A 144,179-nucleotide genomic window follows, 5' to 3' on the forward strand; every position below is an offset into this window, starting at 1 on the left:
TTTCACTTCCCAAATGCCCACAACAGACAACAGCTGGGGCTGGATCAGGAGGCAGAAATCAGGAGTGGGGAACTCAGCCTGGGTTTCCTGTGCAGATGGTAGGTATTTACGTACCTAAACCACTTGCTGCCTCCCGGGGTGCACATTACCAGAAAGCTGAAATTGGAAGTGGTGTTGGGACTGGAACCTAGGCGTACTATGTGAAGTAACAGCGTCCCTAGCCACCTCTTAACTACCAGGTCAAGCACCTGCTGGTCTTCAGTACCTTAAATATGCCAAGGCAACTCTTATAAAAGGGACAGATGTCTCTGCTGCTAGAATATTTAAAATTGATAATTAGGCAAATTATTTTAAAAATGAGGCAACAATTCATGTTGGAATGCAGATATGCTAGAAAACATCAAACAAAATATAAATATCTCCCCATGCACCCTTTCAAATAATATTTGGTATGTATCTTTTCAGAATGCGTTCATACTGTAAATATGCCATTGTCTAACTTGGTAATGTGTTTTTCTCTGTTGAACAATGAACTTCGACTATGTGTTTTTACATATGCAGCTTCTCCATTACTTTTTTAGACTTTTGATCCATATATTCAAATGGACCCTCCCAGTGACTGGGAACAAGCTGCATTCCAAGCAGCACATGAAAGTGTCCGTTCCCCCACATCCCTGGAAATCTTTTCATCTCTGCCCATGTGAGAGATGAAAAACCACCTCCTATTGTTTAATTTGCATTTCTCAGAAGTTGGTGAGGTTGAACTGCTTTTCCTTCTAATGCCGGTCACCTGTTGTTCCTCGTAATTGTGTAATTCAAAGTGTTGGTTTACACTTTAAATGGCAAGCCTGTCCAGGAAGACACTTCATCTTGCACTGCAGCAACTCTACTAGAGTGTGAAATGGAGTTTCGCTAAGCCTTGAACCACTAACTGTATTCTGTCCTGTATTCTGAGAACACTATTTTCTTCTCATAAAAATATGAGCTTTGGAAAATTCTCTGTAGTCAGTTTTTTAAAGATTTATTCATTTATTTTATTGGAAAGGCAGATTTACAGAGGGAAGGAGATACACGGTGAAAGATCAATATTCAGCGCTGAGCGACCTGCAGACAAGAGCTTCTTCCTAATCTCCCACATGGATGCTAGGTTTTGCGCATTTCTTCCACTGCTTTCCCAGGCCATAAGCAGAGAGCTGGATGGGAAGCGGTACAGCCGAAACATGAACCAGAGCCTATTGAAGGTCTCGTCATGTGCGAGGTGAGGATCTAGCCACTGAGCCATCATGCCGTGCCTATGCTCTATAATTTGCATTTACCTCTGTCTCAGTTCTGATCATCCTCAAGATTCAGTCTGCAGTTCAAGTGCCGATTATCAGAATGTTCAGGGATAACTGTTCCCACATCATCTCTCTGATAAACAAGAGCTTGGGTCAGTTTCTTTTGTCACAATTAAGAATCTGCTTAGGATTCCTGCATCCCATATTTGAATGCCTGGATGGAGCCCCAGCTTCACTGCTAATTTCAGTTTCCTATTAAAGTGCATGGTGGAAGGTGGTTAATGGCAGAAGCACATGGGTCCTTGTCAATTCCGGAGATTCAGAGTGAATTCTGCTTCCCTGGTTTCAGCATGGTCCAGCCCTGATTGCTTCAGGCATCTGGAGAATGGAACAGAAGATGGAACACCTCTTTAACCTCTCTGCTTTCCATATAAATAATGAAGCTGCCACCACATCCCACGTGGGTACTGGATGTTCTGCTGCTGATCTAGATCCCTGCTAATGTGCCTAGGAAAGCAGAGCAGAATGGTCCAAGTCCTTGGGCTCCTGCACCAACATGGGGTATGTGGAGGAAGCTTCTGACTCCTAGCTTCCAATTGGCTCAGCTTCAGTGGGTCGAGGCCATTTGGGGAGTGAACCAGTAGGAGGATGATCCCCCTCTGTCTCTCCCTCTCTGTAACTCTGACTTTCCAGTAAAGATAAATAAATTGAAAACAAAGCAAAGCAAAGCAAAACAAAACAAAACAAAAAACAAACCAAGACCGGGGCTGACATGTTGGCTTAAATGGCTAGTCCTCCACCTGCAAGCACTAGCATCCTATTCGGGCACCAGTTTATGTCCTGCCTGCTCTGCTTCCCACCCAGCTCTGTGCTTATGGCCTGGGAAAGCAGCAGAGGATTGCCCAAAGTCTTGGGACCCTGCACACGTGTGGAAGACCTGGAAGAAATTCCTGGCTCCTGGCTTGAGATCGGCTCAACTCCTGCCATCGCAACTATTTGGGGAGTGAACGTGTGTGTGGAAGATCTTTGTCTCTCCTTCTCTCCGCAAATTTGCCTTTCCAATAAAAATCTATCTTTCTTTCTGTCTCTGTAAATCTGCCATTCCTTAAAAAGAACAAATAGTCTGGGGAAATGCTATTTGTCTACATTGCTTTTGAATGGTCATTTTTCTTCTGCTTCAGCTGGGGAAAAAATAACATCAAGATATTCTAAGGCACAATATCCTGTATGGTACTTTAGATTTAAAAAATGTGCCACAAGCTTGTTTATGATGCTAGCGATTACAGCCAGAATATTTTTTAACTGTCCAAGGTCCTGAAATCTTACGTGCTACTCTTGTACATTCTTGTGTATTATCTTGAACTCAGAATGATTTATTCCTGGAACAGACTTTGTATCACTTAGTACTTTCCATGCCCTCTTTCACTGATGTTTATGTATGTTAATAAATAAATTTAATAAAGCTAACTAAATAAAGTCAAAACTTCTGAATACAAATCAGTTATATTAAAAGGAAAACTTTTCATGTGATGGATTATAAAACGTTTTAAGAGATACTTTTCTTAAAAATACAAAGAAACAAATGTGACTCTGGTTGTGAGGTCAGTTATCTACTAAACAAACATAAAAACATAAAACAAACATAAAAGATTAAATGGCCATGACCCAAACTGTGTATGAATGGAGACACAATTGCAAATACAGATTCTAAAGAAATAAAAGGTTAGACCGGGGCACCAGGAATAAAAAGAAACAATGTGAATTGGTAGATGCAAACATCAAGAATATTATACGTGAAACTAAAGAAAAATAAAGAAGCTGCAAAATGAAAAGACATATAGAAATGCTGTTTTTTTTTTCTTTTAAGGTATTTTACTCCTTGGAGTTACTTTAATATATATTAATATATTTAATATATATATATATATATATATATATATATATATATATATATATATATATATATATATATATATAAAATACCAGAAAAATCCACATTCTCCCAATTTTAGGGTATAAAGTTGGGGCAATGCAATGGCATACCTGGTTAATCCTCTGCCTGTGATGTTGGAATTCCATGTGGATGCCAATGCTAGTCCCAGCTGCTCCACTTCTGATACAGCTCCTTGCTAATGCCCTGAGAGAGCAGTGGAGGATGACCCAAGGCCTTGAACCCCTGCACCCACATGGGAGACTTGGAAGAGACCTCAGCTCCCAGTTTCAGACTAAATAAAATGCTGTTTTGTTTTAACTGCAAATGTGGAGGGTCAGGGAACAAGACATATCACTTCTTGGGAAGGACAGGAGATCCTGAAAATACATGCAATTGTGACTACCTCAAACCACCTACTCTCAAAAAACAAAAACAAAACACCTGCTCTTTACTAAAACAAGGGTCGGCTCTGATCAGACCTGTTGCTCATCCATGATGGGAGTGGAGGAAGCCTAACTTAGGCAAGGAAGCAAGCACCGGCATTCTTTTTCGTGAGTTCTCTATGTTGCTGGATGAGATAGATCAAGTGCAAGGAGGAAAATAAATCAGAAAAGATGATTTTACACATTCTGTTTATTGTTATCTTTGAAAGGCAGCAATGCACACAATGATAGAGATTTTCCATTCATTAGCTTTCTTTTTGAATGCTTGCAACAATCAGGGCTGGGCCAAGCTGAGGCCAGGAACCTGGAACTCCGTCCGTATTTCCTGTTTGCATGGTAGAGACTGCTTTCTCTCACGGTGTACACCTGCATGAATGGAACTGAAAGGAGAGCCGGGACTTGAACTCAGACATCCTGATATGGGACTTGGGGCATGCCAAAAGTTCAACCCTAGAAAAGATGGTTGCTTCCTTGAATAGATGGAGCATACATAGAAATAGTACTTAGAATTTCAGAATTTGGAACAGGCATTATGGTACAGAGGGGTAAACTGGGTTCAGGAAATCTTCATCCCATGTTGGAGGGCCTGGTTTGAGTTTTGACCACCAATCCACCTTCTTAGTAGAGTGCCTGTGAAGTGGTGGATGATGACTCAAGTACTTGATTTCCAGCGACCTACATGGGAGATAGGGATGAAGACCCTGCCTCTTAGCCCCAGTTGCTTTGAGTGTCTGGGGGAGTGAAACAATATACAGATCTCTCCATGTCTCCCTCTTTCTGTCTCTCTGTCTTTCTAATAAATAAATAAATACATCTTTAAAATAGAATTTATTAGACAGCAAAATGTTTAACTGAATAACAGCAGCTCAGAAAGGATAAGTGACCTTACTCCGCTATCCATAGCTTGTGAGCAGCACAGGGGGATTAGAAATGGCTAGTTCTAATCACCATCTTGTGATGTTTCTGCTCTAGATTAGCCATTTCACACCTGAAAACCTTAACATTCATATCAGCATGCATGCACTAGCATGAGGTACAGATGACTAGAGAAACAGAGCAATAAAATGAATGGATGATGAAGTGAATTGTACTGGAGGTAACATACAATGTAAGTTAATGGCTTATTATGAATTTTCAGGAGGGGGTCTTGATCAAGGTGAAGGAGGAGACAGTGAGCAGTAGTGAAGAAGGCCCTTATTAGATGCCAAGTATATGCCAGGACCATGCTGTTGAGCTTTCCAGCTTCAGAACTTTGGGCTAAGTCAACAGGTATTCTTTAAATTGCTTGGTGTCAGGCATTTTGTCATTGCAATAATGATGGAAAAAGACTCTGGGAAAGTTTGGAAAGCTCTGACTGAATAACCTCTGTAGTCTCTTCCAATGATTGCATTTTAAAATCCAACTTTCTCTCCAGGTAACCTCAGAATTTCTAAAGCAGCTGAAGCTCTGATGGACTGAAGGTCACTGAGAGCATTAAAAACAAGAAGGTTCTCTAGGTTTCCATGGAGAAAGAGCAGGAGAAAGAATGAATGCACTCCTCCAGGTTATCCCCTTTTGAGAATACAATTTAATACACGAGGTCCCTGACACCAGCTTCTAAAATTCCGCTTTCTAAAAAACCCCTCTATAGCCAATGTGCCTGTATCAGAAATAAAAATCCTCTTACCAAAGACAGAGAATAATGGATGATGCTCTCTTCCATGGATAGAGGAGAATAAAACAAAATATCGCTACAAATATATAAGGGCTGCATTCTCTCGGTAGCTTTCTTAATAAAATAACAAATTGTCGAGCTGGCTGGAAGCAGAGCTTGTATCTTCCTTCTGATATGTTAGAATTAAATTTATTATTTTCATCATTCATGGCTCAAAAATCATGGATGCATCAGTATAATATTAAATTAAAGCTTAATGTTATGATTTCAAGAAAGTACTTGGTCGTGATGTTGCAGAACTATGATGCTATAATCCTTTTCCAATGGAGAAAAACAGAATTTAGGAAAAAAAACCCAAAAATGTTCAGAAAGGACAAATATAAACAATACATCCTCTTTCTGAAAACTGACCTAAAATTAATTTTGATTCATACAGAGTATAAAATACTTAATATATAGTTCCAAAAATTGGTTGGAATTCATCACATACTACTGCTTGTCACATCCATCTGTAATCTTGTATACAGGGCCAGGACACACAGAAAATTTTGTTTGTACATTGTAGGTGGGGATTGAAATCCAATTCAAATTCTGGACGCACTTCTGTGCTTTCTGGAATCAGCATGCCTCTCTGGCATTGCACCGCCCCACAAACCCCAACAGGGACAAAGAACAATGGCACTTTCTGCATCTCAAACCAGTTCCATGATGCCTTCCCTCACAATGGGTGTCTTTCTCCAAGTGCTGCAGATCTAACAATGACCTTGCTCACATTCGGTAACTACCCTCCAGGCTAACAGTGGCCATCTAGGCTGTGGTGACCTTGTTTACAAACAAATGGCTAAATGTTTGACTCTTCTGTGACACTACTTGGGGAAGACTTCATTGGGTGAGTCCCGACTCACTGACATTTTATTACAGTGTTTTGGATAGTGGGGCAAGAATTGATAAGGGTCATTGCAGTCCATTTTCCATTGCTATTCAGCTGAGACTGGACAATTTACAAATGAAGTAGATTGATTTAGCTTACAGTTCTGGGGGGATGAGGAGCATAGAGCATTGGCCCTGCTCTGCTTATCTGTGGTGAGAGCTGATTGGGTTATGCTATCACAATGGTGGAAATGCCAGAACTTGAGATCTTGTTGTTAGGTGGAAAGTCAGGTTGAGGAGGAGTCAGACTTGCTGTTTCACATGTCTCTCCTCAGGAACTAATGGGGAGTCCCATGAGAGCTATGAATTCCATCCGAGGGCAACATGACGAATGACCTAATTACCTTGCCTTCAGTCCACCTCTTAAAGTTTTCATCCCTGTCTTATATCTGCACACTGAGGACCAAGCTTCTAACACCCGAACCATTCACAGACACATTCAAATCATACCAGAACCTGCCTAAAAGGTCTGGGCTCTGAAGATTATGGTTACTTGCAACTCTCTGAACCTGAGGACATGGATTTTCTGAAACTCTTCTTCAAAAAACTTATGAAGGTATTTGGTCTAATAGGTAAAGCTGCTGCTTAAGACACCTGTACCCACATCCCAAATCAACAGTACCTATGCTTGGTTCCTGTCTTGGCTCCTGACTCTAGATTCCTGCCAATACAGATCCTGGGAGGCAGCTCAAGTTACGGTGTCCCTGAATCCATGCAGGAGATTAGACTGTGTCCGCAGCTCCTGATTTTGGCTCCTGCCCCAGCCTTGGCCATTGGGACTTTGGGAAGAGAACCAGCAAAGGGCACTCTATCTCTTCATCTTTCAAATAAGTCACACATAATGAATAAAAATTTTTAAATGAGATGAATTTGTGGAAAATAAAATACAATGAACTTGCTTAAGAGATTAGACTCTCAGAAATTACATTTGTCAGTGTTACCTTGATTTCTGATATAACAAGTGGTACAGCTCTTTTATTGGTCCAGGGATCAATATTTCAATGTGTATCAATAACATTAGATGGCTATTAAATTGTAATTTGATGCTAAATATAGGGGTATTGTATAAACTGGAAAGAGGTTTTCTTTTTATACACAGCATATTAATCGACTCCTGTAAGAGTGGAGTGGAATGTGCAATGTAATGTGATCAAGGAGAACTGGATGAAAGGCAAAATAGTTCCGGAAAGGCGGTATATCTGGGCAAGTGCTCCAAGATGGCCGCACAGCTGCTATAACTCCAAGGACACAGCCCACCTCTTTTCTCATCTCTTCCCAGTACTTTTAGTTGTTTGATAGTGCCCAATGGCCCAAGACTTAGCTTTCACCTACTGCTAAAATGCAAATAGCTCTGGGACAGAAAAATCGTCTTTTGTACTGGTTCTTTTAGAGAGCGCAGAGGGTTTACTTTGACAGGGAAACAGTATATGGGAATAGTGCTTGGAAGAAAAAAAAGGTCAAGTGGTTTCTACTCTAATTTTGAATGAAGCTGATTCCATTTCAGATATCAAAACAACTTTATGTCGCAAGTTCTGCTTAGGGAATGGTAATTTGACTTAACGTGGGTTCCAGGTATTAATCCTATAACTCTGATTTGATTCCTACCTCTGTCTCTAACTAGTCATGTTTCCTTGGTCAAGTATGAGTTTCTCTTAGTCCCAATTTCCTTCCCAACAAATATGCATGCGCCAGATACATGTCAGATGATCTTCTAAATGAACTCTTGGTAATAATAATAATAATAATACCCATCTTTTGGGACTGATGGAGAACTAAATGAGATAATCTCAAAAAGTAATTGCCATGTTCCCAGCTGTCAGTAAGAAGAATCTCAGGAAATAAGCAATCATAAGGATGATCCTTTCGTCTATAAATCCCTGCATAGTTTAAAAGGCCCTTTGTACAGGAATCCTGTGGGTAGAAGTGGATAGATAATCCATGTCTCGTTATTTAGGTTGGGAAACTGAATTAAATTTGGTACCACTAACCTCTTCTTCACTATGTTTCCTTCCGAAAAAGATGGCTAATAAACTGTATGCAAATTGGCCAAGGACTTTGAACTTGTAACTGGTTCCTGTTTTATAGATGGAGAAACTCATTAAGGCTTATGTATATTTAGCTTTTGTTTTCTAAAACCTGTAGTGAAAAAAGATGCTTTTAGAAAAACTATGAGTTGACCAAATTCCTGCACATAGTGGTAAAAGGGTAAACAGACTTACCGGGACATGATGAAGAGAATGTTGGGCCATTTAATCTCAATAGATAAAAACTGTTTCTGGGCAGCCATTTAGCCTAGCCATTAAGAGATTGCTTCAGGTACCTCTGTCCCACTTCCAAGAGCCTGGGTTCTAACCCCAGAAGCTCCTGATTCCAGATCCCTGCTAATGTAGACTAAGGAGGCAGCAGGTGATGGACCAAGTACTTTAATCTTCCCAGCTATAAGGATGACCTGGACAGAGTTCCGGGTTTTTCGCTTCAACTCTCTTCAAGTCTCTCTCGTTGCTTCTCAAAGAAATAAATAAATAAGTTATTGGGTAAGTCCTGCTGTTCTTCGTCTTTGGAAAATTTAAGGAAAGGATTCAGAATGGAAGTAAGAACAGATTTTTATCTAAACAAAGGTTCTTAAATTTTGGACAAGCCTATCAATAAAGGATTAGGAATCTCTTTCAATAGATGTATTTAGAAATCTTGGTTAGTCACATAAATTGGAATCTTATTTAGAGGTAGAAAACTTAGCCAGGACATTTTTTAAAATGATCTTTCAAATGCAGTTCCATGATTCAGCAAACATTTAGATAGCTTAACGGTAGAGAGCAAAGTTGTGACATTAAATATGCGTCAATCATTTTCAACCAAATATTAGCCTTAAAGACCATACAACTGACATGAATATATGTTAAAGGTTTCCATTGGATGCTGAGACTATGTCTCAGTCCCTGCTGAACAGAGCCTTCTCTATTGTTAATCATTCCACTTCTCAGATGGGCTGGCCGGGAGTGGCATTTCTCAACATGCTCAGATCCTAGGCCTGCTGGAGGATTTTCAACTCTGCCAAGGTGAGAGACTGCGAGAAATTCTGTTCCATTACAAACAGGTTATTTAAAACATGTGTACCTTCTAATGTTGGTTCAAAGTAAAACCTTTCTAGATTTATACAAGAAAAGAACTCATGGAGTGATGTAAAACCTTTTTGAGTTTTTGTTTTTAAATGTGACAGAATGGGCTGTTAGCTTGGTGTGTGTGCATGAAAACACTCACCCATTCCTGAAACGTGGCCTTTTGGAAGCTGGGCCCCCACCTCTTAATGCTATTGCCTTGAACACTACATTTCAACATGAGCTTTGGAGAGCCACAAGCATTCAAACTGCAGCATGTGATTTTAAACAAACAACTATCGTTTTTCTGTATATTTGAATAGTTTTAAAACTAAAAGTTGAGGAGGAAAAAGAAATCAACCTTGGATAATGTTTTGGGTTAACTCCAAGCCAGGGAACTTGTTTTGTAAGAAGCAGGATTATAGTTCTTTATATATATGTATGTGTGTGTGTGTGTGTGTGTGTGTGTGTATACATCCGCATTGGTGCCATATTTGGCACAATGCCTTACAGAAGCTTAAATATCTTAAGGGCTAAGGTTTAATACAAGCGGACGTAGTTCCTGGCTATGAAAATGTGTTCATCAGCTGGACACCTTAATTACAAGTTCTTTGGAGTTCACGGTATGTTGTTCTCATTCATCCCCAATCAGAGGCTTGAGTGATAAAGCTGCAGGATCCACGCACTCAGTTTCAGGTTCCAGGGGTCTGATATTCGACACCCACTGCCCTTTCCCTGCTGATGTGGTCGCCAGCTTTCCCAAGCCAGAGCAGAGCCAGAGATTAGAGAAACCTGTGGGCTTATGGGTGTGTCTTTGCAGGTGCTGGCTAGAACATGAAGACAAAAGCAGGAGTGATTAAATGCTGGAAACTTCACTGGGGAAAGAGAGCATTTCTGGTAGAAGTTGAATTAACAGAGAATATCTTTTCCCTCAGTGAGTGGGAATGCATAGTGTGTGTGTGTGTGTGTGTGTGTGTGTGTGTGTTGCCGCCTCAGGGGATAAGGGTGACCGGCGGCTTTGCAAAATGACATGGAAAACTACCTATAGTTTGATTTGGAAAGCGTCTCGGGGTGGAGAAGCAATAGGAGACGCATTTTTTCCTCTCTGAACTTCATGGAGGGATGATGGAAACCAAGGGCAACAGTCCAAGGCAGTTTGACGAATCCCTTCGGTTATCGGTGAACTCAAAAGTAGATTTGGATCCGCTCCGCCTCCTCGTCCGTGTGTTTGCGGAACCAACGCTCCGCAGGATTCCCCAAGGTGCTTCATCACTCTGGGCGTGCGACCCGCCGTCCCAGCTCATCTTCCTGTCCACCCCCGGAGTCCGCGTTGCGCTCTGCTCCGGCTGGGCCGGTCACCACAGGCGCCCGTGACGCCCCTCGCGACGGGCGACCGCGTCCGGAGCTCCGGGGTCTCGGCCGGGTCTGCAGCGTGAGAAGAGGGATTAGAGTCACCGGTGTCGCCAACTCCGGAAAAACTTGGCTGGCTTGTGATGATGCGGGCCTCGGGCTGCCCGAGCCGTGGCCCGGCGCGCCGCGAAGAGGTGCGGCAGAGCCTGGGCGCGCGCCAGCCCGCCAGCCCGTGAGCGGCAAGGACCCGCGAAACTCGCAGCGCCAGTGCGCCCGGGACTCTTCCCGCCAGTGCGCCCGGGACGCGGAGCCCTCGGGCCCGGGGCTCCAGGCCCGACTGCGCGAGTGCGGCGGGACTTGGGTGCCACGATGCTTTGTCTTCCTGCCGCAGGCACTCAGCGCAGTCTCTTCCTCCCCTCAGACTTGAGCCGCCCGCAGCCGTAGCCATGGAAGTGGCGGCGACCTTGAGCGGGAGGGAACCGCTTGGAGCGGCGTTGCTCGGGGAGGTTTTTCCTCCTCACAGCTCACTTCTTTTCTCCTCTTTCGGCCAAGTGGGGTCCAGTCTGTAAGTAACCCAAGGGGGACACCTTAAGGGTGGCGCGAGGGGATGGCCGTGCCTCAGCCTGAGGTGGAGGGTTAACGGGCCAGGTTGTTTAAGTTTCTTGGTTGGGGTCTCCCGCCACTCGCCCTCTTCCCCCGCCGCCACAAACGCAGTTTAGGATGGATTTGATTTCAGGCAGTTGGGGAGACAGGGTGCTGGAGTTTGGTGTTTATTTTTGGCTGGTTTTTTCTCTCTTTATTGGTCACAAGGGTGGTTTACTTACATTCTGGGAAGGGAGAATCCTAGCGGGGTGAGAGAAAACCCTAGAGGTTGGAGAGGGGAGGGCAGGGGTGGAAAGAAGGTTCAAGCCCGCCCGGGGATTTGGCAGGGAGGTGATCCTAGGGCCATTACTTAGAGCGCATCAATCTTGAACTCAGACCCACAGCGCTGAGCCCCCATCTTGCATCCCAGTCATATCATCCCCCAAACTCAACGTTCCCCTCCCCCCCAACTGCCTTGCTGCCATTCTCATGGAGGTCTTGCAAAAACCCGGGGCTAGCTTGTTTTACACACACAGGCATGCTTACCAGTTTGTTGATTGACTGAAGAAGGATGGTATATCCTACAGAGGTAGGTGTGCCCACCCCGGAACCCCACTCCCCAGGAATTTTAAGTGGACACTGAGCAAATTCCCTGATGTACAGCCCAGAACACAATCACAGACAGAGGGGTAATATACTTGGTTCTTAGCTGCCAGGAAAGAACCCATGCCACAACTTCAGGGTTCGAGTTCCAGGGTCAGGAGTCAGGGGGGCTCCCAGGGGTCTAGCACAAAGCCTTGGGGGTTGGGTGAGGCACACTTGGGTTTGAATCTCTGTGTGGTGAGCTGGTGTGCTTCTCTCTCTAAACTTTGATCTCAGCTGCTTCAAGTGATGTATGGAGGATGAGTGGAAAGGAGACATGCCGCAGAGAGGCACTCAGGGAACTCTTGCTTCCCATCCTCCCAGGATTCTGGGGAGAGGGTATCTTTCTCTGCGGGTCCCTCTGGAGGTCAAAGCATGGCACTGCAGGGATGGGGCTAGAAGCCAACTGCCCATGGACTTCTGAAGGCAGGGAGGCTTCTGTGTTTTTTGTCCTTGGACTCACAAACCTGGGTGTGACAGAGGGGCACAGGTGATGAGCCAGGCTGTGGGCAGAAGGCTTCCCAGAAGCCTCAATGTGCCTTACAGTGGCTGCCCTGCTGCTAGTGGAGTGCTGGTGGGCAAGCGTGGGGAAATTGGTCATAAGCTAAGCAGCCGCTTTCCTAAGTAAAGGCAGGAACCATCTAATCTGACCTTATGCACCAAACTGAAGCCTCAAGAAGTCATGGCCCCTGGCTATCTTGTTCTCTGCCACTGCCATCCACTGCCTGGCCCATCAACAGCTAAGAAGGGGTTGATTACCTGCATTTGCAGGACCAGCTATGAGTTTTGAGACCCTTAACTATCAGGCAAGTTGGGGACTACTTCCTGTCCAGCACTGGCACACGCAGTACATGCCTTTTAAATCAAGTATTTCCTGAGCATGTATTACGTGTGAGACTTGGTGGCCAGGCCTGGGAAGGGATTTGTAAGCAGCCTTCACGTTGATACTACTGAGTAGCTCATACTGGATCGTCTCCTCACTGGCTGGCTTTTCTGGAGGCCGAGACCCAACCGCAAACTCCTCTGGGGTTTCAACCAGGGGCATTTTAAGTGGGGAGGAGGGGTGAGAATGATCTGGGTTCAGTGTCTTCCCAGGAACATTGCAGGGCCCCCTGCCCACCTCCTGCTCTTACTGGGTCCCCGGCTCCCAGGGCTGCCCCTTGGTCAGTTGCCTGGTCTGGTGACTCTGCTTTCCTCTCTGGGCCCCTGTATCTCTCTCCAGCCCCTCCCCGGCCTTAGGGCGGCGGCTCCAGCCGGTCTGCAGGTAGCTGGGGTAAGGAAGCAAGCTAGCGTCTGGGGAGCGAGCTTCCCCGGGCGGGGAGATCTCAGCCAACGCGGAACGGTCCCAGAACAAAGGGCTCGTGGCTGGCACCGGCGTCCTCCGGGTGCGCTGGGGACCGGGGTTCGGGGCTCAGTCGAGAGAACCCGGTACTGGAGGGGACCGGAGTGAAGAAACAAAGTGAGAAAAGAAGAAAAGGGGGGCGTCCCCGAGGCAGAGGTCTGCGGCGGGGCCGCAGCGGCCCTTCCTCCGCCTCCTGCAGCGCCTTCCAGGCAGCCAAGCGTGTCTCCGGCTGCAACTCCACCGAGCGTGCCGCGGCCACCTATACGCCCCGCCGGCCGGCTAGCCCAGCTAAGTAAGTAGCGGCGCGCCCGCCGCTCTCTCCCCACCCCGCCGCTCCAGCCGCCCAGCCGGCGAACCCACCGCCGCTCGTTGCCGGGGCTGCTGGTTCTGCTCGCAGCCGGGGCTGGGCACCTGCGTCCGCCGCGCCCCGCGCTCTCTCCCGCCGTGGCGCGGCGTCTGCGGCGCGCGGCAGGGAGGGTGGTTGTCTCCGCGCGCTCCCCGGGAGCCGCGCCACTTCTGCGTCCAATGGCTTTCGGGGGGTGGGGAGTGGGGGGCGTCGCCCGGGGGCGAGCAGCGGCGGGCGGGGTGGGGCGTGTGCGTACGGCGCGGTCGAGTGAGGCTGACGTGCCGGCCCAAGCGCGCGCCCGGGCGAGTGTGTGTGTGCGCGGGAGAGGGTGTGCGGGTGTGTGGGCGCACACGCCTTCCGGGGGCCGGAGTGACACTGCAGTGGGCTTTTCGCTCGCCGGGGCTTACGGCTGCTAGGCTCCTAGCCTGCCCGCAGCGCTTTGGGATAGCTTTCCCGAGCCTTTTTCTCTCCATCCTTTTCCTTCTCTCCTCGCTGATAGCACTTTTTGCTTTTCCTACGGGGTCGCGATCAGTTTCCACCCGTGCAGTCACCCAACCGGTCTCCAGTTCTTTCCTAAGCCACTATTTTCCCCACCCGTCTTTCTCTGCGGTGCCTCCACGAGCCGATCCAAGGCCCTGCCCCTGGCCCCCAATCCTTAGAAATTGTTTTGCTGGACTGCTGTACTGAGGCGTGGAAAGCCCGAGGGCTTTATTGTTGATCCTTTTGCTTTATTCCCCTTCTGGGCAACGGAGCAATGAAATTTCCAATCGAGACGCCAAGAAAACAGGTGAACTGGGACCCTAAAGGTTGGTATTTCTTACTTTTGGCTGTCCTCCTCGCCCTGCCTCTCTGCGTGTGCACGCTTGCAGGAGTGGCAGCGCTCTTGCTCCTGGCAGCGAGTGTCCTGAGGCTGGGAAATGCGCCCAGGAACTGCAGCGCCGGGTGGGAGGAGGGCGGAGGCAGCGTGGGTTCCGAACCCAGATCGTGCCTGTCATTGTCACATAATCATTGTCCCTCCTGGATTGTTTCACGATCTACTTACAGATACACCGAGCCAGCTGTTTGGCTTGATATGGCACCAAGTGTGGGCATTTGTGTGTGTGTGTGTGTGTGCGTCCTTTGTTTCTAGTGATCTTTGTCTCTCGGAGGTGGGTAGGGTGTCTCCCCTTGGACCTGGAGCTGCGCCGCATGCCTGGAACTGTCCTCAGTGGGAAAGGTTTCCAGGCAGCGAGCGGGCTCGCATCTGTAGCCACTGTCCCTGGGGTAGCCCTTCTCATAGGGCACACGGACGAGGATTGGTGCCCTTAAGGCTTCTGGGAGTCTTCTTGGCTCAGTTCTATTACTAAACCAGGCTTTAGTTTGATTTAGGTGGGAAGGGAAGAGGGAGCGGGTGGGGGTTGTCTGGAAGGGCGGGGCTGGCCCAGGTTGGGGTTTACAGATTTTTGAGGAAGTTGGACCCTGCCCTGCCCTCTCCGGCCCAATGGCAGCGTTTTAAGATAGATCTATGTGTGCCACACCTCATTCACTATGTTTGTAATTATACAGATGTTAAGGCATCTTTGGAGTGATCAATGAGGAAGCAGGAAGTTGACAGTCTGTATCCAGTGATGAAAAGAAGGCACTTTCGCATTGTGCTGGGCTCCCCTTGGCCAGCCGTTGCCCCCCCACACGCATGTGTGTATTAGGGTTGACATTTGTTTAGTGTATATGTGCTTAACGTCCTCTTTGGCCACACGGTTTCTTTTCCTCCTGATTGGAAAGAGGAAACCCTTTCGTTGGTTGAATAAATGTAAGAATTGACGTGCTGGTAAAGAGTGAAGTATTAGCTTCTGCAACCATCCAGGTCTTTTTTTTTTTTTTTTAAAGATTTTATTATTATTGGAAAGCCGGATATACAGAGAGGAGGAGAGACAGAGAGGAAGATCTTCCATCCGATGTTTCACTCCCCAAGTGAGCCGCAACGGGCCGGTACGCACCAATCCGATGCCGGGAGCCAGGAACCTCTTCTGGGTCTCCCACGCGGGTGCAGGGTCCCAAAGCTTTGGGCCGTCCTTGACTGTTTTCCCAGGCCACAAGCAGGGAGCTGGATGGGAAGTGGAGCTGCGGGGATTAGAACCGGGGCCCATATGGGATCAAGGGGCTTTCAAGGCAAGGACTTTAGCCGCTAGGCCACGCCGCCTGGCCCTTTTTCTTTCTTTCTTTCTTTTTTTTTTTTTAACACACCTTCAGCACCACACAGAACTTCTACTTTGTCTCCAAATCTCTGAACATATGGAAGGGTACTTTGGCTATTTTTGGGATCCCTTCAAAATATGTTTATCCAATACCTACTGCATACCAAGCAAGCACCATAGTAGGCGCTGGAAAAACAGTCACCCAGGGAGAGGAAAAAAAAAGCTCTGCATTTTTGTAGTTTATAGTGAGGGGGTTGGATCTAAATTAATCGTGGAATGGAGGAGTGAGTAATTACAAGTTTATCTGTGTTCCATGACGTGTTTTAAGACAGAGTCTGGTGAAAGAGCTTGATTAAGAGCATGTTAGGTGGGTAATTAGGGGACATTTCCTGAAGGAGAGTTACACTGTGTGGAGACATGGAGTAGAAGTCAGTTGGCCAATGGAAAGGGAACTATTGTAGTGGAGGAGACAGCAGGTGCAGCGGTCCTGAGGCAGAAGGAGAACATTTAGTTTAGGAACTGAAAGGCTGGAGCTTGTGTTTTGAGATGTGATCAGACCCCAGTGTCCTGTGTCTCTGGAGGAAGGGTAGAACTGAAGTGTGGGAGGAGCAGTGCAGTCTCTATCTGAAGCCACTGGAGACTTTCAATCTGAAAGATGTGATCCAAACCAAATTTCAAAACACGTGCCCTGTGGCTCATGTGGAATACCAGATACAATGGCGCATGGACCCAGGTGTGGCTGTGGGGTTGGAGAAGTGGATGAGTAGGAATCTATTAGCTATTGGAGACCAATAGGTTTTGTGTGAATAGAATGGGGAGGTGGAAGCATTGGAATAACTGGGTTGGCAGCCAGGGCAGGATCAGTCCTGACAAACCTCATGAGTTTAGGAGGGATTCATTGAATGGGAGATGTCCCCGTCGCATGCAAGGATGTGTCGGGTGGGGAATTGTCTAAAGAGCAGGATTAGGATCTTCAGGGAGCTGTGGAAGAGGGCTGGAGCTGAGACACTGACTTGGTGAAGCTGGCCTTTGATTTCGAAAACATTTTTGTATGATCTTTGTTCTGTATATATTCATGTCCCAGTGATAAACACAGGTGTGTTTTTTGTGCATTTCCAGTTTGATCAATAGTGAAGACAAGTAGGCAGGTAGCATACACAATTACCAAAGGTGCTACAAATGAAAAGACCTCAACAAACATAACACTATTGAATGAGCAATCATTATAGCAGCTGTCTGGTGTGATTCTTTCATACAGTTACTTTCATAACTGTGATCCAATGGTATGTGTTAGTGTCCTATGTGACACTTGATTGACATGATGACAATGATTGACACTCAGCTACCTTCCACCAAGATGCTCTGACTTCATGTGTGGTTGTTTATGAAGGTGGGAGTGACAATAATCTTTTCCTTTTCTTTAAAATTTATTTTGTTTTTATTTGTAAGATTTACAGACAGAGCAGGAGAAACACACAGAAACTCCCATCTGCTGGTTTACTCTCCAAATGATTGTAATGGAGAGCTGTGCTAGTCTGCAGCCTGGAGCCTGGAGTTTCTTTTAGATCTCCCATGCAGGTGCAGGGGCTCAAGGGCTATCTTTCTCTTCTTTTTCAAGCCACAAACGGAGAGTTGGATTAGAATTGCAACAACTGGGATGCAAACTAGCACCTGTATGGGATACTGGCACCATAGGTGGAGGATTGACTTATTATGCTATGATGCTGACCCCAGAATAGTTTTTTCTTTTTTTTTTCTAGCCAGGGGTTGGTGGTGAAAGGAGAGCGGGGGTGGAGATGGCAAATTTCACATTTGTATAGAATTATGTGCAAGGCATCAGTCCTATATTTATATTAGTTTTAACCATCACATACTACACAGGAGGCTAGTTTTACAAATGAGGAAACTGAGGAAGAGATAGGTTAATTAGTAAGTGATAGAAATAGCCTGGGATCTGAGATCCTAAATACACTTCAAGCCCGGGCCTGGCATGGTAGCTTAGTGGCTAAAGTCTTTGCTTTGTGTGTGCTGGGATCTCATATGGGCGCCAGTTTGTGTCCTGGCTGCTCCACCTCCCATTCAGCATCCCACCTGTGGCCTGTAAAAGCAGCTGAGGACTGCCCAAGGCCTTGGAACACTGCACCTGAATAGGAGCCTCAGAGGAAGCTCCTGGCTCCTGGCTTTGGATTGGATCGGCTCTGGCTGTTGCAGCCACTTGGGGAGTGAACCAGGTCTTTCTGTCCTACCTTCTCTGTGTAAATCTGACTTTCCAATAAAAAAGTGAATCTTAAAAAGAAAAAAACCTACAAACATCCACTTCAAGTCTGTGCTTTTGAGGTTATCAGAACTTGTGGCTCTTGCTTGGTGAAGGACCTCCAAAACTCAGGGGCTGAAGAAGTTTGTTGGAAGAACAGCGAGGAGAGTGTAGAAGCAAGAAGAGATAAAAGAGGAAGAGGGAAGAGTGAGGTTCTGAGTCAGCCTTTTCCTATCCATTGCTTTCTCCACTAGCCCATCTATCCAGTGTCTTCATTTCTGTCTGGCAGCCCATTTACAATAGGCACTAGCTGGACGTTGAGTCTGTTTTGTGAAGTTCGGGTTTACATGGAGTAAGTGAGATTGGCAGGGCAAAGATGAGGGGAGACCCACATTCTGGTGGAAAAGCAAAGGGGGAGGTTCCGATTGTTCCCCTTCCATGGCCTGTAGTATTTCCTGGAAACAGACTCGAACCTTCACACAGGGATGCTCTTGAGTTGTGAAGGGAAGTTGTAATTACAATGTTTTGCTTATGGCCCATCACCTGACGATTTAATAGCACAAAATGAAGGTGGTTTGAGAACAGATTGGTTTTGATTGCACTTGGGTGAATTAAGCAAAGCACTGTCAAGAGGTGTAGGTGCAAAAATAAGACCTAAATATAAAAGGATGAGTCTCTGGTAAGAGGTGGCTTTCTTTTTTGTTCATGGAACTGAACCTTCAACAAAGAAGTGTGCTACCTGTGAAATAACCTACACAAAAAGGTGGACTGATACAAACCCTTGCCTTTCATAGCGCAATTCTTGTGCATTTAAAAATTAGTTATTTTTCTGTATGCGGAAAGGGAAACAGGGAGAGGGAGAAGGGGAGGGAAGGAGCCAGGGAAGGAGCGGGGGAGAGGGAGAAGGCGAGAAATCTTTCGTCTGCTGGCTTGCAAAACCTGGACTGGGTGAGATCAAAGCCAGAGCCTAGAATTCAAGAATTCGGGGTGCAAGTACTTGGGTTACTATCTCCTGCTGTCCAAGAGGCACATTAGCATAAAGCTGGGATTGGAAGCAGAGGTGGGACAGAAACCCAAGGATACAGGCATGCCGAGCGGCATACATGCTGTGTGTTAAGCCTGCCCCATTTGTGCATTGTCAGTCTCCAGCAGCACTTGTTGATGACTTTCTGTACAAAATTAGGCTTTGTGGTGCAGCATGTTAAGCTGCTGCTTGGGATGCCCATATCCTGTATTGGAGTGCTGGCGAGAAAGTCTCACCTTTGCTTCTGATCCAGTTTCCTGCTAGTGTACACATGGGCAGCAGCTGATGGCTCCAACACTTGGGTCCCTGCCACCCATGGGGGGACCCAGAGGAAGTTCTAGTTCTTGGCTTCTGGCTTCATCTTGGTTCAACCCTAGCAATTTTGGGTATCTGAAAGATTGGACCAATGGGTGGAAGATATCTCTCTCTCTGTTCTGCATTTCAAGTAAAATAAAATTGATCCTTGTTTACTGCTTATATATGTTGAGAGAGTTAATTAAACATCAGTAAGATTGGCAAACAGTATTCCTGACCTGCAGTAAGCAGGTCAATATGGTGGAAAGATTTCTGGAGTTAGGGCAGAAGAGTTAGGTTCTGCAACTAGCTGAAGCAATAATGAGCTGTGTGACTTTGTGCTGCCCATTTGCCGCTCTGGGCTTTACTTTCCTCCCCTGTAGGGAGCAGGTGTTGCCATTGCCTCCCTCTGCCTCTTTGCCTTTGTCTCTTGAAGGGTCTCCCTTGATCTGTCCTGGTTTCTTTTTGCTCCTCCAACAGAGGACACTTGTTCCTGCCTCAGGGACTTAGCACGATCATCTCCCTTTGCTTACAAAGCATGTTCACATAGCTGGCTGATTTCCACTCATGTGAATTTCAGCTCAATCATCCCTTTGTGCGTAAGGGCTTCCCTGTCTCATCTAAAGACCCCTTCTATCATTCATCAGGCCTATCTCTTTCTACTGTGGCACCTATCCAACAGTCATGATCTGAAAACAATTACTTACTCATGGGTCCCGTTTAATGCCATCCACCTTCCGTGGCACATGAACTCTGCAATCAAGCACTGCCTCAGTCTTGCTTATTGTGACACCCCTAGTGCCCTGGGAAGTGCCTGGCCCATGACACACAATGAATTAATGGCTGCATCGTGGGGTTGGAGAGCATCCCAAATGCTTTATGTATTGTGGGAGGGTCAGGACTACGTTAAGCTAAAGATGGGGATGTATCAATAAGGAGGAAGGAAGAACATCCTCAAATAATCCTTCAGGCTCCCAGGTGTTTCGAGCTCCAAGGGGACTCTGGGTTTTTGTTTGTTTTGTTTTCATTTACTGCGCTTTCACCAAGAGTGAAAAGGCTGCATGAGAGGGAGGTGAAGGTGGGGGAGGGAGTTGATCCATTCTGACAAAGACATGGTCAGTGTCCAATTAATAATTTGACTCACATTAGCTATTGGAGCACAGGTATTTTTAGGTACTTTAATGCGTTTAAGAAAGAAGCAAAGGTGTGGAACTGGAGTTTGAATTTTTAAAAAGCTGCAGTTTTAGTGCAAAGGCTATAACACAAAATTCTGCAGGGGCCTGAACCATAATAGGTGTGGGGGTCTTTTAGTTTTTCAAAATGTTTCTTTACAAATGAGTTTACCTGTTTTTTAAATAACCCTGTTTTTGTAGACTTTAGAATCTTATCTTCACTGTTGTGTTCATTAAGATGTAGAATGGATAAATGACTTACGGAGGCCCAGTGCTGTTAGCCAGCAGAGCCAGGGCCAGGCCAAGCCTTTTGATGCAGTTTCCTTCAAGTTTTCCTTCTTTACAGGGTTTGGGTCCCTGGCATACTTTCCTCTTCCACCTCTACATCCTGCTAAAGTGTATTGCTGGGTTTGTCTGAGAGCTGTAGAGGACATGCTGTCTCTGCTGGTCTGGGAGCTCTCAGCCCACCACTGTCTCCGGCAGGTTGTGTTGCCTGTGCAGGTTAGCACCTGTTCTCCCCCACGAGCTCAGCCAAAGCTCCTTGACTCTCGTTTCTGTTGTCCTAGATCAGGAGATGCTGGTCTCTTGTGACAGTGAGCTGTATACACCTTACAAGGTTGCTTAGTGCTTTCCTCATTAATGTATTTCTACGCACTTATTTGCATGGCTCAGACTTTCTGGGGAGGAAATAACGTCTTTTAATTTAATATCCAATTTTTAGGAGATCAGCACTTCAAATGAGATTAATGTGCTAAAATCTCAGCCATTATCCTAGCAAATATGGAGTGATGATGTTCCAGAGATTGTCAGAGCCAAGATTTATTTGAGCATTCTTCCCCAGCAGTGTCTGGGGCGAAGGGGCTCCATCATCCTTTTGCCGGTTGCATGTCACAAGGATGAGCATTTGGTGTAGCAGTTAAGCCAGAAGTTGGGATGCCTACATCCCATATTGGAATACTTGGTTTTGAGTCTTGGCTCCATTCTACTTTCCAGCTTTCTTCTAATATTCATCCCAAGATGATGCAAGTAGCTGCGTTGCTACTACCTACTTGGGAGAACTGTATTGAGTTCCTGGATCCCATGGTTTAGTATTAGCCTTGGCCTGGCCAAGCTCTCTGTTTCAGGCATTTGGGGGAGTGATTCAGGAAATGGGAGTTGTATCTTTCTCTGTTGAAAAAGAGGGTGTGGGGAGAGACAGAGAAAGATGAAATGGGGTATGTTGACCTTGTTGCTTCATCCTGTTTCCGAAACACCTGTGCTTTGTCTTTATTCCAATCATATCTTCAGTAAGATTCATTTTCATGCAGTGCAGTCTTGCCCCAAGTTGAGAAACAACCACACGTGAGAGCTATGCCAACTGGGTTTTATATAGGCACAGTGAGTCCATGGGGGAATTAGGAGGGAGACAGAAAGAAGCCTCATCATTTACAGCCAACTAGGTTTCCATGTGAACATTTCCCTTGGATGAAGCCGTAAGCCTTGTCTGAAGTCTAACTGTATCTTTAAGGGCATCTCCTAGGTGAGCTGGCCTCAGTGTGACACGGGACCCGCTGCTCACAACCTCCTGTCTGACCTCAGTGTGAGACGGGGACCCGCTGCTCACAACCTCCCGTCTGACCTCAGTGTGAGACGGGGACCCGCTGGTCACAACCTCCCGTCTGATTTCCCTCCCTTGGAGTTATGGTGGTCAAAGGCACCTCCCTGCCCCGCCCAACGCAGGCTCTGGTCTTAGGGCTACTCTCAGCGGAGATGAGAGGTCTTAGGGTACTCTAAGATGGCTTTTGTGGCTCAGGCTCATTGCCATTTTCCAGAATGGTGGAGTGGAGATGTCATATCTACTCTCTGGAACATTTATCTGTGGTTTGTGGATATAATTAGATATTTTTTTTTCCTCCCTCTCACTCAAGTTTCTGGCATTAAATAGTATGACTTGAAAATGAATTCCTGTCTTTCTGATTCTCAGATATTTAAGGTGGGAGGGAGGGTGATCACGAGGAGAACTGGATGCTTTTCCTGTGGCATTTCCAGATCAAGGGAGGTGGGAAGGGGTAGGCATTAGAGGTTATGGGGATGGGGGTAGGGGCTGGGTGGGTGGAATTTCAGGAGATGCTGGTTTTTGTACCACCAATAACTTGCATTATTATTTTTCTATTCTTATGGAAGAAACCTTGTATTTATTTTATTTAAAAAAAATTAGGTTTATTCTTTCATTTGAAATGCAGAGTTACAGAGAGATGGAGAGATGGAGAAAACTTCCAGCTGCTGGTTCACTCACCAATTGGCCACGGTGGCTGAAATTGGCCTGGTCTGAAGCCAGGAGCCTGGAGCTTCTTCCAGGTCTCCTATCTTGGGTCCTTTTCCTCTGTTTTCCCAGACACATTAGCAGGGAGCTGGGTCAGAAATGGAATAGCCAAGACTGGAACCGGTGTGTGTATGGGTTTCTGGTACCTCGGAGTTCTGGACGGCCGGCCTTCCTTCCTTCCTTTCCTCTCTTCCTCTCTCTTTCAAAGGTTTATTTTATTTACTTGAAAAGTAGAGTTGAGAGAGAGAGAGAGAGAGAAAGAGAGTGAGAGAGAGAGAGAAATCTTCCAGCTTCTGGTTTACTATCAAAAATGCCCTTCAATAACCAGAGCTGGGCCAGGCGAAAACCAGGCATCTGGAACTACATCCAGGTCTCCCACTTGGATGGCAGGAAGCAAGGTAATGGGATCATCTTCTGCCACTTTACCAGGGGCATTAGCAGGGAACTCAATCGGAAGTGGAGCAGCTGGCACTCAGATTGGTGCTCATATGGGATGTGAGTCACAGGTGCCAGCTTCACTGGCTGTGCCACAATCCTAGCCCCATGCTAACCTTTTTGAGCCCTTGTTTTCTCCAGGGTAAAGATAAAGAATGTAGTAACAGTTATTTCCCAGATAAGGAGGCTGAGGCCCGTGGAGTTTAGAAAACTTGCCCAAAGTTACCTGACAGTCTGGGTCTGTCTGATTTCACACCTGAGCTTTCTTCTCTTCCTGATAATCCCACAGTATAGAAATTGTCTTAATTGTATTTAGCCTTTCATTTTCCACTTAACAACAACGTGATTCACGTAACTATTTCCCCCCTTCTTTCAGTCGTTGCTCAAAACATTCTAGAAAGACAGTGAGTGTGATGATGATGATGATGATGATATATATTTAAGGTGTATGGTCTTATAACAGATTCTGGTATGCCTATCTGTCCAGAATTAAAATTTTTTTTTCAAAAACCAAAAGCATCTATCAAGGGTATCATGTATGGGTGCTGAGCTCTGTGTACATCTCTAAAATATTAGCACAAATCACAATCACACGATACATCCTATTTTTATCACTGTGAAACCAGAGGTTGTGTGTGAAGATTCAGGGTCCGTTTTCTCTGATAGGTTCCCTTGGTCAGGCTCCTGTCTCTCATGGATTCACTGACTGAAAACCCAGAATTCTCAAGGCAGTGGAAACACCTGGCAATGGGTGCCTGGTGTCTGCAGTGATGCCAGGCCACCAGTCTGCCTGGTAGGACTGAAATGAAAGGCAGAGTCTCACCAAGGTGGCAGGAAAAGTGTTCGGAGGTGTCAGGACACAGCGAAAAGGTCTTGTGAAGACACACTGCGAGCATGCCCCATCCTGTTTCAGGTAAACCTGTTCTGAATGGTCTTGTTGCTTTTCCAATACATTCCAGGAAGCAGGAAGCCTTTGCTGCCTTGGAGATTCCTGCGTTTCCAAACAGTACACTTCTGGCTTTAGTACTGAGGTGATTTTGTCTTCTTTGTGTGTTTTGGGTTGAGAGCTGTTTCTTTTGGTGGCAGTGTTAACTTGGGGATCATTGGGAGCTAGATATTTGCTGCACAAAATGACAAAGACTGTATCTAAGATAGGGTGCAAATCAGTTGAATAAGATTGCCTGGGGTTCCCTTCGCAGCCCAGGCCAGCTCTCATAGCATCTGTAACCATAGTAACCAAAGCCTAGCTCATCTAAGGATTCCAACGTGCTATTGCACCCACCTCTAGTTCTCTTGTTCCCTTCTATTCCTCCACCCGGGAGTTTTCCCTTCCTTTCTTTTATCCCCACAGAGATGGACATTCAGGGTAGTTCGATTATTTTAATTACCAATCAACGCTGCACTTGCTAAGACCCCATTTTCAATTCTCAGATTCACAATGGATTCCATATAACCCCAGTTGAAGCCAAATACACATTTCCTCAGATTTCTCATTTACCAAAAAATTCGTATAATGTAGGAATCATGAAATTACGGATTTATAAAACACATTTTATTTGAAAAGCAGAAAGATACAGAGAGAAAAAGTAAGATCTCCATCAACTGGTTCCCTCCCCAAAAGCCCATGATGACCAAGGCAGGACCAGGCTTTTGTTAGGACCTTAGAACTCAATTACAGTTTGCTCTGTGTGTGACGGGGACAGAACTGCTTGAACCATCACCCTTTGCCTCTCAGGTGCTCATTAGCAGAACGTTGGAAGCACTCCAAGCCGGACACTTCAACATGGGACGCATGTCTCAAGCAGCGCCTTAACCTCTTCAACAATGCCTGCCCCTAGTTTTTCCATTTTTATTGTGGAAAAACGGGTTGTATGGCATGTGTGTCCTCTAGATTTAATTGCAGCTCTGTGTCACATTGATGGCTCATGGTGCCCAGCGTTTGTGAGGACACTCTGTGCTTCCAGTCTGATGTTGTTTCTGAGCTTTTGGATGTGTTCTCAAAGAATGGAGAAGGCTGATGAGGCACAACAAAATGAGCTCTGGTGCTTGGTGCTGGCTGGCAGGTGAGGTGTGGTGTGAATGCAGGTAGAGTAGGTCATATTCAGGAGTTTTGGTTTTCTCCCCAAGAATAGTGGGAAGGACTTGAATGGCCTAAAGTGGAAGGATGACAGAATCAAATGTCTATTTTGAAGGTTATTTAAATCACTCATAATTGGGATGATCAATTCTGCAAAAGTTTAGTGAGGAAACCTATGTGTGCTGCTACTGGACTCACCTGAGACTTTTCTTTTTTTGGAAGAGTCACAGAAATTACTATGAAACATTGAGGCAGGAAAAATCTTTTCTTGATATCTTTGGTTTAGGGCAGTCCCTATTTTAAAGCAGTGCCTGTTTCATTTTCAATTTATGTTAATTAACATAATCTTTTCCTTGGCTTTGTTGCACAGTCCTTGATTCTATGGTAATTAACATATCTGGAGTGAATAAATCAATTAACCAAAAACTAAGGCATGCGCATATTCTGTTGTACATTAAACTTCTGGAAGCATATAATTATCAGTGCAGAATAATGAGCCTAAAAAATTTTGCCAGCATCTTCTCTGTCCCTGCTGTCACTTTGTTTCTGGAATGTCTGGAGGTATTGTGGTATTAGGGTATTTTTCCTTTGACTATAATGAGACCGCCTGCTATTCATGTCCTTGTGGCTTTGATTCAGAAGGCCTCCCCAAAGCCTGAATTAATGAGAGGCTATGATATGCTGATCTCTTTCTCTGGCGGAGTGAGGATACAGTTTCCATAGGAGCAGGAATGCCTACTGGTCAGGCCGCAGTCTTTGTGTTCAGTCTCAATTCTAAAGATAGGCAGAGCGGGCAATGGCAGAGGGTGGGGTCTGAGGGACCCTGTGAAGTCCCTCTGCGCACTGACCTACTTCCTTCTTTCCTACAGTTTCCCATTTACTCTGTCCATTGACTGTTCATCTCTCTGCTTATCTACCCATCTTGCTGTTGAGTGAGTGCTTGCCAAGACAGAGCTAGGTGTTAGACCAGAAAGGTGAAAAGACCTGAAGCTGATGGAAACATCACCTCCACAATCCATCCTGTTATGATGCAAATGCAATTTTTCAGGATAATGGATTTTCCAATTCCAGTGGATCCACAGCCAGGTGAATTAGTTCTGTGAGTGAGCTAGGTCAGGAAGCAAGGCAACCCAGGGCAGAAAAGTCTTGATGAGTTGGCATAGAGTAAGAAAGGGAGAAGTCAAAAGCGAGAACTGTAGCATTGGGGATGTACCTTGTAGGGAGCAGACAGAGACACTGGAAGGAAGAAGGTGCCAGGAAAAGCTGGGAAGAGCCCTGGAAGCAAACTTCCATTTGTATGAACATCTTGAGCCACTCTGCTCATGTTGAACTTTGGGAACTGTGAGGGATTTTTGGGATATCCCAGTCCACTGAAGTATCTTGGAGGACAAAAAGAATTGTGTTGGTCAAGCAATTTGTCATTGCCCAGCCAGTAAAGAAAAGATGAAGCACATCTAATGAACTCCATGATTAAACTGGGCATCTGTGACAGTGAACAGGTGCTGGGGTCTTTATACCCTTATCCTTCTTTTGGGAAACAGAATTAATGAAGAACCATGTCCTGGGGCATTCATATATTCAGTCATATTTTCTGAGTACCTTTTATTTATTTATTCATTTAGGAGGAGAAGAGGGATGGTGGAGGAGGAGAGAATCCCTTTATCCTCAGGATTTGTGTAGTTTAGCTGGATGGTCTGTTCAGTCTCCCTGTTCTTGCAGTGAGATGTTATCTGACGGTTCTTCCAATGGCTGGAGCTCATGGGTTTCATCCAGTGGGGTGGGTCAAAGTGGGGAGCTGGGGACTCAATCCAGGTCTTTCATCTGGGTGGCAGGGATCCAACCACTTGAGTTCTGACTGCCGCCTGTCAGGTATGCATTCGCAGGAAGCTGGAACTGGGACCAGGATGCTGGTGTGCTGACTGGCATCTTAATTTCCAGGCCAGTTGTCTGTGTCCGAGTATCCTGTTTGTGCCAGGCGTGTTTCTAGACCCTGGAAGTGCAGAGATGGTTCTGTTCCTGCAGAGCTTAACCATGCAGCCAGAACTCAGCATTTTTGACAGAACCACTGGTTCACTCCACAATGGTGGAAATATTCAGAGATGAGCTGATCCAAAGCCAGGAGCCAGGAGTTTCCTCCAGGTCTTTCACCTGGGTGCAGGGTCCTAAGGACTTGAACCATCCTCCACTGTTTTCCAAAGCCACAAGCAGAGAGCTGACTCAGAAGTGGAGCCACTGGAATATGAACCGGTGCCCATAGGGGATCCTGGCACTTGCAGACAGATGATTAGCCCATTGAGCCACTGCGCAGGCCCCTTGCCATCACTTTGGAGTGTGGCTTGCCAGACTTTCATATCCAACTGTCTGCCTGATGGTTCCATTCAAGGATCTCATGGCTTCCTCCTAGCAGAATAGCCAACTTTCAACTTGAACCTGTGCCTCCCAGCACTTCCTCTTCTCAATAGTTAGCACCTCTATTCTATTTACTTGTATCAGCTAAAACCTAGACCTGCAGTGTGAGTCATCACTTTCCTGCCCTCTGCCACTTAACACCACATTGACCAGCAAGTCCTGCCCACTAAAACCTCTAACACATACCCAGAATCTGTCTCTACCTATGCCTGCTGCCTCCGTGCTGGCTCTGTTGTGGGCTGGCCCCTGGATAGGGTTAGTCCAGATTCGAATCTCCATAGGAAGTCAAAGAACACAGGTAAGTGAAGATGAGTGAAGAAACAAGATTTGTTTAAAGTGAAAGTATTTAAACAGGAAGGAGCACAAGCAAACTCAGGAGAAAATGAGCTGCAATCAACAAGGTTTGGGGGTGGTACCTATGGTGTGATTTAACTGATTATGCAAAGGTGATGCCTGTTATGATGGCTCAATGGCTTAATCCCCACCTTACAAGCATCAAGACCCCATGTGGGCTCTACTTCTAGTCCTGCTGCTCCACTTGCCATCCAGTTCCCTGTTTACAGCCTGTGAAAGTAGTGAAGGATGGCCCAAAGCCTTGGGACCTGAACCTGTGTGGGAGACCCAGAGGAAGCTCCTGGCTCCTGGCTTTAGATCAGCTCAGCTCTGGCTGTTGCAGCCATTTGGGTAGAGAACCAGCAGATGGCAGATCTTTCTCTCTGTCTCTCTTTCTTTCCATTAATCTGGTCTGCCTTTCCAATATACATATATAAAGGTGGTGGAGTTTGGGATGGGGCTTGAGTTCCTGTTTTCCGTGTTTTGGAAATCCCAGAAGTCTCATGGTGTCAGTTGCCTCATAGGAGTTAGAACGGTTTTCATGGTAATTTTTTTTTATTATAATGAGCCATATTGGATATTTTTTAGCTAGCACCAGTTCTAAGTGGAAAAGTCATAGTCACCATAGTTTTCTACTACACAGCGAAAGGAGGAGGGTGGGGTTTGGTGATGTCCGAAGGGAAGTGGTTTGGGTAGTGGGGCCAGATGAGCAGGGCTGCTGTGGGCAAGGCAGCGTGTCATGTTATCAAACCTCAGCTTCTCTTGCTGTCTTCCTATCTGTATCGTTTCCACTTAGATGGCTGACACAGCCTTTCTATTGGTCTCCTCCTACTCCTGCTCCCGTGAGCAGATCCTCCATGGAGCGGCCAACGTGATCGGAATGAAAGAAATGAGGATTGTGTCATGCCTTCAGTTTCAATTCCACAGGCCAGTGTGACTTAGGAGTTTTCATTGCTGGCCTGCAGAGAACCTCCTTTCTAAACTTTGTCTTGAGCCATCTTCCCCCAGGCCTTTCCGGCCTTCTTTTTGTTCCTTGAATAAATCAAACTGTTCCTTATTAAAATGTCCCTGTTCTATAGGACCTTTTTGTCTTGGAATTCTCTTTTGCCCAAACGTCCAAAGTGGCTTCTCCTCTCCTCTGAAATCATAGCCCAAATGTCATGTCCTCAGAAAATCTTTTGCTAACCACCCACTCCTGCTGGGCACCCTCTGTAATAACACATGGCTACAATTCTCTGCATTGTGCCTATAACTCCCTGAAAAATTCTGTTTGTTAATTTTGTAAACCAAAACTAAAAAAAAAAAATTAGTAAAGCCAGCAAAATGGCTATCTCTGTGAAGTTAAGGGAGAAGAGAGCTTTAACAAGGACAACTTAATTAGTGGTGCTAAATGCTCTACAAAGACAGAAGATGATGATAATGGTGATGATGAAAGACACTAACAGTTATTGTTACAATGAATGTGGAAGAGTGCCAGGCACTTCACACATCTTGTCTTATTTAATCTTGGCAGTATCTGTGTTGTCAGGGAATGCTATTAATCCCCTTTTACAGAGAAGAACACTGACACTTAGGAGGTTGATCACATTGCCTGGCACGTAGTACTTTTCAATTAATGTTTTCTTTATGAATAAATGTATTTCCTCAAGGTCCTATAGTTAGTAAATTGCAGGGTTGAGAATCCATCTTAGATCAAAAAGAATGCAACAAGTCTTTGCTTCAATGTAAACTGAAAACCCATGATGGATTGAGACAGAGATGTATGAAGGGGACTGGGATAGTGAATTATTTATTTAAAAAAATAATATAAATCATTTTTAGCCCCAAACCTTGTGAAATTGAAATTCCATCCAGTTCATTTGAAAGCATGGTTGTGTTCTGTACGAACATTAAGGATGAATCTGGATTTGCCTCTCAGCTGCTCCACTTCTGATCCAGCTCTGTGGTTTTGGCCTGGGAAAGCAGAGTAGGATAGCTGAAGTCCTTGGGTGCCTCCACCCACATGGAACACCCAGAGGAAGTTCCTGGCTCTTGGCTTTGGATAGGCTCGATCTGGCTGTTATAGCCATTTGACAAATGAACCAACAGATGGAAGATCTCCCACTGTTTCTCTCTTCTCTCTGTAACTCTGCTTTCAAATAAAAATAAAACCATTGAAAACGTTCATAGAATATGGAATTAAAAGATAATAATAATCTTCCATGAAGTTTTGGAAGCCTCCTTGTATAATGACACTCTGCTTTGACCACAGTGACCCCATTCAGAATTTAGTATTAATGTCAAGTTTCTAGTTTTAGGCATTGAGGTTGATCCAGGGTTCCATCAGCTGCTTGGATGTCCACTTAGGAGAGAAGAGTTGAAGGTGAATGGAGAGCCAGCAGGTTCAAGCTACATGGGCAGTTATAGTAGGGTCAGGAGAAACTCTCCAAGGATACTCTCTCCATCTCTCCTCTGTCTGCTGGCCTGTTACATCAGTTCACCAGGGTGTGACTCAGCTATCAGATCAGAGCAGCAGGCAGGAGGAACGGCACGTGGGCTGTAGTGTGGGAGGTGGGAATGCGCATTCAGAGAGATCAGGGTCAGTGCGTGCACCTGGTGATGGAGAAATTGGTGGTGAAGTTAGAATGACAGCAGCAACCTCTGTTTATTGAGTGTCTGACCATTGATGGCCAATATGCTAGTTTTTGGTGATAGCTACCTTACAGAGTATATATTCACTGGGCACCAGTGCTACCCTCATTTCGTGTGTGACACTGGGGCTCCAAGAGATGAGTGCACTGTCCTGCATCCTACAGTAAGTGAAAGGTAGAAGCAGGATTCAGGATTTGGTCTATGGGTGTATGGCTGAATGTCTCTAAATCTTACAACATGTAGGGATTTTATGTATAGTCATGTGAGAATTCAGAAGCCATGCAGGGTTAGAACATGAAGCGTGACATAAAGTGGCCTTGGGATCTAAATGTACCTTCACTGTGCAAGATTCTACCTGTGTCCCAAGTCACTTCCCTGTGCATTGTAGCACAAGCGTTGGGTTGGATCAGACAGGGAATGGATAAGTAGTGCTAAATGTGCCTAGGGAAAAAGTGGGTAGCCTGGCAAAGGTAAGTGCTAGCTAAGGATCAAATGTGTGTTAATCAGCAACCCAAGAGCGGAAGTGCTGTTGTTGCCAAGATTCTAAAACTTGGTGGTTGGGTCTTTGAATAAGGCTAAGGCTCCTAGGAGAAACTTGCCATGGGGATGCACTTTTTGAGTGCACAGTTGGAAGCTGATGAGTAATCTTAACTAAGTGACTAATATTTGTGAAGATGTTCTCAGTGGATTCTGTTTCGATTTTGATTCTGCGTGGACCTCTTAGACATTCTAAGTGTTTCTATTCATTATTTAAAATCACCGTGTTGTTGCTTGGAGCCATTGAGGAAGTTTACAAATTTTAAGAAAGAGTCTTAAGTATTCACTAAAGTATTCACTAAAGTATTCATTAAAGGTAATTATTCAAATTTGGGAACTATAATAATTCTAAATCATTTACTTAAGCCCATTTCCCAATTTCTTTTCTCAAGGTTGACAGAACACAGCAGATTTTTATTAATTTGGAGAAAAATATCTCTTCTAAATGTCCAGGAAAATTCTTTCCAGTGATGCATGCAACAGAACATTGTCACCCTTGTTAATGTTATCTTTGTTACTGATAAGCTCACATTAAGTCCCCAATTACATATTGCTTTGCTTAAGATGCCTTTTAGAGTTTCCAGTGTGAGAACATATGAGTGAGGAAATACATATAAAAGACATTTAAGAGAATCGGAGTTTCTGAATTCAAATATTGATGAATGCCTCCTGAGAAATGCATAACCTACGTGCAGGAAGCAGGTAATGGCATCTAAATGTTTTCCAAGGGTGGAAAGCAGCGTTATCAGCATCCTCAGGGGAAGATGAGAAGACAGCAGCCACTGACAATGCCTAATGGTAGTTAAAATAAAACTATTCTAAATGAATTTAATATAGACTTATTCAATTAACATTATATTCAGTGTTGAGTAACACATTTCCCCTTCCATGGATTTTATTGATTAATTAATCATTGTTTCAAGTAGCAATTATTAAGTACTCAGCAGAGCCATTCAACATACTAAGCACCCTGTGAGTTTGATGTATTTAATTTACAGCAAAATTCAATGAGGCGATTCTTTGTTGTATTTGTTTTACAGATGAGGGAGTAAGTGGTACAGAGAGTAAGTCACACGATGTGGCACCTGTGCCAGGTGTTCTGGTTTCATAGTGCATGGTTAGAGTGACAGAGTACAGAGCCGGACTAGAGCCTAAGTTTTAGATTCTGTCTTTTTTGTTCTTTCCTCTGTTTTTGATGTCCTGGAGGTCTTGGGACCAAGTATGGGGACTGAGAAGGAGACAAAGCTCATATGACTGTGGATCCTCACTCAAAATTCCAGTCATGTGCTTTGCATTATTAGTTACCTTATGCTTAACAATACACGTATTATAATGCAATATGTAGTAGATTTGATTTAGATTTTATGTCTGCATTCCCGACTGGTTTGGGGTATGTAATTAAGTCCCAGCAAAATTCAGCAGATTGCAACCTTTGTTTTCCTTTTTTCTTTTTCACATCAAGTTTTCTCAATGGAAAGCATGGTTAATAATAACCGTATAGTGTGACTATTACTCTATTCTGTAGCAGACAGTGGAGTCAGGTAGGCACATGGCACAGAAATAACGAATTAGTTCTCAGAATTATAGTGGGCAGGTCTAAAGAGTTATAGGGTGACTCAGCAAGCTAGATACCCAGGAGAGCTGATGATTTAGTCCCAGTCCAAGACTGGCTGAGAACCAAGAAAGCCAATGATGTAATTCCCACTGAAAACTCAGCAGGCTTGCGACCAATGAAGAGCCTATGTTGGAGTCTAGCACTCTGAAGGCAGAAAAAATTCCTTTCCTGTGCGGAGGGTCAATGCTGTTGCGTTAGGGATTAAGTTCCTAACACGTGAATGTCAGGGAACACACTTAAATCACAGCTCTCAACTCATTACTTCAATGCATTTTTGGCTTGTTATATGGCTGCATGTTACCTGCTATGTGGTTGATAGATTTGCTTCTGCCATCCCTAATTTAGCGATAAAATAGCAAATGGTCAGCTGTATTTGAATTTCAGAAAAAAAATTGTAAAGTCAACATGTCCTAAATAATACTCGGGACAAATGTAGTCCAATTTTTTCCCCCTGAAGTTCAAATTGATCTAAGTGTCCTGTAGTTTTCTTTGCCAAATCTGGCAGTCCATGTTGGATTCTACTTTCAGGTTGTGTGGGTTGGACCACACACATTCAACTGGAAATTATCCCACCGGGTTACTGTGTAGAAACTGTCACAGCATTCTGGGCTTCATTGCTAAAGCCAATAGAGGAAAGTAGTCATGAACGAAGTTATTTATGGTGGTAGTTAATGCTCCTACTAAATACCCTCAGTACACCTCACAGTGCTGAGCACATAGTAGGTCTTCATCCAATGCTTATTTGAAAAAATATTTGCAAAGCTAAGTCATCGAGAGAGGGAGAGACAGAAAGAGAGAGGATCTTTCATCCATTCGTCCACTTTCTAAATGGCCTCAGTGGCCAGAACTGTGCCAAGACCAGAGCCAGTAGCCCTTCTTCCACATGAGCGCAGGCGCCCAAGGAGTTGGGCCATCCTCTGCTGCTTTCCCAGGCCACAAGCAGGGAGTTGGATGGGAAGTGGAGCATCCAGGACTGGAACTGGTGTCCATACGGGATGCCAGCCACTGCAGGTGGAGGCTTAACCTACTACCACAGCACAGGTCCCAGGGAATTCTTGGAAAGGTTCACAAATGTCCACACAGCCAGGCAGAGTCTCTTACAACATTAATTGATTCTACCAATTTCTATGCCTTCCCTTTAACTTCTTTCTGTGAAATGGAGGAGACATAACCATCAAGGAGTTTTTCAAATGACCTTTTCAGACGCAATTTCAAAGCAATTAAGGATGGGCTGAGTCCAAATTGTATGATGAATTAAATATAAGCGAAGATTTTCTATGAAGATTCTGTTCCTTGGCCCAAACTGGGGAACTCAAAGATAACATTTTAAAGTTGATGAAGTGGTTTTCTTCTTTTGTGGTTTTTTTCCCTTGCCATTTGCTGTTAACAAGGATCCTGCATCAATAATTAAGAGTTGGGCCTGGTGCAATAGCCTAGTGGCTAAATCCTCACCTTGCTTCTGGCTGGATCCCACATGAGCATTGGTTTGTGTCCCAGCTGCTCCACTTCCCGTCAGCTCTCTGCTTATGGCTGAGAATGCAGGATGGTCCAAGTGTTTGGGACACTGTACCCATGTGTGAGAGAGCCAGAAGAAGCTCCAGGCTCCTGGCTTCAGATGGACTCAGTTCTGGCCGTTGAGGCCACCTGGGAATTGAACCAGTAGACAGAAGCTCTTTGTCTTTGTTTTCTCCTTCTTGCTGTAAATCTGCCTTTCCACTAAAAAAAATCTAAAAAAAAAGTTAACAGTAATTTACATGGCAAGCACAACGCAGTACTTTCGCTCTACACTAAATTATTGAACACACATGCCAATGTTTGCTGCTTTTTCTTAGGTTCTTGCATATTGTCCCATAGTTTTTATAACTGAGGAGTTCTTTGAAGGCAAATATGTCCACAGGGACTGCTTCACTGTGATTAACTCATCCCATAGAGATTTTGCCTGGGGAGCAGCTTTGGGTCTGAGTGGCGAAGAAGAATTTAACTCTTGAAACTGATCCTGAAGCAAACTTCAGTGCACCCTTGCATATGGGCCGCTGGTTGGGACACAGCCTCAGGCCCAGCCCAGCCCAGCAGCTTGGGCAGATTCCTTCATGAGAAGATCTGCTGGCTTGTTGGGATCTGGAATGCCTTTCCTAGACCTTAAACACTGGGCTTTTTCTGAATTACTAGACCGTGGAGGTGGAGGTCCTACCCGTTGTCCCTCACACTGGATTCCTTTACTCTTCCCTCAGCTGGGAGGTCTGCGTACCAGTTCTGTGCCTCCTGTGGACAAAGCACAACAGGCAGACATCTGCTGAATTCCTTTTGTGACCAGTAACTGAGGAGGTCTTGCTACATGCCTCGCACTGGGATTGGGACTAAGGGAGATTCTGATGCCTTCAAGAGGCATCTACAGGAAGTCAAGCTTTCCTGGTAGAATTAATAGGAACAAAGAATATTCTGGGCATCCCTGCTTCCAGATGGAAGGTGGATTCCCAATGAAACTGTTGGACATGTGTAGACAATGGGACTGTCTGACATTGTCTGTACCTGCAATGTCGGGGTACACTTATATAAGACTGATGGAATTAAGATTCCTTACAAAGGACTATATAACCATTGTAGCAAAATGGGGACAATCTTTTGGGGGTGGGAGTTTGGGGAGGTGGGAAATCCCAGTCTATACAAAATTGTACCATATAATTCAAAAATTCAAAATAAAAACGTAAAACAAAAACAAAAAACAAAGAAGAATATTCTGGGACTGGCTGAGGTTTTGGTCTAACCAGCATCTCTGATGTGGAAAATTCCCCACGAGGCTGGTTCAGCCCTCACATGTCCCAGGCAGATTTGAGCATATATCTTTTAGGCCGCATTTCCCCTCCCTTAAACCTAGGTGTCGCTGGGAATTCACTGGTTCACTGATTTGAGGAAGGGAATCTGCTTCTGCAATTCTTTTTAGTAAGTCTGTGGATTCCTTGAAGACTTCATTAATCAGAGCTATGAATATTTCAGAACATGACTCAATGTTCAGATGAATGGGTTTGTACATTTTCTACTGCGCTGTCTCCCTAGCCTTACGCGGAATAATGGGCGTATTATTTTCCCTTTTAGATTTCTCTCTTCCTCTAACCTCGCCCACTCCCAGCTTCTGAGAGCTGCATTTGCAGTAAATCACAGAAATGTTGCTGATGTCAGCAGCACTAATATGCATTTAGAGGAGCCACTTGGAAGGAAATTATCCAGTGGTGCTGCCACCATGCATACCCATTTGGTGGGGGTGTTTTGTAGAAAACTATTTTCTCCCTTTGACAAATCTTGTTTATTTTTGTGACTTGGTAGGCATATTGAGGAAAGAAACATCCACATTTTTTTTTCCCATTTAGGTTTTTTGTAGGAGGTTTTAGTGGTTGTGATATGAGCAGGAACACTGCACAGCTGCATTGGCAAACAGGTGGCTTGAGAAGCAGAATGTACTGGGAAGTGGAGCTTCCCTCGCCTTGACCCAGGAGCAGGGTGACTATGGGGAGGGCAGACCTCACGCTGCATAAAGTGGTTTGTTCTTATGAACATATGAATATAAACCAAGACCCATTTTAGACATAAGCAGAGTGCTGTTTAAAGGCTTTCTGCGGGAAATCCTTTTGTAAAGTCATTGTCTTGAATAGTAGGATGTCTGGATACAATTTCAGGTTTGTTTGGAGTGAGATGCACCTTAACATCTTCATGACTTGTTGTGACAACAAATGTGTAGGGAAGCAGGATGCGACTGCTGTGGGGCATGGAGGGCCAGTCCAAGAAAGGAACCCTGGGCTGAGAGTGATTGATTTCTGTAGCAGCGTTCAGAGGTTGGGATGAGGACTCTGAGCAGGGAGTAGGAATATGATATAGAGGATTTGTGCTAGTCTGTTTTTCCTTCTGTAATAAAATACACAAGGCTGGCTACTTTTATTAAGAAACTATGTTCATTGAGCTAACAGTTTTGGATATTGAATGTCCAGGTAGCATGATGCAGGCTTGGGGCTTGGGCATGCTCTCACCTTCCTCTCTTCCCCCCACTGCTACCAAGCTGTGTCACTCATTGCAGATGGTCTTGGTGGGAGCTCATGTAAAAGGGGGACTCACACTGCAAGCAGGAAGCCAGAGAAGAACTGTGGTCTCACAGTCCCTTCCGAGGGCAGCATCCCCAATGACCTAAGAGCCTCCCAACCAGACCTCAAAGATCCCACCACTTCCAACCCTCACATATTGGGGACCCAGCTTCCAGCACCTGAAACTATAGGCTACCCAACAGGGGGTTTTCTAAGCATAGACAAAAGGATAGGGCTTGAGTTGATGAATTGGAGAGAAGTGTTGAACATGGGATCTAAGCAGCGTGGGATGGTGGAGGAGAACGTAGTGAAGTTATCATAGTTGGGGAAGCAGAGGCCGGATGATGTTGGAGGAATTAAGGAAGAGAACTGAAAAGGCGAGATGTGCCAGTCAGTGTCCCAGTCAATCAGTTTGGGCTATGGTAGCAAAGTGCCATAGTCTAGACAGCTCTTTTTTTTTTTCATTTTAATTTATTGAAAGAATGAGAGACAGAAAGAAAGGCTCCAACTTGCTGGTTCACTCTCCAATTTCTGCATCAAAGTTAGGACCCTGGGAACTCAAGGTCTCCCATGTGGATGACAGGAACCTAGCTCCAGCTGCCTTTCTGAGTCTGCGTTAGCAGGGGAAGTGGAGTCGGGTGCTAAAGCTGGGTATTCAACCCAGACACTCTGATATGGGACCTGGTAGGGGTCACACTGGGTCACATTCCTGCTCCTGGAGAGCTTTTAAACAGCACCAACTTCTTCATCACTATTCTAATGACTTGAAAGTTGCAGACTCAGGAAGATTTGGTGTCTGGTCAGGGCCCATTTCCTGATTTACTGATGGTTGTCATCTCTCCGCAGCTTCACATGGTGGAAGTGACCCAGATCTCTCTCTCTCTCTCTCTCTTTTTTTTCATAGCATACTTATCCCATTCATGAGTGTGCTACTTTCCTGGCCTAATAACTGTGCCAGGGCCCCACCTCCTAATCACATTGGTGATTAGGTTTCAATGTATGAATCTGGGTGGTGGTGGTGACACAGATATTGGGACCAGATCAGTTGTTGCTCCTCTCATTGTGCATTTCTGAGAAGGACATGAGGCGTGGCTGCTGGGGCTGTGATTGTACTAGATGCCGTTGGGGCTTTGGAGCTCTGGGCTCTCTTGTGCTGTGTGTATCAGCCCTGTGGCCTCTCTGGGCTGCCTCCTTTCTGGCTTCTACCCACCGCCTCCCCCAGAGGCTTTCCATGACTTTCCACAGTTTCCATTCAGGAAGCCAATGCCTCCATTGGGTAGGAATCAGAAAGCCTCACTTGCTGCAGTCAAGGTTGATGAGCCCTAAGATGGGATTTAAGCTCCAGATCCCCCCATGGGTTCAGCTACAGCTTGGACTCCGACTGGACTTGCTGTCTTGCTAGGTTTCTTGCCTTTTCTTGCTTCCTCCACTTCTAAATAAATTGTCTACAAACACATCGCCATCTAGGACCTGCTTCTGGAGAGTCTGACCCAAGTCAGTGGTTGGAATAGGACGGAGATACTGGTGATGGGGAGGAATTCAAAAGAATGGGGACACTGAAATCACTCCCAGAGGAAAGCAGGACCTAGAGGAGAGACATTGGGAGTCAGGTCTAGCATTGCCAGCCACATGAAAGAGTAGGACAGGGTTTATATGTTAAAGGAACAGGGCTCTTGACACAAGAGGGTAGAGGACAGTTATCTGCTCCTCAGTATCCATGAGAGATTGGTTATGGGATCCACCTTGGTTACCATATCTGCCATGTTCAAGTCCCTTATATGAGACGATGTTTGTCTCAGCTGTGGGGATGTCATTTAGGATACCCACATCCTCTGTCAGATTGCCTACATTCAATGTCCCGGTTTTAGTTCTGGTTCCAATTCCATTTTAATGTGCACCCTGGTAGGCAGCTGGTGATGGCTCACACACTTGGGTCCTTGCCACACGTGTGGGAGAACTACATGGAGTTCTGGTACCCCAGTTTCAGACCACCACAGCCCTGGTTGTGCATTTGGGGAGTGAGTCTGCGGATGGGAGATTCTCTGTCTCTCTGCCTTTCAAATGAAAAAAAAAAAAAAAAAACAACAACAAGTAAGTCCGTTATATAACATGGTGCGTGGCTTGCCTGCAGTCCATGTACATGCTCCTATATACTCCGAATTTATCACTTATTATAGATAATACAATGTAAACGGTTGTTACATTATATTGTTTTGGAAATAATGACAAAGAAAAATTTCAGTACATGTTCATTACAGACACATTTCTTTTTTTCTGAATATTTTAAAGCCATGGTTAGTTGAATCAGCAACTTTGGAGCCTTGGATAAGGAGAGCCAGTTATATTGGTTTTTCGGGACTGTGTGGCCATGACCTTGTAAGTGGGAAAGATTGCACAGCTTCCAGATGAGAGCCACACTAAGAACAAAATGGATATCCAGAGGGAAAAGCCAAAGAAGAGAAGGACATGGAAGGGCCATGGAGAACCAAGACGTGTCCGGACAGTTCCAGTTCTGCAGCACAGTTGCCTCAGGTGTCTTTGGGATGAGGGCAAAGGGAACCTTGGGTCAGAGGAGAAAGACTGAGAGCAGAAGAGACACAAATAGCAAATCATGTGTTTCCTGTGGTCTTACACTTCTCAGTAGAACTGACCCCTTCAGTCTTAGTGGTGGACGGAGACTGGGCAGCCTCGAGTCTGTCACTGTTTCAAGCATTCAGTAGGTGTGCATTGGTTGAATATACACAAAGTTGACACATCAAGTTTCTAGCTGTCTCCTCCATTCACCATCGTCAACCATTTGCACACTTGCCACTTCTGGATACACTCAGGGAAATATGGTCAGTGTCAAAACACCCCTAACCACTTGTAACTGTGATTGGGTGGAACACAATGAATGGGTTTCCAGAGTTAAAGAATTAGGATGGGCTAAGGACTTAAAAGATCTTTGTCCCCAAGAGTTTAACATTTTTTTCAGGTTTGGGCCCTGTTTGCTGCTGGAAAAGGCCCCTGACGCTGTGCCATGACATTGCTTTATATATATAAGGGTTGGGAAATGATGAGCAGAAACCATTTGCTTGTTGCCTTTGAAAAAGGGAAGTCATTGGTTTTTTGAGCCTCAGTGGAGTGTGCAGTGATGGGGCAGGGCAGGAGAGCCAATCCTGCAAGCTTTGGTTTATGCAGTTTGGTCCTTGTTGGAAGGACTCCAGGAAGACACACTGGAGGAGAATTCTGCCTGTGTGGATTCACCAGTGGTGATTTGTGCTGTTAAATCATTTTTTTCTTGACATAACGAGTATTTTACACCCATGAATAAAAGAGAATTTTGTATTCCATCATAAAGAACCATAAAATCTAGAACAGAATTGTTTGGAGCCCCAGGAAGAGGATTATAACCCTATTTCCATTCTAATTATTTCCAGGGATTGTACATATCACAAAGAGCTAGCTCTCCCAGGATCATTTGCTTTCAACACCTTGACTCTGGGTGTTTATGAATAGAACACACACACACGTACACACACACAGCAGTAGTAGCAACAAGGCTGCTTCTCTCTGCTAGACTAACCATGTGCAGTCAAGTTTTCTTGGGTGCAGGATTGTGAACTTGATGTCCTGTGTGCTGCTCAAGGCGAATTTATGGATGGATAAATGAATACATTTAAGAATGAACAAACTGTAATTAGGAGCTTCTAGTTGTGCACAATCTACTAAGCTCCACATTGAGACATTAGAAGAGGCTCTAAGCTGAGGGGGTGGCCAATGAAGGAGGACTGAGAAATGACACAAAAGGTGATTTTTGAAGTGTGAAGAGTTAGCAAAATAAAACAACAACAAACATTGAAAGAATCGGGAGGAGAAAGGAACCTGGGAATTAAGCCCTGCTTCTCTGGGGCAGCCAGAGGGTGGCATCATTGGGTGCTACAAGGGGATTGACTTGGGTGCTGCTGGGTTTGGCTGGGGCAAAGGTTGCCTGTGGGGGTGTGGCAGAGGGTGAGGCTGGGGAGATAGGCAGGTGCCAGGTCCTAGAAGGGAGAGTCTTGGAGTGAGCCCCACAGCCTGAACTTTTACCCTGAGTCTCCACGGAGCCTTCAGAGAATCTTGAGCAGGGGTTAATGTGATGAGAGTCATACGTTAGACAGCTGCAGGTGGCTGGGGTGTGGAGGATGGCTTTCAGGGGGACAGGACCGGAGGCTGCTGCCGTGATTCAGGTGAGAGATGAGAGTGTGGCTAAGGTGAGGGGAGGGACAGATGTGAGACTTGGTGGCAGCCTGTTCCTTCTTCCTTCCACTCTTTCAGCCGTGCTTCCTTTTTCCAGACTGTGGTCCTAGTCTTTCCATGAGACCCTTCTCTTCTCTCTAAAAACAAAGCCTTGGGTAGCATTGCAGACACATGGCTTGCTAATTTAGTGGCATTCTTACTGGCATGAGCTTGGTCCCTTGAAGGCATGGGACTAATGCATGGTAATGGGAAACACAAGATTTGGCTGCTGGAATGTCTGACACCAGAGGGAAGAAACCCACGGGCTGCAGTGACACCCACAATAACTGTGGCCCGGCGGAAGGGGCACCTAAGAGGGAATCGTTTGCTTCTCATTGGCCCTGCCCTCTTCCAGACATCCTTCCTCTCCACCAGCCTGAAGTCTGCTTGTGCCTCAGAAAGCTTTCTAGGGACTCCATACTGAATCTGGGTGCTCTTTGGAAGCGCTGGACAGTGCAGCTGGATATGGGGAGGTGTCCATAGACACAGTTGTACTTTGGCGGGATCAATAGGCAGAGTCACGTTGCTGTGTGACAGTGGCACCTCTGGGGTGGCTGCAGCTCAGTTGCTAGGAGACCCAGAAGCTACTGGATGCCATTCGCCTCCTTAGGTGGTGCTCAGGGTTAGGTGTCCGAAGTGGGATTCAAGCATGCTGCGGCCTGTTCACTTGCAAGAGGCCACAAGGGGTAACCTCCCTGAACCCCATTTTTTTCACCCTTCTAGAAGGCAGGTGATGATCACTTTCCTTCGGGGAAAGTTTTGTGGAAAGCAAATGGGCTCATGAGCAAGATCTCTTGTTGATTTTCCCATTCAGTCCGAAAGCCAGGATGGGTCTTACTCAGTCAGGTATCCTCAGTGCCAAGCAAGGTGCTAGGCAAACATACATGAATGCTGCTGTGGAGTCCACGGGAATGGAAAGGGTGAATAATTACAATTATTAAGAATGTCTTCAGCCATGAAAAAGTTGATTTCTACATATCTCCCTGCAATCCCCATATCTGCAAGCATATAGGTAAAGATGATACGCACCAGCATTTATTAATCAACATTTGAAAATGAGCATTGACTGAAGGGTTTCTGTCCCCCACCCCCCCAATTTCCTTTCCGATCAGTACTTGCCAGCATGTTTGTCATCAAAAACTCTTCTGTTGGTTGTGAAGTGTGATAGGCCATTGCTTTCCGTGAGTCATCCGTTACTCCATCCACACTAGGAGGCTGCAGTAGGCAATTTCAAAGACAGGTAAATATTTGTTCACTTTTCTGAAACAAATGACTTTCTCATTTCTGAATAGAAGGAACTTGTTTTGTTTTCTCTTTTCTTATGACTACACTCCATAGTAGAATTGACTTGGAAATCAGATTGGTCTCATTTTGTTATTATTTCTTAAAAGTTAATTTTATTTAGTTGAAAGGCAGAGAAAGGGAGAGACAGTGAAAGACATCTTTCATTTGAAGGTTTACTGCCCAATGGCTGCAGTAACTGCGTGGGCCATGCTGATGCCAGAAACTTGGAACTCAAGTTACATATCTACCATGTGGGTGGCAGAAACTCAAGTACTTGGGTCATTTTCTGCTGATTTCTCAACTGCATTGGTAGGGAGCTGGATCAGAAGCAGATCAGCTGGGACTTGGGAAGGGGCTGTTGGCATTGCAGATGATGGTTTACCTTGCTGCACCACAGTGCTGTGAACAGACTACTCTAGTTTTCTTTAAAAAAGATTTATTTCATTTTTAGAAGGCACAGTTAACAGGGAGGGAGGGAGAAAAAAAGAGAGAGACAGAGAGAAAGAGAGAGAGAGATCTTCTATCCTCTCGTTTATTCCCCAAATGACCACAATGGCCTGAGCTGAGCCGATCCAAAAGCAAGAGGCTCTTTTGGGTCTCCTGCATGTGTGTAGGATCTTTAAGGGTTTGGGCCATCCTGCCCTGTTTTCTCAGGCCAAAAGCAGAGAACTGGATCAGAAGTGGAACAGCTGGGACACAAACCAGCACCCATATGGGATGCCAGTGCCTCAAGCAGAAGCTTAGCTTACTAAGCTGTAGCTCTGACTCCAGAAGATTTTAGTTTAATCTTGGTTCCGCAACTTTCTAGATACTTAACTGTGGCTTAACCAGATTGTATGTCTGGGTCCCAGGTTCTTTGTCTATGGAGTGGGGGTGTGCAGCCACCCTGAGCTTGCAGTTGTGGTCTAATTGACTGAGAGCCTCACCCGATGCTCTGGTAACCATCACTGGGCTTGCACAGCAGGTGCACTTGCCATGGACTGTTCCCAGGCACTGACTGAGCAAGACAAGGATCACATGGTGAGGGTTGCTGCAGGATTGTTCCAGGGAGGCACGGAACTCCTCTGATGGACACTTCAGCTCAGGAACTCCTTGACAACCTTCCAGAACCTTCCTTATGCTGCACACATGCTCACACACCTGTCTCACCCTTCCTCCATTCTCCACTGCTGGTCAGCCTGACCTCGCATCTTCTGGCTGCTCTGGCCTCCCTTGTGCCCTCTCATTTTTCTTAAATATACATTTCTCCTGATGAAAATCCCTACCCATTTGAAAAAGTATTTTGTTGAAATACAGTATTTGTACCAATAAGTACACATAAGGAGACAGATAAATGAGTGTTTTGTCTTCTAATCATGTGCATTATCAACACTTGAATTAAGAATAACACACCATTAGTACCTCAAGAGTCCTCATCATTTCACCCTTTTTTAATGTGTAAAGAAAGAATATACTGTCATTTACAAGTACAATTCAGTGAATTGATATTTGTAAGTATACACCAAATGAGATGACATCCACACACTTCTTATACTCTAGATGCTTACAACCACAAATAAGAGAAAGTGTGATATTTATCTTTTTGAGTCTGGCTTGCTTACTTTCTTAGGATAAAGATGTCATCTCCAAGTTGCAAATGTTAGGATCCCATCCTTTTTAATGACTGAGTAGTATTCCATCATGTATATATACAACATTTTCAATGCAATCATCAGTTGGTGGATGTTTAGGTTGATTCCATATCTTAGTTATTATGAATTGAGGCAGGTAGTTCTTTATATGATGATTTCATTGCCTTTGGATACATTCCCAGGAGTGGGAGAGCTGTGTCATATGGAGGATATATTTTTAGTTTTTCAGAGGAATCTTCATGCTGTTTTCCATAGCAATTGTGGCAATTTGCATTCTCACGAACATTGCATCAGGGTCCCTCTTTCTCCACATCCTTGCACATTTGTTAAAATCCCTACACATTCAGACTTGGCTTCTGTTTCTGGAAGGCTTTGCTTCACATAACATGAGAAGACCTTGTGGTGAGGACCAGATACAATGATGTCAGCAAGGAGGCAGAGTGACAGGCGTGGGCAGGTGCTCAGGAACTCCTGCTGCCGTCACCACTGTCGCCGTCGTCTGCCTCATGCTGTTTGTTTGCTGGCATCAGGTGCAGAATCCTCTGGTGGCCTATCCCAGTGTGTGCTAGAGTGAGAGCAACTGTGGTTTCTGAGAGGAAGAGATGGGTCCATTCAAACACCCTTTGAAAACGGATCCAGCTTAAGGAAGAAAACCACACCCCAAATTCTTTTCCAGTCTTTGAAATGCACGGTCCCATTTGTCACAGCAGGCAACTTCATTTTCAGTCAGAGACACAAAACATTTTGTAGCAATCTGAAGTCCTGGCCAATCTTCCTGATGTGTACAAATACACTCCAGCCAGGAAAGCAGGGAGGCTCACTCTCTGTGCTTGGGGTCGTTGTGGGGGTAATGATTCATATTTCATAGATAAGTAAACAGTGTCAGAGTCATCCAGTTTCTAATGGGTTGGGGACAGAAACTGCAGTTTTGTTATAGTGCTTTAGAAGTTCAGGAATTGGTGGATTCTTTTCACACTCTGCTCCTGGGGACAGTCTTTTAGGAAGGTGGCAGCAAGATCTGGCCTGAATGTACCTTTCCCAAGTCTTATTCTGCTGGAACCACACTCGATGCAGCTCAGTGAAGGAAACCCAGCTCCAGTGGGCCTCCGTTCCCCAGAACATTGCTTCTCTCCTGCTGGGACTCTATCTAATGCTAGATCCGTGTGGGCTGTCCTTCTTCAGGAGACAAGCTCCAAAGCTGGAAGGGATCAGGACCTATCCTCACCCCAGCACAAGTCTCTCATGCCAATTCAGTGTGAAATAAATGCATCTTATTGAGGGTGGTGTTGCTTCTGATAGGGCATTTGTGTGTACTCTGAAGGGTTTATCAACAACAGCAGCAGAAACCAAACGTGCTCGATGCCAGGAACTGTGCTAGGAAATGGCGAGCCAATGACGGAAAGGTGAACTGTCTGCTTCCAGGAAGTTCACAGACCCGCTGGGGTGACCAGCATGCCGAGTCTACTGGGAAGGGTAAAGGAGGAATCATGAAGGAGGCAGCTCCGGGTGGAGACCGCAGAGAGTGAAGGGAGAACCTGTACCTGCCTTCATGGCGCTCTCCGTCCAGTGAGTGACACAGACACAGGCTCTCAGCACCCCTGTGAGTGCTAGGCAAGGCTGTATGAGTGACACATGGCCATAAGGTTGGTGACTTAAAACCATGGAAGTTGGTTATCTTGTGATTCTGGAGGTCTGAAGCTGAAAATCAGTGTCAGTGGGCCGGAATCAAAGCGACAATAGGGTAGGTTCCTCCCAGAAACTCTAAGGGAGAAACAGTTTCTTGCTTGTTCCAGTCACCTCGTTCTTGTGTCTGTGTTACCTCGACCTCTGTTTCTCCTTTCACAGCTTCTTCTCTCTGACCCATCTCTGTATCTTTATTCTAAGGACCCCCGAGAGTGTATTGGGCTCACTCACAATCTGGGATAAGCTTGCTACTTTACGGTCCTCAGTCATATCTGCAGAATCCCTTTTGCCATGCAAGGAAACACATTCATGGTTCCTGGGGATTGGGATGCAGGTGTCTTTGGAGACCACTAGTTTGCCAACCAAAAAGGAGGCAGGTGAAGGAAAAGAAGCGCTTCCAGAAGTAAAATTTAGCCCATGACTCATGTGTAGTGCAGGAGCTGTGTAGAAGTGAAACAGGGAGGTTATTTAGGACCTGTTAGCTTGGTTCAGGTGACAGGTGAGGGTGGCCTGAAAAATGAGGCTGAAGCTGTGGGCAGGGGAAAGACACAAGGGTTTGGACAAGGGGGAGGTAGAATGAATCCGTTATGAAATCAGGGTTGAAGGAAAGCCACTGTTGTCAAGGTTCGCTTTCTCCATGTCAGTCAAGACAAACAGGAACCTGAATGTAGCATCACGAGGGAAGTTTAGCAGGAGCTCATTCCATTTCACAGATGGTTCCATTAGAGATCCCTGAGTATTTTGTGTTCATGTAAGTCTGATGGAAGCATCACATTGAATTATTGCACTGGACAGCGTGATATCCAGGAAAAGGCTGATGTAAGGCCTGATTTCCAAAGGGAAAAGCAGTTTTCCAAAGGAGGAGAGGTAGATGTTTCCAAATGCAGATATTTTCAGGGATCACCCTGATGGCCAGGGACTATTAGGATTACCAGTGTTTTGAACAAGGAGAGACACGTCTGCTTTTGATCTTGCTTTGAGTGGTTTAACCGCCCCTGGAGTGGGATTGGTTGTTCCACAGAAGTGCTTAGGTTTGCCAACTCGTAGCACCTTATTTCCATCCACAGGCAGGCTGCAGCATGCGGAGCCCATTGTAAGAATGTGAATACTTGAAGGGAGCGCAGGATCAAAGTGCAATGAGTGTTTGCTGCTGCGTGAGACACATTTCTGTAATTCATGAAGGCATCATGTATAGGATGCCACCTTGAACTTCCTGCCACTGCAGAAAAGCCTTCTGCTTAATATGTTTATTTCTAGGGTAATGCAATTGCCCTTCTGGAGAACAAGGGGCCTTGGAGAGTTCTATGTGTTCTGAAAACCAAGGGGAAATTTCTGCTCCAATGACTTCTCATTAGAAGATGATAGAAGAAAAATTCTATTATGAGTAGATCGGGAGTAGTCATCTAAGTTATCACATTATGTACTTGGAAATACTGTCAGTATCTATTTTATTTTTGTTAGTTCTTTTAAGGAAACCTCTTTTACTGACATAGAATATCATCCTTATTTGTTTCATCATTGCAATTACCTTTTATTTTCGTTGTGTTTACTGTTGATTGTCCTCAGTAACTCAAGCCTGTTTGTGTCTTTTGACACTTTTACCTTCTATCAAGCTCATCCTCCTTTGTTTTATGATGAGAGGGCTGTTTTGGCCACTGGGTGTTCGTCTCGTTTCTGCCCCTGGCTCTGCTCTAGCCCTCTGTGCTTGGATATGGGAGCTGGGTATTCCTCTGTTTCCTCTCCCTTTGTCTTTCTGCTTGTCAAATAAGTAAAATACAAATGTTACTGCTTTCATGGAAGATACACATGATGAAAAACTATGTGTGGGTCTCAGAAGTTTTTTGCTTCCAAATAAACCTAACTCACATGTCTGTGGTGATTCCTTGTTTGTTTTATACTGTTTAAACAAGGAAACAAAGGGAGGAGGTAAATTATAAATAACAGAGAGGTGACTTGCCAATTTAGACCCTTTCTAGAAAAATATAAACATTCCAAACTCAATTAACATAAACAAACAAACAAAACCCAGGAGCTCAATGATTAAAAACTCCAGTGGGCACCTAGCAATTGATCAAATTCCCTGGGCTTGGGGAACCCTTTCTTAATCCTTACCTTTAACAGCTGGCATAAGAGGGTTGTCTGTGCTTTGTTTCTGACAAGTCTTGTGTTTTGTTTTTATCAACACCCTCTCTCTTCTCCTCCCTGCTCCCTGATCCTCAGTGGCCGTGCCTGCAGCAGCACCACCCGTGTGCCAACCCAAGAGCGCCACTAACGGGCACCCTGTGGCTCCCCGCCTCTCCATCTCCTCCCGAGCCACGGTGGTAGCCAGGATGGAAGGCGCCTCCCAGGGGGGCCTGCAGACCGTCATGAAGTGGAAGACAGTGGTCGCCATCTTTGTGGTCGTAGTGGTCTACCTCGTCACGGGCGGGCTCGTCTTTCGGGCCCTGGAGCAGCCCTTTGAGAGTAGCCAGAAGAACACCATTGCCTTGGAGAAGGCAGAATTCCTGCGGGATCACATGTGTGTGAGCCCCCAGGAGCTGGAGACGTTGATTCAGGTGAGCAGGGCTGGTCAGGCACAGACCAAGTTGTGGGGAGGGAGGACGGCATGGAATCAATCTTTCTGGGCCACTAGGTGTTACCTTTAGTGGACCTTCTCCCAGTGGGCAAGGGAGTCTTCTTCCGGGAGGTGACATTGGAACTGAGACCTCAGGGAAGAGCAGGAAACATGTGACAGAGGCTGGTGGCCCTGACACAGGAGCAGCACGTTATGCTGTGTCTTACCTGGTTTTGGATGTGGAGGCCACGGGCAACAGCAGGCAGATGGGCTTTGGATTTTCAAGTTCAAGTGCACCTATGTGTGCTTATTCACTTCTGGATACTGAACTCGTCTTGGGAATGCTGGGCTAAGAAGGTGTCCTAAAAGCCAAGGAAGAAGAAATTTTAAACAAACCAAGATGGACTAACCTATTCAACACCATTGAGTGTAAGGTAGAGAAAAGGCCTCTGAGTATATGGATGGAGAGGCTGAAGGGGACATGGAAGAGCCATTCTGGTAAGATTATGAGGCTGGAATGATAATATCACATTAATAGCTTTCATTCAGTTTGTGATTTTTGGACCTCTTAGTGTATGTCTTGTCTTGTGCTAAGATGTTAATATTCTGTGTATATCGAGGAAAATGGAGCCATGAACACAGCAATGCAAAGTTGGGTTGTACGCTAAAGAAGCAAGGCAACTATTGTGGAGGTGATTTCTCATTAATTCACTCATGCATTTGTCTATCTGTCCATTCATTGATCCACTGAGTCTTTGCATTGCTGCATCCCAGGCGCTGGAGATAGAAAAGATGGGAATAGGATACACCTCCACTAACCTCTCTCCAGTTTATTGATTTATTTTTAAGATTTATTTATTTTTATTGAAAAGAGACTTACAGAGAGAAGGAGAGATGGAGAGGAAGAGTTTCCATCCGTTGATTCACTCCCCAAGTGGCCACAGGGGCCAGAGCTGAGCTGATCCGAAGCCAGGAACCAGGAGCTTCTTCTGGGTCTCCCATGTGGGTGCAGGGTCCCAAGGCATTGGGCTGTCCTTGACTGCTCTCATAGGCCACAAGCAGGGAGCTGGAAGGGAAGTGGAGCAGTTGGAACATGAATTGGTACCCATATAGGATCCTAATGCCAGCAAGGCGAGGATTTAACCACGGAACCATCACGCTGGACCCTGTGCTCCGATTTCAGTATCCATAAAATGAATCGCTTCTCAGCCTTTTGGCTAAGATCAAGTGTAGCATCAATATCCATAAAATGTGGCTGAATTTCCTTCCTGTTGGGTGTTGAGATGATTAAACGTGGTCATTGTGAGAACTTTGAACTGTGCTGGGCATGTGGTAAGTGCTCAGATAAGGAGCTGTGGCTGCTGCGAGTGTTACTCAGCAGTTCAGTTTCAAGCAATGGCTCCTTCTGGAAGGGTGTAAGAGTACTGGTGGCCCCCCGGGGGTATCTGACAGTGTCTGGTGACGTTTTTTGTTGCCAGAAGGGGGAAGATGCTACAAACATGTTGTAAACAGGAGCCAGGACTCTGTAAAGCATTCTACAGTGCGCAGTACAGCTCGTGGTCACTACCGATTATCTGCTCCAACCTGTCAGTAGGCTGAGAAGCCCTGAGACTAACTGACTGGCTTCCACTGCACTAGACCTTTTGGAATATGTGAAAAAATGGAATCTGGGTGAGACAGAAGTCAGGAAATACTTTGTGGTTATTTATCTCCTTCAGTCTCCAAAGCTATTCCGTGAGGGTAGTCTTTATTTATTTATTTACTTAATTTGAGAGGACAAAGGAGGGAAAGATAGACTGAGCTCATCTGTTGGTTCATTCATTGGGCTGTCCTCGACTGCTCTTCTAGGCAACAAGCAGGGAACTGGAAGGGAAGTGGAGCAGCTGGGACATGAACTGGCACCCATATAGGATTCATACAGGATCCAATTGCTGAGATGGCTGGAGTTGGGCAGAGGCTCAGGTCAGGAGCCAGGAACCTGAGTCTGAGTCTCCCCCAGTATGGGTGGCAGAGACCCAGTTACTTGTCACATCACCTGATGCCTCTCATGGTGTGCGTCAGCTGGAAGCTTGAATCAGCAACTGGAGCTGATAATCGAACACAAGGATTCTGATGTCAGACATGTGCACTCGCACTTTACCCTGAGGATAGTCGTCGGTACCCATTTACAGATGATGAAGTGAGGCAGTAGGAGATGAAGTTAGATGCTCAGGGTCACTTGGTTGGAAAGCAGAAGATCCAGGGTTTACTGTCAGTGTGCCTGCACATGTATCCTAGGCTCTGAACTAGCTCCCATTCCATCAGACATGCCAAATACAAAATAGGTGTCATTGGGTAGGCTGTGCTTGAAGACCACCCCAACAGTTTATGTGCAGTTGCTCCAGGAACCTGAATGTCATCAGTGTGGCTTCCATTGAGAAGGGTGGGAAGAGTGGTAGGAAGTGAGCCTGGGGGAAAGGAGTAGAGGAGAGATTTGATGCTAAGAATTTTGGCTGCATGTGGTGGGGACTGTAAGATTTCAGCAAGGTAGTGACAGGATGGAAAATTTCTACTGGAAAAAATAAATCTTTTGGCCATCAGGAAATTGAGTTAGAAGGACACACTGGAAAGAGAAGATCAGTTGGAAAAATAATATTGCCACATCATAGATCAGAGATGCTGAGAGATGGAGAAAAGGCTGCAATTAAGGGTTGACAAAAAGTTCTTGAAAACAATTCACCTTGTTAAGGAAAGGTCTTTGCAGTGCCTGTTACGAGCTCCAGGTCCCAGCTTGTTTAGGCAAAGCCCAGGTAGGCCATGCGTAGCAGGAGCTAAGCACCCAGGCTGGAGTTAATCCTCCCTGTTAAATCCTTTACCACCTGGGCCAGTACCATGTCTGCACCTGGCCTCAACTTCCCTTCTGTGAAAGGGAAATTGTGTCCACCTGGTAGGGTGGTCTGAGGCGCACACAAAGAGCTCAGTAGCTTTTAGCATGATTACTGCTACTCCTTTGTTAGGGCAAGAAGAAGAAAAAAGAAACCCTCCCAAGGGCTTCTACCTTATGTGCATCATGGAGTTCTGCCAAGGGAGAGAAAAGAGGCTTCTGAAATATGCTCTTGAGCTTCAAATCCAACATTTTCTCACTGACAAACTATGCTGTTCAAATGCTGCATGTCCTGCATGGAAGTCCTTCTCCCAGTGCTGACTGGACCGAGTAAATCAAGATGCATGGTCTTTGTGGCTTGAATCAGGGAAGCAGCACAGTAATTTCCTGTCCCAATCTAGGTTTATCTTTATCCCAGCCTTTGATGGTAGGACTCAGCACCATGCTTATCAAGTAGACGGCTGATTTGGAGACACAATTTTGGTGAACCTTGGGGACACTGTGGCTCAGGCAGAACTGAGCAGCAAATTGTCTGACAGAGTGAACCTTGATTCCAAGGTGTGGACCAGTGAGAGAGCTTGTATCCCCAAAGCTGGACCTCTAGCTCTGTTACTTTGAACGACATGTACATATCATCTATAGAAATGGTGAAGCCTCTTTAGTAAGAAGCTTTGTGAAAATTCCACCAGGATGAGGTTGGTATCCTAGAGCAAGCCACTTAACCTGAGCTAGGGTTCAGCAGTTCAGGCCATGGAGGATGGCGGAGACACGTTCATCCGTGAACTCTTACCCCTGAGATGGGAGGGAGTGTGCAGAAGATGACAACATGGCGTCTTTATGCAGCACATGTGTGGAAATGCAAGTTTGCTACCACATATTGGTTGCTGCCTTTCCTTTAGGCACTATTTTAAGCGTTTCAATCCTTTGATTCTTTTAACAACAAGTTTGCAAGGTACGTTCCATCATTATTCCACTCTCTCAATGAGCAAATAACTTTGAAGATGTTAAGAATTATGTCGAAGGCCACAAAATCAGTAGGTAATTAGACTGGACTTGGTCCCAAGCATTCTCACTTGCCACCACATTTATTGGTCTACTGGGAAATTGATACTCTTCTCATCTCTCTCCTGCCCATGACCCATGGAAGTTGTGAGTACCTTTTCAGGATATATCCCTCATGCATGGACCAGTTGCTTAAGGTTGGAAAAATGAAGAAATGGTGCTTTTGCACCTGTTTTGAAGACCAAGATCCTTCAGTTAGAATAGTTAAGGTGAAAACACAGAAATTTCTCTTGTTTCTGAGGAATACAAGTCCTTTCTTTTTGGTCTGGTTGTTGGTAGCCTGTCTGTCACACAGTGATTCTGTCTTCTTCATGCATGAACAGATTCCTTTGGTACTTATACCCTCCGAGGCTTTGCATGTTTGGGGATGTAAAGATTTTAGCAAAAGTAGTCCATCGAAAAGTATGACTGTTGTGGTGCGTTTTTCCAGGAATTTAGGCAGCAGCCCAGGCAACAGGTGATCTATAGTAAGGGCAGCGTTAGGTTTTTAGTGGACAAGGACACAGCTCTGAGGAGGTGAAATAATGACGCCTGGCTTTTGCTGTGAGGCCGGAGACACTGCCCCTCGACTGCCAAGTGGTCACACCGATTGTTCAGTGTGTGTAAGATCAGCCCTGTCTTTGGAAGGCTGCCACTGTACCATTACTTTTGTTTTTATCCCAAAGCTTGCTAATTATCACAGATGAGTGAAGAAGCTTTCAAGCTTTTATGCCTGAAATTGAACAGCTAATGAAACTTGGCGTGCCTCTGGGAGATCATCCTATAAATGAGAATTCAATGTTCTCCCTAAATCCCTCTCATATAAATAAAACTAAAAACCAGAAATGAATGATTCTGTATCTTTGCTTCTGTAAACTGTGCATGTGGTTGAATTTATTTCAAGTGTCGCTACTAGTATACATCATGAAATAGTGAGATACTGATGGTGTGTGACTCTCGCGGTTATTCTCATTTCTTGTGGTCAAATGTATTTACTTGAAAAACTAATACCGAGTGCTTATTGTGTATCTTAGTGTATTAGTGCAAGATGACAGCACCTGTCCTCAAGAACTTTGTGATCTGATAATAATTATATCATTAGCTAACACTTTCCAGGGACTGCTTTAAGTACTTCAAAAATTTCATGGACAAATGGAATTAGAAAGTAAGTTTATTTTGGTGCACAAGTTTTGAAACCTATATGCTGCTTCTTCAAAATACACATTTTCCATGAACTTTTTGAGGGCCCCTCCCCGACTCCAATATCTTTTCTGTAGTTCATCATTTAATCTTTACAGCAATCCTTTGAGGTAGTGATGAAAGGAACAAGGAGGTACAGTAACTTATAGAAGTGAGTAGAGATACTGACAAGGAATTTGGCTCCAGAATCCATGCATTTTTAGCCATGATGTTCTGGGAGCCTGATTTAATCTGGGTGATTAGGGTCCAGTGTGATTGATTCTAGAAAACAAGGGAAACTTCAGGTCCCTCCTCTCAGAGCAGGAATCTCTGCCTCCACCTCCAGGAAGCCTATGAAGACTTTCCCTACTCTAAAGTAGTTGTCCTCTAAAAGAACATGGCCTTGTACTCTGGCATAAGGCACTGAGGATGGGACGGCCTATTCCACTTAAATGCATAGAGTTGTCATTTGGGTCCACAATTAAGAGTGGTTTATTGGTCTGTACCAATGACTTTTGTCCCCCCCCCCCCCCCTTTTGTGGAAAAGGACAAAAGAGATGGGAAATTCACTGGCACTGAGTAAGTGGAGATTTAAGCTTTTGTTCTTCTTAAAATGGAAGCCAAAAATACAAATTCGGATTGCCCTTTTTGGTTCTAGAAGATGACATCACAGATGAGCTTTGAAAGACATTTACAAGATGGAGAGAGAGCTGTTTGTGAGAGATATGAGTTGGCTAGAAATGAAAGAGGATTTTAGCCATGTCTCAGCTCTGTCACTTACTAATTACTGCAAGCTTGAGAAAGTTGCTTCTGTTTTCTGTCAACTCATGCAAAAAAAAAAAAAAAAGGAATACGAATAGATCTATTATCAGTGTTTTGGGAGAACTGGCATATTGCAAATGTTGACTACTCTGGTTATTTTTATGAATATTCTAGAACGTTCTTTGAGGTCTCTGGGATTGTCTCTGCTTCCTCATCTTCCCTCTCGCAAACTGTACGCTTCAGAGACGAACTGGTCATGGGTGCTAATGCATTGCCTAAGGGATCACAGGAAATGAAGTATTAATTCAGGATTAATATTGAGCACTGAAGAGCAACCAGAAGTTCCAAGCAAACAGCTACAGTGAAAATGCAAGGACAGAAACACCTTTCCCCCTGGTTTTATTAGTGCTTTACTACATTTTGGACTGTTCAGTGCAGGTGCCGTGAACCCATCAGTCATCTTTCATTTGTCTCACATCTGCAAAGCATCAGGATTCCTGTAGCCATTTTTGTAGCCTGGCATATCAACATAAAATTTACAGAAGCTGGACAAGCTCATCTTTGATAGGAATAATCTCAGTTGCAGCATGGGTAGGACATTCATCCAGCATCCTGCTCAGGACCAAGGTGGTTTCTCAACATCAATTGGCACATTTGTTATTCAGCCTGTAGAGGCTAAATCCAAATGGAGAGGGACATGTGATGGGATGGTTAGTTAGTCTAGGCTTATCGACCACATCAATGTATATACATGTGTCTCTGCTTCCTTAGTGGACTTCCTTATGCTTTGAGATGTCTCTTTTTTATGTTTTCATGTAGCCAAAGAGAGAGCATTAATTCTGCAGAATAAGAAACACAGTTTTTTCTAAAGATTTATTTATTTTATTGGAAAGGCAGATATACAGAGAGGAGGAGAGACAGAGAGGAAGATCTTCCGTCCGATGATTCATGGCCGGTGCTGCGCTAATCCAAAGCCAGCAGCCAGGAACTTCCTCCGTGTCTCCCACACGGGTGTAGGGTCCCAAGGCTTTGGGCTGTACTCAACTGCATTCCCAGGGCACAAGCAGGGAGCTGGATGGGAAGTGGAGCTGCCGGGATTAGAACTGGTGCCCATATGGGATCCCGGCGCGTTCAAGGTGAGGACCTTAACCATTACGCTATCGCGTCAGGCCCAAGAATAAGGCACAGTTTGAACAGTGAAAGAGAAATACTCCCCCAAATATGTCTCAGTGTCACATGGCAGTATGTAATTAGTTGTGTGCTAATGTTCACTGGATTTTAAAATATCCCCACTCTACAGCGTTAACCCATGGTGGGCAGGAAAGCTTGTCTTGCTCATCTAAGTGTCACCTCTAACGTGTCAAACAGATTCTCTACTTGTCCTATCCATTCTGCAGGTGGCTTCCTTTTACATTTATAATCAGGTTATAAAGTTCTGATGAAAGCCTGCTGCCTGGCTCCCCTGGGGACATGAGGAAAGGCTAATATTTGCACATAACTGAATACTCAGGGCTGCAGGAAAATAAACACCATCATAGTACTCACACCGCTGTGAGGTGCCTCTTGCTTCCTTTTTATGGTCTGGATTGGTTTTTGGTGTCAATCCGTAGGATACTCTAAGATGGAGCAGCAGTTAGTATGGGGACCTGAGTGTGGTGAGGCTAGTCAAGCCCGAGTGCTACAACAGCCGTCTGCCTTGGCAGGAGGTGATGGTATACACCAACCTCTCCTTTCCCTGTCATCCTCTCACAGACAGCACAGAGACCCAGGCTGGAGGTGAGCCAGGCTTTCCTCCCTGGAGGCCGGGAGCCTGCTGAAGAGCCTCGGAGATGGAGAGAAAGAAGAACTCAGAATGGAGAGAAGGCTCCTTGTCTGTGTTTAGCAGTGTGCTCCCTGTCGGCAAGCACAGTGGCACTGCTTGCTAACTTTGTCGTGGATCAGATGTGTGCCGATGGACAGAGGGCCTTTACCTATTCTAAACCGTGTGTGTCCTTTGGAGATGGAAGCCTTACCCACCGTATAAAGGCATTGTGAGGGCGGAGATAATCTATGCACTAGGATTTTCTCACTGCTATTCTTACTGATAATACTGCAGAGGAAATGACAAGACCCAGTGTCTGAAGTCTTGCGTACTTCAGACAATCCTAACCGTCTTGCGCAGTAGCTGTTACTTCCTCATTTCGTAGGAAGCTGAGGGTTACAGAAGCCCAGTGACTTGCACTGGCTGAACATTTGCTATTTTGTTCAATATCTTTATTGCAAGAAGTATAGACTCCTCTGCCTGCACATTGAAGCCAATGCTTTGAATGGACCACAGAGGTTCCTGGTGCACGAGGTTCGAGGTGCATGACAGCTCCCCATGTTGCTGGAACTATCATGGCGCCTTGCCCTTGGTGGGTTGCCTCTCCCCCAGCACATTCACCTTTGTGTCTGAGAAATAGTAATATCTGAAGCAGGAGAGAGAAATAGCAACTGTGGAAAGTCCATGCGTGTCATCTTTCAGTTTTTCAGCAGAGGCTCTTCTGCTCTGAGTGTGTGGATGGACAGGGAGATGTTGCTGCTGTGGTCTTGAGGTTTGAATCACAAGGGGTGTCTTGGAGTGTGGTCTGCCAATTGCTTTCTCACAGGGTTTGTGGCTTTGCCTTGGTCCACTGGTAGCTAAAAACATGTTCCCTGCTTAATGCACTTAGGGAGCCACTTGTCACACCCACAGCCTCACTTGGCCTCAGTCCCTGTGCAGAAATCCCCTGGCTGGTCTGGCCTCTCAGGTCAAGAATGTGGGGGACACAGAGGCACTGTTGTCCCTTTGCACAGTTTCTTTGGCACCAGCAATATAAGATGTTTGTGAAGTGATTGCATCCTGAGTTTTGTTTGCCCCATGATTTTAGCATAGTAACAATAACTATTTTTAAAATATTTCATTTATGGGCCCGGCGGCGTGGCCTAGCGGCTAAAGTCCTCGCCTTGAACGACCTGGGATCCCATATGGGCGCCGGTTCTAATCCCGGCAGCTCCACTTCCCATCCAGCTCCTTGCTTGTGGCCTGGGAAAGCAGTCGAGGACAGCCCAAAGCTTTGGGACCCTGCACCCACGTGGGAGACCTGGAAGAGGTTCCTGGTTCCCGGCATCGGATCGGCGCGCACCGGCCGTTGTGGCTCACTTGGGGAGTGAATCATAGGACAGAAGATCTTCCTCTCTGTCTCTGCTCCTCTCTGTATATCTGACTTTGTAATAAAAATAAATCTTTAAAAAAATATTTCATTTATTTATTTGATAAAGAGAGGTAGATTCACTCCCTAGATGCATGCCCAGCCCTGGCCTTAGCTGGAAGCTGGCAGCTGCTGTGTAATCTAGGCATCCCATGTAAATGGCAGGAGTTTGAGCTGTTACCACTGCTTTCCAGGGTCTGTGTTAGCAGGAAATTGGAGACAGGAATCGAAAACAGGTGTAGAACCCAGGCATTTGTATATGTGATGCCAGTGTCTTAACCCCTGGGCCAAATACACAGCCACCCTGAGCAGTATTAACAAAGCTATCTTTCACCCTGCAAGTATCCTGGTTTGGATGACAAATCAAACAGCCACACTTGGCTCTCAGCATCCATGCGGATGGCATGATTGGTGAATGTATTGGCTTAATCTGAGACAAGTCAAATGGTTGTTGCTGTAGCATCATTTGTCTGTCTTTTGGATACTCCACAAGAAATCAGTGAAACAGATGATCTCATTGAGCACACAGATCATAGGAGAAAAGCCACAGACAGTTAGCGGTCCCCTGGGGGACATCAGTCATCCCTGCATATTGCTAACACTCACCATGGTGTTGCACACTGTCTGACGTGTGATTTATGCAGCTGGGCAGTGCCTTGTGGGAGGAACCAATCTGGGAACAGGGCAGGGTCCTTGGTTGAGGGAGTTACCACCCCCTCCTCTTTTTCTTCATTCTGTGTGAATTTGCACTTTTAAGGTGGTTTCTAGTGTTTCATTTTGGGGAAAGGGAAGCAAGACGGGACAGAGAATCAGATTATTTTAGATCTTGCCGTTCTTCAAGTCAGTTCCATACTTTTTTCCTTCTCCAAATAAATCAATAAGTATACACACACATGCATATATGTATATATATACACACACATACACACATACATATAGTATGCTTTCCTGACTTTCCAAATAGACCATTTCCCCTCATGCCTCTGGGAAGAGTAGTTGTCTACCTCTATTGTTTATTGTGTTCCTCTGTTTACTGCTGACTGGAGGAGTCATTCCTGAGCTGTTTGCTGGATAGCTGAGTGGGTGCTGGAAATTGTGATTCAGCAGCTACATGGAAGATCAAGAAAGTGTGGAATTAAAACATAAAGTAATTGCCTATTATGCATAGTCTTTCTATTTCCCTATCTTTTTTAGTGGCTGAACTTATAGGTGATTAGGTAATGATCCATAAGTCTGTGACCTAAATGGTTGAACTACTCTGAAACTTTTTTTTTCCCAGTAACATTTTCAAGCTAAACTTGGGCATGACTCAGTTGTGTGTCCCTTGTTATCTAGGTACTCAGACATTCCCAATAGGCTAGTTTACCTAGACTTTAAAAGAAAAAAAATTACCTGAGAGTCGGAAACAGAGCAGGCCAGACAGAACTCCCATCTACTGGTTCACTCCCCCAATGCCTGGAGTAACTCCCTGCTGGGGTCGAAACCAAGAGCCTAAACTCCATCCATGTCTCCCACACGGGGGGCAGGAACCCCGTTATTTGGGCCATCATTGCTGCCTTGGTGTGCTTTGACACCAAGCGGAAGTCAGCAGTGGCACTGAATACTGAACTCAAGGCACTCACAGGGATGCTGGTATCTTAAGGGATACCTTAGGAGTTAGTCTGAACACCTCACTGTGTCTTCACATTTGAAGACTAAATGTAGAGAAAAACAAACGTTAAAAGCAAATTCACTTAATTTTAAAATGTTTTGCCTGAGTTCAAACAAAGAAGAATGTTAAGAAAGGAAATAGTAGTTACAAGTGTGAACTCAATTGGAGTTGTTGTTATTGAGTTAGCAAAGTGATAATAGCCCAGGCTTGCAGATTCATTTTAATTCTGGAATACTCTCACCCCAGGGTGGGGTTTATTCAAAGCCTAACCAAGAGTTTGGTGACTTGTTGAAGAGCTTGTATTTTCTCCTTTTTACTTTTAAGTCTTGCTGTCTAAGTAAATTGCTTTCCCCGAGGCGTTTGGGTGTGTTGTGCTCCCTTTACTGAAGATTTGGGGGAAGAAGTGAGGATTTACACCATGGGTAAAGGTAAACCAAGTTCGGTGACAGCATGGAGCTGCTCTTCGTAAGTCCTGGCCTTGTTGCTACTGAAGTTTAACTTTTCACTTGTTGGGGCTGGCACTGTGGCATGGTGAGTTAATCCACTGCCTGGATTGCTGGCACCCCATTTGAGGGCCAGTCTGAACCCCGGCTGCTCCAATCCAGCGCCCTGTTAATGCGTCTGGAGAGGCTGCAGACGATGCCCAGCTGCTTGGCCCTGTACAGATGTTGGAGCTCTAGAGACAGCTCTGGGCCCTAGCTCTGGCCTGGCACAGCCCTGATGGTTGCAGCCATTGGGAAATGAACCAGTGCGATGGAGCATTTCTTCCTCTGTCTTCTCCTTCTACCTCTCTGTGGCTCTGCCTTTCAAACACATACATAGATAAGTCTTTTTTTTTTTTTAAAGATTTATTCATTTTATTACAGCCAGATATACACAGAGGAGGAGAGACAGAGAGGAAGATCTTCCGTCTGATGATTCACTCCCCAAGTGAGCCGCAACGGGCCGGTGCGCGCCGATCCGAAGCCGGGAACCAGGAACCTCTTCCAGGTCTCCCACGCGGGTGCAGGGTCCCAAAGCATTGGGCTGTCCTCGACTGCTTTCCCAGGCCACAAGCAAGGAGCTGGATGGGAAGTGGAGCTGCCGGGATTAGAACCGGCGCCCATATGGGATCCCAGGTCGTTCAAGGCAAGGACTTTAGCCGCTAGGCCACGCCGCCGGGCCCCATAGATAAGTCTTTAAAAAAAAACTTTTTTGGGGTCAGTGCCGTGGCATTCTGAGCTAAACCTCTGCTTGAGTTGCTGAGAGCTTATATGACCCCATGTTTGTGTCCCAGCTGTTTTACTTCCAACCTAGCTCCCTGCTGTGGGCTACGAAAGCAGAAAAGGCTGGCTGAAGTTTTTATGTAAACCCTGGTTCTGGCTTTTTGGTTTGAGCTGCTGGCACATGGCACGGTGAAAATGGGTATTTCAACAGGGGAAGGAATTTGCCATCTGCCTCCCTGCAAAGCAGAGCAGAACCTAAGTGGTCACTGTGGGCTAGGCCAACTCCAGCCACCGGCAAAGATAGTCTCTACATATCCCATGAGGTCAGACTCTAAATTTGGGTGAGCCAGGGTTTAGGCTCATTGGCTAGCAACAGTCTTGTAGAGTAGAGGCAAGAAAGAGATTAAAGACTCCAACAAACGAGACTTTTTTTCCTCCAGTCATCTGGTTGACTGTCTATGGGTCTGCCAATTCTAGCCCACAGCCTGTTTTTATACAGTCTCTGAGCTAAGAATGACTTTTGCATATTTAAATGGCTGTTTAAAAAAAGAAAAGAAAAAGATGCCAGAAAGACTATGTGTATCCCACCAAGGCTAAAATAGTCACTAACTGGCTGTCTATGGAAAAGGTTGCTGCTCTCTGGCCTAGAGAGTTGGAAATATCTCAGCTTTTTGAAAATAGAATATACTAATGACTCATTTTTGAATTCTAATCTGATTTGTGATAACCACTTAATGCTGTGCCAACAAAGCCCTATGGACATTACTTAGGATAGATAGAACCCCATTCCAGTATTGAATTGTGACTTGTTCTCTGCCCAGGGACTGGAGTCTCTTTGTTCCTCCAGAGCTGGCTCTTCTGTCACTTTCTCAGCACAGCTCACCTGTGTGGATTGCATCTACCGAGCTGCACTGACATCGCCTCCTGCCTCTTGCCCTTGGACTCAAAGCCAGTGCAAGCACAAGTGCTAAGGCATTTTGCACCTTATTCTGCTTCAAAGAAAGCTCTTTCAGCAGTCTGTCCCTGGTGCACCATCCTTCTGCTGTGATGTCTGTATGATAAGGTCTGGAAATTAGTAGCAGGCAGAGCATGGATGGCCTTAGTGGGAGCCTGGTGTAAAGCATTCTAACAAGGGGCCTGCTCTGCAGTGTATCAGGTAAAGCTGTCCGTGGCACGGGCATCCCATGAGGGCACCGGTTCAATCCCCAGCTGCTTCATTTCTGAGCCGATGTCCTGCTAATGTGCTTGGGAAAGCAGCAGAAGATGGCTCTGGGGTTTGGACCTCTGCACCCATGTGGGAGATGTGTAAGAGTCTCCTGGCTTCGAATCCGCTCAGCTCTGGGCGTTACGGCCATCTAGGGAGTGAACCGGTAGAAATAAGATTTCACTCTATGTGTCTCTCCCTCTTTGTCACATTACCTTTCAAGTAATTAAATAAATCTGTTTTTTTTTTTAAATAAACATTCTAACAAGATATAAAAGAGTGAAGAAGCAACTGAAATTCTGCCTTTCAGAAATGACCACTTTGGTGGAACATTCCGCTCAACACCTTTCTGTGTCTGTCCAGCAACGTGTGCGCTTTGTACACTCTAGGTCGTTTTGTGCCTGCAATTGTAGATAAATGACAGCATGTCCTATGCCCTGCTTTCCAGCCCACCCCATCACTCTCCAGTACCTGGTCCTTGCACTTACCAAGTCCTCTCTAGGTCACTGCTGGTCCGGTTCTAGAAGACAGGGGAATCATTAGAAGCTTTTTTTTCCTTTTCCTTTTAGAATGAGTGTTGTTTCTTTTTCTTTACAGCATGCCCTCGATGCTGACAACGCAGGAGTCAGCCCAATTGGAAACTCTTCCAACAACAGCAGCCACTGGGATCTGGGAAGTGCGTTTTTCTTTGCTGGAACTGTCATCACCACCATAGGTATCTATTCATTTGGTAATATCTTTGCCTCCACTGCCCATCCTAAGGGGTGGCCCTCAGTGCTTTGTCCTGGACCCTCACAGGAGGTTCCTCAAGTATTGCCAAGCTAATGCGGTTGGTCCTCATGGTGGCTTTCCATAAAAGGATGAAGAATCTCTTTTGCAAAGAAAACCTAGGGAGCCTTTTAGTGTGAAAAAGCCCAATGAAAAGTGTGGAGTAGAAAATATGGTTTGGTGGAGCTCAAATTCCTGTTTAAACATCATGTTTTGTGTTAGGCACGAAGGGATCAAATATTCTACAGAGCTTGTTATGAAAAACAGCACTCTGCTCTATTCACTTCCAGATATAATCCCTTTCATGTCTTTTGATTGATGATTTTGATATTCATTTCCATGTTTTTAAACATCATGCTTGTTATTGCTGCTTCTGGGGTTTTCAGTTTTAGAGATTACTTCTTGACTTTCACTGTGCAAGATGAGATGTTAATTTCCTTTCTTCCTGCCCATGGCTTTGCAGAAACCCTCTCTCTTCCTATTGCCCATCTAGTCTAACAGACAAAAGTTGGATGTTTCCTTTGTTTTGACTAAATCAATACTCCTTATACCTGACTTGTTTAATTATGACTACTTTGGTCCTGAACCAAATTTTGCCTTATTTTATTTGCACGTGACTTTTCTCTGCTACTTAGATTATGCACTTTTGTCTTGGGGCTCACTTTTTAGTTACACAGCCTGTGACAACCTTGGTGTTCTCTCTGTTGACTATGTAATAGATCTCTGTAACAATGGATGGCATTTCCCTCCTTCCTCACCACGCATGTTGGTAAATATCAGCTTTGCCATACTGACTTTTAGTTGATTAAATGTGCTTGTGCTTTAGTTAAACGACTTGCGTGCCTTAAATGCTCTCAGAATGCTCTCAGGCATTTTGTAAAATGCAGTCAGTGAACTCACTCAATTCCCTTTCCTTTTTGCTTTACAAATAGTTACTTAAAAAAACCAAATTTGCTTAGTTTTATTGGAAAGGCAGATTTGCAGAGAGAAGGAGAGACACTGAGAGAAAGAGCTTCCATCTGCTGGTTTACTCTCCAGGCAGCTGCAATGGCTGGAGCTGAGTTGATCTGAAGTCAGGAGCCAGGAGCTCCTTCCTGGTCTCCCACGTGGGTGCAGGGTCCCAAGGCCGTGGGCCATCCTCAACTGCTTTCCCAGGCCACAAACAGGGAGCTGGGTGGGAAGTGGAACAGCTGGGATATGAACTGGCTTCTGTATGGAATCCTGGCACATGCAAGGTGAGGACTTTAATGGCCAGGCTGCCGTGCTGAGCCCAACAGTTACTTTCTGTATCCTTTAAAGAGAGCACAGAGGTATGCCATTGGTATTTTGGGCTGTTTCCTTGCTACTTGCACTTGCCTCAGTTGTAGCCCTGACATTGTTTGATCAATATTCAGCTCCAGTCCTTTGGCTGTGGTTCCCATCATCACTTGCTGATTAAGTGGCTCAGGGGGGCAATATTCCTTAATTCTTGTTGTTCCACATGGTAGGCTTCTGCTTCAAGTCATTTATAAAAAGAAAAACAGAATCCAGCTGGAAATGAAATCCATTTAATTGACTCACTTTTTTTTTTTTTTTTTTTTAATGAGGCTTGCAGGTACTGCTGCCCTGTCTTCGGGCGTTTACACTGTCGTGAAATACCCCATGGCGGTCTATTTTGTTTTCCTGTTTATAAGTGTTTTGATCTTGAGAGCAGCTCCTTTGTTTCATCTTCTATCTGACAATGTCACCAGCTCCTATCCTTTTTATAGCAGGAACGTTTTGATCATTATCTTTAAATATTGTGATTTTGGCTTTGTTTTTTAAGAGATTACAATGCAATCTAACTTCTTTTTTTCCATTAATTATTTTTATTTTCTGATGATTTTTATGCAGTTAATTAGGGCGATAAGGGTGAAGGGCTACAGAAAGGTGGATGAGATCACCATTTCCATATTCTCTTTTTTTTTCCTTCCTGTATCTGGGGAAGGGGAGATATAAGGAGAGAAGCCATACCCAGTCTCCCAAATGCCTCTGCACCCTCAGTCCAGCCACCTGACACCACCCCAGGGTCCCCGATGTGGGGCATGCTCTTGAGGGTACTGCTCAAGAGATTTTCAACAGTTCTGAATTACTCTGATCTTGCTACTCCAAGCATGACGAAATCTCTCCAGTATCCACTGGTTGACATAATCCACCTTAGAGTCTCCATTTGGCCAGATATTCATTGCCAACACTTGGCTGGGGTCGTTGATATATTTGTGTTGTGGCACTAGGTGTCCTCTGCAGACTCCAGTGTACCGCCATGTCCTCCTTGTGCATCTGGGCATGCTGTCCCTGCTCCGTCTTATCCACCGAGGAGGCCCAGCTCTGATATTTGCAGTCTGTGGTCAGATCATGGAACCTGCAATTCTCTCCATGGCTGGGATTCTGAGTCCAGCGGCAATATAACTTTTTGCCTGAGTTTTATGTCTCACGTGTTTTTTTTAATGACTTATTTGTTTTTATTGCAAAGTCAGATATACAGAGAGGAGGAGAGACAGAGAGGAAGCTCTTCTGTCCGTTGAATCACTCTCCAAGTGGCCCTAGCAGCTGGAACTGTGCCAATCCAAAGCCAGGAGTTCTTCCGGGTCTCCCACGCAGGTGCAGGTTCCCAAGGCTTTGGCCTGTCCTCGACTGCTTTCCCAGGCCACAAGCAGGGAGCTAGATGGGAGGTAGGGCAGCCGGGATTAGAACCGGTGCCCATATGGGACCCTGGCACTTTCAAGGTGAGGACTTTAGCCACTAGGCTACTGCGCCAGGCCCTATGTCACAGGTTTTTTTTTTTTTTTTAATTTATTTTATTGTATTTGAAAGGCAGATTTTTTTTACAGAGAGATGAGGAGAGGCAGAGAGAAAGATCTTCCATCCATTGGTTCACTCCCCAAATGGAGCAATAGCTAGAGCTGAACTAATTTGAAGCTGAAAGTGACAAGTTTCTTCCTGGCCTCCCACGTGGATGCTGAGGCCCAAGGCCCTGCTTTTCCAGCAGATTGAAGGTGGAGCATCTGGGACATGAACTGAAGTCTGTATGAGATGCTGGTGGTGTGGGATTAGCTTACTATGCCACCGTGCTGGCTCTCTGCCTCAGTTTTATATCATTTCCCTTCTACTTCTTTTAATTTTTAAGGTCTAGTTTGCATTATGTTAAGTATCCTTTTCTTTTTGGATAGGTGTGTGCCTTTCCACAATGCTTACTGTGCCTTGTGTTCCTTCTAAATGTTTTTCAAGATTTATTTATTTTTATTGGAAGATCAGATACACAGAGAGGAGGAGAGACAGAGAGGGAGATCTGTGTGTTGATTCACCCCACAAGTGGCCGTAAAAGCTGGAGCTGCGCTGATCTGAAACCAGGTCAGGAGTCTCTTCTTGGTCTCCCACGTGGATGCAGGGTCCCAAGGTTTGGGGTCATCCTTGACTGCTTTCCCAGGGAGCTGAATGGGAAGCGGGGCAGCTGGGATTAGAACCGGCACCGTTATGTGATCCTGGCACATGCAAGGTGAGGACTTTAACCAGTAGGCTATTGTGCCAGGCCCACTCCTTCTGATTTTATTGTCATGTTTCTGATCAGTAGTAGATTTCTTCTTGTCGTCCTGAATTTCCTAGGTCATATCTCATCTTCACTCATTGTCTTGCTATTTCTTCTCTCATTTCTTGCATTTCTGCTCTGTAGTTTGTGGAGATCATTAGAAGACATTATTTCATAGTTGTAATTTTTTTGCTTTGCCGTTTTGGGTAGCATTTGTCTAGTGAATGTCTTTGATCCACTTGTAAGCTTAGCTACTCTTCCCATTTTTTTTCATTATGGAGGCTTTCTGTTTATGTCAGACTAGCTTCTTTGAAAAAATACTTTGCTCCTAGAGAAGCTGGGTGTTCCTGGGCTAGCTCGCGGACAAATGTTTGTGTGGGGAGAGGAGAGCAGGTGAGGCAGGGTAACCTGCCATTAGCACACCCCAAGACTCTTTGTTTATGCTGCCAAGGAGCCAGAGGTCACTGTGACAGTGTGGCCCACTGTCATTCCCTGCTGTGTCCTGCCTCTTCTGTTCTCTAACGCCCATCCAGGCGGGTGGCCTCTGCTGCTGTCCCTTTTCATTCCATGTGCTACACCTGCTGCACTAAGGACATCTCTTCAAATTTGTCCTCCCCCGGACTGTATGTTTTACTGTATGGCTTCTGCTTAATCTCGCTTTGTTTTGCTAGTCTTACACACAGGCTGGAACCTACACATCAGCTTCCTATTCTGCTGCAGATGAGCTTGAGGCTTCTGTCCTGCCAGAGTAGAATGAAACAGCCCTCGGATGAACATTCTTGTTCAGGATTGGCTGTCCGTAGCCATGGTGGGCAGGCAGTGAGTGAGATGTTGTCACTCAGGCTGGGCAGCTCTGCCCTCTGGGAGAGTCTTGCTCTGATGGACAGCTCAGCTAGAAAGTGGGAAACCTTTTTCTGCCAAAGACCATCTTAATATTTATAATGAATATTATAATGTTTATATCATTCAGAGGCCATGCAAAATGATTAACTTAACGATTAGCTTGCTATAGATTTATTGTGTTTTGAATCCCACTTGTGGTTACGTTGGCAGGACCAGATCAAATTTGTGAGCCTTACATAACCCATGAACCGGATATTCTCCTCACTGACCCTGGCTTAAAGAATAAACTTTCTGGGCCCGACGTGATAGCTTGGTGGCTAAAGTCCTCGCCTTGTACGTGCCAGGATCCCATATGGGCGCCGGTTCTAATCCCAGCGGCCACCCTTCCCATCCCACTCCCTGCTTGTGGCCTGGGAAAGCAGTCGAGGACAGGCCAAAGCCTTGGGAACCTGCACCTGTGTGGGAGACCTGGAAGAAGCTCCTGACTCCTGTCTTCAGAAGAGCTCAGCTCCACAATGTCTGGGAGTAAATCAATAGGCAGAAGTTGTTCCTCTCTGTCTCTCCTCCTCCTCTCTGTATGTCTGCCTTTCCAATAAAAATAAATAAATTAAATTAAAAAATAAACTTTGAACACAAGTGCCAGAGGGTAAGGATACTGGGGGATCTCACCCACACATACACATGTGCGCTCTCACACACACACACACGTTAAAATTGAGTATATGGGGGGGAAATCTCATCTAATGACTTACTTCTCACATACCCACAACTACTAGTGAGTATAATCTGGGAGCCAGAAACTTAATCCAGGTCTCCTACATGGGTGAAGGGAGCTGAGTGCTGGAGCCTCACCTGCTGCCTCTCAGAGTGTTGATATGCTGGTGGAGCCTGGATTTGAACTCAGGACTCCAGTATGGGGTTATAGGTATGTCAAGTGTGTCTTAATGACTAAGCCAAACATCCACACCTAAGAGAGGTTTTAGGGTCACAGGTTTTGTTTTTGCTTTTCCACTTAACTTGCAAGACCTGTTTTGTTTCTACGTTGCCAAAGCGAAGAAATTTATGGGCAGCTAACTAATGCACAAGAACATTTAGCATGAAAAAGAATTGTGTCATTCTAATTTAGAGAGGCTCTTAGTCGAATTGCACAGCTTGTGAGGTGATTTCCAGCAGCTGAGTGGGTCTCTGTAGTAGCTCAGAGAAGACCAGTGCCTGTTACATTGTGTTTGGCAGGTGGTTCTTGAGCTCGCTCTAGGAGGAGTCACTGTGTAACAATGAAGACTGGCAAAGCCTGCAGTAGTCGATTTTAGAAGATGCTCTCTAGAGCCCAGCATTGGAACCAAGAGACATCAGTGTATGTTACAGATGGCAGATCAGGAAACTCCTACTTTTTTTTTTTTTTGGTTTGTTTTATGACATGGCTAGATTAGTGGTGTGCCTGGTACACAGCATGAGGTCTATCTTAGCTGCCCTGGACTGCACATGATGGTATTTATTGCATCAGTTTGTTAGGAAGCCAGGGACTTGGTTTGTTGAATAACTATCTTTATTGACTCCCAGAGCACTCTGTGGTTGTGAAATGGTGTTTTTCCTGTCTAGTGTATAATGTCAGGGTATGTTATATTTTCTGCCCTTTTGATGTATTGATGGTGGAATGTTTGAGTTTGAGCAAATGACTCGGAGTCATCGGTTTCTGTCGTGTGGCATCCCTGTTCGTTAATTCTTCCTTGCACTGAGAACCATGGCCCTTGGGGGAGGAATCGTCTTGTCTAGACTGAAAATCCCAGGGCGTAGACACTGTCATTAATCCAAGAGGATGTGTGATTTGCAGTAGAAGGCCAGTAAGAACCTCTTGGGCTTCTGCTTGGCTTTGGAAGGATGCAATATTTCTCTTTCTTTCTTACTGGAGATAACTCTTTAAGAAGCTTGGCCCAAGGTTGCTTTCTCCACCAGAGGAGAAGCAGAACAAGGAAAGGGTGTGGTAACTGGGGAGCTGCTCATATCCTTTGAACACTGATGAGGTGTTAAAAGTAAATGTTTGAGGGTAGGTGTTTACTTCAGTGGCTACAGTACTGCTTGCAACGCCTGCACCCTGTTGGAGCTCATGGTTCGAATCTTTATGCTTCTGCTTCTCACCCAGCTTCCTGCTAATATGCACCCCAGAAGGTAGCAGTGAATGATTTAAGTAGTTAAATCTCTGCTACTCACATGGGAGACCTGGAGTGAATTCCTATATCCTATTCCTATTCCTATATCCTATATGGTTGTTATGAACATATAAGCAATTACCCAGTAGATAAATATCTCTGCCTTGCAAATAAATTGAAAATAAATAGATGAAAATTTTTAAAAATGGGAGAAATATTCATGTCTTTCTATTTACCAAAGTCTTTTATTCCCACCCCAATCACCTTCTTACCTCTTACCCTGCTTTAGCCAGCCCATTTTGGATTTCCGGTTACCTGCAACTGAAAACACCTTGATGTATGCCCACTTATAGGTCAGAGTTCCTGGAGGGTCAGTAAGGTAACCTCAGATCCCAGGGCTGGTCCCTGACCCTGCTGGCCATGACAGCTGCCGTCCCTCACCATTTTTGGGCCATGTTTTGCTGATTTAAAGTCTTAGACCTGTGGCACAGCAAATTAATCTACTATTTGTGATGTTAGCATTGTACATCAGAGGTGCTGGTTTGACTCACTACTACTTGGCTACCTACATGGGAGACCAGGATGAAATTCCTGTAGCCTGACTTCAGTGTGGCCCAGACAATGGGCTGTTGTGGCTATCTGAGGAGTGAATCTGTGGATGGATGAGCTTAAAAAAGATGTTAGTTAAATCAGCCTAGTGACCATATATCCTGGATGTTAATGTAGGTTGATTGTGGGAAGTGCTGCTACCACTACAGTAGGAGACAGGTCTCTGTGTTATATATATACACAGGACGAAGACCCTTCCCAAAAATAAGAAGGAGGCTGGGTGAAAAGAGTAAGCTACTACAAAATAAACATGCAGAGAAAATAAATCTCAACACCAAAAGGCCACTCCAGTGGCCTGGGGGTTTGGTTAGTACTACAGTGCAATGTTGGCACAGGATGTTGGGATTTTGTTCTATTCAATTTGGGGAACACTGATTCTTCTCCTGCTCTCTTTTTTTCTCTTAGTTGAAAAATAATGCGTGGTTAAGTTGAACATTTTAACTGCAACATGGAGAGTCTTTATAAAGTTTGACAGAGAATTCCAAAGAAAATCGTAGAACAATGGTAACAATAGTGAGATGCGGAAGGAATCGTTTTTCCCATTACTTGCTAGTAAATTCATTCATTACACATAATAGCAAAGTTTGAAGACATTTAGAGCTCAGTGCTTCCTGAGAACTTTCCCACCATTTAGAAAACAGGATGTCCAGTAGTGAGAGCTAAGGAACTGTGCTTTAACGGTGAAAACTACAAATATTAGCTCCTTACTTGAGTCAGTACAATTTGCACTGTGATATTGTACATATTTGCCCGTACTGGTAATATTAGAACTTTGGAATTCTTTGAGAGATTGAAATCTTTGATGGTTTCCACAGACACGCATTTCACCCCAAAATCCCATGTCTACTTTTGTAAGAATATGAATTCCATAGTGAAAATCTGTGTGAAGTGTGATCTTCAGAGTTGATTGTTTCTTTGGGAAGTTTCCCAAGGCATTGTTCTGTCAAAGGGCACAGACCTATTAAAAGCCTGCCAAATCGCTTTCCAGAAAGACTCTCCCGAGTAGCGAGTAGCGTAAGGCTACAGACTCTTCAGACAGAGCTTGTTGTCATTATTTTGAATGTGTATACAGAGCTCTTAAAAACAGCCAGAGTCTTTTCTGAAAAGCTGTACCATACTTGGTATCAGTGGTACCTTTTATCTGAGGTTATCAAAGCACTTCTTTTTTTCAGATTTCTAAATTTTTGATTTCTTCAAGTTTTTATTTTTCCATGATATGGTTTTACAGGCCTGGGTGGGTGCTAATATCCAGCATTTACAAAGAGCTTCAGAAACCCAGGACAGTTAAAAAAAAAAGCACTTCTTTTTTAAAAAGCTTTCTTGTGCTGAAATGATGAAAAAATGTACAGCTGAATGGCTGTACATTTCTCCACCTGTGGAGAATTTAACCAGCTCTGGGTCACAAATGCTCAACCAAAAGACACTTGTGCCTATGCTGAGCATGGCTTTTTGCCCCCTAAATATCGCTAATTGAAAAACAGTAGAGCAATTATTTACCTGCCATTTACTTTGCATTCGGTGTTGTGAATAACTAGAGATGGATAAAGAGATGGAGAGGACTGCGTTAAGTTATTTGCAAATGTACCTCAATTATCTGAGGAACTTGAGCTTCCTCAGGCTTTGGTATTTGCAGAGAGTTCTGGAACCCATCCCCAGCTGACCGAGTAGGGAGGATTGTGTAGCAAAGGAGGTAACTCGGGTGCTGTGCAAGCCAATTCCCACATGAGCAGGAAGGGCCTACTCTGCTCAGTCTTTATTCTTTTTAAAAAAGAGATTAATTTATTTGAAATGCAGAGTAACAGAGAGAGAGGGAGTGACGGAGAGAAAAAGGGACCTGCTTAGGCTTGTTTATTCTTCAGTGACTACAGTGCCTGGAGCCAAGGCCAAACGGAAGCTATAAACCAGGTCTCTCATGTGGTAACAAGGACCCAGGCACTTGGGCCATCTTCTTGCTCTCTCAGGTGCATTAACAATGAACTGCATTGGAAGTAGAGCAGCTGGGACTTAAACTAGTGCTCATATGGGATGCCAATGTTACAGGCTATGATTTTAGCCACTGTGTCATGATGCCGGCCCCTTTGCTCAGTTTTTATAATGAGTGTCCGCTCCTTGTTCCCTTTCGCATGAATTCTGGCCTGAGAAAGCCCTGTCTGCCTTGATTATCAACTGTTCTGCTAGGTCCTCCAAACTAGATTTTCTAAACTCTAGGAATGGTTTACAATCCTACAGTGCAGGTGCTCCTATCAAGTGTTATTCGCAGCATGGTAGCAAGTGATTGCACTCTTACTAACAGCTATGAAATGCACTTAGATCTTAGTCTGAGGCATTTACTGATTGGGACACGTATCCCTACCCACATTAGAATGGCACTGATCAGATTCCAGGTGGTAGCTGTTGACTGTTGTCAGCTGGCAGCCTCAATTCATGGTTGTATACAGCAAAGTATAGAGGCAGCTGTTGGTGCTTACTGAGCTGTTGGGTGGGATGCATAGGCCATGGCTTTCATAGTTGGGGTTAACATTTACTGTGTATTTCCTATGTCCCAGTCATTGTGCTCCACCTATATGATCTCATTTAATCCTATAATAACAACATGTGGTAGGTACTGTGGTGAACTCCATTTTACTTAGGAAAAGACTAAGCCCAGAGAAGCTAATGTGGTCGATAACTCATGGTTGGGAGGCAATGGAGCCTACCCACGTTATTTGCTAGGGCCAGCTACATAGCCCATGGGGCTTAGGACAAAATTCAGTTGTTTAAAAAAATTAAAAACATCAAGATGGCAATAACAGAGCCTTAAGTCAAGAATGAATGCTTCTAGGTGTGTGTCCCTGTGTGACTGCACAAATTGAATATACATAAGACAGCTACGCATCTTGTAAGAAGCTGGTTCTAGAATGCATGCTTTTAACCAAACATACACACCTGAACACTTTGGCAGAAACTTGACTTTGCCACATAAAAATAGCAACTGGAAGGTTCTGTGTGTTCCACGGGCATTAGTCCTCTGTGAATTGTAATTTTCTCTTTGTGAAGGACTAAGAGCTGTTTCTTAGTGGGGGGTGAACAGAGCTGAGTCCTGTTTTGGTCCCGTTCATTTATTACAAATTTTGTTTGGGTTGTGGGTGGCTTCCTGCTGGGTTGTTTTCTGCTCAAAATCATCAGAAGTCAGTTGGTGGTAGAATTCTTTGAACTTTTCTTTTGATTAAATCAGTATTTTTAAAGTAAAGATTCATTTATTTGTTTATTTATTTATTTATTTATTTGGAAAGGCAGATTCACTGAGAGAAGGGGAAAGAGACAAAGATCTTCCATCCCCTGGTTCACTCCACAAGTGGCCACAATGGTCAGAGCCAGCAGCTAGAACCTCCTCTAGGTCTCCCACATGGGTAAAAGGTCCCGAGGCCTTAAACCATTCTCCACTGCTTTTCCAGGCAACAAGCAGGGAGCTGGATGGGAAGTGGAGCAGCTGGGACACGAACTGGTATCCTATGGGATCCTTGTGCTTGTGAGGGGAGAATTAACTAATTGAGCCAGTGTGTGAGAGCTTTAAACAGTTGTTCCTTCCTCTCATTACCAGTTCCCATTGCCCCCTGCTGACCTGAGACTTCCCACACATCCAATCCAACCAAAGGCTCACCCAAATCATTGAGTCAACCTTACTTGAGATTCCATTGTCCTGTGGCAGTTGGAAAACAGCATTTCCTTCAGGGAAAATATGGATCAACCATCTCTTTTCTCCTACAGTTTAGTTTTCCTGGAGACATACTGTTTAGAAGTGATTCCTTCCACAGGAAGCTACAGGGCAAGGAGGTAATTGCTAATTCTCATGGGGTGTCATGCTTCACATGTGTTTGATATTCACACGTATGTCATGCTTCCCATGTAACTTGGATCTTGACTAACTGTAGGATAGTCCTATCTTATAGAGTGAAATTGAAAGGCTAAGTAACTTGCCCAAGATCTGAGAGTCAGTAAGTAGGAGAAGCAGAATAAAAATTGATGTTATCTCTAATTCTAAAGCCTACATGTAATAGTTACGTCTTCCTTAAAAGTTCTACGAACATTGTGAAAGGATGGACAAGACAGAGTAATAGACCTGCTATGACTAGAGCCCCAAATCTATGACAAGGATCCTCCTGTTGTCTCAGGTCCAAGTTCCTTTGTGTAAGAGCTGGCCTTTTCTCAGAGCAATGGGTTTGAAGATCAGATAGTCTCTCCATGTATTTCACATGGACACAGAACATAAATACACTCTTGGACCTGTACACAAAATGTAGATGATTCCTGATTTATGATGGCCCGGCTAAGGAGTTTTTCAATTTTACAGTGATGTAAATGTGATACATAATCAGTAGAAACCACCCTTCACATTGTGATTTCACTCTTTCTTGGGCTAAAGATACAGGATAGCATACTCTTGTAATATTGGGTGACAGCAGCAATCACAAGGCTAAACTACCGTTACTCTCCAGCGAGCTGTGTGGCCAAGGTATGGTGCCCAGTAGGTTACCTGTAAGAACTGCATGTTTCACTTGTTTTCAATCTACCAAGGGTTTATCAGAACATAATGTAATTGTGAGGTGAGGAGCATCTGTATAGCATTGCTCAAGAATGGTAATTGCTTTTTTTTTAATTAGAAAGTGAGCCACCAAGGAAAAATTGCTATGAAAACTTACTTGAATATTTCATCACTACTGCTTTGACCTAAGAACCTTGCTTTACTTTTATTTGAGTGTTCTAGTTCAAGAAATGTGAAACAAATAATTCTTTTAATACTGCTTGTTTGCTTTGCAATGGTACTTCTGTGGCCTCCATCCCGCCCCGCATTTCCTTGACCCCTCCCAGTACTAGAGTTTGGAGAGGTTAAATAGATCCAAGAACCAACAAGTGGCATGATGGGCTTCAAGCTTCTATCTTCTCTCTGCTGCTTGAAAGGCACTGGACATGTTCTGTGACACAGAACAGCACCTTGCCGTGAAAGTGGTTATCAGGAAGGAAGGGGTGACCCTGTCAGGATTAATCTGATGCCCATTCAGTGGTCTCTAACCCTCAATTGGCTTTTGTTTGTGGTTATATTTCTTTCTGAGACATTCAGAAAACTTGTTTCCCTGAGTTGTATAATTAGGAGACAGTGCTATGGTCTTCAGTGTTTCCACAAGTTATGAGAACACTTGCCAAGAGTCACTGTAAATCTGCATAAAGTGAAGATAAATAAGCATATTTATTTCCCTTTCAGTAGGGCTAGGTTAGTGCAAATTGAATCCTTCTAGAGAAAAGAAATGTTTGGAGAAAAGATTTTATTTAAGTTTCTGAAAGCACCTGAGAAAAGTTCTGAGAGCTGTTTTGCACATTTATGTCCAAATGATGATAAATGAAGGAAACATGAGATTAGAAAGTCTTGCCAGAATACTCACTGAAGAAATGGAAACTGTAATTTAGATAATTTGTGATAAGAGGTTTGGATGATTCTGAGCAGGAAATTGAAAAGGAAAATAACCAGTGACTCATTCCCAAAGCAGAGGCAGTGAGTTCTCCATGCTGGTTGGAGAGTGCCTGTGGACCAAGCATCAACACCGCCATGTGCCATATTCCCAACCTCCCACATCCATGGACCCAGAAACTCCTTCAGTGTGTGGATTCAAAGACCCCATACGAGCCACTTCAATTTGGGCGAATTGAACTATCTAGATACCAATTCACACTGGATGCTAATTCTTTTTTTTTTTTTAACATATTTTTATTGCATTTCCGTTTTTAAAAAAACTAATTACATTGCATTATGTGACACATTTTTTTATGCACTGGGATTCCCCCCGCCCCTCCCAAAACCCTCCCCCCACGGTGGATTGCTCCACCTTGTTGCATTTCCATAGTTCAAATTCAGTTGACATTCTTTCATTGGAGGTATTTACCAAGCATAAAGTCCAGCATCTTATTGTCCTGGTAAGTTCAATGGTTTCTTGGTGAGACCATCTCTGGTCTGAAGGTAGAGCCGGCAGAGTATCATCCCATTCAATTAAAAGTCCCAACATAATATTTCCAACCATTTACAATGTTATGGCATTAATTGACATGGTATTGATTAACCAATATGTTAATAGGAAAATGCAGATTCTCAACCACAACCTGTGACTTCTTCATAGACATTTCAATTTTGGTTTACATTCAACCGTATTCTATACACCTTAAAATGGCTTAGATTGCTATTCAGCTGTCTCATGCCTATTTTAATTTTAGTCTTGAGCAGTTTATAGCATTGAAGCATGATTTCGCTGAATCTGGCTGTTTTTCGGGTGGTCTAACTCTATAATTCTAACAGGATATATGTCAACAGTTTAGGTGAGCTTGTTTAGAAGGGGTGTGCAGAGAAATCTTCCATACCCCAGTTAGGAGCAACTAATCTTTGTGTCCCACCCAGTGAGTTATAAGTGCATCCCCGCTGACCGTTTCCTGTCTGTTTCTAAGCTTTCCTTGTTGTTCTCTATCTATTCTAGTTTTGTTTGTTTGTTTGTTTGTTTTGAGGGGTTTCTGGAGCGCTCCTGATGGTGATTACGAGAGGGGGTGGGGACCCAAAGTTGGAAGCAGGCAAGAACCAGAGAAAGCTCCCCTCCCTAGTTCCGAAGGAAGTTTACTGTTCTTCTGTTTCTGCGGACCGCTCAGGGATCCTGGTTGTTGTTCCGATGACCTTGGAACCTGCAAGGCAGGATTTGGGCTTCTTCCATCCCATGTGGTAGATCCAAATGGGGGTGGTTGACCTCAGAGTTCTTGGTCTCCGAAGGCACTCCATTTCCCCGTGGTCTCCTTGGCAGTAGGGATGTAGTCCTCGGTGCTCCTTGGTGAGGATCTAGGAGTCTTCAGGATTGGGATAAAAGCCTCCTCTTGTCCGCCTGCTCCACTCTAGCCCCCCCGCCCCTGCTCTATGCGTATGACCTCCTGTTAAGAGGTTGTTAGGATTACTCCTGATTCCCCCATATGTCTTTGTAGTTTTGCTATTGTCTAATGCTAATTCGAGTCTATTGTCTATGAGTTACCAGTTATGATCCTGATAGGTTATATTTCCCATCTTCCTCACACCTTCTAGGGTGATGTAAGATTTCTCTGCTCTCCCTCCCCATTTCCAAGTATCATGGGGCCTTACAAGTATATTAGGTTTTACAGTTCTTTGATGTAGATCATAAGCAATCTGCCTCATATCATTGGTTACTTCACTGGATGCTAATTCTAATTAGAATGATATTTAGTATCCGTTGAAACTTTCAACCTATATAATTTTGCTAATGATGTTAACCTTTTTTTCCTATAGGCCCAATGTGTATTATACATAGTTTATGCAATTGCAAAACCTTTAAGAATACAATCTTATATTTTCAAAGACTTATTTGAAATACACATTAATAAATCTGATAATAAATTGTTTCTTTTGTTTGGCATTGATTACCCTTGGTGAAAGATGCAGGTGGGAGGAGAAGCAGGAATTCAGAGATGTGGAAATCCCAGCAGAGAGAACAAGAGAGCTCTAAGTTAGTTTCTTATTACTACAATGAGATGGCAGAGGCAACCAGCTTTTGAAGAGAGAGAAAGAGTTTGTGTATATCACAACTTAAGAAGCTCAAGTGCATGACTGGGTGACCCTCTCAGTTTGGCCTTTGAGGAAGGTGACAGATGGTGATGGTGGAATGCAGTGACATGTGGAGCAAGGATCTTGTTCTGAGCCAGGAGTCAGAGAGAGTGATTGGGCCCAAGCTTAGGTTTTGATACAACCCTTCCTTAAAAACAATCTTTTGATGGCATGCTCTTGATGGCCTAAAGGACTACCCTCTGGTTCCCAACTCCAAACACCACAATCGCATTAATATTCCGCCGTCTTAGAATTTTATGCCATTCAGTCTCACATTCTGCCTGTGTTTAGGAGTCAACTCTTATCCAAACTACAGCAAGGGTTGTACCATTTTCCATCAGAAATACAAGTCTGAGTGGCCATAATCTTCATGAGATGCATTAAAATCCATGAGACAAAACTGTTTTCAAGAAGAGCAGCAAGGGAAACAACAGACTGATGTGACAAATTACTTAGGCTCTTTGAAATGAAGTGCTACCCCCTAAAACTCATGAGCTGGGGGATTGTGTGAATCTTTGAAATGTCTGTATATCCTGCTCCATTTCCTAATTTCTCTGCCACCTCACTACTCTTTCTCTCTCTCTTTTTAATATTTCTCACCAGGGTTTGGGAATATTGCTCCAAGCACTGAAGGAGGCAAAATATTTTGTATTTTATATGCCATCTTTGGGATTCCACTCTTTGGTTTCTTATTGGCTGGAATTGGAGATCAACTTGGAACCATCTTTGGGAAAAGCATTGCAAGAGTGGAGAAGGTCTTTCGAGTGAGTACTGCTCTACCCGAGTCCTAACCACTGGGACACAGTTCCAGGTTTAGGCACCATCAGAGTATCTTCTGCTTTTATTGAATAACTTATGCTATGGCTGTGTTTTCTCTTTGGGCCAATGGCATTCAGAGGTACTGTGCCCTATTTCCCTTTTCTGAGTAGTTTCCTGTATTAGCTCAGTGTCTCTGGAATCACAGCACAAAAGGGTTAAGTACAGACTTGCCAGCACAGAATTTCTGAAGAGCTGAGACAATTTCTTCTTAAAGATGGACTATGGGCTCCTTATTGAGTTTACAATGAAGGAGAGTACTGTAAACCCATCCATATTGCGACTGAGCACAGTATTTCAAGATAGATTGCCACTTCTTCCAGGAGCCAGTTTTTCTGGACACTGCTGTGGACTTAACACCTGTCTGCTCAAGGCCCCTTCCTCTCCTTCCTTCTGCTACTGAGTGCTTTTCCTGCAAAAGTACACTGATATACTCTTGATACTAAAGTGCTAATGATTATTACTATCTTAGTAGGGTTTTTTTTTTCCCCTTTTGGGAATGTTTTCGCTAAATAAGAGACAAAAATCTCCACTCAAGGATTTTATTTCCTAAGGATGGCCTGCCAGGGAGAGGCAGGTGAAGCGGATGTGATTACGCCAGGGACTCACATCCATCCCTGTGATTTCACACCAGACTGGGATTTCGCACATCACCTAGTGTGAGGCCAGTTCTGCTCTTTCCCAGCAGTGACCTCATTCACAAGCCTTTCAAAACCTCATCAGAGAGCTCTTTATTATGTTGACTGAGCATCAAAAAATGACATTGTGAGATCTTTTCCAGAAACTAGCAATTGTGGGGGAATTGTATGATTTTCCTCTCTGACACAAAAACTGCCACACTTTGAGTACAAGTTTGTCTCTGAAGTCACTGCTTATGCTGCTCTGTAGAAGAATGCAAGGAAGCTCCCCAATTGAGCAGTTTCAAAGATTTTTAAGTATTTAAGTTTAAGCCAGTATTTACTTATTTTATTTGAAAGGAATGGAGAGATAGAGATCTCCCGTTTGCTAATTCACACGCCACATGCTTGCAACAGCCAGAAGCCAGGAGCTAAAAACTCACTCTTGGTCTCCCATGTGGGTAGCGGGCACCTAGCTACCTGAGCTATATCCCTTGCTGTCTCGTGGGATGCGCAGTCACATGATGTTGATATTGGGAGTGGAGCCAGGAGTCGGTCCTAGGCACGAGGACGTGGGATGCAGGTGTCTCAGGAGGCAAAAGAAGCACTGCAGCCAATGCCCAACCTGAGGGCTTTTTGCATTTTGCTATTGTTCATTTTTGTTAGAGTGGAGCAGGAGATAGAGGGCCTTCTTGATGGCTTCAGGCCAGCATTTATAAGCTTAGCAGTCTTGGGTAAGCTGCCTCCATGTACTCACTTGCAAAAGGGGATCAAATCTGAATCTACTTCCTAAGATTTTGGTTATAATAAAGCAACATGCGGAAAAGAGCTCGACACAAAGCTGGATACAAAAGAGGGTTACTTCAAAATGTTTACGGCAAATGACACTAAAACATGTATTTTGGTGTAAAATTTTTTGAAATCTGTGCGTATAAGGAGATCTTCAAAAAGTATTTTAAACTTCGAGTACCAAAGTTAGCTGGCTTGTTTGCTTTCTTCCTCCCTTGCTCCCCCGTCTTTCTTTCTTTCATTTGATAGTTGTGTGTGTGTGTGTGTGTGTGTGTGTGTGTGTGTGGAGACGCAACGAGAGAGAGAGAAAGAAAGAGAGAGAAATATTTCTGTCTACTGGTTGACTCCACAGTTGGGGCTGTGTCAGGTCAAAGCCTGGAGCAGGAACTCCATCCAGATCTACAGGAATGGCAGGGACCCAAGCTCTTGAGTCACAACCTGCTACCTCTCGGGATGCTTATGTTTTCTTTCCTTTTCCCACACATGTTCTGAAATATTCCGTGGAGTTCAGAGCTGCTGTGTGTCTGTGAGTGAGGGAATGATTCAGCATCCATTTGAGCAGCTGGGACTGTGTTTTCCTGGCATGCTCCCCAAGCTCTGCTCCCTAAGTGCTGCACCCATAGGCATGCCCAGCTTTGCCCCAGCAGCTCTGTTTCTCACATGTTTGGGTCTTTTCTGACCAGAGAGCTTTCCTGTCTCCAAGAGCTGTTTGGACCTCTCAAAAGTGGCCCCCTAGCTGTTGCCTCAGGATCCCTAAGGTGGAGAAAAATGAATCCCGCAGAAGAGAATGCCAACAGGGAAATGACCAACCTGGCGTTTTTATTTCTGTGTAGGCTCTTTAGCTGTCAGTTTCCTTACTTGTAGAAGAAAGGATTGAAATCCACCGTTAGAAGCTATAGCTGCCGCATTCTAAATGAGGATGGAGGTCACTATCATTTTACTACATCTGCTACCAAGTGTGGAGCCTGTGCAGCCCCTGAGGGATTTCGTCCTAGGAGCCAGGCAGACTGAGCTTCGACCTCTTACAGCTGCCTCCATGTGGATCATTGAACACTCGGGGTCAGAGTCTTAAAGATTCACATTTCAGTTTACTGCTGATTGGCGGCTGGTTCTGGGAGTCTTTGAGGAGAGAGAGATAGATGAGTGTGACTGAACTGGCAGGACATTCCTGGTTTGCCTGCGTGTCTCCTGAAGGACTCTGCTGGAGGGCGACTGAGTTCTTGGGGGATGGGCATAGCACACTTCCCAGGACACATAGGCCCCGTGACAGTTTCCTTACTGCCTGTGCAGTTTCGTAGGAAATGTCAAAGTTCTTGGCCATTCATTTAAACTACATTAAAAGGGTTGGTTGCTCTTAAATGACCTTCGAGAAATGAGAAGGGTGTGACCCAACAAAGCTTGGGGCTGTGAAAATTTTCAGCTGTTTCCTCCCACCAATGGTAATGAACCTTTTCTCTTCATCTGTTGTGTTTTCTGTCACTTCTTGGGCAGAGTCTTGTGGAAAGGATATTAAAAAAAATTAACTAACCTTCTAGCTGACTGTATTCTGAGGGGTTTCTGGTTTTAGCAGGAGTGCTTGGGCACTCTGTAACCCACATGGGAGACTCAGATGAAATTCCTGGCTCCTGGCTTCCATCTGGCCCCTAGTGAGGCCATCTGGGAAGTGAACCTCTCTCCCAACTCTACCTTTCAAATAACTATTTTAAGATGTCTATTTTAAACTTTCTCTTTCTTTAGAGCTCAGAATCAATTGAACAATAGAGGAGTCCAATGGAGATCAGAATATCAGTTTTCCTGCTGATGAGCTGACCAGAGAATGAAGTATATAGCTCTGTTGGCACAAGGACTTAGTAACAGCCTGAATGAAAAGGATTTCCTGCTGTATGAGTTTCCGATGCTGATGTAGCAAATTCGCACAAAACCAGAAGCATAACCCCCCCCCCCCATTTATGATGTCATCTTGCTATAGGACCAAAGCCACTCCTTGGGGGTTGAATATTTGTCTTCTCAGGATGTCACAAGGCCAAAATCAAGGTGTCGGCTGGACTGGCTCTGGGTCTGGGAAAGAATTTGCTCCCAAACACACTTGAGTTTTAGCAAATATTACTTCGCTGTGGTTGTGGGACTGAATTTTCTAATTCAGGTGAGATTACTCCTCACTTTCTAGACTTTGTCCACATCCCACAGCCCCTCCATCATCACAGCTAGCGTGGGTGCGTCAAACACTGCTTGTGCTGTGGCTGTTTCTGGCCTTCCCTCCACCCCACCTGCAGAAAGTTCTCTGTGTTGCAGGGTTCCTGTGGCCGGATCCTTCCCTTGAGGATGTCCTTCCTCTTGTAGGGTCACTCTCTGCTAAGAAGGGTACCACAATGATGGGTGTGATGACTGATCTCATGTCCTAGGGACCTTGACCTTGCTACATCACAGAGCAGAGCAGAGGAGTACACCTCTTTGTAAGGCGGTGACTTGCAGCTGAAGGTTCTCAGTCTCTCTCAAGTCCACTGTGTAGACCATCAGTGTGATTGAGCCGTGGCAGCAGAAACCTATAGTGACACATGAGGCCAAGAAGATGAATATGCCCTCAAATTCCACAGGGTTGGGGATGGCCTGCTTTGTTCTCTTTCTGCCCTGCTTGCCTTGGTGTGCTGGTGTTTCATCCACAGGCTTGGCACCTCAGTGTTGCAAGATGATTACCTCAGTACCAAAAGTCATGTTTTCACCCTGTCACATGGAAGACAAGACAAAAGGGACACCTTTAACATTTCTTTTTTTTTGAAAAAGGACGTTTTAGAGCAGTTTCAGGTTCACCTGACGCCACTCATCTGCCTATGTTCATTGTTTTATCTTTCCCAAGATTCATATATTTGAAATCATACATTATGCATGATTGAAGATTGGATTTTGTCACTTAGGAAGTTACGTTTTCAGCTTGCCCTTGTGTAGTTTGATGGCTCATTTCTTTCGTGGCTGAAAAACAATCCATGTTCTGGGTGTTCCCCAGTTTACCCTTTCACCACCTGAAGGATGTTGTGATTCCTCCTTAGTTTGGACCGTTACGGCTGAGACACGTAGGATGTTCAGTGGGCATAGGTTTTCAACTCTGCGGGACAGTAAGGCATAGGATAGCTGGACCTCTGGTGTTAAAAACTTTGTGAGGAACTGCTGCCCTGTCTTCCAACGCGGCCCTTCCCTTTTGTCTTCTCACAGCAAGGAAGAAATAAATGTTCCTGTAGCTGCACATGCTTGGCAGCACTTGGAGGTGTCACTGTTCTGGCTCAGCATTCGCCATCCGTGTGCAGTGGTGTGCCCTTGGTTTGGCTTGTACTTCCATAATGTCATAGGATGTAGCAATTCATTCTACCTAGTTGCCATTTGTCTTTATTTTCTTTGATAATATATCTGTTAAGGTCCATGTTTAATTGAAGCATTTGTTTTCTTACTGCTGTGTTTTAAAGTCCTTTGTGTAGTTTTGGATAGCAACCCTTTGTTAGATACATCTTTTAAAATGCCTTGCCTTTTCATCATCTTGACAGCATCTTTTGCAGAGCAGAAGTTTTAAATTTTCATGAAGTTCAGCTTATCAATTATTTCTTTCATGAATTATGCCATTCATATTAGATCTAAAAAGTCATTGCCAAATCTAAGGTCATTTAGACTTTTCTTCTGGGTTATCTAAGAATTTAATTATTTTGCATTGTACATTTAAGCCTGTGATCCATTTTGAACTAAATATGATTGTGGCAATTTTTTTTTTTTTGGCGCATGGATATCCTGTTGATCTAGCATAATTTGTTGAAAAGCTGCCTTTTCCTCGTTGAATTGCTTTTGCTTCTTTGTTATAGACAAATGGACTGTTTTTATTTTCATCTATTGGTGGGCTCTGTTTTCTTCCATTCATCTACTTGTCTTCCCAATATCATACTGTCTTTCATACCGTTGATTTATATTAAGTTTTGACGTCAAATAGTGTCCGTCCTGCATAACAGGGACCAGAAGTTTATCACAGGATCATTTGCACTGGAGAGCAGAAAGCCAGTGTCTGGCAAAGGACATTTGGATTCCCATAATCAACACACCAGTGATGCTTGAAGCCAGACCCTTTGGCCATTTGATTGTGCATCCTCCAGAAGTTTGTTAGGCATGAGAGTTCTTGGAGGATTGCAGCCCAGTGATTGGCTTCTCAGTTCTCCAGGTGATCCTGGCGCCTGCTAAAATTTGAGAGCCCCTATAGTAAAAGGATCATGTTTCCTGTGTTGGAGCTGAATACCTCACTGCGATGAACAAAATCAGAATTCTGTCTTCCTTTCCTCTTGCAAAAAATTAGATGAGCTTTGGATTCCTTCAGTCAGTCAGGAGCTTACTTGAAGTTCATAGTCAACCACAGCACATGTGCACCTTGCCAGGCCCTCTGGAGCCTAAACAACTCCTCAGGTTTTAGGATTGGCTGTGTCAGAGCAAGATAGATGGCTGTTATCCACTATCTCATATGGACATTGGCATCCAGTTAAAACCAATGGTCAGAATTAACTGCATGGCACTACACAACTACAACTAGGACCTGGAATATATTGTGTGTTCTTCAGGAAGGGGATAAGATGGGAAATTGGTGAATCCTGGGAGTTTCACGTGTATATTCCCTGAATGTGCTACTGAGCAAGATCTAGAGTGACAGGCATCCTAGGAAGTTAGACACATGGGGCCTTTATGTTGCTTTTGCAGGAACAGTAACAGTATGAGACATATTATTTCCCATGTGATAAAATGGAGCCCATGGTTGTGAAACTAATTTTTGAGAGGCATACCATGAGTTGGTGGCAGGGTTTAGGTCAGAACTAGTAACCTTGGGGCTGGCACAATGGCTCAACTGGCTAATCCTCCACCTCTAAGTGCTGGCATCCCATATGGGTGCCAGTTTGTGTCCTGGATCCCATCTGCTTCGCTGTTTATTGCTTGGGAAAGCAGTCATGGATGGCCCAAAAGCTTGGGATCCTGCGTTCATGTCAGACCTGCATGAAGCTTCTGGCTCTTGTTTCCGAATAGGCTCAGTTCCAGCCATTCGGGCCACTGGGGGAGTGAACCAGCGGATGAAAGATCTTTCTCTCTGTCTCTCTTTCTTTCTGTAAATCTGCCTTTCTATTAAAGATGAAGAAGAAGGACTAGGACCCAGTGTGGTAGCCTAGCGGCTAAAGTGTTTGCCTTTCACGTGCCAGGATCCCATATGGTCACCGGTTCTAATCCTAGTGGGCCTATTTCCTATCCAGCTTCCTGCTTGTAGCCTGGGAAAGCAGTTGTGGATGGGCCAAAGCCTTGGGACCCTGCACCCATGTGGGAAATCCAGAAGATTCTCTGGACTCTTTAGATTGGGACAGCACTAACCGTTGTGGCCGCTTGGAAAGTGTCAGCGGATGTAACTTCTTCCTCTCTGTCTCTCCTCCTCTCTGTAGATCTGACTTTCCAATAAAAATAAACAAATCTTTTTTTAAAAAAGAGGAATAACTAGTTATCTTGCCTGAACTTCTCCCAGGGAACTAAAAGCATCTGCTGTCACATGTTTTAGTCCATATCATGAAGCAAAGGTCATTCTTCCTGGCTTGTGAGAGGAGTCTGGTAAGACAGCCAGGAAAGATAATTACTTGGGATTCAGGAAGACTGACACCGGGCTCCAGGGCAGATTTTTGGAGTGGAGAAGATGCCCTGTTCTCTGCTGTGGGCTCTCCCTTGGGCTGCACCAGATGGCTGTCTCTGTCAGGGTGCTATAGGAAGGGGGTCAGAGTTTAGATTGGATTGGATTCCACTTTCTTGCTGTGACCTGTGCTTCAGTCTCTGGTAGCTGACCAGCAGGCTTTCCAAAATTTCCTCAGAAGCCAAGTGACATGGTTTTTCTTCTTTGACCTTCCCTGCCAAGGATATGAAAGAAGTATTGATTTGCTTTGGAGCCAAAGGAGTCCGACTGTGCCTGAGTATCAGTGTTGTGATGATTTGGGGGCAGAGAGAGAGGAACAGGGAGAGAGAGAGAGGAGAGAAAGGATATCTTCCAAAAACTGGTTCATTCCCCCAGTGGCTGCAGCAAGCACCTGTGGGCCAGGCCAAAGCCAGGAGCCAGGAACTCCATGCTGGTCCCCCATGGGGCTGGCAGGAGGCCATCTTCTGCTGCCTTCCCAAGAGCACTAGCAGGAGGCTGGATCGGAAGCAGAGCAGTCTGGACTTGAACCGGCACTCTGATGTGGTATGTTGATATTGTAAGTAGCAGTTTAATTTGCTGTGCCACAGTGCCTCATTATTATCACAAGCAGACAGGAGTCCATGTTTTGGAAATTAGATATTATTTTTAGCTGTGTTGTTTCAACTACTGTTTCCAATGTCTGTTGTCAGTGAAAATGTTCACCAGGGTGTTATGTTAACCAAATTCCAACCTTATATCCAAATAAGCAGGAGAGGAGGGCGTGGGAGTTGGCTGAGTTTTAATCTAAGAAAGGGCTGCAGTTCAGTAGTATAAATAAGGTATAATATAGAAGGTTAGTGTATAATGTTGTGAGAGTGTCCACATGTCCCTGTGTATGCATAGGTTACTGTAAATCACTCAGTAAGATGAATGTTAAACACAGACAGTTTGAGTTTTTATCTTAAGAGTTGTATTTATTTATGTGAAAGGTAGAGAAAAAGAGGGAAAGAGATTTTCCATTTACCGTTTTACTCCATAAATGGCTGCAACAGCTGGGGCTGGCTGATTGAAGCCAGGAGCCGAAAACTTTTGTATCTTCCATGTGGTAGCAATGACACAGTTCTTGTCATCATCTACTGCTTCCTTGGGGTATAGCTGGGACTTGAACTGGCCTCCAGTGTGGGAGGCAGATGTCCCAAGTGATGGTTTAATGGGCTGTGCCACAACACCCACTCTAAATGAGTTTATTTTTATCAGAGAGAAGAGCCATGTTTTAATGTAAACACTTTTTGACTTTCCCCAAGCGGCCAAAGGAAGCAAGAGGTAATGGCTTTAAAATGCAAAACAGGGAAGTATTTTCAAGCTTTCTCAACCAGGTCTCTTCCGAATTAGTTTAAGGATATTGTCTAGTACTAATGAGAGGCCTCAAATGTACATTTGGGAGACCTATACAGAGACATAAAATGACATCCACAAAGCACATTTTTTAAAAAAGATTTGTTTCTATTGTCAAAGCAGATTTACAAACAGAAAAGAGAGAGAGAAAGATCTTCCTTCTGTTGGTTCACTGCCCAAATGGCTGCAAGGGCCAGAGTTGAGCTGATCTGAATCCAGGAGCCAGGAGCTTCGTGCAGGTCTCTCACATAGGTGCAGGGGCCCAATGACTTAAATCATTCACTGCTTTCCCAGGCCACAGACAGAGAGCTAGAAGGGAAGTGGAGCAGCTGGGACATATGGGGTGCCAGAACCATGTTGCCAACCCCATAGCAACATCTTTTAATGACAGCCCATGTCAGTATTTCTGCAGAGGCTCTTGCTTGCTTTTCTCCCCTTCTCTTCTGCAGGACTGCTTAGCTTTGGTAACATTGACTTCTTGGTCTGGATCATTCTTTGTCAGGATCATTCTTTGTCATGAGATTTGTACTGTGCACTGTAGGCTGCTTAGCCACATCCCTGATCTCTACGCAGTGCATGCCCAAATCTCCACCCACACTATGATAGCCAAATATGTCTCCAGATGCTACTACAATGGCTCTCGGAGTTTGTTATCCTGGTCAAGGACCATAGTACTACTGAAGTTTAGAAATCCAGTTGTCCCACTTCCCCCAACCAGGTTCTAAGGTCGTGCCCTTGTTGCTTGACTGAATCTTCCATGCGAGTCCTGCTGTCTCCACCAGTGGTTCTAACTAGATATTGCATGCCACCTCCATTCCTGTATATGCAGCTTTCCTCTCAGCTGGGTCCTTCTGGGGAAAATGTGAAGATTTCATATTGTGGTAATAAGATAATCTCTCACAAGTAAGGAAGAAGGTGAGTAGACATAAAAGTAGATTATTCTGCAGTAGGTCAGCTATCTCAGCGCTGATGTGACTGCCTCTCCAGGGACTCATCTAATGTAAGAATCTTCTTCTATTTTTTACCTTATCTTTAATGATGGGCCAGTGTTTCTCTGATGTTTCCCTGTTGCTTGCTGAGATCAGCAGGAGGTTTCAATGGCCTTTCAGTTGTATTTTCGTCCTTTTCTATCAGCAGTAACACTATAGGGTAATGTCTAAGATAGAGTGATTCAAAATACTGCCGTGATAGTGTGTAACATTTAAACATTGTCGAAGGTAGCTTAAGAGAATCTCTTTCTGGCAAATAAGAATCACAGGTCACTCTTGGGAATTTGTTACTTTGCGGTTGGAAATTACCCCTACACTTCTGTATGGTGGGAGGAGCTTTGTCAGGTGCCTCGGATTTGTAATCTGTGTGGTAGGATTTGGTAGCAGGTAGACTGAATGCTCTGGCACTCAGTATTGACGTCTGGTGGTAACTTGCTCCTGTGTGGAGAGGGTTTAGTGTAGGTCAGACACCTACACCTACACCTACACCTACACCTACACCTCAAAGCCATGGGGCTTTGAGACTCTCATTTTCTTAATGTTGTGAGATTGCTTAGACATGTGCAACGTCACCCAGCACTAAGTAACAGAGTCAGAACTTGAGCGTGTGTCTCCTGCCTCAGCTTGCCTGCCTAATGCAGTTGTTCTACTGTACTCTTTCCTTACAGAGATAACTTCCCGCGGCTCAGAAGTGTCTTCCTGAGAGGTTTGGTAAGACCTGGGGCCAGACAAAGGTGGTCAGCTGATGCTGGCCTGGTCTTTATCTGCCTTTAGGTGATTTTCATTTTTCAACTTTATGCTATCAGTATATTGAATTGGATCATAGCCTCTGGTTCTTCTGTATGCACCTGCTCGGCCTCCCTCTGCCAGTTCATTATTGGCAACATCTCTTTCTTGGTGTACTGTGTTTTTGAAGCCTGAGCTTGGATTTAGATGGCTCCTTGCTCATCTCTAAAATTGCTGTATGACACAAAAGTGGGCTTATGAAAGATAGGACTATGCTGTGCCAGTGACTGTCTCGCTTGATCTACCTCCATGAGAGTAGTTGCCAGGGAGATGTTTCACACGCTCTGTTCTACTTTCTTGCTTCGTTTTGCCTATCTTGGTCAATGTTGAAAACAGGAGGGAAACTCAAAGCCAAGCCTCCTGGTGAGCTGAAGCAGTTGGCATTGCTCCCAAAGCACTTCCCCTTTTCCAGATGTATCATGTTGCCTCAGTGCTCTGCTTTTGTGGTTTTGAAAACATGGTGCTTGAGGTCATCAGCATCAAGATGTAGTTTGTCTCAGGGATTTAACTCAGTCCTCAACCAACACCTGCTGGTGTGGTAGCCTTGAGTGTCCCTTTCTCTTGAGACTTTTTGGCTGTTTCATTGTGTTGATCATATTTTACTTGTTTTCCCTGAGACTTCTGACGTTCTTAAAACATCCCCACCTGCTGCTTAAACAGCTCCTGCAGCCATATTTTTCTTGTTGGAAAGAAAAGATGGAACATATACATGATGCGGTGAAAAATGCAGTCATCATAGCCTCTTTTCCAGTAGGGATTGAGTGTCTGTACACTGTCCGCATGGCCTTTAAGACCTGTGCTTCTAGTATGATTCATGGAGTAAATTGCTTACCAACAGTTGAGAGGTGTTGCATACTGTCAAAAACTGCCACACTCCAAAACTTAGTGCCTTATTTGGAGAGACTTACAAAAGTCTGCAGGTTTAATCCAGTTGTTTTGGTGTGCGGACTGGTCTCAGTGATGACATTATCTGTGGTGAAGCAGTCAACTAAGCATCAGCGAAGATCCATGTGTGTCAGAAACACTTTTGCTGAAAGAACTCCAGAATTGGAGTCAGAAGGCATGAGTTTGTGTCCTGGGTCCTGTACTTACCAGCTCTGTGACCTTAAGCAGGCCACTCCCCACTCTGAACTAGTCGCCAGCCTGTGTATTGGGATAATAATGCTTTGCACACACTAAGTGTGTACACTAAACACTCAATAAATACCAGTTTTCTTCTTTTCAGCTAGTCTAAATTTCTTTTTCTGCATCTGAATTCAAATTTTATGACAAAGCTCAAGATGAACCCACGAAATTTTCCCATATAAGAAAGAGAGGTTGTAGAAGATCCTTGCAAAAACTTGTATCTTTTAAAAACTTTTCTCTAAAAAGTTGTCAAGAACCAATTAGCTGCTTAATCCAGTTGCGAGTTATATTGGGAAAACCAGATACAACTGCAAAAACCTGGAGATTAAGGGGTGATAGATTTATGTAAGAGAAAAAGAGTAAAACCCTACATTGTTTCAACAATCACAAGTAGCTACTCTTATAAAGTAATAATCAATCTTCATTAAGCATTTACTAAATACCAGACCCTGTGGGAAATGGAATTTATTAGAGATGTTTATTCTGGAGTACCATGGCCCTTTGCTCTAGTGGCTCTGTAAAGTCATTTGAGAACATTGTTCAAATTTTCTCATGATACTGAATCTCATGGATTTAGGCTAGCTTTGTTTTTAGACTTTGTCCAACTTTCCCAAACCATTTGGGCACGAACAATTAAGTGACCCGACTTAATAGTGCAACTCTAAAAGAAACTTGTGGAAGAAGTTTCTCTTCTTCTTTTCTTTTCTTTCTTTCTTTCTTTCTTTCTTTCTTTCTTTCTTTCTTTCTTTCTTTCTTTCTTTCAGGTTTACTTATTTGCAAATTAGAGGAAGAGAGAGAGAGAGAGAGAGAAAATTTTTACCCATTGTTTCACTCCCAGGAGCTTTATATGAGTCTTTCATGTGGGTGGCAGGGGCCCAAACACTTGGGCCACCTTTCACTGCTCTTCTCAGGCTATTATCAGGAAGCTGGATTGTAAGTGAGGTAGCCAGAACATGAACCGGTGCTGCTATGGGATGTTGATGTCAGAGGTGATAGTTTTACTCATTTGTCACAATGCTGGCTCCTTTCCTTTTTTTTTTTTTTTCTTTTACAATTATTTGGAAGGGGGGGGGGAGAGAGAGAGAGAGAGAGAGAGAGAGAGAGAGAGAGAGAGAGAGATTCTACCATCCTCTGGTTCACTCCCCAAATGGCAGCAATGGCAGGACTGGTCCAAACAGAAGCCAGGAGCCTGGGACTCCATCCAGGCTTCTTGCATGGGAGACCAAGGCCCGTTATCCACTGCCCTCCCAGGCACATGAGCAGGGAGCTAGTTTAGAAGCTGGGACTTGAGTCAGTGCTCCGATATGGTATGCTGACATCACAAGTGAGAGGCTTAGCCTACTGTGCCACAAGGCCGGCCTCTGTAAGAAGATTTTTCTAAAGCATCATCCGATATGAAAAACTTTATAAAAAATTTTGGTGGCTATTTATTATCAGGCAAGTCTTGCCCATTGGGGAGATAATCGGTTTCCTGAACCCTAGAGGTTTTATTATTATTTATTATTTAATAATATGGTATTTATTTGCATTCCAAGTTCACTGAAATGGTGTTTAAGTTCTAACTTTTGGACACTTTCCAGTGATCAATTTAATGCTACTTTTGTCAGGATCTCCATTTTTATCATCATAATAAAATCAGCTTCATAGGTGGATGGTTTCCCACGTTTCCGTTATCACCGGCTTTCACAGGTTGGGCTGGTTCCTCTGAAAGGCATTGATTTTACAGGGCAGCAATTCTGTAGCACTCTAAACATTTTTGAATTACATCTATCAATATAAAAAAGATTTCTTTTTTTAAATTTCTTTTTATGTTTACTTCATGCAACTCTCTTTGGGAACAAACCAATCAAATAACGACCCATTCTGTGCAATTAAGTTCCTGAAGATTCAAAGTGCCCTTGTTGACTGAGTCTGCGCCTTGGGGAGCAAGGGCACATGATCTGTGGTCTACTTGTTATGCTAGCATGGCCCCAAAGGCTCTCTGCCAGGGACTGGCAGCTCAGTAGTGGTGGATCAGTTCAGAATAGCTGTCAGACTTTTTGCTTTAGGGAAAGGATGGTGTTCAGAACTCACGACCTTACTGAAAAGCATCTCAGCGTTTTGAACCAGGGCCCAAGGAGGTAATTGTGTGACAGTTACGTGCAGTCACACCACTGGCCAGGCCCTGATGACTGGGTAGGGAGGAGCTTCCAGCAGACTGCATGCTCCTGAATTAACTCGGCCTCTGAAGTGTGCATTGCAGTTAGAGGAAATGTGCTTTGTACTTCCAGGAGAGAATAGATCGCTGTTGCTTTCTGAAAAGAGCTGTATTTTACAGCACAGTTTTTTTTTTTTTTGACAACAGTTTTGCACTTGGACTTGGAAGTTTACTGCTGGGCTTTTAACTCCTGTCTTCCTCTCTTGGTGGGGAGTCCCCAGGGGCCTGTGGCGCTGCTTTGTAGGATCAGAGAATTCTTTGGTGCCTCAAGCATTGCTAGGAGATAGAGTAAACAATGTTCACATATGAACTGCCCTTTTATAAATGTGTCTGAAAAGGCTGTCTTCAATTCTCATTGAAGTTCATTCATTTACAGAATTTATAGTATCTGCACAGAGAGGTTTTCACACTCAATGATGCCACAAGTTTTCTTGTTATATAAGGACTGAGGAATTTTTCTTTTAAAAAAAAAACTTTCAAAATGGGTTCCCATTTGGAGGAAAGTTGAGCACGATGGCTTCCCAAATCTTCACACTGTTCCTACCTCATTCTGGGCTGTCCCTTTTCCCCCTGTGGAATTAACATGTTTGTTGATCGGCCACAATTGTCACAAAAGGGTTCTTTTTTTCCCCTGTAGAATCATTCCAAGAGTCAGTTGGGTGCCTGTGTCAATTTTCTTCTCATGTCTGTTTTTTCTTAAATCGTGGTATAATATGCAGAACAAAAAGCCGTTGTCAGTGACGTGAAGTACATTTTTCTTGTGAGTGCCCAACAACATTGTCATCTCCATAACCTTTACATTGTCTCAAATGGAACACTGTTCATTCAACACTGACCCCCCTTCCCCTCGCATGTTCCTCCCTCCCCTCAGCCCTTGGCACCACCATCCTGCTTCTTGTCTCTGAGGATCGGACTCCTGGGGGAGCCTCTTTCAAGTGATATGTTGCACTGCTCATTCTTTGGCGATGGTTTATTTCCCTTCGCATCATCTTGAACATTGCAGCACACGCAAGAACGTCCTTCTTTGTGAAGGCTGAATAATATATTTCAGTGCCTGTATTGACCATGTTTTGTCTGTTCACTTGTGGGTGAACTTGGGCTGTTGTGAATCATGCTGGTTGTGAATATGGGTGTTTAGATATCTGTGTGGGTCCCTGTCCCATTATTCTGGATGTATGCCCAAAGGTGGAAGGGCTGAGTCCTGTAATGATTTTGCATTTAAGCTTTTGAGGAATCACCATACTCTTTTCTACGGTGACTGCATCATTTCACATCCCTGCTGCAATGCCCGAGGCTTCGTATCTTTCCTCTTCATCGCCAACATTTCCTTTTGTCAGCTCTTCCAGGCCACAATGACAGGGTTTAATAAATTGCAGGCTGACTAGCCCCCAAAGTCCTGGCTTTTTCCAGGGCTGCTGCCATTCCAACATTAGGAGCAAAGTGGAGCAGTCACGCCTGGTGCCTCTCCTCCGTCTCGCACTTGTCTTCCTTCCCTGCGCTCACCTCCAGCTGTGTGCCTGCATTTGTTCCCATTCCTGTATCGTCATGTCCAGCCCCACGATAGTGGAGCTGCTGGCAGGGAAGACAGCTCGGTGCCAGGCTGGCGTGGGCCCCTGCGTCTCGGTGACATTCAGTTTCCACAAGGCTTTTTTTCTCTATTCTGAAATATTTTTATTCATCTCATCATGAGTCATTTTCCAGCTCCTCATTGTGTCCACTCCTTTGTGTCTCTCCCCAGGTCTGTTTAACAGCAATGATCACATCATACAAGAGACCATCCTTTCTTAGAAGGAGAATACAGACCTGTATAATGACCAATGTGCATGATATCATGTAGGATGATACTGGGACCAGGATGGGCAGGTGCGGAAGTCACGCTGCCTCCGAGTACAAGCCCTGACCTACTATTTGCCAGCAATTGGCCACGGGCTGTGCCTCCATTTTCTTAGTTGAAAAATGAAGGTAGTGATAATATGTCTTTTCTTTGTTTACTTGGTTGCTGTATGAGAGCCGTGTCTGGCCCTCAGTACATGCTGCTCTCCATGACTGCAGGACTCTGGGAGCTCTGAGTGCCCAGAGGAGGGTCTTGGCAGTTCTAACTTGGACATTTAACATCATACAGCACCTGCCTTTTCTTGCTTACTGATTATTCTTCTCAGTCATTGCAGAAGGGCCTTGAACCTAAGTGCTGGAAGCCAAGCACTATTTCTTGGAGTAGTCGTGCAGTGCTTAGAAGTTTGGAGGCATTCAGTAAGCATTTATTGATTGTTGAGTTGGTAAGAGAGGAAAGAGACACAAATCACATTCCTTTTCACACACCCAGGGTGTTTAAGCTGCACAGGGATGCTGTGCAGCCTAAAGACCTGATGCTGCCCGCTCTCCCACCTTTCCCAGGAGGTGGGTAGGACTGGGGAAGTCAGGGCTTCATGGACTTTGTGGCTTAGGCCTAGGATGCCAGTCGTTGGCCATGGAGGATAAGATATATTGGCCACGACTCTGTGAGCCATTTCAAAAGTTAGATAAAATAGGAAGAGTCCAGATGGCTAGTTGGGGACTTCTCTGGGGGTTTCACCTAGTGTGACTATAACTTATAAATTAAGCTTTATCTTAAGTCTGTATGTATGCATAGGAAAACCAGAGTCTATATAGGATTCCGTACTATCTGTGGTTTTAGGCATCTAAGGAATATTTTGAAATATTTTTCTTTGTGGGCGGAAGTAGCTATATTTTCACTATTTCTTTATGCAATACCTTATCCTGTTAAGTTTTCCCATTCCTTAGAAGACATGAATTTTACTCTGAACATCTTACAGTCTTTCGTTATGTACTTGAGAATGATTGGAAGAACTAATACTAAATTTTCATCATTATGATTCAAGTAATTGGGTTTCTGTCACACATGTGGGAAATCTAGATTGTGTTTCTGGTTCTTGGCTCTGGGCCCAGTCCAGCCAAAATCACTGTGTGCATTTGGGGAAATGAATCATGGATGGGAGCACTTTCTCTCTTTTTTCAATATTTACTTATGTATTTGAAAGGCAGTTACAGAGATAGGGACAAAGACATGCACATGCGCAGGTTTTCAACCCATTGGTTCAATCCTCCAATGGCTGTAAATGGCTGGAGCTGGCCCGTCCCAAACTTCAGGAGCCTGGAACTTGATCCAGATCTCCCATGTGGATTCAGGGAACCAAGCACATGGGCCATATTTTGCTGCTTTTTCAGATGCATTAGCAAGGAGCTGATTTAAAAGTGTAGCAGCCAGGACTTGAACTAGGTGCTCATGTAAGGTGCTAGTGTCTCAGGCAGCGGCTTAACCTATGCACCAAACCAGCCTCATGAACACACTCTATTTCTTCCTCATAGAAAAAAGCATCATTAGCTTCTGGCTGTTTACCAGTCCACAGCCCTGCCCTAATTCCTCTCTTGTTGCTGACTAGGAAAGAATGAACATGTTGGCTATCTCATTCTGTTGTCAGAACTTTTGTTATAACATTGCTTTGCAGGTCACTTTGAGCAATTAGAAACAGAGACATATATCATTCAGTTGAGAAGCGGTTTATTTATAATTTTAAAACTAGAATACTGAGAGCTTTTGTGTAATTATTTTAAGATGCATTTTACTGATTGTCATAACAGAGTTGGCACTAGTGCTAACAAGAAAGCAAATATCAACATTTGAAATGAAACGCATGGCATATCAATGCCATATGGTGTGCTAGCATGCCGTTACCACTTTCCTTTTGGCTTTCATCCCTTTCCTGACATTGCTGTTTGCTTCTTGCCTCTGCCACTCTTTTAAAACACAACATTCGATTGGTCTGAGCCCTTCGATTCTGGGTTTATGGTAGGTGGCTGCCTCTCTTAGCAAGCCTTTGGAGGCTTGTCAACCTTCTCCCCTAGGAAGAAGGAGGAGGAGGATCTGTCCATATGGCTGTATAAACATGGGACACCTGTTTCCTGAGCCACTACTGGAGGAGCTTAATGGACTTGATGGACGCTTTCCCGCCTAGAAAATGGGCACACACTGCTTTCCTTCTTTTTTTCAGTTTAAAAGAAAATAATGACAAGTCATTAGTTATAGAATAATTCTAGAATTGTGTTCAGTTCCGTTCTCTCTGATTATTAGAGGAACAACAGAACGCGAAGCCAGCAGTGAAATGTTAGGAAAAGTCATACTGATTGACACTTAAAACGTGTCTCACAGGGAGCATTCTGCCTTGGCGATCGAACTGGGTCTCAGCACAAACATCAGCTCCCCTGGGAGGTTTTGTTGACTTCTAAATGAGGTCAGCTCCCTTGCACCCACATAGCACCCTGCATATGCTAACAATAGCATTCATCACACTGCATTGGGTTGGTGTGCTTATAATCACCTTGCCTGTCAACCTGAGAGTTTGTATCTTTGGGCCCCATTTTAGGGCGTGCCATACAGAGGACATTTTATCCACGCCTGATGGACAGTGCTAGACGTGATCTTTTTATAGAAAATGACCATGAAACCAAAAATAATGTCATATGCAAATATTTATAAATGTCAACAGAGGGATAAAAGTTCTTAACCTTTGAAGTGGAATTATTTTGATGGAAAGATAGTTCATTAGTGGAGCTGCCCCCGATAATGCTCACTGCAAGTGACATTTCTGGGTACAGAGGCTTTTATCTCATCAGGTGACATCTAGAAATGTAAAATGTGAGCCTACAGACTTCTTAAGTCAACCTTCTTAAATATAACGCCTCACCAGTGGTTCTGGAACTGTGACATTCCGTACTAGTTCCCTTTACAGCAAACACTTGTGACTGCTTCTGTAGCGTATGGAAACAAATTTCATGGATAGCCTCACTTACCTTTTATGCGGCATTTTGAAAAATTCATGATTATTTTTCTTACATGAAGGAGAAGTGAAAATAAAGCAATACTAAATGTTTGCCTGCTGGCTGCTGGGTTGTGACCCCCTTGGAGGCCTGCTCAAGAAGGGTGTCTGTGCAGGGAACCCCAGCGGCCACAGCTTCCATTCAGGGGTGTCTGTCAGTTACATAGACCTCCTGTGCAGTTTCCCTCCAGGGATGTGTGGGTAACTCCTCACAAATCAAAATTCAACCTTCTTGCTGTTAACCTTAGAGTCAGTTGTTTGTACCCTTTCACTGTTGAGAGGGCACACAATTTCTGCGTGACTGTACATCTAAATGTGATAGGCTCCTGCCTCAGGTAATCATGAATGTGATTTTTTAAAAATCTCTGGGATGTTCAAAACTCATGCTAGATGTGAGCTAATTTTCTGATGTGCGGTCCTAACCTTTGAACAGCAGGACACCAGCATGTTCCTTATAAATCACCTTTCAGTGTGCTAGAATGTGAACGGTGTTAGAAAAAGAACTTCCAGGAGGCTGTTATGTAACTCAAGTATTCACACATATAATTTCTTCTCCTGTGTAGACAGAGTGTTCAGATCCTTAAGGCTCTTCCTTGATGTTGTCCGCATGCTGTTATTATCCAGCTTAATGAGTACTTACCATGAATGTGTGTGTGTATAAACATGTGTGCTGTGCTTACCCATCTGCTCGTGTCTCACTGTAACATGTATTTTTACTAGCATAGAATTTTCAGAAAACATGGAAAGGTCAGCTATTGCTAAAGGTATCGTTTTATCCCCTTGCTAGGAAAGCTGAACTTAAACACTTACACTGATGTTTTCTTTAGGCAGTGGGCTGATTACCTAGAACATTCAGAGCTGCACTGTGTAGTAAGAGAAGAGAGGCAGAGGCAGCCCTTGAGGTCTAGCAGCTCCCCGAGGGGAGGAGCATGCAGGGAGCCTGGACAACAGAGAGAAATGCCAATTCCAATCAGGTGTGTGTTTGCAGGGGTTGGGGATGCGGATCCTGCGGGAGGTAATGTTGAAGTTGGGGTTTGAGGACCGCTTTAAACAGGAAGAGGAATAGTCTAGAAAACAGAACAATCTTTAGAGAAGCATTGAAGTCACAAGCCAGTGAACTCTGGCCCTGCACAGACATGGAGGAGACTTCAGATGTGATGGCAGAGCAGAGAGGGGCTTCAGGATAGGGAGACCACTCTATAGGTCATGACAGTGGTGGGTCCTCATTGGTCTAGGTCTCTCCAAACCCAAGAACAGGCAACACCGCAAGGAGACCCTGTTGTGACTGCGGCTTTGGGGTGATGCTGATGTGTCTGATTCCAGTTGGGGAGGTGGCACACGTGTCAGGGCGTAGGGTATGTGGGGGACCTCTGCAGCTTCCGGTGTGTTTTGCTGTGAACACCAAAGGGCTCTAGAAAAATTGCTCTTGTAAGAAAAGGCAGAGCTGTATTGGAGTATCAGTGAATAATTCAGTCCCTCCAGAGGGCAAATTGCAAATGAACTGCTGTATTAGGAGAGAGAGAGTGAAAGCAAGGGGACAGAGGAGGGAGAGAGAAGCCCTTGAGTGCTTGCTTGCCAGCAGTGGGGTGGGGGCAGGAGACCCAACAGTCTTGCCCAGGAAGGGGATTGCCAGCAGGATGCAACTCCCTTCTGGAAGGAAGGGGCAGCAGGCAGGATGCAATTACCGGGCTGGAGCAAGACCAGGTCCTCGCAGCTTCCACTGCTGCCTTTGGCAATGTCCCAGGCCCTTGTCTCTCACTCTGCACGGGAGCATCTACTCTTCCATTTTCCCTCTGGCTTTCCATCAAAGGCGTGGTTGTCACCCCCTTTTCCCAAGTGAAAAAGAAAGTGCATGGTTTTTCAAGGGTGTTGGACTATTCTTCTTCCAGGGAATGCATGCAAGCTTCATGAGCATACTCCTAATTTTCTTTTCCTTTTCTTCTCCTTATGCAACTCCCATCCCTACTCCTTTTTTCTCTACAAACATAGTAAAGAAAATACAAGGTCACTGTCAAGATGAGCGCAAAGACCCAAGTAGGATGACATGACTATCCTTTGTCCAGAGAGACCTGCCATTAACATGTGGGTCCTCCTCTGGTGGTTGACCTCGGCTCTCAGCACTGCCCTTTCTTGCCACTGTTGCTGGTCCCCTCTTGCAGGTATTGCCCTTTCTGTCTAGGCAGAGGGGGAGGGGACTGGCACCACTCTCCCCTGTAACACTGGATTCTGGGGCTAGACATAACCCTCTCCCAATGGTGGCTGAGGCCAGCTGCACTTGTCAACAAAGCATTCCAAGATTTAGGAATGCCAGAGAGATGTTGCTTACAGTGAATACCTGACATCTGGTTCTTGTTTTGACTGCTTTGGAGCCTGGAATTTCAGGCCTGTCACAGGCGGTTCAGGTGGACTTATCCCAAGCTCCAGGAGTGACTGTTGCAGGTGGGCAGTTTAATCTGAAATCAAGGAAACAAACCATGGCTAATTTCAACAGAGTGGAGACATTTTAAAGAAGGGATTAGGTAACTACTGACTCCCTGGTGTAGCAGGAAAACCAAACACGGAAGGTGCCATCTTAAGAACAGTTTTTCAAGTTGTGGGCACAGAATATGTCTTAGAAGAAGACGTTGCTTGTAACTGCTGGGCACAGACAGGTCAGCTGGCCAGAACCACCCTGGGTGCCTGCCCCTGGCATTAGGCATAATTCTGTCACTGCTGCTGTCAGCCCCAGAATGACCTTCACATGATCGCCAAGTCTTTGTACAAAACCAATTACAAGTCCACTGCTGCTCATCAGTCATCACTCCTGCACTCCCCACCAGGGGAGCTTTCACATCATGCTTCCAACTCCACCTGAATTAGGGACTCAGGGTGCCATCCAGACTCTCCACTGGGCTGACCAAGCTCTCATCTTCTGATTCAGATCTGTTGGGGGTTGAGCTGCTTGCAGATGATGAGTCGTTGGGTGAGCATGCTAGAGGATGGCTCTGCTTCTAATCCCTGCTTGATTGTCTTCTCAACAACTTGGAGGTTCTGGAGAGCCTCTGGAAGACCCTAGAAAGACCTTATCGCCTCCTCCATCCTTCTTCGCTAGGCCAAGTGACTATTCCAACTTCTGTCTTCATCCTCAGCCCAGTCTTACCTTGTTTCCTCTGCTGGAGGAAGAGATGGCTCTGCACTCTTGTCTCTGAGAATCTGCACTCCATCACTCAGAAGCTGTCCTTGGGGGACAGAGAGAGAAAAGATAGACAGAAAACTGCATGGAAATTATGCAATGAATAGATTCTTGCTCATCTCTGGATCACTCTGTGTGGTTCAAAGTCTGACTTAGGTTTTAATGTTTGGGAACCCTGGGTTATGGGCTTGTGTCCTCCCAGCAGGAGATGCTAAGAAGTGAGAAACTGGTAATTTTCAACATTATCCTGGGAGGAGATATCTATCTTTAACTGTTACAAAGAAAAAAAAAAAAAAACCTCGGTCAGTTGTTTCCTCAGCTTAGTATAGGAATGAAAAGCTGGGGATTGGTTGCAGACAGAGAAGTTTTATGTAGAAAGAAGAGGGAGGGGGAAGCACCTGCTGGGAGAGAGCCAGGAGGTGGGGAGCCTCTGGAAAGGAGGAAGGAGAGACAGCAGAGGCATTTGAAGAGGATTCTCAGCATTCTCTGAGCCCTCCTTGTGTGGGAAGGAACCTGTTAGGAAATGGCTGGACAATTCTTGTGCCATCCGTGTGAAGGTGTGGCCAAGTTGTAGCGTGCTTGGACAGTCTCAGAGCCCCCTCTTGCAACCCTTCATCCTGCTTCTATAGGGATAAAGGGTGAAGAAGTCTTCTTGCTATTTCCTGCTGAAATAGGGCATTGTTTGGGTAAAGGGGTCCTTTGAGGCATGGGATCCCCAGAGTGATGGTCGGGGTCATCCAAGTTGCTGTGACAGAGTTGGTCTCCATGCAAGCCCTACTCATTGGGAAATAAAGAACACAAGATAATTCAGAGAATTCAGAGTATAGGATACAAATCTGGCAGATTTGGAGTACCATACCCACTAAGCATTTATACAAGGCACTGAAGGCATCTGCTGTAGCCAGCATAAACTACTCTCAGGTGTGAGTGATATTTTTGATGTAGCCTCTTGATATGATTTCTAAACTTTAGGCAAAAATGGAAAGTCCCAATGATGATCAGACAGTGATCGTGGGTGACAGACAAGATGTGGCCCACATAGGGAACACTTACTTGTCAGGTGCCCTTTTGAAAAGCAGCTTCAGGGCCCGGCGGCGTGGCCTAGCGGCTAAAGTCCTCGCCTTGAAAGCCCCGGGATCCCATATGGGCGCCGGTTCTAATCCCGGCAGCTCCACTTCCCATCCAGCTCCCTGCTTGTGCCCTGGGAAAGCAGTTGAGGACAGCCCAATGCATTGGGACACTGCACCCGCGTGGGAGACCCGGAAGAGGTTCCAGGTTCCCGGCTTCGGATCGGCGCGCATCGGCCCGTTGCGGCTCACTTGGGGAGTGAATCATCGGACGGAAGATCTTCCTCTCTGTCTCTCCTCTGTATATATCTGGCTGTAATAAAATGAATAAATCTTTAAAAAAAAAAAAAAAAAGAAAAGCAGCTTCAGATCCTCTAGTGGTTCGCGGGTTGGTTCTGGAGAATCTGGTTAACTGAGAGTGCCGACCTCAGACTGCAAGGTCAATGTCTACTTCAGAGACAGGAAACAACCTTGAACACCAGTGGCTGCTGGAGCCTACCTAGCCCAGTCTTGCACACCCCAGGTATAGTCTATTCGCATGCTGAAGGATGCTTCAGCCATGTCCAGCCCAGTTCACCATCCCCATTCTGGCTCTTGTGCCTACTAGTGGCAACCACAGCTCAGTCGGGGTGTCCCCTTAGCTCCCCAACCACACTTGTTTCCAGCCAGAGATCTTGCACATGCTGGTGGCTGTTCTAACCTAGCCCAGCATAACACATCCCCTGGCTTGGCCTTTACCATCAGATGCCGCAGCCTGGCCTGGCCTGGCCCAGCCCTAGGCCCAACTCTGAGTGGTGGGTGCTGTAGACTAGCTCTGCCAATCCTGCCCCCATCCCTGGCTGTTATATCTGGCTTTCCCCAAGAGAGAAAGGCTTATAACCAATCTGTACACCACATTCTCCTATCTCCACCAGTTGAAGAGGAAGCAGTGGTTCCCCCCACATGCCAGGATAAGGCTTACAAGCCTTTTCTCCGGAGGCACTGGGATCAAGAGGGCAGGGCTCTTCTGGGGGAGATAAGCAGAGATGAAGTCCCTGTGGGGCCCGAAGAGGAGAAGGGAGCCTTTCAGGTGAGTCCTTCAAAGAGGGAGGAGGGTCTTCACCTACAAATTACCCTCATCCTTTGGGTTGAAGATGTCAGCTCCCCAGTTGCCTGAACTAGTGTGTTTTTCTTTTTTATTTTTCTGCAGTCCTTGTATAACTTGAAGTAGTTTCAGACACAGAATAACATCTAGACATGAGGAACTTATATCCACTTTTCCCAATACCTGCAATAGAGACTCAGTTTTAAGATTGCATTGTAATTAAGGCTCCCCAGAGAGGGCCAAGTGACACCATCAGTGAGGGGGTATTTAGACCAGGCCTCTATGCAGAAGCAGGCTAAATCTTTTTTCCTCAAGATTCAGGGATCAAATAGGTCCCGGTTTTTAAGGATACGACGAGGAAGGGTCTGGGAGCCCACTCGCAAAATGTGAGATCCCATCTAAGTAACAAAGAAGGGACAATGAACAGGCTAGAGAAACTCGCCATTTCTCCTTGTCTAGCCTGATCCCTGAAGTTTACCTTGAACTGGGAGCAAGTCCAATCTGACTCCTGTGTGCAGTCATTGCAGGAATGGCCCTGCTGTCTGCTGGAGTAGGTTCCACGAGTGGGAATTGCCACATTTATCTGTGCCTCATCCCAATGCCGCTGACCGTTGTATGTGTAGTTATTGTAGGAGTGGAGGCAGCAAGTGGGAGGCAGCGGGTCACAGTGAAGGACCTGGGGCAGGGCAGCCCTCCAGGGACTCTCTTGGGGTATCTGTGGGAAATTTCACTTGGGCCAGTCTTCCTGCTGGGCTGCTTGGGGAGAGAGCCACTAGGACAGGAGCCAGCAGATTCTCAGCCACTACCTGCCCATCCCAGCCAGTGATGGCTGAGTCCTGACACCCAGTGTCAGTGCACAGGGCAGCCCTGGTGCAGACAGAGCTCAGGAATGATGGGTCCCTAACGGCCCTGAGGGGTAGACAGCACAGACCCTGCCCAGCCCCTCCTAACCATCCTCCCTGTAGACATATGCTTTCTCTATGTGCTGGTCAGATGGCGGTGACACCTTTGCACACAGGAGTTGGGATGAGTTCAAGCAGCAACAAATGAGTGACCCTGGGGCAGGGAGGTGACCCAAACAAGGCAGTCCCAGAGAATGACCCACCTGTGACCCCCACCTCTACCCTCACCACTCTGGGACTTCCAGTTGCTTTGACCCCCTGGCGGAACCTGTATCCTGCCCTGGAGACTGGGCAGCTCCAGGAGACAGAAACCTTCCTGGTGGAGGCAGGACTGATGGGGATATCCTATCCTGTCCTCCCCGAGTTTCCTGGTTGGGCCTGCAAGGGGGGAAGGAAGGTAATTCAGCAGGCAAACCAGCCTCTGTGTGTGTGTGTTTTGGGAGTGGTGGTGGTTCAGGGAGCCCTGAGGTGGGTCTTCCAGGTCAGGCAAATAAAACATACTTTATTACATTAAGATCTCATAAGGGTTTGTCTGTTACAATTGTTTTAAAAGGAAAAACTGTGCCAATTATCTAAACATGAGGACCTTTATTCATGTCCTATAATCTGGATGGATTTCTAACCAAATCAGTTCTCATCAAAATAAAAAGAAAATGCTGCTTTTTAGTATCCACAGGAGTCGGCATCTCACCTAGTGGTTAGAGGAGTGCCCATGTCCCACATTGGGGGGTCTGGATTTGCTTCTTGGCTCTGGTTGCCGGCTGTAGCTTCCTGCTAGTGGGAACCCCGGGAGCCAGCAGAGATGGCTCCTGCCAGTTGGAGGTGGCAGAACTGGGTTGCATTCCCAGCAGCCGACTTTGGTCTGATTTAGCTTCAGTCCATTGTGATAATTTAGGAGTGAGCTAGAGATTGGGAACTCTGCCCCCACCTACAAATGAATAAAGAAATTCAGAAGTGGTCATCGATGAATCATGGAAGAATATGCAGCTGAATCACACATTGATGTGTGCACAGTCCATGCAGACTTGGACCCTGGGAACTTCTCTGAGGCATTTGTAGGGAACCTGGTCAAGGTGCACAGGGCACACATCTCTAGAGGGGTCAAGGTCCTCCCCCGAGTGATTACTCCCCTTGAAGCTATCAAGGGAAACTGTCAGGAACAGAAAACAATGAATGCACGGGAAGGCCAAGTGCATTGGGCCATCTTGGTCTGTGCAGGATTCTCTCCAGCACGCACCTTCTGTCAGGACCTTCCTTTGACACCTCTACTAAAGTGGAGGGCCATCTTTCAGCTGATGTTTGGTCTGAGGGTTTCCTAAATGTCAAGTGGTTGCTTCTGTGTGGTCCTGGTCTCCGGAACATTGCTTCTGATCATCAGTTCCAGTTGGCATGTTTTTATGTCTTGAGGACTCCTTTCTTTTGTCTCAGACAGTAATTATGAAAACTGAGATATCATCAGTTGCCAAGTTTTCTTGCACCGGGGATTGGAGCAGAACACCACAGACAGCACCACAGGCTTTCTAGCCAGACTGTGCTCACCTTACCGCTGCCTGGTAGCAAGGAACTTCTCCGTTTCACCTTCCTTTCTTTTCTTTCCCTCTACTTCCGCTTTCTCCCCTCTCCTTCCTTCTGCCACATCTCTTGTAACTAGAACAGTCCCTGTCATGAAGAGGTGCTTAATAATTATGTGCTGAATGAGTTCACTGGTTGACTTTTGAATGACAAAAATCTGGTGTCCCATTAGCATCTTATTTTTGTGTTTGTTAATAGCCAGTGACTTTTAGAACAGGAAACTGTCAGGTGTTTTCATCAGAGTCTTCCTGGAGGGGCAGGTTGGCTGGGTGCAGCAGTTAGAGTGCTGCTTGGGACGCCTGCATCACCTTGTTATAGTGCCTCCACCTGTGGTGTGTGGTCCAGCTTCCTGCTACGCGTGCACCCCGGGAGGCGGCAGGTGGTTAAGTAGTTGGGTCCCTGCCATCTCTGTGAGAGGCTCAGACTGTGCTCTGAGCTTGTCCCGGCTTTAACCTGGCCCACCCCTAGCTGTTGTGGACTTTTCCTTTCTTTATTTTTTTTAAAGATTTATTTATCTTTATTGGAAAGTCAGATAAACAGACAAGGAAAGAGACAGAGAGGAAGATCTTCTATTCACTCCCCAAGTGGCTGCAATGGCCGGAACTGAGTCGATCTGAAGCCAGGAGCCTCTTCCAGGTATCCCGTACAGGTGCAGGGTTCTCAACTGCTTTCCCAGTCCACAAGCAGGGAGCTGGATGGGAAGCGGGGACACTGGGACATGAACTGGCACCAATATGGGATCCCAGCATGTGCAAGGTGAGGACTTTAGCCTCTAGGCTAGTGCACTGGGCCCTGATCTGTCCATCTGTGTCTGTATCTGTCTTTCTGCCTTTCAAATCAATGAAAATAAAAAAATTTTTTTTTTCTGGAGTAGAATGACCAAGAGGTTTAAAAATTTTTTATATGAGCTTTAATTTTTCTGCATCCCAGCTGTATCTGTATTGACAGTCTGGGGATAAAATAACTTCATTGTTGGGGCCAGCACAATGGTGTATCAGGCTGAGCCTCCTCTTATGGACCTAGCATCCCAGCTGCTCCACTTTGGATATAGCTCCCTGCTGTGGCCTGGGGAAGTAGTGGAAGATGACTGTGATCCCCTGCACTCAGTTGGGAGCCTGGGAAGACGCTCCTGGCTCCTGGTTTCAGATCAGCTCAACTCTGGCTGTTGTGACCATCTGGGGAATTATCCAGTGGATGGAAGATCTCCCCTCCCCTCCCTCTCTTTTCCTCTCTCCCTCTCTCTTGTTCTCTGCTTGTCTATCCTTCCCTCTGTGTAACTCTGCGTTTCAAATAAAAACAAATAAATCTTCAAAATCATTTAGTTGAGTGAACCAAAAATCTTTAAGGCAATCCTCCCTGTGGTGGAACCCACAAAGCAGTGTTTGGCCAGTCTGTCATTGTGCTATGTGGCTCAGAGCAGATGCTGCATGGGTCTTTCGTTTTTGTATAGAAATGGTCCGTTTGTGTACTCCGCTTTCTGAGGAGAACATTTGTCATAGTCTCCATGGAGATCTTACCATTCTCATTCATGTGTGTCTGGAATATCTCTGCCATGGAGATTACAAGCAAGTGATGTTTAAACATTCTGCTTGCAGGTTTTAGAGTTGCTGGTGCTTCCTTGTGATATTGAAACTATTAGTGAGAAGTGGCCCTTTAAAAAGAAAAATTTCTTTTTTGAAGAAAGCATAGTATAACAAAGTAAAATCTTGCAAGGCAGTTTGTATTATCTTTCCATTTGGAGGAATTATCCTCAGTTCAATTGTATTACCATGGTGATATGTTTGCATTTCAACCAAAACCAAACCAGAAACCAGACCTCTGCATGGCCAGCTCCTGCCCTGGGATCCTTGTGGCAGTATATATTTTTTTCTTATTAAATAAAGTCCCTGACATCCTAGCTTGAAAAAAATCACAACAGAAAACAGTTCTCAGACAAAACAAACAGGATTCTAAGAAATTGTGTAAAAATAAGAAGAGAAATAGAGATTTTGGGAAAGAGGACATGAAAAAAAAAATCAAATGAAATAAAAAATAGCCCCCTGTGTACAGGGCTATATGTTCTCTCTACAGTAACCTTGGGGCCAGTACATAGGCAGGGAATTGTACTCACTGAGCATTGGATGTGTGGCTCAGCCCTCTGGGTCTGAAACCAGTATACACTTCTAGGGTTGTCAGTGCATCCGTTCCCCTATCTAAGGAAAGCTCTTGTTTGCTGCCCACCTTCCTGTTTATGGAGATTATTTGCTCTCTGGAATAATTGCACATGTAATTTTGACAGCTAGATAAACTTGACAGGAGATGGGTGATGCGTTTTGGTTTTTTTTTAAATTCCTTTAGTCAGTGCTGGGCAGGTGTGTGAGCTCACTTTGCACAGCACCACTGATATAACAAGAAAAGAAGGACACCTCATCTATTCTAACCCATCAATCAATAAAACAAGATTTGGGCAGAAATACACAATCATCCCATTGCTCCTGCCCAGAGAGCCTATCCAGCCCTTCTTCCCCAGATGACAGCTTTTCTAGCCAAAAGACACATGGACTTCATTCGATCTGGGTGCTCACAAAGCCTTCTGCTAGCTGCTCTGCTTTCTGGTAAATAAGCAACACAATTTTGCCTAGCAACTTCTCTGTGGAAACGCAGCTCCTTTCTGTGAGTGGCAGGGGACATGGCTGCGGTGCGAAAGAGGAGAAGGAGTCGGCAAGTTCTGTCCTCTCAGGGTCCCGCCACAGCCGGTTTCTGCCGCTGCAAATGGTATCTACCCTTCTTGCATGATGGGAACCGAGGAGGAAAGTCAATTAAAAAAGCGAATAGCAAAGCTTCCAAGATCGTGAGCTGAGACTATCTGAGGGCTTAACTCAGAGTTTGCAACTGAAGAGGGGTGGGGGGAATCAGGACTTTTTTGCAAATGAGATAATTGCAGGAAATAATGTATCCAGGGGGAGAAAAATCAGTGGTGACCTCCTGAAGCTAAACGAAGGTGATCTTAAACCAAATATGAGAGATCATTCCTTCACAGCAAGCAAACATTACATCGGGAATTGCCTCCATCTGAGGAAACATTTGAACTTGGGACGGTACAAGCGCCTGGTAACAGTCGCTGATCCCTCGTGTGGCACTGGGTTAACCATGTGCGCGATGACTGAGTCTTCCCCAGGATCCGATGAGGTGGATTCTCTTGTCTCCAGCTTACAGAAGGAGCCACTGCACAGAGAGGGTGAGACGCATCCCTGAGCTCAGCTGTTCAACAGCAGTGAGGGGCTGTGTTTTAGGTTCTCTGCCCTCTTGGCTCCTGGTTTGAGAACCTGTTTTTTAAGAGTTAAGTGGCTGCAGTGTGAATGAGGACAGGAAGTCTGAACACCCCTACGTGACACGTGAGGTTTGTGGCTCCAGAATGAAAACTGCCATTTAGAATACCCAATTAAGGAAACTTTTTTTAACCAAAGACATCTAGAGGGTAGCACAAACATGAGTATCCAGAATAACGGATCTTGCTTAATTCTTCCGCCTCCATGTCTTCTTTTTAGGGTGCATATGGGTGCACATATAGTCTCATACACCTACTCATAAACACATGCGACTCACTGACTTCTTACTTCCTTAAAAATACCCTGAGAAGGCAATGCGCCAGTTGTCCTCTGAGCATTGTGGATGTCTGGGGGGCGCAGCCTGGGAACACACTGGGTGGCTTGGGCATTGCTGATTGGTTCTCCTGTATATCATGCAGTTAAGATGCCAGCACCCTGGCTTGGTTGGGCACCTTCCCAGTGGCTAGACACACCCATTCCTGAGCCTGCTGCCTGGCTCCTGAAGCCTGGACCTATCCCCAGCTTCCTAGGTACTCCTTCGCCAATCTCAACCTCATTTAGATTGCGACTGCATTTGCATCCTAATTTATGACTTAACAAGCGTCTCACAAACATTTGCTTCACCTTAATTTCATTATGCATTTGAAGAGGATGATTTGTCATGGGGAGAAATGATGTTCTTGTTGCCAGTGAATAGATTAACTTAATGATCTATGGTGAAATCTCCTGTTGGGCAGGAATGTTGTACATGCCCACAAACAGAATGAGGCTAGTAAGTTCCTGGGTTCTCTGGAGGACTCAACGACCTCCTTGAAGTCCTGCATGCATCATCTATCATGGACATTTAGGACGTGAGCTAAATGGTCCCTGTGGTTCTGTGGCAGTGTATCTTGTCATGATCCTTGTATGTGTGCAAAATACTTGATATTTTCATATGCAGTTTCCACAGTGATTGTAATCTTGTCCAAACGGTCGTCTCGCTCAGATGGCTCCTCCAAGGATATGGAGAGGAGGATTATACAGGATCATTCCCCCAGTTCCTGCTTTCATTACTGAGTCATGTCCTAGGTGTTAGGACAGGTGTCTCCTTTTTGATAAGGCAGGAGGACTGCATTTCTTCATACTTTCTTGGACGACTTTCCCAGTGACTATGTCCTGGCTGCAGTCTTCTCGAGGAAGAGACAGGACGACCTGTTCTTAGGTGGCAGTTCATCTTGGGTCTTTTTCTAGGGGAGGATGACTTGGTTGGGCTGGTGAGCTGTGTTCATCATGAAGCACGGGACTGAGAGCTAATTATATTAGAATTCTAACCTTGCCTCTGCCCCTAATTAGCAGTATTCTCTCAGGCAAATCCTTCCACACCTCTGGCTTCTGTGTGGTGTCTGTAAAACCAAGTACATGAAATGCAAGGGTCTGTCTCTGCCCTGAAATTCTTAACCAGAAGACAAGGAATAGGAAGCATAGCACGGTGAGGGTTTCCTGTACTCAGTGCTCCAAATGCTGTGTCTTTTGCAGAAAATAGTTAGAGATCATGCAGAAAGGCCAAGTGCTATGCTGTTAAACACAGAGTAGAAACGTTTATGCCAGTGGTTGGTACCATTGCCCCCGGTGACAGTCTCCAACTGCCAGTTCTGGAAATTTCCAGAAGACCCAATGGATCATTCCACTAGGAGGCAATGCCGAAGTTGTGCATTCAAGGATGCCACTTGTTCACTTCCTAATGCAGTGGTATGATTCCTTGGCCCCAGTATAGGTCTAATTCCTGTTCTAAATGCATTTTCACTGCCTAACTCCCGATTCCTTCAGAAGCTGGGCTAAGATGAAGGCCTCTGCCCATTTAGATAGTGACTCTGTCCTGGCTGCCGTCCTTGTCTCTGTTTTGCCACAGCTGAAAAACCTGATGACCATCCCACTCGCCCAAATGGGTGTGTTTTAGAACAAAAGTATTTATCAACGCACAACACCAGCAGGGGGCAGACAGGTGGAGAAACACGTGGAAGTGGAGCTGAAGTCTGTCCCAACTGAAGACAAGGAGGTGTTTCGTTCCAACATGCTGGCCTGACTCATATCGTGTTTGTTTTGTTTCCAGCACAGTCTCTTTGACATGAGGGAAAGTAGGTCCAGATTTATCACTGTGGAAATAACTCCCTACACGTATGGTGCTTGGTCGGACCGTATGGAAACTGGCAGCAAGCACTTCTTGGGAAGCCACTGGGACGTTAGAATTGGTATTTGGGTTGATGTCATGCAGCTGTGCAAGAGGACAATCGGAGCATGAGCCAAGTTAGGGCTTCCAGACCTGGCGCATGTAAGCTTTGAGGGACCCAAGAACCAACTAGACCACCTGCCTGTTCATCAGATTAGAAGTCTCCGAGCAAATACCTCTGTGTCTCTACCTCATGGATCAAGAGGAGGGGGAAGCTGCTGATGTGCCTTTCTGTCTTTTCTCCTTTATTGATCCCTAGAAGAAGCAAGTCAGTCAGACCAAGATCCGGGTCATCTCAACCATCTTGTTCATCTTGGCCGGCTGCATTGTGTTTGTGACGATTCCTGCTGTCATCTTTAAGTACATCGAGGGATGGACAGCTTTGGAGTCCATTTACTTTGTAGTGGTCACTCTGACTACGGTGGGCTTTGGTGATTTTGTGGCAGGTAAGTACTCAGGCTATCCCCACTCAGTGGGGCCCTCTGGTGGGGAAAGTGAATTTCCCATGGAATCTTGAATTTCTGAATTGTGTGACGCCTCCTAGAATCAATTGCTAAAGGCAGTATTAGCAGGTGGCATATATGAGATCTGGGAGGATTAGCATAGAGGTTGGCCTGCAGAGGCCTGATCCCACGATGGGAGTCGTTGTCCTTGTGAGATTTGTTTTGGGTATGCACAGACACAAGACGTCACGCTCTGGAGACTCCTGGGAGCTGAGAACTGCCCAAAGGGAGTACAGTCTATTGGATTCCGTAGAAATGTATGTAGCAACAATAGCCTTCATTGTAAAAATGCGAGTTATTTTTGAGGAAGTGATGGAAAACCACCGTCAGTTTCCTCTGCAGAGAGCTTGAAGGTGAGATTTGGCTTCACATGTGTGATTGTCTCCCAGAGAGAGAAGGCAGTGACAGAAGGAGGAGGCCATCATTCTTTCTAAAGAGATACTCCCAGATGTTCAGGTGGCTGGTCATTTTGCACTCTCAGAAGTGAACCTGTGGCTCCAACAACTCCATCACAGCTTCTACAATGAGCAGCGGCCGGGTCATTTCCACACTGGGCTCTCAGGCAGCCCACACTTCACCGGGCATCTGATCCCAGCTGTGCCTCTGTTTCTCCGTGTAGCACATGGAGGAGGATGGTGGTCTAGAGCCTGGGAATTTAGTGAAGAGAAAATTCTGGAAGGCATATTGCCTTCTCATCAGCAGGTGATTGGGTGACTCCTTGTTACTTCTACCAGACAGACAGCTGACAGAGTGGGTGTGTAGCTACTGCAAGCTAGAATTCATGTTGAAGAAAGAGTAGTGGTTTGTTTTCCCTTTCTGTTTGCTACGACTTAAAAAAACTGATGTGATGAGAGGTGTTTCCAGGAAGTGCAGGCCCAGAGACCTCATCCATCTTTCCCTGTGCTCAGCATTTAGTGATGACTGATTGAGGCCTCAGGCTCCAGGAAGAAACTCAGAAAAGTGGAAAGAAGACATGTGGATGTGTATGTATTCCCATTAGTTCTATAGCAGCATCTGCAGCAGATCTATGGGAAAACTCAGCTGCAATTCCAAACTAAGGTGTATACAGGTATCGACAGTTGGAGGCGAGGACTGTTTGACAAGTATTGCAAGCAGCCCAAAATATCACTTGCCATGGGCTGTGCTTCATAGCTGCCTGTGCTGAGCCCTAGGCTGTGCCCAGGACCGACTCCGCTGTCTAGTTCCATCTGTTAATCTGGAGGCACAAATAACAGAACCTTGGGACTATAAGGACAGAGGTCAATCCCCTCTGCTTTTGAGTCACTGGCCACTGTGGTTTGAGCGCTTGGTGTGCACTCACTGTCATTTTGCCTTTGTATAGCCAGGGAGTGCGGAACCTCCAGAGCCCCAGCCATTCATGTCCTTGCTTTCTAGTAATTATTGAGTTAGATTTCCTTTGCCTTGAGGTTTCTGTGGGCCACGGTCTCTTCAAGTTCTCAGTGTGGATGGCAGTTAAAGCAGGCAGTGCCAAGCTCCACTTTTCAGAGGTGGAGAATGCTGGAAGTTTATATTACCATTTGGTAATGCTGGAAGTTTATATTACCATTTGGTAATGCTGAGTTGTCCTATGATATCTACACTGGATACTCAAGTCCGTAGATACTCAAGTCCCCCATGCAAATGATGTAGTTTTTATGTAACATAAGCACAACATCCTCTATCCTGCCAATCATCTCTAGCTCACTGGTAATATCTAACACAAGGCAAATGCTATGGGGATGTTTAAGGAACAGTGACAAGGAAAACAAACCTGCACGTATCTGACACAGACACGACACTCTCCCCCTTCCTGAATATTTTCCATCTGATGTTGGATGAATCCATGAATGCAGAATCCATGGATATTGAGGGACAGCTGTATTCTTAACAGCCAGAGGGAGGGCTGCCCAATCATTAAAAGCAAAGATAATTGAACAGGAGTTGATGATTGCTATGCTCTGACATGGTATCAAATTCACTGGAAATATTACCAGAATGTTGACTACCAGGGTTGATGGCTTGTTTATTCTGTAGCCAGCTTGCTTCAGCCTGGTGACACTGCCCAGTGTCGTGTCCCTGACTGAGGGCACACACAGAACTCTGCATCCAGACCAGCAGCTCTTCTGTGCACACCAGGAGGGTGTTTGCTGTGTTGTTCACTGGCACATCCTAGTGGCGGTCTGTGCTGGTGGTAGTGACTTGCTCAGGTAAGCAGTTGCCCTAGGCCATAAGGAGACAGCTGTTGGATTCTCTGGCCTGGCACAGAATACAAATGTACCTAAAACACCACCCCCATGTCTCTGAAGCTGCAGTTGTATCCTAGAAAGCACTGGATGGGAGAACTGACTAAAGGGAAAAAATATTAAGGTGGCTAAATCCCATGAAGGTCTGGTCGGGTTGGGAATTCTGTCAAAAGCAGCAGCTTGACAAACCATACAAGCGGCATTGCAAAGTGGGTTCAGACGTGTTGAGAAGAGCCCCAGGCTGCAGTGCCTGCCTGGCTCACTTTGCATGGTGTTAGCAATTCTAAAAAACCTCAACGTGGATTTAGTGGTGCCATGACCCAGTGGCAAAACCTGCCAATCCCTCACCATAAAATGCCCTAATGCCAACGCATTGCTAATGTGGGTCATCTCTGAACCTGCTCCTGCCTGCTTCCTTGGGCAGCAGTGTCTCACAGGGTGAGAACAGAGCTGATGGCCACTGTTCCAACAAGCTACCTATGGTCTTCTTCTTTATGGGAATGGACTGGGATTACAACCTGTTTTGCATGCCAGCCTTCAACAGTACCCTTAGAGAGGCTAGAACAGCCAGGCTAATTATTTGTAACTCATGACAGGTCTTCTTCAAGGAACAGCCAGTCAATGCAGTCAGGGCAGCGGGCCCATTTGGTTTGGACTTTTTAAAAATTTTAAAATCCCAGAGATGACCTCTGAGCTTCCTTGGGGTTCTGACTTATGGGGACACTAATTAGCCCAACTGACCTTTTGAGATAGCCTAAGCACCATCCTGCATTCAATCATCGTTGTGTGGACCAACATAATTTCACTGTGCTAAACATTCCATGTGCATATCCTCTTTGCTCTTGGTCAGTGCATATGTGCCAAGGATGGAAATGGTCCCGAGAGTTACAGTCCATTTGGGGTGACTTAACAGTATTTGCTTTTTAGAGGAGTTTAAGAAAAAGAAGCAAAACCTGCTCGTTGGACCTGATTTGAGGTACTCTATCTTAAAAGTCAAGCATCATCAATGCTCAGGCTGGGAAAAGAGGCAGGTCTGCCTTTTTTTTTTTTTTCCTGGTTATTAAGGTTAATGGTCAAGACTCAAAGGAAGTTAAGCCATAAGCCCAACTATCTTTTCACCACCCTCCAAACCCAGTCCCATCTCCCATGACGCAAAACTAATGGCTGGGTGTTCAGGAATGACATCTCCATTTCAGGGGGCTGGATTCTGTTTGCTTGGCACAGAGCGTCATGCTAGATAGATCATGGTTAAAGTAACGTCTGGTTGTTTTCAGGGGGAAATGCCGGCATCAATTACCGGGAGTGGTATAAGCCCCTAGTGTGGTTTTGGATCCTCGTCGGCCTCGCCTACTTTGCAGCTGTGCTCAGTATGATCGGAGATTGGCTACGGGTTCTATCCAAAAAGACTAAAGAAGAGGTAGGAGCCTTCCTTTTCAAATTCTATGAATTTTTCTTGAGTGAGATTAGCTCGTGCCAAGAGTTGCTCGTCTCTGATCTATGGGCTATAGTGTCTAACTCCTCTAAGGCTTTCTCATTTGCAATCATTGCCTCAAAGCCAAGTTGACTGGAATAACAGTTTATATCTGGAGGTTTCTGTGGCAGCTGAGGACATGTGGCTACACTTTTCAGACCATCACCCCTGGTATGACTAGTGTGCAACAATCATTTTTGAAAAGGAGGAAAATAGATTCAGCAAAGGTATACATGACCAAGAGGGTGTGCAAATTCCTGGGAGGCCTGCAAGATTAATCGAGAACCCAGGACAGCCTGCTGGACCTTTGGTCTCAGGGTCTGTGTGGGATGCGCTTGAACTCCATGCATCTTGGTCTACTCAGTAAAGGGCTGCCATCATCAAATGGTGGCCAGTCACATGCAAGGAAACTGCAGGGGACTCCTTCACCTGAGTCCTCCCCGCCCCCAGGTTATCAGCTCCGTAGAGATGGATTTGTCCCCATGGCCAAGGTCACATAGACTCTTGTCCATCATACTAATTTACATGAAAAGCCACAAAGAAACAAGAAAATAAAGATATGGGAAGGAGAGAGGGAGAAACTGGAAGAAAGGAGAAACAAAGAGCTGAAGAAAGGAAGGGCGATCCCTTCAAGCGTTAGCAGTTTACTTCATTTTCTGTTTGAGGTCCCAGGAGAAAGTCATTGAATAGGGAAGTTCCCCATTTCATGATTGAGGCCCATGACTTCATCCTGAAGGCTTTCATCAACTCGGTCAACCAGCCTGATTTCCTAGCTAGCTCACACACCTGCGGAAAGTCAGCTATAACAAAAGAGAAAGATTCAACATAAATGCCGGCTGTCTGAAGTACAAAAATCTCAACTCACTCACCTGTACAGGGGAAGCATGGGCCCCTTTCCTGTACCCTGACTGGGAAGATGTGGTTACCAGATGTCCTATAGGGTCTTCCTGAGCCAGGGCAAGCCCAATAGCTGCGGGAGAGGTGTAACTTGATACACTGGTCACCAGTCAGTTTGGGATGGCGCTTTGGGTATCAAGAGATCCTAAGGTAGAAGTAGGGTTTTTGTCCCCTTCCTGGGTACACCTCTGGCTACCCTGTAGGGACATCTGTGGGCAGTGGGTGCTGGGAGACCCCAGGAAGATAGGATTTCTCAGTGGTTTTCCATCTCTTGGCCAGGTTGGAGAGATCAAGGCACATGCAGCTGAATGGAAGGCCAACGTGACAGCCGAGTTCCGTGAGACGCGGCGGCGGCTCAGTGTGGAGATCCACGACAAGCTACAGCGGGCGGCCACCATTCGTAGCATGGAGCGCCGGCGACTGGGCCTGGACCAGAGGGCCCACTCACTGGACATGCTGTCCCCAGAGAAACGTTCCGTCTTCGCTGCCTTGGATACCGGCCGCTTCAAGGCCTCGTCCCAGGAGAGCATCAACAACCGGCCCAACAACCTGCGCCTTAAGGGGTCAGAGCAGCTCAACAAGCACGGACAGGGCGCATCAGAAGACAACATCATCAACAAGTTTGGGTCCACCTCCAGACTCACCAAGAGGAAAAACAAGGACCTCAAGAAGACCTTGCCTGAGGATGTCCAGAAAATCTACAAATCCTTCCGCAACTACTCCCTGGATGAGGAGAAGAAGGAGGAAGAGTCGGAGAAGATGTGCAACTCCGACAATTCCAGCACCGCCATGCTGACGGACTGTGTCCAGCAGCAGGACGAGATAGAGAACGGGCTGGTACCCACGGACACCAAAGACAGGGAACTCGAGAACGACTCATTACTTGAAGGCAAAAACTAAGACGTGAAGGACAGTGGTCTTGGGACTCAGCGTTATTGTTTTGTTTTGTTTTTCTTTTTTGTTTTTATATTCACACTGAGACACGTGCCTTAAACAGACTTCTTGTTAGTCCAAACCTACATAACATTGGATAATATATTTCACTGTGCCATAAACGACCGAAAGCTTGCTCTGCCAAAATGAATTAAAGAATAAGAACATCCCACTGCAAACAGCAGCAGCAAGATACCACAGGGAGTGTGTGCACCTGTGGCAGGTCATGGCCATGGGTGTGGAGGGAGTTTCTGGAATGATGCTGGGTCCCTGTGCAGCAACGCTCTGGTGTGGCATGCCAACGAGGGCAGCTATTCCTCAGACCAGCCTCCTGGAGGAACCAGCTGTGTCTTTCAAGTGAAGTCTTTATTTCCTGAACCTACCATTAGTGATCTGTGTGTGCACAAGAGGGGGACCTGCCTGGGCGTGAACTGGTGACTGGGGTGAGAGGCAACACTTTGGCATGTATGTGCTCTGAGCTTGGTTTTGGACACGGACCATTCAGTGCACAATACCTGGTCTTTCTAAGCTCTGTGGGAATGTCCTTAGGGCTCAAGAACATCTGAAATTTGCTGGAAGTCGATCTGAGCACATGTATTACAAGGTGCAATTGCTTTTCTCAAGGGAAAAAGAAAAACATCACAAAAGCATGACAAACACATCACACTGTGGACATTACCTTGACCAATGGCAGATGCCTACGGAGTTTTTTCTTCTCACGAGGTTAGGTCGTCCAGATGAACATGCAAAGCGCTGGAGAAAACTCAACCCCAACCGCTGCATGGTTAAAGGCAAATTATGCGTTTTCCTCAGTGGGTGAAATGGTGAAAATAAACTGATTTTGAAATGTTCCTGCTCACTTTTCTATTGTTACTCCAGTTGCACCTTGTTTTATTCAGAGGGGGAAAAATGACCAAAACAATTACTTGGCATGATGCCAATGGCTTGCTGTTTTGTCTAGCTGATCCTACATTTTTATAATACTGGACATCCTTTATTTCTGAGACGTACCGAGGGCCGTGGCATTTTCCATCTCAGGGCTTCTTGTCCCGTCCGGTGTCTTAAGGGAGACATGGTTACAAGAAACAATCTTGCTATCTCCAGACAGAAGGCAAGTTAAGCCACCCACCGACCCTTGTATAGTAGATTGAAATGTTTTCTAGTGCTTGCAACTTAAGTGCCATTAGTACCATTTAAAAAAGCTAATCAAGCAAAGAGGCATTTAGGACAATTCATTCCCCCTTTATGTTTGGGCAGTCCTCTCTTGTGGAAACATCACTTCTTTTCCTCGTTTGCATCTTTCGCTCTGCTCACACAGCTTTTTTCCGAGGAAATGGAAATACCCTGCTGAGCAGTTGCTTCAAGGCAAACAGTAGCCAACCTGTCACTTTAGTAGGCTAGAATCTTCAGTGAACCCCGGACTGGTGTTCGATTTTGAGAGGACGGCTTAAATTGTGACTTTATCAGAAAGTGAAAAATATATACTAGGCTCCCATGCTGTGCATGTATGCCTGAGGTTTCCTCCTAGTGGCAGGTTCTGGTTTGGAGTTAGTGATTTGGGTCATACTATCAACCATTTGTACGTGGCAACCGTAGCAAGTTGCTTATTATGGGGTTTGACTCAGTGCCACATTTTGGTGGTTTAGTGGGTTTTTGCAGAACTCGTTCACACAGTGGCTGCACCCAAAGGCCACAGTACAAGTGTAGATAATTTTCTGGCAACCAATGAGTGCTTTCTGACTTGCAGGGAAAAAAAAACATTGCTTTCCAAATCCTTGACTGCTGATAGCACTGAAGACCAATCTGTGCCCATTTCCCCTAGATGCACAACTGTCCCCTACCCAGAGCATGTGCAGCAAGCCCCCACCGACTCCTGAGCCTTTAGGCTCTAGCTAAGTCCTGCATTGTTTTTTTTTCAAAGGAGCCAAATCAGACTCTACTTTAAGGAGGCTCCTGTTGCCCACGGTAGGTCTGGGTGAACCCCTCACTGGGCTGGAGCCCTAGGTCCTGTGTTCACAGAATGTTAAACAAACATCCCGAAAGTGGTAGTAGACAGGTGCAGAAGTTGCTTTTTACCGCAGAAATTATTCTAGCCTAGGTTTTAAGGAATTGGCCCATAAGTGGGACTTTCTCACTTTGGCAAATTATGGTTTGTGATTAAATTGTCCATGGATCTCACTCATTAGCATCTCCTCCTCCTATCATCTTGGTGCCATCTTCATGGTACTGTGCATTTCCCTCTCATTTATTGGGTGTCCGCCACGATACAGGCACAGGTGAGACACTTTACGGACAAAACCTCACTGAAACCTCAGAGTGCTCCACGGAAAAGTGTTTACGGATCTGTCATGTGTTGGCGAGGACTAGGAGGCTCAGGGAAGCAAGCTAACTCTCCCAGTGGCATGCAGCACAGAAGTGGTTGAGCTGCTATTCAAAGTTTAACCAAAGTCTGCTTTCAGCTTTGCTACAGTGTCCATGTTATGCACCCCTATGTTTGTCTCTGAAGCTTCGTACACACAGTTCACAGAGGTGGGGAGAAGATGTTGGAGGATCCTCATCATGAAGAGGACATAAAGCCTTGGTGTAAACATGGCCTCCCCTACTGCACATGTTTTTTGTTTTGGGAATGCTCTTTGTGGTTCTTGTTTGGGAATGCTGTTTGTGGTGCACTTTCTGTGTGGTTAAAAAGGCCCATTTGAAAGCACTCTTTTGCACTTTACTTACAAACCTGCAGGACATCTTCAGACAGCAGGTCACAAAACAGATCCCTAAGCTGCACATTCTGTCAAAGGCAACAGGTGTACATGTTGGTGTGTGTATAGATGCTTCCCCAAAGAGTCCACTCATAGTAATAGGGAGATGAAATACAGCACTGAGCTGGGCATGGTGAATTTTTTGAGATAAGTTCAAGACCCTGAAGAATTAAGTCAGAGAAGACCATCCATGGAGATTGATCTGCTAAATATGTGGGCAAAGAGTTTAGAAAACTGTATTCTCCCAACGAGAAGCTAAGAGTGACTAAGAGGTTGGGTTTCTTCTAATGTAGCCAACCTAAGATCGGGAGAGCAGGCAGTTGTTTCGAGGTTACCTGAATGTCACCTTTTTGGATGGAGCCTACTGGCGTGTAGCACAGAGGTGACAAGGCAGAGGTGTCTCATTCCATGCATGCAACAACATTGTCTCTCCAATCCCACCCCCTTCCAGTCTCCATATACATCTGAAACAAAGCTTCAATTGCTCACTCATGAAAGGAGAACATGCTTGGTGCTCTTCAATGGGCAGTGTCTTCTGCATTTGAATACTGAATTCTTTTTTGATGCCTTACCTCAAAGTTTACTGGTGAAAATCAAGGGAGAGTTTGCGGAGATTACAGCTCAATACCCAAAAACTAGCCCAATAATGATCCTAGGAACCAGCTTGTGCAGAGGGTGGGTATTGGGTCCCTGGTCTACAACCCAGGTTGTGTCCCATCAGTCACAACCTGTGATACTGAGCATGTTGCCTTCTAAGGGGCCTTCTAAGACCCCTGTTACCTCACCTGCAGGTCCAGCGAGTGGAGTACAGATACATTGTTGTCAAGGCCCTTTGCATTTGCACAGTTCTCTAATGAACCATCCCCTGAGATATGGGTAATCTGATTTATCAAGAAAGTATGCTTGAGAATGTCCAACAATGGTTCCCTCCATTTTAGGACAAGGTGAGAGCTTTAGCCTTTTGGATTTGTTTCCTGGTTAACTAATGGAGACCAGATGGGTTTCGGAGACTGGTGTCCAAATTAGAATCCTGCCCTGTGTAGGCTCTCTCTACCCGTCCTGATAAATCCTTGGCTATCTGCCTGAGGACTTCATGCAACACAGGCTTTTTTTTTTTTTTTTGCATGGTGTTAAGACTGGTTCAAGAATGTTAAGCTGTTGCTATTTGTAGTCGGTTATACTGAAGGTTCCTGTTGGTTACTTCATAAATTCCTGTACTTCAGATAGATACCTCATCCTCCTTCCCACCCAACATACACAGGAAATGGCTGCTTTGGGTTCTATGGAGACCAGTCCATCTGAAAGTCTTGTTGTGCTAAACATTAGCCAACCACCCACTTGCCTCCCTCTGGGATACTATCATTTCCTGGCTGAGTCTAGGCTGTGTATCTGTTTGCATGCTGGGTCTCTGGGATTAATGGAAACGTGGTCGGAGTTTGAGTAAAACAGGTTATTACCCATTGATTTGGGTAGAAAGAATGTGATCTATTCAGGGTGTCCCATGGTGGTAAGAAAGCATAGGTCAGGAAACACAATATCTGGAGGCCCTCCAAAAGTAAAAAGAACCTAGCCTTTCATTCCCTAGCTCTTCTTAAAGTTGGCATTGTGGAAGTGGCAACTTTGGGACATCTTGCTCATTATATGGCTCTGAATAAGTCCCTTCATTTTGACTGCCCAACAGTGTCACTGAACTTCACCCCCTGCCTGTGCTCTATGGAAACCCCAGCCCTCCCATGGCAGTGTGTAGGTCACATGGTGTCAGCCTAGTGGCAGTGGAGATCAACGAGAGATGTCTCCGATCTTAATGGTGATTCTTTTCAAAGATGCTGCAGAGTTGGACTTTAGCGTTCTTGAATCTTCATTGAAAACATTGCAAATAGTTTTCTGTGCAGTTAAAAATTCCTTCAGAGTCCCCTTCCCCACCCACTCCATCATTCCAGCAGACCTGTGCTGCAGGGAGCAACTGCAAAGCCTCTCCTTTGCCACTAGGACTCCAAGGAACAAGGTGCAGTGGTGCCTAGAAGTATTATGCAAACCACCCCACACACCAGCCTCTGGCCCTTTCCCACCCGAGTCACAGGCAGGGAACCCAGTGATGACACAGACAATAAATCCAAACGTGGAGGTATTTTACCTATTTCTCTCTCTCTTTCTCCCTCTCCCTGTCTCTTTCTCTGTAGGATTTCATGGTGCTTTTTTTTTTAATGCATTTTACAGAAAATAATGTGTGTAGGGGGATTTCGTAATGTTCTTAGGAAAAGTACAAAAGCAAATTTGCTTGTAACATTTCAATAAGCTGTGCTGCTATTGTCTTGATTTGATGATGTACTTTTTTTTTTAATGATGGAGAAAATTGCAACAAAGACCTTCTGGAAGATTCAATCCAATGTCTCTCCTGTTTTCTTTTGCGGGGCAGAGTGGCTCAACGTGGTTGGGTCGGGAGTTCTGCTTGGGACCACAGGTCAGACCCACCTCGATGGTGCACCCTTCCTCCCTACATGCACACATACTCAGCACTAAGCCTGTGTAGTTTCACTGTCTTGTAGGAGAGGGAGGCCAAAGCAAGCCCGGGAGAGAAGAGTCTTCAATAACCTTGTATTGTCACTGCATTCACTTTTGTGTCACTATTTTGTGTATCATAGGGTTGGACAGCATGATAAATAACATTTTCTTGATTAAAAAAAAACTAAAAACTAATTTGGGCATGTGATAGGCCTGCCAGTACGCAGTGAACAACTCGTTTGGTGTTGATTTTTTGTGCTGTACTTGGTTTTGCCTATACTATGATTTGCCAGATCTAGGGCCTATTAATAATGAGAAGAGATAAGATGGGCACTATTTCTGAGCACCTATTAGGCACCATGTCTTCTGCTAGAAAGCTTACATCTTGTTTAGTCTTCCGATTAAGACGTACGTTGGTTATTTCCATATTGTGGCTGGCCTGTTGTTCCCTGTGGGCATTCCTATCTTGTCCTAGGCCACTCCCTGCCTCCACCACCATTCCACCATCACCGCCCCACAAGGCCCGTGATGTCTCTGTCTCCATGTCTCTGTACCTACCGCCCCCTCGGGAAGTCTTCCTCAGTGTGCTGCCTGCCTCATCCCATTACTGACTCAGTCAGACTCTTCAGAATTCAGCTGAAGAGTGACTTGAAGAAACTCTTTTGGTTATTCCTCTCCATTTTCTCAATCTGAATTCACTACCTTCAGTTCAACAAGAGTTGCCCTCTATCATGGTACTTGCTATGCTAGATTTTAACTGCTGGTGTCCCTGTCTGTCCCGTGCAGACTGTGAGCAAATAAAAGCAGGGACTTTGCCTGTAATTTCATCTTGAGCACTGGATAAGTGCTAAACTTATTGCTATAACACAGATACTCTGGTTTTTGGTGGGATGATTTGTATGCCCTTGTGGATAGCATTTTTGCCTCCTTCAAGACAGACCTGTTTTTTTCATGAATTGGAAAGTCACTTGGAGCCAAGACTGGTAGTATAAATAATCCTCTCTCATTCTAAGTATGATTTTGGTCAAAGCCAGATTTGCCTACGGATAGTGAGTTCAGTTTGTATTTTGAACTTGGAAGAAACCGAGATTTTTAGTCACAGTGGAATAACTAGACTCCAAGGTTGACTGCTGCGATGGACAGCTCTGATTGCAATGGTTATTTACAAATCCATCTTATTACTATGGATACAGTGGGATGCCAGTGCCCTTAGGAAACAAAGGATTATACTAGTGGGGATGTTAGATGCAAGGCAAGTGTGTTGTCACCCCCTTCTCTTATGACAGAGGCAGACATCATTCATCCAGTACCGAATTCTTTCCCTTTTAACCCAGCTGATTAGAATCCATTTTACGATCACACTCCAGGCCAGCAGCTCTCCAAATATCATCTTATGGCTGCAGTAGCTCCTAGAGAGGTTTTTGGTGGAGATGGGGTGGGAGTGGTCCGTGAGATCAGAACTGTTTTCAGAACAAAACTATGACATCACTTGCTTTGTTGACTTTCATTCTTTCCTGAGGATGCAGCATTAAGAACTGAATACTGGGTCCAGCACAGTGGCTAAATCCCTGCCTTGCATGTAATGGGATCCCATCTGGGCACCGATTTGTATCTTGAGTGCTTCACTTCCCATCCAGCTCCCTGCATGTGGTCTGGGAAAGCAGTAGAGAGCGGCCTTGCACCTTTGTGGGGGACCCAGAAGAAACTCCTGGTTCCTGGTTTTGGATCAGCTTAGCTCTGGCCATTGCAGCCCCTTGGAGAGTAAACCAAGTGGTTTTCTGTAAACCCGTTTTTCCAATAAAAATAAATCTTAATAAAATAAAATAAAATGAATTGAACAGTGTTGATCCTTCTGAGAACAGAAGCAAGGCTATCAGATACTTTTTGCTGAGCATCAGACAAATCTTACAGAATTACAGCAAGGAAGCTTGCATTTCCTAGACAACCCAGAAGCACCTGGACAGAATGAGGCCTTGTGTTTTTCTAGAAGGGCTCTCTACTTTCTCTCACAGCAATGAGCTTACAACAGTATTGCCCAGGCCTTGCCTCGGCTACTCTGAAGGCTTCGTACCCCCTTCTCCAGTTTCTTTTCAATCAGCCCTCACAATCTCTATGACGATTTACTTGGGTTGTATTTCTTGGGTGTCATGCCTTGGGAATCACTTTTCTAGAAACTTTTCTTCTACTGCAGGGTAGGATTGGATGGCCTTCCAATTATCCCCTGGTAACACCAGTAACCCTGGTCGTATAATTGCCCACTCTCTCATTTCCTAGGTGAAATGGCTATAGAATGTTCATAACATTGAAGCTGCAAATATACAAACGATGAGTACCTGATTTTGATTCTTATACAATCCTCACAACAGACCTTAATCCAGAAAACTACAATTACTTGCAGTAAATAACTGGACAGATTCACTAATAAAGAATGCAAATGTCATCTGGTAAGTCGCACTGAACGAGCCTTTCCATCAGTGTATCTTTAAAAACAGATGCAGAGGCAGGCCTTGTGGCACGGCAGGTTGAGTTACTGTGTGGGATGCGTGAATACCATACCGCAGTGCCTGGGACTGGGTCCCTTCCCTACTTTTGACTTGACTCTCCAGGAATGCACACCCTGGGCAGTAGCAGGTGGCAGCTCAAGCACTTGGGTCCCTGCCACCTGTGCAGGAGACCAGTGGAGCTCTTGGTATCTGGCTTCAGCCTTAGTTCTGGCTGTGGCAGACATGTGGGGGAGTGAATCTGCAGATGGAAGATCTCTGTAGAGCTGCAATTCCAATAAGTAAAACAATAATTGAAAAAACAAATGCAAATCTAGGACACCTAAGTCAAGCTTCACAGTCCACTTGCCCAGACCCATTATACAGTTAATGCTCAGAAGTTGCGGCCCTAACCATGACTTGATATTCATTACACTGGAACTAGTCCCACCAAAACAATTTGAAAGATGACCAACACCCTTGCTAGGACATCAAACAATATTAGCCTTTTATGTTAATGATCACAATGAGAAGCCACAGTGAGATAGTTCCGCATGATTCATTACTGTCATCTCAATAATCTCAGGGTTATTTATCTTATTTCAGTAAAATTCTCAGAATATATCCATTCCTTCAGCCTGCCCTTCACCAAGGAATAATGAAACATCCAAATATGAGATCCCTGGGGCGGGGAGGGAAACAAATTGCCTTTTTCATTTGCGGAACAGACAATAAATCCAAAGTTATGGTATTAAGCAAGATAATTCTGTGGAGAATAGCCACGGAAGAGAGTTTACGTGCCCGAGCTCGGTGAGGGGGGCTGAAACGATGCAGCATGAGAGAAGAACCCGGGACAGCGGGTCCTTTGCCCAAGCAGGAGCGAAGCACCTAGGCAGAAACTAGAACCTAGGCAGAAGCAGCTCTGCAGTCGCTCTTTCCTGTGAACACACACCAGCTGCAGAAGCCAGAGTGGATCTCCAAGGATCCCAGCTCGAAAACACTAGTGTACAAGTCATAGGGCAACTCCGACAGCACCCACGACTGCACCCGTCCATGGTCTGCATGTGAAAGATTCCACCTTTTAAATGAGTTATTATTGTTATTATTATTTTTACAAATAAACTCAAAAGACATTATAAAAAAGGCTGAAACTAAAAACAAAACAGGTATTTTCCACACGCAAGCTATTTGCAAGAGCTGTGTTTATTAAATGAATTTTAAAGCTCGTTATTCAAATCTTGATCACAAAGATTTCACTTGGGAGCCGACCAGATTATTTTCTAATAGGATAATCAATGTTCTTAACTACAAACTTCCTACATCTCTGACTCTTTTAAATTATGTGCAAGAGCCTGAGGCAAGATCAGCCAAATCAGTAAGCAATGAATTTATTTTGAAGTGAAAAGGCCTTGGAGAACTTTTACATTCGGGAGCCAACAGCATTTCGTGGAAATGTAAGAACTAGAAGAACCACACAGACTGCTGGCATGATTTACGGCTGAACATTTCAGTATTTCGTGTAGAACATGAATCACCTGCTTTAAAGGACATTTCTGCTCAGTTGTTGGGTTCTACACAAAGAAGAAAAGAAATGGGCTCCTCTATTATTGCCACGAGTGGATGTGACTCCCAGACATTTTCTCCACCTGGCAGACAGAGCAACAACCAATGGCGAAGGTACTTGTCGAGATTGCGGTCTGCTCACGCAATCATGGAACAAATATTTATGGAGTCTCACCATGTCTGATGGCCTGCGTAAGTGATGGGGGCAGCTAGGCCAATGTTCCCTGCCCCTAAAAATCTCACATTATAGAGTCAGGCCATCCTGGACAGGTGAAAACTCTTGAGCAATGAAATACCGCATAACTAGGTTCAACAGTACAAGGGGTGATCATGATTGTGATGGGAAGCAAGAGAGCATGAAGATTAGCACACTTTGTGGCAGTCAAGGCCAGCTACCTGTATGGGAAAGGCATCTTAAGTGCACATATGTACAGGGCGCAGAGGAAATAGCGTAATGTTGTGCAATCATATTTATAGTAAAATGCTTATCCTGAAAATGCTGCAGATATATTCTCGCTTGCAATTGCTTTGTTGTGAGATATTTTCTGTGAAGGGAGCCAGGCTTTCAAGTGACTGAAATAAGGCACAGCTTCCGAGCTCCATGTGAGACAGAATTGCCAGAAATCACAAACTCCTTCTGAACACAAGAGTGATGGGATACTGTTAGATGTGTGTATCTCCCAGTCTTTCTCCTTTTCCCTGAATTTCTTCCCCTTTCCCTCACCACCAGTGGAACAGGTTCTGGCTTCGTTTCTTCCAAGAAGGAACACAATGACAGGGGTGTTCTTGGTTCTTTGGCTACAAAAGCCAGGCCCCCAAGAGGATTTCTCTCCACAGGGAGCGGAGACTTGGAACCTGTTTCTGGGGAAGAGTGGCATCCCCTTCAGATTTGGGGCAGAGCAGAGAGAAGTCTTCAGCCCCCACATCCTGCACTCTGTCACCATCCTGAAGAGCAAGAATGCCACAATGCAGCCCCACCCACTCTGAGATGCCGACCCAACCACATCCAACCTAATGGATCCCACTGCTGCAGGATGAGTCTTGAGACCAAAGTCATGTTGATACACAGAACCGCAAAAGGGTTTCAAAACCATCACTTTTTGCATATCCGAACAGGCTTATTTTTGTGCAGAACGATACAATATTGTGATTTGTACCTGTGATGTCTTGCTTTTTAGGTGGGAACAGGAGTTTGTTTTCAGTTTCCTTTGCTCCCCTGATTGCCTCAAGATTCACCTTCTAGACACACTGGGATGGCAACCTTTTGAGGGAGCTGGGGCGGTGGAGACATTTCCTGTAAGGGGAGGCCAGGAACTCTCCTGGCTGGGTCCCTGCTCTCCAGCCCCTTCCTGCCTTGGGGCTGGGCCAGAGAACAGGATCTCCCCAAGGTGCAGCTGCATCCTCTGTCCTCCCTCAAGTGGAGAAAGGAGTGGGGTAGAAATGGGAGAACCACCAAGGCCTGGCTCTCTGGCTATAGATGAGCCAGCCATGTACTTGGCATCCAATCTTGAGCAAGCTATTGTCACTAGCTCACCTGGGGAACGGGGAAGAACGGGCTGTGGGTGGGACCAATTTCCTGCCCTCGGGTAGAAGGCCCATGTGCATGAAGGAGAGGAGTGGGCATGCTGTCCGTGTTTACCTTCTCTTTGCCCCAAGTCTGGGAGGAGGGCTTGGAAAGGCGAACTTTAGCAATAATCTTACTTCCTGTTTGCATGGAGAGGCTAGATAAGAGTGCAAGGTACCATCTTTTTTTCTTTTTCACCTCACCCCACTCCTTGAATTTTTCCTTTCTCCTACTGTCTGTCCCGTACCCTCCTGCATCTGCTGCAACTGCAGACGAGGATGTATTAGGGAGAAAAGCAGAAATGGCTTCCCGTTTCTTTGGTTTTTTTATTTTGCCAACAGTCTACATCCTTGGGGGACATCCACAGACTAATGGAAATAAAAAGCAGCAGAGGAGAGAGATACAGGTACAAATATAAGAGACAGAGGCAAAAATGTCTTCCACCAGCAAAAGGCAAAGGGAGACAGTTATCTGGGGACAAAAAATAACAACAACAACAAAAATCCCTTAGCTGTCCTCTCGTGCCATGGTGGGGACTGGGGGTTATGGGGCTCCCTGCAAGGATTCCTTACCCTCTCTGAGCCAGGGGGAAGGTGAGCTGCAAAGCAGAAGGCTGCCTGGGCCTAGCTTGGGCCAGGCAATGAGCAGGTAGGCATCTGAAAACCGATTTCGGAAACAGTCTCAAGCAAGGGGAGGGAGTCCCAAAGCGATACTTGTGACAACGATTGGGGTGGTTGGGGGCCTGGCACCCTGCAGACCAGCTTCTGGGCACTTCTGTGTTTGCCCAGGGTTTCCAGCAGCTGACCCTGTGTTGTGTTCCCCCAGAGGAAAAACAGATTCCGTGGATGGAGGAGGAAGAGGCCTCGCCAGGGATGGCACCTCCTCAAGACCCAACTAAGTGGCTCTAGTGGCAAACAGCTCATCCATTCTGTTTCTGCAAATGTGCCAAGGGAAGCCCATGTGACTCTGACCCAGGAGATCCAGGTTCCAGGCCAGATCCATAAAAAGACCTCAATTCCTTGCAAGTCAGCCGGAGGGCAGGGGTTTGGGGTGCTAGAGTTAAGCCAATTATCAGAACCCAAGCCAACTGTCAGGTCCCGCATGGTTCTGCACAAGCAATGCCCATCTGCAGAGAGGGAGGGCACAACTTCAGCTTTGGCTATAGTTGCTGGCTAGGGAGACAGATGGAAATGTCCTGGGTGTGTCCATGCCATATGTCTCTCCAGTGGGTACTGGAGGGGGCAGCTGGCTGTGTGGCAGTGTGTACAGATGCAGTAAATCAACTCTGCAGGAAAGGACAATGTAACACCTTATTAAGTAAAGGCAGTGTATGCTGCTTATGGTAGCGGGTCTTTTCTGTATGAGAACCAGAAGACATCCTACAGGGGTTAGAATCAAGGTGGAGTTGACCTCCTAAAACAGAAGACTGTTTTAAAAAGGCACAAAAGGATAGACTTCTCTGGGTTGGAGTCTGTTTGAGATATGGTATGTGAAGGTCTTGATTTTGTACAAAGTGCACACACACAGAGGATTAATGACATGCATAAAATTTAAATATTCAAGTAAGTAGTCAGCGTTGAATCTCAAATACTTGTATTACTTCTACCACTATTGTTTTTATCCTCTGCCAATTCTTTAAGTATAATTGATCCAGTGGAAGGAAGAAACAGCTCATTTTTTGGCCCCTGTAGACTTTGTATCGCTTGAGACAACACATTCCTGCTCCCCCTTCACTTTTTTTTTTCTTCTTTTTCATTCCAGAATTTACTCTCCAACTCTTAGAGACATTGGAGAAGGTCTGACTCAACAGTGGCTGGCTCATCCGGCGCAGTGAGAGGCTGAAACACCAGCCTCTCTTCCGGGAATCACAACCAACAGTTGCTACTGGCCGTGGAGTGCCATCCAGTGCCAGACAGCTTAGTGAGTTACCAGCAGTCCCACTCACTACTCAGGGCATGACTGGGGCTGGGGCACAAAATCAAGCCAAATTTTTCTCATGTGTTGGCATTTCACAGATGCTGAACCTTTTCCCAACCTTGAAAGCAGGCAGTGGGGGTGGAGGCTGGCGCTGGGGCTCTGGGTCAGGGGATCACATCTCTCCCTGGAGGCACTTGGATGCATTCCCTCTTGGCTAGAAGGTATATAACAAACTCCATGCAACAAGCCCTCTGGCTGCCTGCACTTGTCCTTCTCTCCCCTGTGGCTGCCCCTCAACTAATGCGAGAAATTAGCAAGGAAAGCTCATGCAGCACCCTGCCCACCTTTCCGCCTGGTCCCATCACAGGCTAAGGACTGGTTGTGACACAGCTGCTACGAGGCCAGGGCACGTCAATATGACTCGTTCATTCCCTAAGTGTTTTGATACTATGAGTTAGGCAGTCCAAGTTAGCAAAACCACTCAAGGGGTGCCTTTGCCACCGCCCCCCCTTTTTTTTTCCCTTTCTGGACCAGGAAAACTTCCCTTTGCTACCATCTTCATGAAGCCCAAATCATTGTTCTTCATCTCCAAACTGTCTTCATGTCTGAACTCTTCCTCATGAGCTGCTTGTTTTCATCCTGTGATTCCAAATGGAGCTCGGCTTCATGCGGGAAGACCACCTGTTCGAGGTGGAGGGGAAGGACCTAGGATGGACAGCACTGTCCCCTGATGCTCTGGCTCCAGCCTCTCCAGTTTCTCTTACATGGCTCGCCAGTTCCTCTGAGAATAATTCTCTAATGGCCTTCATCATTTTTCGCTTCACTTGCTCAGCCGAGTGAGGACCCTGGGCTGCTGCCAGCATTCTACGTGACAAGAAAGGCCCAGAAAGACACCAGAAAGTTCTGTGACTGGCACCTAACTCTGGACATCCAAAGTCCAAGGAGATGCTCCTGTGATGGACACTGAAAATACCTTCCTGCTTGCTGCTATCCACCCTAACTACTGTCTACCCCAACTGGTCCACCCCAGCTGCTGCCCACCCCAACTGCTGTCCATCTCAATTGCTGACCACCCTAACATGGACCTCACACATTTGTCTAACAGTGGGACCAGAGGGTGGGATTTTCTAGTTATTAAAGGGTTGCTAACTTTCTTTATAACTCTTAACTTTCGTATGTTGGAGCTTTCAATTGACTGGGATGATACTCTGCTGGCTCTGTCTTCAGATCAGAGAGGGTATACCTAAGAAGCCGTTGAACTTGACTGGACAATAAGATGCTGGACTCTATGTTTGGTATACGCTTGCAATGGGGGAATCTCAACTGAACTTGAGCTGTGGTTATGCAACAAGGTGGAGGAATCCACCATGGTGGGAGGGTTTGGGGAGGGGTGGGGAGAACCCAAGTATCTATGTAATTGTGTCACATAATACAATGTAAATACTGAAGTTAAATAATAAATAAAAAAAAAAAGCAAAAAAAAATAACTCTTAACTTTCATTTTTTTTTCCTTTCCCTAGACAAGTCTTAGGAAGAACCCAAGAGAGGAGACATCTCAACCCCTCCCTAGGATGTGGTTGGGAGAAGGGCAGGTGCAAGGATTAAGTACCTTCTCAGGCAAAACCTGGGAGGGAAGAGGGGCAGAATGAGAAGCTTGCTGTCAGTCTCACATTGACTGCAGCTTCTCTGCACCGAGTTCAGAAATAGAGACCTGCCAGTGTAGAGGCAGGGAACATTAAAGAGTTCACTTGCTCTGACTTTCCACTTGGAGCCTGAACCACTTGTGTCATCCCTATCCGTGGCTCCCTAACTACTCTTTGTGCATGTTCCACACACGCAGGAAAGGTCGGCAAGGGAACACAACAACATTCTTGATGTGGTGCCCGACTTGCTGCACAGGTCCTTCTCACTTTCTGTAACACAGGATGCAATGTGTGTTTCCCAGCAATCGGGGTCCCAGGGAACACTATTTCCCAACTCTTGATGTACTCTGTTGACCCTTGGTCTAAGAGTAAACCCTGATACCTTCCTGAGTCAAAAACATGGCCAGACTTACCAGCTGCTCAGCTTATGAGGCTGGCCAGCTACCATGAAAGCATCAACAAACAACAAGAAAGTGAGGAGAGAGTGTATGAGGAGAAAAATCACACAAAATAAGTGCCTGTCAAGAGACTGGAGGGTAAATGCAGCACTGAATTTCAGACTTAGTGTTAAATCTTCTAAATGACATTTGGTTTTCAAGTGCAAGGAGATGAGGACTACCCCTTCACATTTATTGAGTTCCTACTATGCGTCAGGGGGAGTTCCAGAGAGAGGTAAGACACTGCTTTTAACCAAAGGATTTCACTGAGTAATGGCAGTGACATGTAGGGGGGAGGAGGGGCAGGCGTCACACCAGGCTTCAGAATGGGGTCTGAGTAGCAGTTGGCATGCAGGTGGTGATGAAGAGCAGAACCATGAGCAAAACACAAAGAATTAGGTTGGGGTGGGCTCAGGCCACTAGGTGGCATATGGTACTATTTGAATGAAAAAACTGAGCCCGGAGTTTGGGGGACCAGCAGGGTGCTTGGCCTCCTCAAATGCCTTGTCCACTACTTTCATTGGAAAGCGTGGGTCGGGATGGGAGCAGATCAGAATAGGCAGGGCTGTTACACCTGTGGGCCTCATGTGGGCTAGATAAGGGAAGGGCCACGGTGGGCTGACTGTTCCGACTGGTGCAAGCAAAAACTAGAGTGGGTGAGGGTTGGTTGGGCTAGCCGAAGTACTAGGTGGCAGAGGCTGGCACTTGAAGCTAATTCTGTCAAGTCAAATGCCAGGCCTACCTGGAGAGTGCATAATCTGGGAGTGAGTGTGGCCTAGAAGGGAAATAGTGGGCACCTCCTTCGGGGCTACCACTCTCATTGGACAGCACGAACACCAGGACAGGGGGCAGGGATGGCTGGACAGAAGGGCACCTGCTAGTAGGTGTGTGGGCTGGATAGTAGGTGGGTTGGGTTGAGCTGGGCTTCAATGCCCATCGACACGTGCGAGAGCTAAACAGGATGTGGGACAGACTTGACAAGCCTGCAGTGTGTACTGGCAACCATGGGAACCAGGGTAAGGGGCAGAACTGGTGGGGGTTATGGGGAGTTGCCCCAGCTAGGCTGCAGCTCCAACTGGTTTGCGTGAGGACCAAGTATGAAGTGGGCAGGATCGAACTGGACTACAACACCCGTTGGTTCACGAGGAAGATAGGGCTGGAAACAGAACGAACCCAACAATCCCAACGACCAGCATGAGCATAAGCTGATTGGTGTGACGGACTGTGTTGGACTCTGTACTAGCAAACTCGCGCAAGAATCAGGCCTGGGATCATCTCAGATGAAGTTTCTTTGGAGATCCCTCCAACTGAACTGCTGATCTTAGAACCCCAACCATGAAGAGACTGTCAGCCAGTAGACTCTGAATAGGGTTCATTGCGATTGGAACTGAGATATTGGCAGCAATCCAGAACTGATGAACAATCAAAACTGTATGAACAGGACCCTCAGAGCGCGCCTCCCGTTGGGGATCTGGAATGGGTGGGAGGTTGGGTGAGGCTTTTCCCTTTGTTTTTTTCCCTGACCCTAGATACAGGGTAAAATGATATTGCTGTGGAAACAATGGTATTACCCACTTTCACCTGTAGCCCTTGACACTTTGTTCCCTAATCAACTAAGTAAGATTATTAAAAAAATAATTAAGAAAAAAAAAGGTTAAAAAAAATGCCTTGTCCAATACTTGGCATGTGGCAGTACTGACGCTATGTGAGGAAGAATGAAACCAAAATATGAGTGGAGTTTATTATTTTTTTTATTCCTAGAAACTCAGACCCAGAGTCACATAGAAGGTTAACACTGTGGCTATTGGAGATGCTTCCAGTCCTGCCAGAACCAAGAACCAAAAGTCATTGGTTCTGCTGATTGGGTTAACAGGACATATTCACCCAGTTAGAAAGTAACACACCCATGAGACTCAAGCCTAGTTATCGATCATGGCTTTTCCTGGCACCGAAACCAATTCCAGCCAGAATCTCCCTGCATTTTAGCTGTGGATTTGACATGGGAGCTGCAGTTCATTTCTGTTCTTGTCTGCAACTGTCTGTGCTTACCAGTTGCCACCCACTGGCCCTCTGTATCTTCATACTCTCCTGGCTTTTATTTTCGTTGACTGTCCTTTCCTAAATGCTGACAAAAGTTCCCGAGTGATTATTTACCCCGTGAGACCCTCTGACTTGCATGGTTTTTAGTTATAGCACAGAGAGAAGTCTCCCTTCATCATTCACCACCAGGGAAGGCCACCTGGGCTGAGCTACTCCGTAATGGAAGAGGATCGGCACAAACATGCCTAAAGTTAGGAGCTGGCCCTCCTGTTTGTAGGGATAAGTTGCAGCGGGTGCCTATGTGGAGAATATATGGAAGAGGGCTCTTTGGTGTAGATCATCCAACAAGAAGGTAACCTGGGTACAGATGCTGATCCTTGGCTTACTCTAGACACAGTATCCACTGCCATTCATGGTCGTTTGCAGATGGACATCTCAATTTGGGCAGCAAGAACATCAGGCTCCCTGGCTGGGGCAGCAAGTTTGTTCTCAAGTCTCAGTGTTGGTTTCATCTCTGTCCACCTTCTAAATTGCAATTCCAGCTTGGACTGTCAGGCACATGTACAGGGGTTCAGAGGGACATGCTGTAGTAGTGCTAAAAGATAGGGTTACATACAGGCTGAACTGGAGAGGGACTGAGATGAGCTTCATATTAATTTCCACATTTGCTGGGGGTCCCTGTTTGCCAGGCTTCATGTTAACACCTGGTCCTGGCCCATGAAGCAGCACACATTAGAGGAGATGTTTTCTATTCCTACCATAGACTTGTTTATCTTGATTCTGGACCTCTTCTCCACTCAGCTGAGCCCAGCGAATGTTCCAAAAGTTTCACAAAACTTTCTGGGTCTTTTAAATCCTTCTTACACAGACAGATCCTGCAGTTCACTTTAGTTCTTATTTCTTCTGGGTCCGTACACATATTTCCCAGTTGCCCTCCTCCCCTTCCTCCCTGTTTGCTATGTTACAGCCTAGGTGGGATATTAACATGAATTAACTTGCCTATAATCAGATGGATAAAAACAAGCAAATGAGGGGTGGCTGTAGATGGGCCCTATGCTTGCTTCTAGTGGGAGAGCACTCAGTTTGAAGAGCTCAGAGGCCACCCCCTCCTCAAGATTTGGGGGTTGCTTTGGCATGTTGCCTTTGCCAAGGTTCCATTCTGTTAAACTGTCTTTGGGGCTGTCCTCCTCCCACCTGCACTTGTAAGCTCTGCAGAGCCAGCTCTGGCTTCTCTCCAGCAGCACCTTGACTCTCAAATCGTATCTGAAGATATAAATTTTTTTCCAACTCTCGTTATTTTTCCCTTTCCATATGGTTTCTATAGGGTTTGCTGCATCTTTCAATGAGCATTTCATGCTGGCTTGGAAACCAAATGGCTTTCTAGGGGAACAAGCAACTTACAATATATACTCACAGGGAATGCCATATTGAGGAGACAACATAGGCTTTTTAGGTAACTGTCAGGTGGCTGAGCTGGGCCTGGAAGGAACTGCACTTCTTGGTCACAGTGAGTTGAAGGAGATTGTGAAAAAGTAGATGCAATTAGTCGATTGATCTGACAAGTTTGACCAGAAAGATAGAAGGTCAATGGAGGTCTCTGCTGTCTCCACAAGTTTAGCAGACACTGGACAATGTTTAGCCTTCACAAAAAAGAACCTGATGTGAGAGGTTGGGAATATAGGAGAGGGAGGAAGCCTTAAGGGAGAGAATGGAGTCGGGCTGGGGAGCGGGTGGAGGCAGAGGAGAAGGGAATTCATGCAAAGAACTGGTGCTGAGCTGTCTTGGTCAAAAGCACAGATGATGTTCTTTCAGGAAGGCTGTACATTTCGAATCATTCCTATCTATGGGGGATCTTGTCTTTCTCTTTTGAAGTCGGAGGCAAGACTGACTTTCTGGGGGGCAGGAAATTGAGTGTGTGATGGGAATTTGATAAGGGTGATGAAGGTTTGGAATAGCTATGGTGGAGTAGAGGAGACTGGGACACCCTGATCCCAGAAGACGTTGGAGATCCTCTGTGGTGACTTTCTCAAGCAGTGCTCAGCTTTATGGGGGTAGAAATGTATCAGTGAATTGAAAACTCAAAGGTGGGTGGGGGAATGCAAGAAAAGGGTTCAGTGGCATTGTGTTTTTAAGAATGGGAAAGGGACCCCCAGAAAGTCTCATGATGAGGCCTTGAAGGATGGGCAGGGAAGCAGTAAGAGGGGACTGGCTGGGAGAAGAGGAAGGAAGAAACATGAGATTAGAGAGCTGGTGTAGTTGAGGTTGAAATCGGAACTTGAAGGGCACTGGGAATGTCCAGGTCTTAGAAAGGAGCCTAGCCCACAAAGCCGTGACTCCTCATTTCCTTTTATGAGATTTAGTGATTTTTTTACACACATTATTTCCCTCCCGCCCAAAATTACAGGAAGTTACAGAATTGAAACATATGGTAATCCTTCCCTTTACCCTCTGATTTCTTAAAGCACCTCAACTGCATAGGAGGTAGCCATTAAAAATCATAAAGACCATTTGTTCACATGAGCAATATTAATGCATTGTTAAATACAGAAGCAGATAAGAGCAGATTAAAGATACAGAGCAGTAACAATTTGTTGGGAAAAATCTATAAATATATTATGCCTTTGTACATCATTTAACCTGAGGACGAATCTGCACATGAACCAAAAATCTTGTTATTTTGGGATAGCAGGGACCACAGGAGATTCCATCACTTTTCTCCCCCTTTAATAATAGCACTCAAATGTTAAGCGTGTCTTTTAAAACTAAAAACAAAGCAAAGCAGTCCATTTCTAAAACTGCATAGGAATTAAGGATGAGACAAGACCCAAAGACTGTAGTTTTGGTTGTGGTACAGTTCTTAGTAGTTTTCCCTTCTTTCTCTAACAGGTTGAATGGGAGGAAGACTCAAAAGAACTTGCTGGTTGATTTGAGTCGGTGACCAGTCCTCTGCTTCTGTCAATGCAAGCGTTTTCCTAGGATGGTCTCTGAAAGATCAACCAAAAGGGCATTCCATAGTGGTGCAAAGTGTCTAACTAGAGTGGGGAAGGATGTTGTGAAACGAAAATAGGTATTTAAAAGGCAAGAAAAGTGATAAATCATTCAAAACATTTCTTTTTCACGCTTTCCAAAGGCCACGTGCAAACCCTCTTCTCTGACATTTTCTTCCCCAGTGTAATCTCAGATTATGGCCCCGAGATGATATGGCTTTCCTTTGATTTCTCATCTTCCAAATCACAAGCACACCATCTCACTACACTACAATGTCATGCACCAGAGAAGGGCTTCTTAGCAAAAGACTGTCCTGTTTCTACCCAGGGTCATGGCCTGCCTAAGCCCTTGGTGGGAAACTACAGACAGATGAAAGGAAGCCTGCAAACCAGAATGCCACAAAGCCCACTGGAACCATTCTGTCAGTGGTTTTCCTTGCACTGCTGCCCCAGCTGAACTAGCTTTTATAGGATAGGAATTAAAGCAGCTTTTGGCTTCTTCTCTAATGCTTATCATGAAAACTCATTCAGCAATTATCATCAGGGAGCGGCTCTTTGCAGCCAGTAAGTTTGGTTGGATGATACACACTGCCGCGTATTACTTTTCTCAGAAGTGACATCTCAGCTCACAAGAAATTGGCAGCAAAACAACAGGTTCCAAGCCAAGCAGAAAGGAAAAATGCCCCTAGTGCCATGACCTCCTTTGGCTTCCCTTTGTCCAAAATAACTTATGTTCTTCTCCAACAGAATGCTAGAAAACAACCTGACAGGGATAAATCCAGTAGAGTGGGGAATAAGGTTGATTATCTGATCCCTTGGGTGTTTTTGTGTTCTATCTGCTCAAAGGGAGCCACATGACACTCTTAACATGTCATCTGTACCGGTGCATCACAGATTTTAATGTGGGTCTGAATCACCTGGACATCTTGGCAAAATAAAAGACATGCCCTTGGGCCTGGGCTGAGTTCTCTAGGATTTGAATTTTCTAATGAACTCCCAGATGATATTCACAGGCTGATGTAGCCAATGGATATATACACAAAACACAAAATACATAAATGTTACAAAGGTAACCAAGAACAAAATAATTAGCTTTTATCTCACTTTGTAAAAATGCGTGGCCTATTCTTATTTTTCATTTTTTGTTTAGATAGTGGTCTATCTATGTGATTCAAAAGGTTTGGGACTGTGTGACTATGAAGTGTAACAAGATGACTTTCTAGAAGTACAGTTATCATGAATGCCCTCTCTCCCAACCACAAGACACTTGACCATGGCTCTGCTGGGCTCCCCACTGAAGAAACTGAAGGACATGCCCCTACCTGCCATGGTTTCATTTTTATCTCTCCAATCCTTATTTCACGAGGCATACTTAACACTAATCCTGTATACAAATTGGTCCTTTCCGTATCTCTTTGGGACTAGTTTTTCTAGCTCTGCAGAAATTCCTTATATTTTTTCCCTTTCCAATAAAAATCCCTTTCCTTTCCTCTCACCCTTGTAAGCCCCCACATCCTTGACGCAGCCATGCAGGCTTCCAGACTTCCCAGCTTGGGAACCTTATTGCTACAAACGGGTCCCTCTGAGTGGGTGTTCCTCATATGCTGGAATCAGTTGATTGAGTGTTACGGCTGTGTGTTTGTTATACACTTAGGCGTACAGCCACATCCTCACCTTTCCTGTACAAGTCAGACTTCCCAAGAGTCGACAAAAGGACTCCAGGAGAGATTTCCTTTGCTTCTGTTTCAGAGCAGCTTAAGGGCTCCACAAATCCCCTTGACATCATACAGGTAGGCACAGATTTTAAGTCTCTTGGATCAGCCACGTCTAGTTACAAAATGAGTTAGGATCTCTGTATTATGTCCTTCAAGAGACTTGCTAGAACTGTGTTCTTCAGTCACAATAGAAATGCAATAATAGGATTTAGAAGGGTAGGTGGAAGGGGAATAACATAACACAGAGTGGTGTGAGTTGACAAGAATCCACCCGGCTGAAAGCAGACGTCTCCCCTATTTCCCACACTGCTCTCCTCTTTCTCTCTGCTGCTTTTTGTTCATTTTCAAGACTGCATTATGTTGACTGGAGCAACAAATAATTTTATGCGACAAATTGTAGTCGGTGCTACAGGTGGGGAAGTTTGCCCATTTTTCATAGCTCCAGGGAACATCTGTAGAGCTACGGTGTCAATTCTAACAACAGGGCCAGGATGTTCACTCCCTGTTTTGCTCGTGGCACCTGGAACTAAGCCCGCATGGTTGGCTGGTAGCTAGCTGCCCAATGAAAAGTACTGAAACAGCTGGAGCAATAGGATCGGAACTTGTTACCGGCAAGCCACAGATGACAAAGTTTTAGTTAACCCAAATCTCTGCCCATTATGAACTTATCTAAGACCACCTATTTCCACAGGAAGTTGCATCTTTTTTGAGGGGAGGTATGAATGATGGGCTTGCGGGCAACCAACTGAGAGAGCTTTGCTAAACAAGGTTCCAATCTAATTACAATAACACAAAGGCAAGACCCCTCATCCAGCATATCGAGTTTTCTGTTAGATGATGACCACCTACCGCCCGCTCGCTGGTGGAATAATATCAGCAAGTTGTTCAGAGTTGTAATGGAAACTTTATTGGAAAATCCGCTCCTGGGCCCCCTTAGCGCAGAGGGGAAAGAGCAGGGAGGCGAAAAGGGCAACTGAGATACGTGTGGAGGAGTTTTATACCTCCCTAATCACGTGGGCAGGCAAAGGGGCTGTCTGTGCCCCAACTATGTAAGGAATGTTCATTCAGGTGTGCCACTGGTCAACTGGAATCTCGCCAGGTCGATGACATAACTGGCTCCTGTGGCCCCTCCTGTTCCAGGCTGAAGCCTGGGAGACATGCCGGGTCTGGAGCAGACCAGCCCCTTGTCTCCAGTGCCCTGGGCAGCCATCATTTTCTTCTTGTGGTACTCCGTGAGGTGGGATGGGGCAATCACTTGACCAGAAGTGCCAGGTGCCAGGCAATGGATAGATTGTTGGGTGCCTCCCTTTTCTGAAAAGGGGTGACTGGAATTGGCTGAGAGAACAGAAAATTTCCCAATAGATAGTACAGGAAGAGAAAAACTCAAGCAAGCCCTTTGGATTTAAGGAGAGGGAGATGATTCCTCTGCCTTCCTAGTACTGGAAACCTTGAGCCCTCTTCCTCTTTCTGTGAGCAGTAACATTCCTCTTTTAAAACTGAAGTTAAGAGTGTGAAAGTATTGCCCTCCCCACCCCTGCTTCATCCACTAGCAGAGCTCTTTGCTGGCAGGCTTCCCCACAGCAGAACACTTGGATTTCTTCTGTTTTCCAAGTTTCCTCCCATCCCTGTTTCTTAGCAGACAGCACTTCTCAATGAGAGTCATTTCTGTGAGTTTGAAATCACTCTCTGGCTCCTCCATGCACTACACAGATAGATAATAAATCCTGGAAATGGAAGAGCTGCCTATTTCTGTTACCCATTCTTCTCCTCATAAGCAATAATCAGTCACTCCTTCAGTTCTGCACCTTGCCCTGGCACACCTGGGAGGCCAGGCTGGGCCCCTGGCTCTGCCACCCGCACGCAATAGGACGAGGACTCACTCAGCAGTTTTCCTCTGACTTCAGCTGCACTGAAGGACTGGATAGTACACTTACCTTGCCAACTCGGGCATCATTGGAGTGATTCAGAAGTTAGTTTAACCAAGTTAGCTGGGGACACTCCCAGTTTTAGGCTGTGGACATATGATATCCTCCAGTGACTTCTAGCTGGCTTTTTGTTCCCTCCTGAAGATCCCAGCATCCATGTCACAGAGAGAGGCACTCTGTGCTTGACATTTGTTCCTTGCTTTCCTTTTCTAAAGCACTAACTTCTCAGCCAGCACACTGGTTCCCGCTCTTCTCTGCCTCACAATTCACACTGTGGCTCAAGCAGGCGTAGGAGGAGCCCTGCCCCCTTGCCTCTTTCCTGAATGGTTCTCTGGCATTTGTGGCATTCCTGGAGTACGTGGGCATGACCTCCGGTTTGCTCTGCAGTCTAAACCCTGCCTGGTGCCCCAGATCTCCTTGGCTCCTGGGGTTCAGTTGTGTGAATGAAAACATGGTTTATTCATTTGAGAGGGAGACAGACAGAGCTTCTATCCACTGGTTCTCTTTGTAAATGTTTGCAATAGTCAAGACCAGATGGATCAGGTTAGACGCCAAGATCCTGCAAGTCGAATTGGGTGGGTCTCCCACGTGAGTCACAGGGCGACTTTTTCAGGAAGCTTGGATCAGAAGCAAAGACAGGACCTGAACCAGGCACTTTGATATGGTATTTGGGCATCTCAACCAGCTTGTTAACTGTTGCACCAAATATCACACCCGTGCTCCAGGAAAAGCTAGTAACACATCCCTGTTGAGTAGGACTGCTGTTTTACCTGCTGGGATTGATGTACTTGCTTCCTTTTGCCCCAGATGACCTGCTGAGCTTTCTTAAAAACTCTATATTGTGAGAAACCTTTAATAACTCCTCTTCCTGCTACTTCATAAAGGCATTTTGTTCTGTCTGTATCACTGTCTGCTTACCTGGTTGTCTTGCCTAACAGCCCACAAACTCCATTGGCTCAACACCTTCTTGAGGAACCTGACCCACACTAGTTCCCTAAAGAGAGTGTTTCCTCAGGGAAAACCCAGTTCAGGAGTAATTCATTGGTTGATTGCACCAACACTTTCGCTCTTACAATGTTCATGAACGCTTTCTAGTTTCCCAGGGCTTTGTTCAAGTTTAAACTTGCTTTACTTCCCTGCTTTTCCAACAGCTCTCAAGATTCAGGGTCAAGTGATCCCAGAAAGGTGCTGGCTGAATGATTCCCCTTCCCAGAGGGAGAGGCTGACAAAGCGTGATGATGATGTGGAGCCAGGGTCCCACAGCCAACTGCAAACCCAAGTGATAAACAGAAAGACTGGCACGTTTTCCGGGTAGAAGATGAGGCCCTTTCCTTGTCGCTGGGCCTTTGGGCTTTTAGGGTTCTTAAGCCACCTCTTTTACATTGCTTGTTACCTAAGCATAGAATTGAAGGTGTAGGAGGACAGTGTGACCCTAGAAGGTCAGCAAGCACAGGATTACAGTTGATTGGATAATATTTGCATGAGAACCACCGAATGGCTACCTTTTGTATACCTGACTGGATATCATTTGTGTAAGGACAGTTGAGTGGACAGCATGTGTATGAGAACACTTGGTGGAATATACAAGACAAAAGGAGTTCCAAACAAGAGTACAGAAACAGTTCATAGGTTTTGTTGCTAAGCTCAATACCTTCACCCTTATCCTATAATGACCCTCAGTGTATAAAGTCTGATGCCACTAATAAACTTAGGCTTTGACCATCAGTCAGGGTCCACGGGTGTTACTATCGGCTCCGTGCAGCAAGTCCGTCACTGCAGGACAGTGACACTTAAGCACAGAATTGAAAGTGGCATTTTCAGAGATCAAAAAGAGTGACGCTGATTGTCAAACGTACTCTGCCCTCAATTAGGAAAAGAGAGAGGCAGGTGGGAGGAGGGACATTCACTTTAAAGACTTACTTACTGGATGGCTTGTCACTCATCTAGGTGTTTGGCATACAGCATATTACCCAGCTTTTATAAGTTGTTTGCCAGACACCCTAATTTATTTCCATTTTACAGATGTAGAAACTGCTGATTAAGACAGAATAGTCAGCCTTGCCCAAGTTTAGTAGGAATAGGTCATCTGCTTGATGCTATGAATTACAGGTTTTTTTTGTTTGTTTTTTGGTTTTTGGAACACAAATCATAATGTTTGTATGCCTCAACTAAAATTAATAAAATTCATTTTGCTAGCAAAACTAGTAAAATTTGCAAGCTTCTTCATGGGATGAGGGAAACCCATGGGCATGTGGAGACAGAATTGGATGTTGTACAGATCCACACCAGGCTTTTGGTTTCCCTCTCCACTTGCTGATCATATCATTGTCTGCCCTGAAACCTGTGGAATCTGCCTGGTTTAGATTAGGCAGAACATTTAGAAATTATAAACTTAGGGAACTAAAAGCATCTTTGTGATGGACTGTTAAAAAAAATGCATGTTGACACTTCAGAAACAAGAGTGATATGTATCTGTAATGAGCACTACCTTGAACTTGCAGCTTCTGGGCTCAACTATAGTGTGCCATCTTTAGACAGCCTGGATGTCAGGGATTCAGGGTGCAGAGCTTGTGCAGGAGTAAGATGGATAAACCATTTCAGTTACGTCCCCCAGCAGGTGCTAACGGCAAGTTGGCATCAGACACTAGATGCATCTTTTTGTGCCTTTACTGTCCAGTAAGTCTGCAGGGAGATAAAAAGCTAATGTCAGTGAAGTCCTTGCAATTAAATTGCACTGAATAAGAAAAACCAAACCAAAAGGAAATGAGGTGTTTCTCTGTTTTAATTCTGGTTGGTTGTAGTAGAGTGGGAAAGAGAAAGAGAGGTACCAGAGAGGCCAGGACAGGGTGGTACGGTGTGCTATCACAATGTCTAGGTAAAAGCAAAAACAAAAAGTTCCAGGGAAAAGTGCTTGGGAAGGTGAACGGGAGTAACTTAATGTCAGAAAAATGGAGAAGACAAAGCCAACCTGTGGCTGAGGTTGAGAAGTCACTCGATGAGAGCAGAGGACGTGACATGAAGATATGTGGAGAGGCAAGAGCCAGGGTGTAGGTGAGGAGGGGGAGTTAACCACAGGGTCAGTTCTGTTCTTCAAGGATTTGGGCTCCCTGCCTGTCTTCCATGGGCAGTGGCTCTTGAGCAAGCCAGCAGTCTGGCTGGAGTCTCCATCTTCATGCTTTCCTAATCGATAAGCTGCCTCCCAAACATGTCTGAGCCTTCTGGGTCCTTTCATTTCTCCACCTTCCCCATTCTACTGAGTTCCCTCTTTTTACTCTTCCCTGGGCCTTGCATTCTTGTTTCACTTTTTGCCAGTGTCCCTTGCAGGCTAAGGTAGCTACTCCTGTTGGTGGAACTGAAGGTTTGGCGTTAAGAGACCTTAGCACTGAATCGAACGGGAAGCAAAAGTCAATATTCCAGGCTAGGGTGGCTTTTTCACGAGTTGCTTCTCTTCCCGTTCCCACTACAGCTGTCTTTTCTATTATGGCCTATTTCTGCCAAGACACTCCCCCCATCCACCAACTCTTGCCACACTTCTCCCAACTAGCCGCCATTTGTACACAGCTCAAAAACTGTGGGTGCAAAGCAAGTCAGTATATTTTGACTTTATCCGCACATGGCTAGCACAGTTCAGTGGCCTCACTTCTCATGCCCCCCACTGAGAGGCCCATTCAAACGATATCACGTGCAGGACAGCAAAGCAAGCCACTTTCTTTGAAAGCATGGCAACTGTTATCTCCAATTGTTTGGAACAACTCCCCGTTGATCTCTTGAGTGGAAAAGACAGAATATGGGGGTGCAGAAGAAGGTGCCCCAGATCCCAGTGCTGCCTGCCCCTAAGGAGTTGGAAAACTCCATGTGTTAGGGATTCTGCTAAATGTGCCTTTTCCCTGAGAGTGGGGAGTGAGTTGGAAGTGGGTAGTGAGTAGACGTTCTTCAGGTGAATAGATAACTTGGTAATTTTATGGAAACGATAATTCAAGACTTCAGTTCAGCACGACCTTGATGGGGTCACGGAGAGTCGTTTCCGATAAGGAAAATGGTCTTTCAGATACAATAACCTTCCTTTAGTGACCACGCTCTTTTGCAGAAGAGGTTTCATTTCTTCCTGGGGTTGGTGGAAAGTGGGTGTCTCAGACTTCACAACCCTGCCTCACCCTGCTCGCCTCTTCCGCTGCTTGTTTCCTGGGCTGTGCTCCCAGGAGAGCAGGTGAAATGTCTCCTCACATGGAACGTGTTCTCTGGGCAGGCAGGGCCTTGGTGGCAGCAACCACCAGCCATTCCCTAAGAGAATTAAGAAAAAGATGAAAGTTCTAGCTTTGCTTCTCTTTGTGGCCTCATCTGCCACAATGTCGCCAGGACTGATTTGCATGAGCTTTATTTTTGTGCTGTTTTATAACATGCTACTGCAAAGGAGGCCCTTTCATCCTAGCCCCGAGGGTGATTAGGTTGCTGCATGCGATACCTAGGCAGACTTTGCAGTGGATTCGCTTTGTAAGATGTTCAGTTCTTATCGACAACGGTATTTCTTGTTAGAAAAATCTCGAGATGCTGAGGAGGAAGAGCCAAAGCCAAAAGGGATCCAAATTATCCTGTGGTGATGAAGATGTGCTGAACAGTGACCCCGACCGGGAACAAGATTTCTGGCAGACCCAATTCCACTTGCAGAGCAAAAAGCTAAAAATGAAAAGCCAGGGTTAAATTAGAGAACTCTTTCTCTCTGCTCTCCAATTCTCTGGCAAATACCACTGAGACTAGCTGGTCAGTCTGAGTCCGACCATACGCTTCCTTCCCCAAGGAACTGAATTGCTTAAATTGCTGATTTCTCACAGCTTAAATGAAGGCCACTTATTTTATGGACACTATTTCCCTCTTGGTGTTGTACTCAGGACATTTTAAAGGCCCCAGATCCTACTGAATGTTCTTACTTTCATTCAAACTGCGTGGACAGCCTCATGTGATAAGATCATCCTGGATAGTACTTAGTAATTATCTGCTAAGCTTTCCAGGGGGAGAAAACACAGCTGTTTAGGTTCATGAAAAGCAAAGAAAACCCTCCAATAGCAGCTGGC

The 144,179-nt window shown here is 45.3% G+C and overlaps 1 protein-coding gene across 2 annotated transcripts; it reads left to right on the forward strand.

The window, feature by feature from the left end:
* Positions 1-14,240: 14,240 nt before the first annotated feature.
* KCNK10 (potassium two pore domain channel subfamily K member 10) lies at positions 14,241-116,233 on the forward strand. 2 transcript variants are annotated; one of them, XM_058655318.1, is made up of 7 exons: positions 14,241-14,400; positions 47,997-48,331; positions 62,042-62,159; positions 77,580-77,740; positions 109,797-109,983; positions 113,558-113,700; positions 114,931-116,233. In XM_058655318.1, the coding sequence occupies exons 1-7, from the start codon at positions 14,349-14,351 to the stop codon at positions 115,549-115,551; spliced, it is 1,617 nt and encodes a 538-aa protein (XP_058511301.1). In that variant the 5' UTR covers positions 14,241-14,348; the 3' UTR covers positions 115,552-116,233. The 2 variants fall into 2 exon arrangements, with proteins under 2 accessions (XP_058511301.1, XP_004584407.1); XM_004584350.4 differs by lacking the exon at positions 14,241-14,400 and adding an exon at positions 40,993-41,129.
* The last annotated feature ends 27,946 nt before the right edge of the window (positions 116,234-144,179 follow it).

This window comes from Ochotona princeps, chromosome 26 (genome assembly GCF_030435755.1).
Source record: "Ochotona princeps isolate mOchPri1 chromosome 26, mOchPri1.hap1, whole genome shotgun sequence".
NCBI lineage: Eukaryota > Metazoa > Chordata > Mammalia > Lagomorpha > Ochotonidae > Ochotona > Ochotona princeps.

Coding starts and splice junctions, on each gene's coding strand:
- KCNK10 (XM_058655318.1), top strand. CDS start 14,349: ATGAAATTTCCAATCGAGACGCCAAGAAAACAGGTGAACTGGGACCCT. Junction 14,401..47,996: donor GGTGAACTGGGACCCTAAAG/GTTGGTATTTCT, acceptor CCTGATCCTCAG/TGGCCGTGCCTGCAGCAGCA. Junction 109,984..113,557: donor CTTTGGTGATTTTGTGGCAG/GTAAGTACTCAG, acceptor GGTTGTTTTCAG/GGGGAAATGCCGGCATCAAT.